General features: G+C 30.8%; 2 protein-coding genes, 2 long non-coding RNA genes and 1 pseudogene across 5 annotated transcripts; 4 read left to right on the top strand and 1 right to left on the bottom strand.

Annotated features, from left to right (window-relative positions):
• Positions 1 to 16,237: 16,237 nt before the first annotated feature.
• Positions 16,238 to 20,002, top strand: LOC114714833 (uncharacterized). The gene is made up of 3 exons (XR_003737486.1): positions 16,238 to 16,299; positions 19,750 to 19,821; positions 19,937 to 20,002. It is a non-coding gene; the product is annotated as an uncharacterized LOC114714833 (long non-coding RNA).
• A 3,970-nt stretch (positions 20,003 to 23,972) lies between these two features.
• Positions 23,973 to 27,338, top strand: LOC114714804 (probable LRR receptor-like serine/threonine-protein kinase At1g53430; annotated as a pseudogene).
• Positions 27,339 to 58,871: 31,533 nt separating this feature from the next.
• Positions 58,872 to 133,020, top strand: LOC114714823 (probable LRR receptor-like serine/threonine-protein kinase At1g53430). Of its 2 annotated transcripts, XM_028899602.1 has the most exons (14): positions 58,872 to 58,944; positions 127,781 to 127,852; positions 127,945 to 128,019; positions 128,498 to 128,557; positions 128,652 to 128,690; positions 128,774 to 128,820; positions 129,091 to 129,449; positions 130,365 to 130,560; positions 130,671 to 130,808; positions 131,019 to 131,131; positions 131,274 to 131,484; positions 131,850 to 132,087; positions 132,241 to 132,391; positions 132,500 to 133,020. In XM_028899602.1, exons 1-14 carry the CDS (start codon positions 58,895 to 58,897, stop codon positions 132,872 to 132,874), a joined length of 2,124 nt encoding a protein of 707 aa, XP_028755435.1. In that variant the 5' UTR covers positions 58,872 to 58,894; the 3' UTR covers positions 132,875 to 133,020. The 2 variants fall into 2 exon arrangements, with proteins under 2 accessions (XP_028755435.1, XP_028755436.1); XM_028899603.1 differs by lacking the exon at positions 132,241 to 132,391 and having other exon boundaries at positions 132,500 to 132,798.
• On the top strand, positions 59,841 to 64,572 carry LOC114714847 (probable LRR receptor-like serine/threonine-protein kinase At1g53440; the record flags this gene model as incomplete). Its single annotated transcript, XM_028899629.1, has 11 exons — positions 59,841 to 59,923; positions 60,019 to 60,057; positions 60,132 to 60,178; positions 60,456 to 60,814; positions 61,724 to 61,922; positions 62,032 to 62,175; positions 62,393 to 62,505; positions 62,648 to 62,858; positions 63,226 to 63,463; positions 63,616 to 63,766; positions 63,876 to 64,572. Coding segments are annotated over 11 exons (1,959 nt in total), but the record flags the coding sequence as incomplete, so codon positions are not given.
• Positions 103,296 to 103,959, bottom strand: LOC114714829 (uncharacterized). The gene is made up of 3 exons (XR_003737482.1): positions 103,863 to 103,959; positions 103,470 to 103,541; positions 103,296 to 103,359 (listed from the first exon to the last, which is right to left on the bottom strand). It is a non-coding gene; the product is annotated as an uncharacterized LOC114714829 (long non-coding RNA).
• Positions 133,021 to 144,179: the final 11,159 nt, after the last annotated feature.

Here is a 144,179-nt window from a genome sequence, read left to right as displayed (position 1 = left end):
TGTAGATGAGCTAGTTTGGAATTAGAACAGACAAAAGTTAAAACCACATTGCCGACGATGGCTCTCGTGCTCTCGAAGAAATGTCCCACGCTGGCTCCTCCTCCTTCTGATGAAGACGATGATTTACTCAGGCGAAACTCTAAGAAAATCAAGAATGGAACCATTGGAGAATGCTCTACGATGGAAGAGTGGCCTAGACTGGGAGAAGAAAATACTCCCCAACGGAAGAAAGCTGGTCTGACGTTTGCGCAAAAGCTTAAGGGAGTTAGCCAGGAGGATGATCTGTCTGATGAAGAGATAGAGGATAAAATTATTACAGATGATTCCCTCTCTGAATATTCCTCTCCAGAGACAGAGAATGAGAAAAAAGAACCAATCGTCAGAATAAGAGAGGATCCGAACCGCAATTTTCCTACCTTCCACTTCTCTGGGAGACTAAAGAAAAAACTCTACAAGGCGTGGAGGAAGGCGGTCATTGTGAAATTGCTTGATCATCATGTTGGGTATAAAGCTCTAGAAGCTCGCCTACAAGCCTTGTGGGCAAAACGTAGAGTGATCAACCTGATCAACATTGGGTATGGATTTTTTTTGGTCAAACTATCAAATAGGGAGGATTATTTCAATGCCTTAACAGGAGGGCCTTGGATGCTTTATGATCATTATCTAACGGTGAGGCCTTGGGAACCAAGATTTAATCCAGTAAGGGCAAAAATTGGTAAAGTTGCTGTTTGGGTCAGACTCCCAAGAGTCTCTCTGGAATATTATGATGAAGAAGCGCTAACCATTGTTGGAAACAGAATTGGAGAGACAATCAAAGTGGATATGAACACCTCCTGTCAACTCAGGGGACATTATGCAAGAATTTGTGTGCTAGTTGATTTGGGGAAACAATTAATGTCTGGGTTTTCTTTGGATGGAGAAGATTATTATTTAGAGTACGAGGGACTGCATTCTTTATGTACCAATTGCGGCGTATATGGCCATAATAGCTCTGTATGCACGTCGAGAAGAAAGGAGACAGAAACGCCAGAAGCTAATAATGGAAATCGTTTCAGTCAAGGTAATGTAAATCTCAATAATCCGATAGGAAATGTGGGTCCAAACAGTAACGAACAAGAACAGTGGAGGGTGGTGCAAAAGCCTGGCCGGAAGAAAAGGAAGGAGAAACAAGGTGAAATCATCCGGCAACAAAATCAAGGGTCAAGATTTGATGTCCTTGCTGACATGGAGGAGCCTGCAAATGTGCCGAAACGTTTTGAAGCTAATATCATGCATGCAGAACAAAAAGGTGATAACGTACAAGGTAGTGGTGTGGTTGCTGATTTTGTGCAACGTACGAGAGGAAAGAAAACCGGGCATAATAGAAAGGTAGAAAAGCATAACGGTATTGCTGATTGTGTGGTCCCAGTACCAGATATGGAGGGAGCTATATCAGTAGTGGAGAAGGGCAAAAGAGAGAAACGATCACGGGAAATGTTTAGTAACCATATGAGAAATAATGAAATTTTGATGCTCACCTTGGATAAGACCAATGAGGAGACACAACGAGAAGACACAATTGAGAGATCTGATGAGATAATTATGGCCATGAGAAGAAATGAAGATCTCATGGACCTTCAAGAAGGAACTTCCTCCTTGCTGCATGATCCTGGAGGAACAAGGGAATGGGTAACGAGCCTGGTCCATTGGAAGTTGGGCTGAGTCCTCGTAGGCCCTATCAGGATAACCCAATGGTCGAAGACTCCCAAGCAGACTTAATGAGGGATGAGAATGTGGTTGGTGAGACCCAATTCTCCACGTGATATTCCTTTGGGCTTTTGCCTTTTATAAACCCATTTATTTTAATGAATTGTGTCTTTTACTGGAATTCAAGAGGGGCTTGCAGTAAAAGCCTCATAAGTTACCTAAAGGTCTGTCTTAATGGAATAAGACCCCACATCATTATTCTTGCTGAAACAAGATGCGAAGACAATTCACGTTTTCGAGCATTGGAGGCTTTGGGTTTCGACTTGTACACTGCTATTCCAAGCACAGGTCGGTCAGGAGGTATTGTAGTAGCTTGGCGGAGCAATAGTGTGGGAGTTTCCATTCTCGAAACAGATAGGCAATTTATTCATCTTAGCTGCTCCCTACCGAATAAGTCGCTGTTCCTCCTCACGGCAATCTATGCGGTACCCCATTCCAATTTAAGAAAAATCCTTTGGGAGAAATTGAAGACCTTGTCGGCAACAATCTCTGTCCCATGGGTGGTCTATGGTGACTTTAATGATATATCTTCTTCTTCTGAAAGAATTGGGGGCGCTAGTCTCCCTATGAAAAGAATGGAGTGGTTTAATGAACAGATTAATTTGTGCTCTCTCTTGGATTTGGGGAGTATAGGTCCAAGATTCACTTGGAAGGGACCTAAATTGCCTGGATGTGCCAGATTGTTCGAAAGGTTGGATAGAGCTTTAGTTAACTCCTACTATCTTAGTGCTTTCTCCAACAGCTATCTCAAGGTACTCCCTCGCACGAACTTTTCTGATCATAATCCTCTTGTTTTGTATTTGCATGAATCTCCCACTTTTGGTCTTGGGACTAAACCATTTAGATTTGAAGCTATGTGGACTGAACATGCTAATTTTAAAGAATTTCTAAAAGAAGCTTGGGAGGCTGATGGATTTCTCGATGTGTCTCTATTGAATTTTCAAAATAATCTTCTTAAATGGAATAGAGAGGTGTTTGGGCTGGTTGAGAAAAGGAAAAAGGACATCCTGTCTAGACTTAATGGAATTCAAAAAGCTGCTGCTTATCCCTTTTCTAAATTTCTGTGTAACTTAGAACGATCTCTCCAAGCTGAATTGGAAGAGGTTCTGAAGTTGGAAGAAATTAAATGGTTCCAGAAGTCTAGAACAAATTGGGTCACCAAAGGAGACCGTAATACCAGATACTATCATTTGAAGACTAAGTTTAGAAGAAAGAAGAACAGGGTCTTGACTCTTAAAAATGCTAATGGAATCTGGATTAATGACATTGATGATTTGAAATCAATGGTTGTTGATTATTTTGAAAACCTATATAAATCTGATTCAAATGGATCCCCCACTCTACAAACCAGTACGACTTTTCCTACAGTGGAAGGGGCCTTTAATGATCTTTGCAGAATTCCTACTGAAGAAAAAGTTCGCTCTGCTATATTTTCTATGGGACCTTATAAAGCCCTTGGTTTTGATGGATTTTCACCTTTTTTCTATCAAACCAATTGGGAGGTAGTGGGACCTTCTGTCTACAAATTCGTTCGAGATGTGTTTTCTGGGGAAATTACTCCAACAGAAGCTAATAAGACCCTTATTTCTCTTATTCCGAAAGTAGAGAAACCTGAAACAGTTGCCCAATTTAGACCAATCTCTTTATGTTCAGTTTACTACAAGTGTATTACAAAAGTGTTAACCCAAAGAATGAAGGAGGTAATGAATGAAATCATATCCCCTTTTCAAGCTAGCTTTATAAAAGGGAGACATATCCAAGATAATATAATTATTGGTCAGGAAATTCTTCACATTATGAGGAGGAATAAGAGCAAGAAAGGTCTAATGGCTATGAAGATTGACCTAGCTAAGGCTTATGATAGGATCTGATGGGATTTTCTACAAGAAGTGCTATATGAGGTTGGTATGAATGATGATGCTGTGAAGCTAATCATGACTTGCATAAATTCTGTCTCTTATAATGTGCTGTGGAATGGCTCCAGAACGCAGTACTTCCAACCACAGAGAGGACTGAGACAAGGAGACCCGATTTCACCTCTCCTATTTGTCCTTTGCATGGATAAACTCTCCCACATTATTATGGATGCAGTGAATGAAGGTAGATGGAAACCGGTTAAGATTGGGAATCAAGGGCCTCATATCTCTCATCTTTTATTTGTAGATGATCTACTGCTATTTGGTGTGGCTACTGAAAAACAAGCGAAATGTATGATGGAATGCCTAGACAAATTTACCCAAGCTTCTGGGGGAATGATCAATCATAGTAAGTCCTCCGTATTCTTTTCCCCTAAAGTGCCTACTAGAGTGAAAGGCAAGATTAAAAGAGTTACCCAAATGAAAGCTTCCACTGAGATTGGAAGGTACTTGGGTTTTCCTCTTACTTCTAGTAGGAAACCTGTCGAAACCTTTCAGTATATTGTTGACCGTGTCAGGACAAAGCTTGCTGGTTGGAAAGCTGATAGCCTCTCTCTAGCGGGAAGAATTACTCTAGCTAAGTCAGTGTTGAACTCCATTCCCTTGTATCCAATGCAAGTTTCCAAAATTCCTAAGAAAATTTGCACAGAAATAGAGAGATTGCAGCGTAATTTTATTTGGGGAACTCAGCAGAATGACCATAGTTATCATCCACTTGGTTGGCATCAGCTAGCCTTGCCTAAATCCTATGGTGGTCTGGGCCTTAAACACCTCTCTTTTGTCAACAAGGCCTGTGGTACCAAATTAGCTTGGAAGGTAATTGTGGGGGAGAAAGGTTTATGGGTGGATATCTTAAGCCACAAGTATATGTGGAGGGATCAAGACAATATGCTTAATGTGAATCCTGGAGATTCAAAGCTATGGAAATTTATTTGTGATCATAAAGACATTGTTGAAAAAGGGACAAAATGGCAGATTTGAAATGGTTCCTTTGTCAACTTCTTCAATGACTTGTGGTTGTTTCCGGATAAACAAATAAAGGAGATGTGCCTAAGGCCCCTTACTTAAGAGGAAAATGATAGTTTAGTTGCTGATTGGACCTTATTTGGAACATGGGACTTCAACAAGCTAAAGAGTGTTGTTAGTGAAGCAGTGTTGCAGCGTCTAATTGGTGTGTTACCACCCCTGGAGAATGCAGGAAATGATGTTATGTTATGGAATGCTTCAGGAAATGGCATCTTTAGCTTGAAAAGTGCCTATTATCTTATTGAAGAAATGGATCATGAACAGTATCATCCTACGTATAAATTGATTTGGAGATGGAGAGGAGCTGAAAGAATAAGGGTTTTTCTTTGGAGAATTTTTAATGATAAACTTCCAACGAATTACTGGAGAAGCAAATGGGCTCAGACTTCGGCCAGCTGTGATTACTGTCACACAAACATTGAGGATACCTTACATGTCTTAAGAGACTGCTCTTATGCGCGGGAAATCTGGTTAAATTTGATTAAACCCAGGTATATTACTGAATTCTGTAATACTTCCTTAAAGGATTGGATCTCTGACAATCTAAAACAAAATAGAGGAAATATTCTTAATGCCCAATGGGACCTTCTGTGGGGTGTGGTAGTCTGGAAGCTTTGGCTATGGAGGAATAATTCTGTCTTTGATGCGGAAAAAGAGAGACCGCATAATCCGGTGTCTATCATCCAAAATTGCTGGCAGAGTTTGACTTATCATAATCAACAGGAACTTTCTCCTATTGATCCTCCAACTGATAGACGAATCAAATGGAAGCCTCCACCGCAACTTTGGCTTAAACTAAATGTGGATGGTGCGATGGCGCAGACTTCTTCTAAGGCAGGTTGTGGAGGCTTAATCAGAGATCATTCCGGTGCTTGGATCGTTGGTTTCTGTTATAAAATAGGCACTTGCAGTGCTCTCAAGGCCGAAGAATGGGCTTTAATTAAAGGCTTAGATCTAGCCAGGAGTTTTGGGTTCAAACACATTATTCTGGAATCTGACTCGAAGAGCCTAATTGAGAAGCTGAACAGGAATGAGAAAGAAATTAATTCCAGCTTAATGTTCCTGAGGATAAGGGATATGTTGAATCTCAACTGGACTGTCCAGCTACATTTTATACCAAGAGAGGCAAATAGAGTGGTAGATGGACTTGCGAAAATGGGTCTATCCCACTCGTGTATGTTTGACAGGTGTCCTGACGAGGTGATAGATTTTGTGGAAGGGGATATCAGTGGTTGTGAAATAGTCGATAGCTAGTCATTTTACCTTAGGCTTTAGCCCTCTTTTGTACCAAAAAAAAAACAAACATTGTCAGATTGTACAAAGATGGCGGAATAATTCAATGTGTGTATATTTATATTAGTGGTTGATTTTTCAAACATTAAGTTATCCCAAAAAAAAAAAAGGTTGATGCAACGAAAAAGAAAGAAAATGATGTTAGTGATGAGGATAAATTTTAACCTACAAGTAGTCTTGTCACGTGTGGTAGGATATGAAATAACCCAAAATGTATGTTAATGAGAAGTTTTATCCCTTAATTTTTTGAGGCATTCTTTCATCTTTTGAGGTAGTCCCTTAATTAATTTTATTGCATGTTGTATAATTTTACGTCTCGGATGACACTTTCATTATTGAAAAGAAGCTAGCGTGGATATATTGTTACTTCAATAGTACTTTCATATTTCGTTTTTTATTTTTTTAATTTTTGGTAACACAATTATTCCTTTCTTAAAACCACCATGCATGAAATATAAATTTGAGAGTGAAGAAAATAGTAAAAATGTGAGTACAAAAAATATTTTCGGTGTGTGTATATTAATGGTTAACTATTTAAACATTAATTTGTTGTCAAAAAGAAGTTGAAGTAACGAAAGAAAAAGAAAATTTGACTATACAAATATTTTATTCTCATGTCATGAACTATATTTTTATTATCACTATATTGTATAGATCACAGAGTAACCCAACATATATGTTTCTGATGAGAATGATTCTTTGTCACTTTATGAAGTGTAATTAGACCACATTTTCTTTGCCATTGGTTTAGTCTAATATGTAAGAGGAAACATGCACCTCAGAGGTCTTGATACCTTAATTTTATTGGATGTATTACGATCTTTTTATCTCCCATTTTGCAAATGCGTGGCATGTTTAACTTGGCATTTTTAACTTCATGCACAGCTTTTTCTTGACGATCACGAATTAAAAAATGCGACTAAACTGGCAATCTATTATTTTTACTTGAGGCAGTATGCTTTTTTTTGTCTCCCTCCGTTACCAAGAAAAGTCAAGGCACGTAAAGACAATGCCAAGCCCAAATTGCAAAAAGGCATCTCTCATGATAATATTTAAGTTCAGCTAAAGGGCAGATTAGTTTATTAGCATGGGGACTTGAGAAATTATTTTCATTTTGAAAATAATGTTTTAACTTTAAAAAGTTTAAAATTTAATTTAACAACATAAATTATAGATATTATACGGTTTTTATTTGGCCAGCACATAAAGATATCACTTTTATATCTTTGACACTTTGTGCATTTATAAAAATACGCATAGTCTGTGGTTCTCGAGGTTCTCGAGTTTTAATGCCGGTGCAATGGATTGGATTTCACCCTCGCGGTAATAGCCATCTGGGTAAATTGCTTGACGATCTATCCAAAAGGAAAGCCATGTCCATGCAGTTTTCCTCTTTTGCATAGAGCCAACCTTACCCTATGTGCTTTCCTGGGTGGGCTACCATCCTTTTCCATTCCACTACTTTACATCTTATTTCTCTCTCTCTCTATCTCTGTGTGTGCATTTCAAAATATTTCCATGGTTTTTTGAATATTATTAATAGATGAATATGTAACCATAAATTGAATTTATTGACACTTTGATTTATAAATTTTAGGGAGGGACATGCACTACTGATACGTCACTACAAAAAAAAAGAGCTTATTACCGATAGAATTAGTGATGGAAAATTATTCTGTCCCTAATTTCTGACGAATTACCAACAGAAATTCTGTTTCTAAATTTAGCGATGGATTAGAGACGAAATTTTTCTAATGGAATTTTTGTCTGTCGCTAACTTCCATCGTTAATTCATCGAAAAATATATCAGTAAATATTTAACAACGGAATTAGTGACAAAAATTTTTTATCACTAAATTGTTTGTCACAGAAATTTTCGTCATATAATTTTATCGCTAATCCGTCACTAATTTTAAGTTTCATTATTTTAGATTATAATCAATTTACATAATAACATAATTAAGAATATAATGATTTACATATATTTTTAATTATAAAATAAATTGATATATTTGTGAAGTTAGTGTTAATGAAAATATCATCATCGTTATGTCATCATTAAGTACATATATAGTAAGAATAGGAAGATAATTTCCTAGAAAACTTGTTTATATTTCATTAAAATCAATTCCTCTTAATTATTAATAATAATTAAAAAATATAATAAGAATATTAATAACTTTCTTATACAAACTGATATAAGAAATAATTTTATTTTATGTACACTATATTGAAAGATGATATATATGATAGAAATTTAACACCGAAAAATGAATTTATATGAATACCTCAATTTATGATTATAAATCAAACTAATATTGAAGTGAATTTTGAATTTCAATAATTAAACAATAAAATTTAATTATGATATAATTAATGCCTATGATATAAATTGATTTTCGTCTTCAATACAAAAAAAAATAATATATACTAAGAATTTTAAGAAACTAAATTATATAGGATACATATACAAGTAAGAGAATTTTTTTTACCATAATCCATTCCAATCATTTAATTTTTTATATAGAATAATATATTAGATTTTATTATAGTAACTGTTTTTTGAGTAACAAGATTTTTTTTTACTAATCATAAATGGTTTTCATCATATAATATAATGTAATATAATACATATATAATTAAATTATATATCTTATCAATGTTAATTAAAAATAAATTTTAAAAACATATTTATGAAAAAATTATTTATGATTTAAAATTGAAAATTAGTGTCATTGGAAATTAAAATTATATTAAAAATATTTTTTAAAAAATAAAACATTATAAAATAAATAATAAAAAAATTAAAAAAATATTTTGCCATTAAAATAGTTATGATTAAAATTATCATATAGTTTATTTTTAGTTTTTAATAATATATATGTATATATAATTGCTTATGTAAAAGAATATTATATATATTTTTAATTTTGCATAATAATTCAATAGGTTCATTACAACTCAACTGGTAAAACAGCACGCGTGCAGAGACTAGGTTCCAGGTTCGAGCCATAGAGAAGTTATCTTGAGGAGAAATTATGTGATGGAGGCATGTGGTGGTACAAGATGACTTGTGAAATGGCAGCGACATGTGGAGGTAGTCGGTGGTAGTCATCGACGATGTTGTGGTGACTGGTAAAGGAGTCACATGGCATTTTAATTTTTTTTCAAAAATTAGGTTAGCAATGGATTAGCGACATGTGGTAGGCAGAGGTAGGAGTTGTCAGCGACATGTGGCGGTCATCACCGAGGTGACAATGACACATGTAGGTGGCCGGCGATAGTCATCGATGATGACGTGGCAAATAATATAGGAGCCACATGGCATTTTAACTTCTTTTTTTTTTTTTCAAATATCAGGTTAGCGACAGAATTTTTCCATCGCTAATTTGTGACGAAAATTTCAGTCAATAATTAGCTACAAATTAGTGACAAAAATTTTGCATTAGAAATCCAATTAGTGATAGAGGAATCAGTGGTGGAACAAATTTCATCGCTAATTCTAATTCGTCGTTAAATTTCGTCACTAATCTCATATTTTTTTAGTGCGTTTGGCAAGCTACAAATAGATATATAAATAGATTATACAGACTTTAAAAAAATCTCAAAATAAATAGAACAGTATTTCTACAAACTCAATAATTGAATAATTATTTTTTTAATGAAAAGGACTCATTCACCTATCCACCTCAAAAGAATAGGCGCATGGAATGGTAGACTTTTCAAATATTAAGTGGATGCAATGAAAGAGAAAGAAAAATAAGTTAGTAATGAGGATAATTTTTGACCCTACAAGTGGGGTATTATAATATCAAGAACCATATTTTTATTACCACTTTATTATAAGTCCATTAAGTAATCACAAAATATATGTTAGTGACAAGAACAAGCTTTTTCGTTTTATAAAGTGTGATTTCAATTATTGGACCACATACCTTTTCATTTTCATTGCATTAGTCTTATTTTGATAGGAAATTATCATTTGATAAAAAATGTGTATATAGCAAATAATTAAAATGTTAGTGTAAAAAAAAGTTAAGAGTCAAAAATACCTATAAAAATATACTAAAAGTTCACCCAATCTCATGAACTTTCTTTGAGTTTAAATCTACCAATCAAACTTTTTTGAGCGGTGGGACTCAATTTTTTTAATAAAAATACCAAAATACTTCCAATGAAAATAGTTATGGGTCAAAAATACCCATGAAGTGGTGGGACTCACAATTTTTTTAATGAAAATACCAAAAAACTCCCAATGAAAAAAGTTATGGGTTAAAAATACCCATGAACTTATACCAAAATTTCATGGGTATTTTTGACCCTTAGCTTTTTTTTGTTTTGAATGGGGGTATTTTGGTAATTTCACTAAAAAAGGGGTCCCACAGCTAAAGAAAGAACGTTAATGGCGCTGATATTATTGACCTCTTTTTAAACTTTGATGGGTAGATTTGAACTCAAAGAAAGTTCATGGTGGGTAAACTTTTGTTATATTTTTATTGGTATTTTGGACTCTTAACCCTTTAAAAAATATTGCTAGTATACATATATCAATGGTTGAGTTTTCAAACACTAACTTGTCCCCAAAAAGAAGTTGATGCAACAAAAGAGAAAGAAAATTACATTAGTGATGCGGAGAAATTTTGACTTTACAAATAATTTGTTATTAATCAAGAACTATATTCTCATTATCACTATATTGTATAGCTTACAAAGTAACCAAAAATTACGTTAGTGATGAGAAAGATTCTTTGTCACTCTGTGAAATGTAGTTTTTCTTCTTGGACCATATTTTCATATTCATTGATTTAGTCTTATTTAAGAGAGTAACTCAAAAGGTCTTAGTCTTAATTTGATTGGATGTTCTGCATCTTTCTATCTCCCATTTGTAGATACATATGAATGGCGTGCTTGACTTGGCAGTAGACCTCAAAGTCATCACACTCTATCTCTTAAGAAACTACTTCTAAATATCCCTTCTAATACGAATATGATATAATCTTGGTTAAAATAAAATTACTTCTTAAAGATGCATGTAAATAATACCACTTTAAATATATATATGTGTGCGTATATATGTAATATTTTGGTGTATATTAATAAAATCACATTACCTATGAAACAGCTTGCAGCTGTTCAATGTCTTTTATTTTAATTTTTTGGGGCCAAAATAATCAATTTTATTAATATCAAAAAATAGTGCAAACAGGCCAAAATAAACTCTAAAAAAACCTAAGATACAACCTAACACACAAAATACTGAAAATAAAAAATAGAAACAAGACAAAAAAAATTAGAATCAAACTAGAAACACGGACCCTGCCAGCTAGAACCGGGAAAACTGGCCGAGCGTGTCGGGCCGGCCCGTTTAGGCCCGAAAATTGTGAGGGCCGGGCTTGAAAATTTTCCCTTCAAAAGAGAAACGGGCTTAAAAGGGCTAACCCTGTAGGGGCGAGGGCCTAAATGGGTCGGCCCTGTAGGGCTGAGGGCTGCCCTGTTTAGGCCCTTTTATTTTTTTTTTAATTTTTTGTATAATTCTCATATTATTAATTTTTTCATATTGTTAATGATATTTCAAATACTTAGTTATTATTATCATTTTGAAATTAAATTTCACATAATGGTTTAATTTATTTGGTTTTAGACAATTATCTGTCCAATTAAATTTTAAAAAATAAGTTAATTTGGATTTTAATAATGATTTGATTTATATTATATGTGTTGATATTTTTAAAACTATGTATATTTGATAAGAGAATATTTTTATACTTATATAACTTGTGATGTGATTCTATATTTTAAATTAGAAATTTATGGGTTTCAATAATAATGCTTCTCAAACTAAAATAAAATAATAGTCAGATTGTGAAATTTAAAAGTGAAATTCCTATAAAGAAAAAAAAAACTTCATATTTTTGTTACGAAAAAGGAGCACTTGATTATAATGATAATAAAGTTTCAAAAAATTAACTATAGTGTTTTCCTATTACACATTTGTATTATTGATGAAATTTTTGGATGTCATTGTTTTGTTGATAAATGTTTTAAATGTTTAGGGATATTTAGATATCATAATATTTTGTATTTGTAACTTAATTTTATTTAGACTTATATCTTTTATTAATTATTTCATTGGTTTGATTTTATTTTTTATAAAAAATATGAGAAATATTAAAAAAAATTTTAAACGGGCCAAAAACCCGCGGCCCTATCCGAGCCCATCAGCTTAAAGGCCGGGCTTAGTAAATTGGGATATTTCTGAAATTTTGGCCCTATAAGGCCAAGCTGTACTGTCAGCCAATACCTTCCCTTATAGCCTTAGAATTCCCTTCTTTTGATCAAGTCATGAGCTAAAAACAAGCTTAAAGAGGATGGGGCAGAGACCAGCCACTTATCATGGTACATCCTCTTTACTGCACATCCTCCCAAAAAATCAGTGGCTTTATTACCTCTTCTTGAGACAAGAGAAATGGCTTTTATTAATTTACGATATAGAAGACTTGTAGAAATCTTGACTTGCTTTTCTTTTCTTCTTGCCTCTATTTCTACTGCATCGTCCTTATCTTCTTATTCTGTTATCTCTTGCGCTTTGCCATTCTGTGATTTTGCAAACTGCTTCTTCCTCCTTCTTCTTCCTTCGCTTCCTTGCAGAGTTATTTTCTCCAAACTGCAACAACCAACATAAATTGAGTTGGGGATCTCAATCTCTAAACTTTTATATCTTTTCTTATTTGGATGCTTCGTTTCGGATGCTTTCACGAATTATGGATCCAATACTCAGCTCATGCCAGAAGATGAAGGTTTCTTAATTAACCCCTTTCTATTTTCATCTGTTTTCTTACTATTCAAAGAAAATTACACAAAAGAAAGGGGTCAACGTGGTGGTTGACTCTTTCCTCTTCTTGAACAAGCAGTGATAAAAAAACTGTCCTAACTTTCATTTCCCCCCCTTCAAGTAGGGAACTAAATAAACTGATTCAACTATTTTCTTTCTTTCTTTCTTTCTCTCTTCCCCCCCCCCCTTTTTCCCAACAAGATTCCAATGGTTGAAAACTCTAGTAATTTATTCTATTCATTTATTTGCCACTGCTTTAATTTTATGCTAATATTGAATTCAAAGAACTAAGTAACCAATAATAACATTTTCTTTTTTGGTATAAGGAATGTGATTTGTTAAAATTTCTAAATTACACATAGATATAAATCATACCTAAAATTTTTTGGGCAACCTAGATAGATGAATAAAGCTTAATAATCTCTTTTGCATGCACAGAATATGATAGAAAATCATGTTTTATCTATTACTTGTTATGTATTAATACATAATATCTTGTTAGCTTAATTTATATGATTGTTATAATTTCTGAATAATTTAGTCCTCACCCATGAAACTGAAATAAATATGAGCAACCTACTTTAATTTTCATAACACCCAATTCATTTTGATTTTTCTTGCTATTACCATACATTGTATTCCGTGCAGTCTTCTCGCATTTATAATTTATGAAATGTGTTAATAGTCGTTTATCAATATTTTTTCTAAATAAAATAAACCAAAAAGTTCTGAAAAATTATATTAATTATTTTTAATAGTTTTATATATTTTGAGATATATCATTATAAAGAGAATACAAAAGCTATGTTTTAATTAATAATTTGAAAACTTGTAGACCGCAGTTATAAAAATGATAAAATAATTAATTATATTATTGTATATTATATAGGCTGAAATATGTAAAAAACCTTTTAACTTTGGGCCAGTTGCACATCACCTCCCCAACTTTTAAAAGTTGAATTTAAGATCCTGATATTTCATATTTTGAATCTCAACTCCCCTACTTTTAAAATTATAGTTAAAGTTAACGGTTTTTGACGTGTCGTAATTTTTTATATTTTTTTATTATATATCATTTCATTTAAAAAATAATATTTGGCGTTTGAGATAAGTATTTTAACGATTTTCTACCTTTTTATTTTAAAAAGACATGGTCAAATAAATATTTTAAATATATTTTTAAGTGTATTAAATATATAACATTCCATGTAAAATACTGAATATTTTTTCTAAAAATGAAATGGTATACAATAAAAAAAAAAAACATACGACATGACAAAAACAATTAATTTTAATGGTAGAGAAGATGATAGTCAAAACATGACTACGACTTATTGGGGAAACGTGATTTCTACACTCATATTTGGGTATTACTGATGCTGTGGAGAAGCAGACATTTCTTAATCAATATAAGAATGAAAACAACAAATTAGACATTTACTACGACTTAAGTTTATAGGCTAAGCCATTATTAGCGTTTTAAATTGAATTTGAAGCAGCTTTGCATGATCCATATGGTGGACAAGTTCATCAATGTCAATAGCAATGCATGTCGAAGTTAAACAAAGTGGGCAACGGCAAGCGCTTTGAATTTTTCATTTCTTTTATGTTTTGAAAAAACTGAATTGTGTTTGATGCAGTGAAAGTTCTAAACACAATGTCATTGAAGATAGAGAACTTGAATTGGAATGTGACCCCGCGTTCTTGTGTCTATGGAGGTTTCATTGGTGGAGCGAATAACATCACAACGACTGTAACATGCAACTACAGTTTCTCAAATGGAAAAGTTTGTCATGTTACAAATCTGTAAGTGCATCTGTCTATATGGTTACAACGTGACCCTTTCAATTTGGGTACAAATCAAGCTCCCATCTAAATCAAGTTGTGTTTAATGAGTTCCAAATAATGTTGAAAAACTTTCTTTCTTACTTTTTGTATTCCTTTCCTTATTTAAAACCAGTTGATTTGATTTTGAGATACATTTCTATAGTATTTAGAATAAGTTAGGTCTTGCTCTGCATCACAATAAAATTAATATTCAAATGCTTATTGGTGCTATTTTTTTTTTTTCCTGCCAACAAATTGTCCTAATTTTAAGATAATTTATTTTATTTTATCTCTATATGTAAATAGTTGTAGTAATGTGTTTTCTTTGAATGATAGCAATTTCATGAATCTCAACTTATCTAGACTTTTACCAAGTGAATTTGGATTGCTTACCTATCTGCAAGAACTCTAAGTAATGAATTTTTTTTTTAATTCTATTATTGGTTTAAATATGTGTGCACACGCGTGCTTAGTTGAAATGTGGGAATTAGTCTCCATGTTCACTTTATCTCTCATACTTATTTATTTTTTTTCCAAAGTAGTCATTATACTAATGGTAGTTTTAACCAATACACTTAATTAGTAAGAATTTTTGGAAAGTATAACATCTATTTATTAAAAATAATGAACTTAGCTAATTTTCATAATCTATTCAAATTAGTCAACTAGCTTTTATATTAAGGACTGGATGTAGTATAGTTATTTTCAACCAGTGATTTGTCTCACAATTATTCAAGCTCGAATTATTTGACCATATGCATTATTCACCTCCTAAACACGTCTTAGATGCCTTACGGCTAACGCAATTAGTGGTCTAATTCCAGACAAAATTGGTAGCATTACAACTTTAGTGGATTTGTAAGTAAAATAATGACACTTTTTTTAGTTTTAAAAACTTATTGCTCTATTGGGAAATAATTTTATGGTTTTGCTACTTTTTGCAAAAGCTTGAATGATAATCTATTGGAAGAGACTCTTCCTTCTAGTCTCAGAAAATTGACGCGGTTAAGCATGGTGTAAGAATATTATTTCAAGTGCAAATAATTTTCTTTTATCTTATTCGTTGCATTGTGACTACCACATTAGTCTTGTCATAGATGTGTTATATGTTTCTAAGGATTTAGAAATTGTAGAGATCTTTTTGGAAATAACTTCTTGGGGGCAAATACCCGAAAGTTTTGGTAATATGAAAAAACTAGAATCTATGTGAGTGGTATAATATGATTTAATCTTTCCATTATATTTTATTTTTGATGTTGTGTTGATCTCTTTTAAATTCTAAAGTTTCTATCCTAACACTTTTTTAGTTCTTTAGATGGCACCAACATGCCAGGAAAATTACCCAATGTTATTGGGAAAATTACCTAATTTTATGGTTTTGCTACTTTTTGTAGAAGCTTGAATGATAACCTATTGGAAGGGACTCTTCCTTTTAGTCTCGGAAAATTGACACAGTTACGCATGTTGTAAGAATGTTATTTCAAGTGCAAATAATTTTCTTTTATCTTATTCATTGCATTGTGACTACCACATACATTAGTCTTGTCATAAATGTATTATCTGTTTCTAAGGATTTGGAACTTGTAGGGATCTTCTTGGAAATAACTTCTCGGGGGCACTACCTGAAAGTATTGGTAATATGAAAAACCTAGAAACTATGTGAGTGGTATAATATGAAACATCCTTCTTTTAATCTCTCAGAGTACGCATTTAGAAGTGTTACGGTTCAAGTGATTCACAAACCAAGCTCTTAAATTGAAAATTTGCAATTGGTTTTCGGGTTACTGTTCACTAATTAAATTTTAGATTTTTTTGTCCAAATTAGAAAATTCATAACCAAATATAGAAAAATTGTATTGAGGTAGTTTAAAATTCTATTTGAAGCTCTTTCAATTCTCTACAGGAAAAAAAAAATCAAACTAGACTTATCCTTGGGCAATTCATACAGTTTATTCCTTAAACTTTACTGTTGATTTAGTCAAAATTGTATGTTCTAGTTTCTCTGTCCTAACTTTGACCGAACATAACTCTTAACACAAACATCCATTTTAGGTGATCTACCACTCGTTTTAAATATCATGACATGTACTTTAACCATACCAAATTTTATGCCTTAACTCATACATATGGTAGGTCAAACTGGAGCTGGAAGTTGACTGCTCTAGGACCTATGTTTTATCCATTAGACAATGCTTGCTTTAATTCTTCTTATTATTTTTTTCCATTCATTCTCATACATTTTCATTCATGCCATAAACATTCTAAACAAATACATCATATCATTGGTATTCATATACATAATTTGCACATTAGGAGAATCATATATTAACCAATAATTTCATTCATTGACATGAATAATTCTCGACTTTCTTCTCCTTCCTTCTCATGCTCTCCTTCATACAATCATTGTCCATCATACTTAACCTAAATGGTTGGTTAGGGAGAGGTGAGATTCTGGAGAATCTTAGTAGCAAATAATAACCACCCAAACATACATGACAACCTTGGCATTTATAACATGCTTGCAACTTAACACCTTTATAACATAATGATATGTTTGGAAATCATCATGCATTTATCATAGAACACATGGGCCTATGGCATATTTCAAATACATTTACAATCACAACACATGAGTTCATAAAATCATATAACATAAAAACATGTCATACATGCAAGCAAATACCAAGCACATAAGAGTAAGGTCAAGTTTGCTACCTTGTGTCTTTAAACTTTCTCTTTACTTCCTCCTGCTCCCTTTTGCTACCAATCATTAAGGTTGCTTGCTCAACCTTTACCATTCATCTTCCTCAATGTCTCATGACCCTAAATGCATCAACATATCATTTCTATTCATTCATTAAAGCTATAGTAATCAATAATATCAACACTTTGTTTTCTCTTAACTATATTAACTTTTAATTGTTGAGCTTGATTTACAATCTTTCTAAAATTAATTTCACATGCTATTCCCATACAATTTTGCATGTAGAATCCATTTCCGAACTCAAAATAATCAAAATCAAGCTCCTTCCCTATGAACCAGCCTTGACCAAATAGTATGCCTTCAGGGTCCAAAATTTTCATTTTCAATTCCAATGATTCCAAACTTGTTTTCTCACCTTTACCCCACATAATTTTTCATTTTAAATATATTGGAAGCATTAAAATCATCAAAATTACATCCTAGGCATAAGAGCCAGATCTGGCCGAATTACTACTCAAGTTGCACAATCATGAAATTAAACCAATTTCAAAATAAAACCACTTAATTCTTGTTCCTTTCAAGCCTTTAAACATTATTATAACATCAATTTCATCTTCCCCTATTCTTAATAGTTTCATTCAGCATGCCCCTCTAGGTTTTCAAGCTCCAAAAAATCATTAAAATACATAATCAAGCTCAATAACAATAACGGTAGTGAAAATTGCATAAAAAACCATAAACATATTTTGTTTCAGAGCTTGATCTTACATTGAGTCACTTAGCCTTTCTCTCTCTTTCTTATTTCTCTCTCTAGAATATATTTTGCAAGAGTTTCCCCATGGTTCCATGAGCTTACACGAAAATGAGGGGTGGGGAGGGGGTATTTATGAAAATAAGACTAAATCTGGACCATTGATCTTAAAAATATGTGGTATGATCTGGACCGTCCATTTTCTCTTTTTATCTTGTGATGATGTGTGTTCTATGACATCATACTTACATCATCTTTGATGACATCATGCTTGCATCATCAATTCACATGCCTTTAATTCAACCATACACTTGTCTGGCATCCAACCATACATGTAATACCTTCATTTCCTATCTAACCGCACACTTGTCTCTTCTATATTCCTTCATCATTTTGGAATTAAAATATGGAGGAAATTAATATAAAATTCATGCAAAATACAACCTTTAGGCATTCCTCCACCTATCTTGCCATTCTGCACAGTATAGGGTATTTTTTGGAGTCCTGACTTTCTTGGGACCACTGGGACATGTTATAGTACCATTCTCTCACATCAACTAAATTCACATTGCATTATATAACATGCCCAAAGAGAGAGTGATGCTCTTCCCTTGTTCTTCTATTAAAATAATTAATAATATTTATTTCGGAGTGATCTTGACCGAATTCTTTCTACTGATCCACAACTATGAGAATCCATCTCTGGGTACCAATACTATTTATTCATCATGGGAAATCTCTCTAATTTTTCTTAAGTCAAAAGTCAACCTCTAGATAGTTGACTTTGACTTTTCCCAAGATAATGTATAAATAGGCTTTAAATTATATTAAACCCAACCTCTTCGCTTTTTGGGCGATAGAATTATTTTTAAAGCCTGTGATAATTCCTTAAGCATTTTTTTCCTATTTTCTTCCAATTATCTGAGGCCTCTCTATACTTTAAATAATTCATTTTTGAAAATATTCCAACTTAGTCAAAGCCCTGGGAATTCCATAATTTCCTTCTAGGGGTATTTTTGTCATTTTTAGCCTCATACAGGCCTCTAAACCTTATTCCCATTTTTCTAAAATTTTTCTGAAGTGTTCAGGCCTTAACCTACCATTTCCCATTTTCAAAGATTTTTCTGGGATTTTCGAGCATAATTTTCATTTTTACCCTTATCAGTCCAAAACTTTGTAAAATTATGATTTTACCCCTAGTTTGGCTTAACCTCAAAATTCACCTCATTGAGGCCTTTAACATAGCCTTTGGCCTACATTTATTTCTATTTCTCATTCCTAGGCCGTGAAACTTCTTCCAAGTCTCTAACTTCCTCTTTTCTCAGCCTCAAAAAACTTTTCTTTTGCAATTTAGTCCCTGAGAATCCTGTTATCCTTCCAGGGATCTCTGGGACCTCTGCCAAAAAGAGTCTAGTAGCCTACTCATTTCAGTCTAATTTCAGTACTTCTAGGCCCAAAATTCAGGATGTGACATAATATGATTTAACCTTTTCATTATATTTTATTTTTTATATTGTGTTGATCTCTTTTAAATTCTAAAGTTTCTGTCCTAACACTTTCATAGTTCTTTAGATGGCACCAACATATCAGGAAAATTACCCAATTTTATTGGAAAAATTGCCTAATTTTATGGTTTTGCTACTTTCTGTAGAAGCTTGAATGATAATCTAATGGAAGGGACTCTTCCTTCTAGTCTCGGACAATTGACGCAGCTATGCAAATTGTAAGAATATTATTTCAAGTGCAAATAATTTTCTTTCATCTTATTCGTTGCATTGTGACTACCACATTAGTCTTGTCAGAAGTGTTATCTACTTCTAAGGATTTGGAACTTGTAGGGATCTTTCTGGAAATAACTTCTTGGGGGCAATACCCGAAAGTTTTGGTGATATGAAAAAACTAGAAACCATGTGAGTGGTATAACATGATTTAATCTTTTTATTATATTTTATTTTTGATGTTGTGTTGATCTCTTTTAAGTTCTCAAGTTTCTCTCCTAATACTTTTGTACTTCTTTAGATGGCACCAACATATCAGGAAAATTACCCAATTTTATCAGGAAAATTACCTAATTTTATGGTTTTGCTACTTTCTGCAGAAGCTTGAATGATAATCTATTGGAAGGGACTCTCCCTTCGAGTCTCGGACAATTGACACAATTACGCATGCTGTAAGAATATTATTTCAAGTGCCAATAATTTTCTTTTATCTTATTCATTGGATTGTGACTACCACATTAGTCTTGTCATAAACGTGTTATCTGTTTCTAAAGATTTGGAACTTATAGGGATCTTTTTGAAAATAACTTCTCGAGGGTAATACCTGAAAGTTTTGGTAATATGAAAAAACTAGAGGCTATGTGAGTGGTATAATATGATTTAATCTTTTCATTATATTTTATTTTTGATGTTGTGTTGATCTCTTTTAAATTCTAAAGTTTCTGTCCTAACACTTTTTAGTTCTTTAGATGGCACCAACATGCCAAGAAAATTACCCAATGTTATTGGGAAAATTACCTAATTTTATGGTTTTGCTACTTTCTGTAGAAGCTTGAATAATATTCTAATGGAAGGGACTCTTCCTTCTAGTCTTGGACAATTGACGCAGCTATGCAAATTGTAAGAATATTATTTCAAGCGCAAATAATTTTCTTTTATCTTATTCGTTGCATTGTGACTACCACATTAGTCTTGTCAGATGTGTTATCTGCTTCTAAGGATTTGGAACTTGTAGGGATCTTTCTGGAAATAACTTATTGGGGGCAATACCTGAAAGTTTTGGTAATATGAAAAAAACTAGAAACTATGTGAGTGGTATAAAATGATTTAATCTTTTCATTATATTTTATTTTTGATGTTGTGTTGATCTCTTTTAAATTCTAAAGTTTCTTTCCTAACACTTGTACTCCTTTAGATGGTACCAACATATCAGGAAAATTACCCAATTTTATCAGGAAAATTACCTAATTTTATGGTTTTGCTACTTTCTGCAGAAGCTTGAGTGATAATCTATCGGAAGGGACTCTCCCTTCTAGTCTCGAAAAATTGACGCAGTTATGCATGCTATAAGAATATTATTTCAAGTGCCAATAATTTTCTTTTATCTTATTCGTTGTATTGTGACTGCCACATTAGTCTTGTCATAAATTTGTTATCTGTTTCTAAGGCTTTAGAACTTGTAGGGATTTTTGTGGAAATAACTTCTCTGGGTCAATACCCAAAAGTTTTGGTAATCTGAAAAAACTAGAATCTATGTGAGTGGTATAATATGATTTAATCTTTTCATTATATTTTATTTTTGATGTTTTGTTGATCTCTTTTAAATTTTTGAGTTTCTGTCCTAACACTTTTGTAGTTCTTTAGATGGCACCAGCATATCTGGAAAATTGCCCAATTTTATTGGGAATTGGAGCAAAGAAATGAGTCTAATATACTCTATCATAACACTTCCTTTTTAAATAAGATGCTATTTTATGAACTTAATGTATTGAACTTAAACAAGCTTAATGAAGTTCAGTGCTTTTATTTTAATTTACTCCTCGATTCTATTATATTGTCCTATTTAGTTTGTTGGGAATTGTTGAAAACAGATAAAAAAGGGAGAATTATTATAGGACCCCAATAAAACAATGTAATCACTAAAAGTTCAGACAACAACAATTAAGTGACATGTAGTGATAAGATTTAGTAGAAAATGACTTTAGGTTTATGCTAATCACTTGTCATTTGAATTTATTAGTTATTATGTATTTTTTTGGGACCTCAAGTAACTCTCCAAAGAAAGAATATTTGGGCAGGTATTTGCAAGGAACGTCTATGGAAGGCCCTATTCCAACCATATCTCACTTAAGAAGTTTGTTTTATCTGTTAGTACTTAGTCTTTTGTAATTCATCCGCATACTCTTTGATGGTTATGAAATTAAATTTCAACAGAAGAATATTTTCCTGTTATTGATACTTTTTTATTTAATTTTTATTCAAAATGATATTTGATTTGCGTGGACTAGCGATGATGAGATTTCCTAATCTGAAGAATTTGCTATCCTTGCAAATCCTGTAAGTTGAGAATTTAATAGTGAGGTGAAAATTTGTTTATCGAGAATGAGCTATATACATTCTCAATGAATTTTTATGCTTTGCTTTTCTCTCAGGGTGTTGAGAAATTGCTCCATCCATGATTCTATTCTAAATTATATTGGTAAAATAGAAAAGTTATACAACATGTAAGTTGCTTCATCCTCAAATAATATTCCCAATTTAATGTTTAATTGACAACCTAATTCCTAATTTAGAGCTACTTACTTTTATTGTGGACTATTTATTACAAGAAATATTATTTTTCAGTTATTTTTATGAAGCAATATTTGTGGCCCCATGTATTAATTGCAGAGACTTGAAGCTTCAACAAGTTGACTAGTAAAATCCTAGACAGTATAGGTAACTCAATGTCCCTAAATTACATGTAAGGGAGCATTCTGCACAGGTATATAACTTGATTTTTTTTGAACTTAATTACCCTTTTTTAATGGATCTTTATTAATACGTATGCAGGATTCCATCTGAAAATTCTCTGTCCGAAAAAATTCCTGATTGGATATTATAGCAGCAAAACAAATATGATTTTTTGTTAGTAAAATATTTTTTATTTTAATCTTTTTTGTCATTACTACATATATTTCAATGCCATTACTATTTGAAATTAATTCTGTCTTTAGCCTTTAAATCTTTCATCATTTTTAATTAATCCCCTTTGCATAATGTCATTTTGATTTGAGCTTTGACATATGAAAAAATTTGGGAGCACTGCTACGAAATCTCAAGGAAGGAATATAAGTCCTAGTAAAAATAAAACAACATGCAATGATAAGAAGAAGAAGAGCCAGGCCAACCAATTCATTTAAACTTTATCTAATAAAATTATATATATATATATATATATATATAACAGGGAAAAAATTACATGTGTAATTTCACACAACTTTCTATTGTAGTGATTTATCTTACAACAATTTTTTGGAGACTTCCGCGACTACTTGTCAATATGGAAAAATGTGAGCTCTTCTCCTCCAACTCCAAACTACTTTTTTCTTGTTCTTAAAGACATTATGCAATAACTGCAAGACTTTTTCTTTTTTTGGTTACACAGAAACTTAGGTTCAAGTCTGTCCTCTTCAGCAAAAACCTCGTAAGATTATACTTGTGGCTCTTATGTTTCACTCATTCTAAATGCTTTTGATTCATGTTTTGTAACTTTTATTCATCTTGCAGACGTACATGCCTAAAAAAGGGTCTTCGTTGTGGAGGAAAACCCAAGTGTGAGTGTCTTCTTGCTTATTTTAGAGTTTCCCATGGCATTATCCTTTTTTAGTTGTATTTTATTTTCTCATTATGAACCCTTTTGAGAGGTTTAACTAAATAAGGTAGATTTTAGTGAATGTAACGGTGAAATGACTATCAATGTCATATGACAATATACATACTCTCTCCGTTCCTTATTATAAGATTTAATTTTTTTTGAATAGGTTTGTCCCTTTTTATAAGATCCTTTCTGAGTTTGTCTAAACATTTAATATATTATTACCAATTTTACCCCTAAGTTAACGCATTTAATACATTCACTTTTTTTCATTTATCTCACTATTACTCTCACATCTATCTATTTATATAAATGGGTGTATTTGGAAAAAAATTATGTTTGTTACATATTAATTGCTTTCAACTAATTTTAACTGTTTTCTTAAAACACACGATTTAGTTCAAAGGTTCTTATAATAAAGGACAGAGTAGTGTGTATATATATAGAGAGAGATCATGATCTTATGAATTTGATCGTTTGGATTCTCTTATAGAGGTGATTTTTTATGAGGTTGTCCCTATGTATGCAGATCATTCATTGTTCATAAATTGTGGGGGACTAGAGATTGAATACGAGGGGAATAAATGTGAAGGCGATGACAATCCTGAGGGTATCTCATACTTTTTTGCTAGTAATGATAAATGGGCTTATAGTAGCATAGGAGCAGTAAATTACGATAATAATTACACAGTAACAAACATATTTTTCCTCGACATTACTGGTCCTCACTTCTACTAAATAGCTCGTGTTTCCCCTATGTCTCTCAAGTACCATGGCCTCTGTATGATTAATGGAAATTACAACGTCAAGCTATATTTTGCTGAGATTATGCATTCTTATGACCAAAATTTCCATCACACTGGAAGGCGCATATTTGATGTTTCAATCCAAGTGAGTCTCACTATGTTGAATTTAAATTATTTTCTAGTGATCAAAGAATTCCATGAATAGTGAGAAAATAAGACTCTCCACCCATGAAGCCATACAGTTGAAGAGAAATAAATATTGTGGGATGTGTCACTATCAATTGAGCTCAAGTGTATGTTTATGTTTCTCTTTAATGGGTGGCTAAATGGCTAATTATAAATAAGAAATACTTACATACTCTTGGAATGCCACGTCATTAGTACTCTCTCCAATGAAAATATTCCAAGTGTATCCCACAAATTTCTCTTGACCCATTATGATAGAAATTTGTGGGATTCATAATAAAGGACACCTAGAGCATTTTCATCAATAGAGCATGGATTATGTGACACTCAAGGAGTATGCAAGAATTTCTTATTATAAAGACAAGGACTATTACTATATATAATGATTTAACATGCTTTCAACTTATTTCACTATGTACGTTTACAAAAGCTCTGAAAGGTAAAACTTTTGCATGTATATCTTGACAGGGTAGGAACTATTTGCATGATTTCAACATTATGAGGGAACCTGGTGGCATTGGTAAGGGCATTGTCAAGGACTTTAATGTTGATGTTAATGATAACACCTTAGAGATTCACTTATACTGGGCTAGAAAAGGAACTAGCTCCATTCCTGATTATAATAATCGTGCATATGGACCTCTTATATCTACTATTTCAGTCAACCCAAGTAAGTCAAATCTCATATTTATTGGTTTACACTCTTTCTGGCTTAAGCTAAGAGATGACGATTTTGACTTTGATATGAATGGTAACCATTACTACTTTTTTGTGATGTAGATTTCAAAATTCCTTGGATTTCTGGGGGAGCCATTGCTGGAATTGTAGTTGGATCATGTGTGTTCCTCATATTACTAATAGGCTTACTAGGTGGCAGTGATTCAAAAGAAAAATGTAAGATCAAAATCAAAGTTAATAAAGCATGTATATCTATTGATAATTCGATATAACATAGTGAAAAAAATGATTTTTTTTGTGCCTGAATTCTATCACACAAGTCAAATGAATAAATAATGATTTTTGCATATACGTAATTATTTCCAAGTTTCTTGTAATTTCAATCTATTTTGCTTTGTATTTATATAACTTTTATTTTTAATGCAGAACCTTTAGATCTAAAAACAGGTTAGTTCTCTTTGAAATAAATCAAAGATGCCACTAATAACTTTACTCCAGAAAATAAGATTGGTGAGGGAGGTTTCAGACCGGTGTGCAAGGTAATTTTTAATGTATCATATTTATCTTTAACCAGGATTACATGATTGAATACACTTATAAAGAGGTTATCCCTTTAAGATGTATTGATTTTGCTTAGGAAAAATTATGAAAATTGAGACTAAAGGGTAAATTGAAATATTGCAGGGTTCGTTATCAAATGGTGTTGTCATAGCTGTGAAACGGCTTTCCTTTAAATCAAAGCAAGGGAGTCGTGAATTTGTTAATGAAATTGGAATGATATTTGCTTTGCAACACCCAAACCTTGTAAACCTTTATGGATGTTGTGTTGAAGGAAATCAACTGTTGCTGATATATGAGTACATGGAGAACAACAATCTTGCTAGTGCTCTTTTTGGTAAGAACTTCACTTTTTTTCACAAAATAAATTACCATACAAGGAGTATTATAAGGAAAAGATAAAATTGATTGAGTATAAACAAATGAAATTGTTTTCATATACATACTTTTATTGTGTGTGTTATGGTGTTATATCGCTACGACAGAATTGTAAAATCATGCTTATAGTATTTGCCCAACAACTTTTAGTTATATCTTTATTTTTTCAAAACACAAGTTTTAGATGCTGTATTTTAGGCTTTTTTTTCTAATTCAAATATATTTAATCATTTGAAACAACTTCTACAAATATCTAATTTTTACTGAATGACTTGATAGTAATATGTTATTAATTAAGATACTTTTCATATTAATGTTAGCTAGCGAATGAAAAAAGATACACCTGGACTGGCCAACAAGAATGAAGATATGTGTAGGGATAGTAAGAGGATTAGCTTATCTTCACGAGGAATCAAAGTTGAAAATTGTGCATAGAGATATTAAGGCAACGCATGTCTTACTCGATAAAGATTTGAATGCCAAGATCTCAGATTTTGGTTTAGCCAAGCTTGATGAAGATGAGAATACTCATAAGCATAAGAATAGCAGAAACAATGTCAGTATATATTCTACTACATCTTTTTTACTAGATCAATATAATTGTCATATTTGGTTTAGTAATAATATTAATAGGTTTTTTCTTCTTAGACTTTCCTTGCACATTCTTTGTTTTATGACTTGATTATTAACATTACATGTTTTTCTACTAGCGGCTATGGCTCCTGAATATGCAATGCGAGGACACTTAACTGAGAGAGCAGATATTTATAGTTTTAGAGTTGTTGCTTTAGAAATTGTTAGTGGAAAAAGCAACACAAGTTATAGGCCAAAAGAGGAGTTTGTTTATTTTCTTGATTGGGTTTGTTATTCTACTTGTGCCTAACATTAGTGATGTTCAATATTCTTCATAAAACTAATGGTTTGATTGAACTTCTAACAATTGTATACTTTCATGTAAGTGAAGGCCTATGTTCTTTAAGAGCAAGGAAACCTTCTTGAGCTGGTGGATCCAAGTCTTGGTTCAAGCTACTCCTCACAAGAAGCCATGAAAATGCTGGAGCTGGCACTCTTATGCACTAACCCATCTCCAGCTCTAAGGCCATCCATGTCCTCTATTGTTTGCATGCTTGAAGGAAAGTTGCCAATCCAAGCCCTAACAATCAAACGTCGGGAGAGTGACCAACAGGCTACCAGATTCAAGGCTTTGGAGATACAATCATCTCAAGAAAGCCATAGCCAAACATTTAGTTCTTCTTCTATATCAAAATCACACAAAAATGTGAAGCAAAGGGTTGAAGCAATGGATAGTGCATCATCACAATATAATCATAGTAGTTAAACTTTAGCTACTTTTGCATTCTCATACGAAGGTGTGAAGAAAAGATTCGAAGTAATGGATGGCTTAATTAGTGGTTTGATTCTTCATTTTCTCTTCCATGTAATAAAGATACCTCTTCATCTTGTAGGCTTCTTAAGAATTCCAACATTGCATGATTCGATCAAAATGTAGGTTGGGAACCAAGCCTGAAACTACGATCTTTCATAAATGAATAGATATTATTCGAAGAAGGGAAATATAGCGCGAAGTGTGAAGAAGAATTTCTATGTGCAAATTAGTTCCTCTATTTTGTAGTTTAAATGTGATGTGTAATCAATGCAACACACAGCCTTGTCTTTATATATATATATATATATATATATAAATATATATCTTGTTTTTATTGAACTTTCTAATGCAAAATGCTAATTAATTCATTCTTAGTTTTCTTGTGGTGATGGATTACAGGATTATTCAAAAAAGGTTGCCAATCTTGAGATTTTTTTTTGTGTGTGTTAAGAACGAGTGCTCATGCCCAATCACAAACCCATGACAAACCTTTCTTGCTGAACCCCTTTCATCTTCTTGACCAAAAAAAAAAAAAAACCTTTCATCTTCATATGTTTCTTCCTAGTACCCATGGATTTGGGTATTCGCTGCTCCCTCTTAATTTCCTCTTAGTTTTTCAACACTTCCCAAATGCATTTTCTTATTTTATGTCATTAGATTCTACAAAAAAAAAAAGACATTTTGATATTTTATGGGCAAAAAATAATGTGGTTTTTTTAATGATTTTTAAATAAGAAACTACACAGTTTTAGAGTATTTTTCTTTTAAAAAAATAAAAAATTCAAAATTACACCGGCTCTTGTTCATAAAATTTTAAAATGTCACTCATTTTACATATAATATGATAATAAAAAGACAAAAATAATATTTTGAAAATCAAAAAAAATTAAGAGACAGCAAAAATGAAAAGAGAATTGAAAGATAGCAGCTAGCACCTCATGTAATAAAGTTTTAGTTTCTATCTTTGTTAATTAAATTAAATATGGCAGTTGCCTTCCTATTCCTTTTGCATGAACGTCAAAAGCAAGAGTTGCACTTTAGACTGATGAAATAAAAGTTGGTTTTGCCACCACTAATGCAAACATGCTCAAAATTTGGTGATGACTGAAAAGGAAGAATCCATTTGAATTTCATTTGAATACAATGTTGGTCGTGGTACATAGTAGAGCCAAGCAAAAAGCTTTTTCTCGCTAATTTTTCTTTTGTAAATAATCGAAATTCATCACCTCTTGCAAATTAAGGGGAATACACAACAATAACCCACAAATTTAAACTAAACATGATCATTGCAATTATTCGTATCAATGCTTTCGTCATTATTTAAGGACAGGCCATGTACGTTCTAATGCATGAAGTTTCTTAACATAGCACTATGTAACTCTAGTTTTAAATATAAAATCTATTTTATTACAAATAAGTTTTATATTTGAGATCGAAAGAGTAATAAATAATTATTTTTACCAAAAAAATCCTTAAACCAAAAAGGCAAAAAAAAAAAAACAAGAAGAAATGAGCACGGATGATTTGCAGAAGGAGTTATAATTAGGGAAAGAGACAAAGAAGTGACCCATGGTGTGGGGCCCACTTAGAGCATACCCCAGACACCTAGAGTTTAAACCATTTATGAGTTTTTTTCCCCCAGATCCCAACTATATTTACTTCATCGTTTCTATTTAGTAATAAGGGGAAAATTATGCATCATAATTGTTAGTATTATGACACTACATTAACTTTATATTTTTAATAAGTTTTACCACCATCATCTTATAAATTAATATTGAGTTTTATTTTCACATAATGTTTTGATCAAAAGAATCTTGAGTCTCTCATGGTAACCGCACATATTTATTTTTCTAGAGAATTGTCGTAGGAGAAGGCAAAAATAAAATCAACGAATACTTTGACCATTGACCTGTATATATCATCCTTGAAATAATTATTTAATGGAAACTTAGTGTAAATTGCTCCATCACACATCCACATTTTCCAGACACGTTTTTTGTCTTTTTTTTTCATATTAATGGGAGATTATTTTATTAACTTGACCTAAAGATGAAATAATTTTTTTTTATTTTATCCATATTTAAATATGTATTACTTTTTTCTCATAATTAATGACTTTAAATAGGAATAACATTGAAAAAGAAACTTAAGTACCTGCTAGTACATAGTTCATTATGTAAGAAAAAGCAGCATTGAGCAACAGGTTCCACGTGAACTTAAAAAAAAAAAAACGGTAGGTTTTTGGGTCAATAGGTTGCTAAAGGAGGTTCTGAAACTGAAAGTTATAGGGGATTCGTTTTGTTTATATAAGGATAATTTGCAGTGCAGTGGAAGGGAATGTAATTGAAAAGAGGAAGAAGACAAAAAGGATAAGCTTTGTAAGGATTATATTTTGAAAAATATGATAAAATTAAATACGTTTGAATGAACCATAAAAATATTAATTTTCTCATAGAAAGATAATGCCCTCTTCTACAATAGTGAATTTGAGTAATCAAGTGTGAAGCAGAGAAAGATAGTGCCCTCCAAATTGATGATAGGGTTGAAAAAAGAGAGAACCTTTTCCATTACAGTTAGTGTGATACAAATGTGAGAGGTAGAAGCATAGCCCCTCAAGGCTGAAATTCCTCCTCTCTACCTACTTCCTTTCTCATTCCCTTCTGTCACAGTGCCTCTCAAAACCCTTTATGTCTCCTACGTCTCTGAGACTGTCTCCTTTTCCACCATTTCGTTCCTCTATTCCCTATCCATCTCTTTCTAATTTTTTTTATTTATTTATTTCATCACTACTTCTCATCGCTCTCCTTCCATCTTGCTGATCTCTCCCCCACATTTCTCTCTCTCTCTATATATATATATATATATATATATGAAACAAAGACAGCTTCTTTAAACAAGATAAAAGGATTACAAGGTAACAAAAGGCCTATTACAGATGGTTCATTTGGGCCATCCCCAAATAACCCATGAGCAAAGGCCGTCCCAGAGAAAAAGAAAAACAACCAGAAAAAACTAACGAAACAGAAAGCAAAACAGAGATATGCAGCATCTTTCTTTATACAAAAATAATTTAAAAAATAAATACTTAATGACTCAAATTTTTATAATATTTTTAATCTCTAAAAATAATGACAACAATATTACTAATACAATCCCTCTGCTAATGCTTGATGAAACCCAGATCATCCAGAGAAACATCACCATTCCACGTATGCGGTTCTTCATATTCCCTCCTTGGTCGCCCGCGCCTGAAAATAGGAACCATTCAAATTAAGGAGCGAAGCTTGAAGACATATATAATGATATAAATGTAAGTTACTTCAGTAATAACAAGAAAGGAGCATTAAAAAGAATAAAATCATGTTAAAATAAAGAAGGTGAAAATATAATTTAGAACAAATAAATACATGAAAATATGTTATAATACAAATTTGAACTTTTTAAATATTAAAAATGTTATAGATATATAGTAAAAAATTACAAGAGTCTGTTATACCAAATTTGAACTGTCCGATTCCGAAATCTGAAGTCGTCTTTCTTCCACGCATCATTATCTTGGGAATTGAAGAAACCCAGGGAAGTAAAATTCATGGAGGAGGAGGAGGTAGTTAAGGTGGAGCAACCAAAGAAACCTGAGCCAAAGAGATTGTATGATTTGTTTGGTCAAGGGGAGGAATCGAAGGGAGCTAATCCTGGGAGATTAAGTCATGGAATTACTTCTGTTGATGAAACGCATAAAGAAGTGAAACAGAGGGAACCAGTTGGTTTAATTAGTGCCTTTGTAGTCTCCAATTTCATCTTGGCCTAAACTGATACTCACGGCCTAAGAACCTAGTCATTGTAGTGGAGAGTCGTGAAAAAAGCAAATATTGCATGCAGTATCTTGGCAATAAAAGAGCACAAAGGATTGAAATTTTGTTGCGTGCTGAGAAACTTGCACATTACGAGTCCTACTTGTGATATGCAGTAGTCTGGTCATCTAGGTCATGCGATCCAATTGTGTTCCATCAACATGATTATTTAATATGTGCAAAATATATTCATATTGTGAACATAAGCAAGTTGAGCTCTATATGTCCATGTTTATATGGGCCTATATGAAATTGCATTTTACAGATGGCTTTCAGGAAGTCATCTGAAAGAGGTGGCCATGTTTGGCTGCCCGTCTGTCAATAGGTCTAGAGTCAATCTTTCCAAAAGACTGCGATACTTTTTTAAGATTCCAGAGAACATTGTAAGGCACATTTTGTGCACATACTTTCTCTTTTTTTCTAAAATACCATGTGAAGCTGTAATTGCTTAACTTCAAACTTTTCAATTTTGTTATCCATGAGGTTTGCAGTAAATGCATGCTGAGAGATTCATGCAACTTTGCGAATCAAAGTGTTTTGCGGAATGATAGCAACAATTTGGATCTGGCAATGGCAATGAAGGTTATTTGCTCTGATGCCTTGTCTTTAGTGCATCCTCAAGCGGCTGCTCCTTACAAAGTAAACAATTCAGTCAACCAGTTGCTCAAGGAGGTTCTGAAACTGAGTAAAACCTTATGATAATGCCTCTGGGTATGTAACCAAAAATAATATACCTTTTTCCCTTCCTCACAATTCTATCTGAAGAATTAAGATATATACAGAATATGTGGTGACCTGATGAATTACAGCCTTCAGGTTACAGGGGATTCATCTGTGATTGGTTGCAAGTGTAATCAGGCCTTACAAATGCTTTTGAAGATTGCTTTTCCGACTAGCCAAGCATTATATTTGCAATACAAATCAAGGGAAAATGATTCCATGTCTGCAAAAAAAAGATAAGAAAAAAACTCACGTCTCTGTGATTCCTTAAATTTTTTGATGGGCCATGAAGTCTGCTCTGTTAGCTGATTTTGCTGTTTGCACTGAATGTTTAGACCTTTAAGATTGAGCTAAGCATATATGTTGAGGCTAGTGATCATTTTCTACGTCTTTGGTCCCTCGTTTCCTACTTTGTAGATTTTGTTTATTTTTCATGCCAAAGGAAAAACCAAGTTCTTGTAAAATTTATGGAAATGCTTAAATCTTAATGTCATGAATTATAAGTTCTTATATATAAGAATTTGGGAAAATTGATCAAAATTCCTCAATTATGAATGTAGTTAAAACTCTGTCCTTACTTTTTGTTTTTATTTAGAGTCTTTTTAGATTCGCGGTAGAAAAGGTAACTTATTTTTAATCTGATTTTTTAAAAAAGTTAGATTGGGTAATATGATTTATCTTTGGATTGACTAGTATAAAAGTTAATTTGTAAAAAAAAATTGTTTAGATAATGACTGAATAAGTAAATTTAGTTTGTAGAATGATAAAAATAGGTATAGCTTTAATTAAATAATAAAAAATGATTAAAAATATGAATTTACATAATATAATAATTTTAAATTATTATAATAGGAAAAAATATATATTTAATAAATAAAATATATTTGAATTAGAAATCATGGTAATTTAAAATTTTTTGAATTAAATATTATTACATAATTAGATGGATAATATACTCTGCACAATTTATGTAAATATAAAATTAAAAATATTATTAAAAATTAAAATAATTATTAAAAAATTAAGAAAATTATAAAAATTATGTTCAAAATCATTGTCACTAAAGAAAATAAAAAAAATAAATAACTAAAAAGTGATTGAGAAGCACAATTAAGAAGATCATAAATACAGGGCAAAAATGTTTTTTGATTCCAAAAAGTTATTTTTATATATGTCATAAATAAGTTTCAGGTTCTTTTATAATTGTACTTAAAAAATTAGTTTTTAGCCCACAAGTCAGATGGGCAAAAAGTGAAACTAAACACACTTAAAATTGTCCAATCTAGCTTTTTGTCAATAAGTAGTTTTTTATGAGTTCAACCGAACAATTAATAGATTAATTCTTGAGAAAATGGCAAATAAAGACCTTTGAAAATATAAAATGGCAATTTGGGCACCTCAATTTACAAAATAGCTATCAGAGACCGGGTCCTAAATTGCAATTATGAAATGCAGGAGAAAAGTCAAAAATGCCATTCCCTTTCTCTTCCTTCCGTCTCATCGCCTCCCTCTTTTTCTTTCTTCTCTTGCTCTCTCTCTCTCTCTCTCTCTTCGTCCTTCTCTTTGCTGCTACTGAATCAAGATAAAAGCATTGCACTCTAGTCCTCACCTCAGCCACGTCTCTCACTTCAGAATTTAGAGGGAGAGAAAGGCGTTGTTATGTTCTGATTCTTCCACCATAGCTCAAAACCCTATCTCCATTTCCACCTTCCATAGCCACAAACCTGGTGCAGCAAAGAAGGATCTGTACCTTAGAATATTTGGTGAAGTTTCAGCTTGTACTATTATCTCTCTTGTAACAAAATAATATTGCGATGGTTTGTTGGATTTTGAATAGAAAATCTACTTTGAAATTATTATTCCTTGTCTCGGAGAGAGAAGGAACAGTGTAGCAAAGCATGTTGGAGCATTGTTTTATGCTTGTTTAAGATTATGTGTAATGCTTACAAAGTGTGATATTCTGCCCCTGCTTGAACTAAGTACCAAATCTGCAACATTATTTGATTCATCTTTTATCACCTTGGATATATCAGAACATTATCAATTCATTATGTTTTTCTACTGTCTAAAATAGGGCTTTATGCATATCTAATAATTATCTTACCATAACTTATGAAAACTATACCAAAAACTTGAAGATACTTACGCCTTATTTTTGCTTACACTCATTTTGAATTCCTCCTTCTTTCTTTACTTTGTCTTTGGTATTGTCTTTGTGAGTCAGGTAGTTATGGAGGAAATCAAGAAATGAAAATTCATGATTAACTTTCATTAGTCAATTTATCAGTTTCATGGAGAAAGTCAAAGGCTATTTTAATGTGTATGTGTCTTTTTATATATAGTTTGAACTTTTTTGTGTGTACATACCCAGAAAACATACCAAGATCACATTGGATTTTGTCTTGCGTACAGGACAATTCTTCCAAATGGAACAAGGTGTCAAGAAATTCTTTGAGGACTATGGTTAGATTAGGAAATACATTTCAATTTGATAGTGACAAGTTCATAATCTACTCCTCCTTAAAGAATGAAAGCTTGGATGATTCATTGCATGTGAATGAAGAAGGGAAGTCAACTTTATGATGGAATGTAAGACTCAAGATTGCATGAGGTGCAGCTCGTAATTAGTTTCCTTGTACAAGGGGTTCAACTCACTGAACTTGTCATTAATCTTACTAAACTTGTCATTTACTACTTATCAGAAGTAGTTGCTGTCAGAAATCTGTAAATTTTAATTTCAACAGAGAAATTTGAAATTGTATGAAACCTTATGGGAACTTGTTATTTGCTATACTCAATTTGTCATTTGTCATAATAAACTTGTTACTTCGTAAATCAATGTGAAAATTTAGTCATTTTGACAGAGAAATTTGAAATTGTGTGAAAACCTGATGGGAACTTGTCATTTGCCAAACTCAACTTATCATTTGCCATAGTAAACTTGTCACTTCATAAGTCAATATGAAAATTCAGTCATTTTAACGAAGAAATTTGAAATTGTATGAAAATCTCATGGGAACTTGTCATTTGCCATACTCAACTTGTTATTTGCCATAGTAAACTTGTCACTTCATAAATCAATGTGAAAATTCATTCATTTTTTTGAAATTATATGAAAACCTTATGGGGACTTGTCATTTGCCAAACTCAACTTGTTATTTGCCATAGTAAACTTGTCACTTCGTAAATCAATGTAGAAATTCAGTCATTTTAATGGAGAAATTTGAAATTGTATGAAAACCTTATGGGAACTTATCATTTGCCAAACTCAATGTTATTTGCCATAGTAAATTTGTCACTTCGTAAATCAACGTGAAAATTCTGTCATTTTGATAGAGAAATTTGAAATTGCATAAAAACCTTATGGAAACTTGTCATTTGCCAAATTCAACTTGTCATTTGTCATAATTAACTTATCACTTTGTAAATCAATGTGGAAATTTAGTCATTTCAACAGAGAAATTTAAAATTGTATGAAATTCTTATGGGAACTTATCATTTGTGATATTCAACTTGTTATTTGTCATAGTAAACTTTTCACTTCGTAAATCAATATGAAAATTCAGTCATTTTAACAGAGAAATTTGAAATTTTATGAAAACCTTATGGGAACTTGTCATTTGTCAAACTCAACTTGTCATCTGCCATAGTAAACTTGTCATTTCATAAATGTATATGAAAATTCAGTCATTTTAACAGAGAAATTTGAAATTGTATGAAAACTTCATGAGAACTTGTCATTTATCATACTCAGCTTATCATTTGTCATAGTGAACTTATCACTTCTGATAAGGTTTTTATACAAGTTTACATTTCTCTTCGTAAATGATAATTTCCAAAATTCTTTGACAACAACCAGTTTTTTACAATGAAAGGAGGTAACAGTTGTTAATTCGAGTATATCAGTAGGAGATGAGATTGTAGAATAAAGAGAGATTATGGAGAATGAGAGCTTTTATATGAAGAGTACTATATTAGGCTATTAGCATTACATGTTTTGCAGAAAATTAAATATGGAAGCTATATGGTTAACATGTTTTCATTTTTCCCATTGCAAATCAATGGGTTGGGAAAAACATAGAAGAACGTCACGGTTTTGGAGAAGAAGAATGAAGTCGAAGGAGAGTAGAAGAAGGAAAGAGAAGAAAGAGGGGAGAGAGAGAGAAAGGAAGTCAGAAATTTACGTTTCTAGAGAGGGAGAGTAGGACAAAGAGAGAGATGAAGAGAAGAAGGAAAGAGAAAGAAATGGGGTGCTGGAAGAAAGAGAAAAGCAAGGGCATTTTAGTCATTTGGGCTTCATTTCATAATTGCAATCTAGGACCTGGTCTTTGATAGCAATTTTATGAATTGAAGTACCCAAATTGTCATTTTATATTTTTAAGGGTCTTTATTTGCCATTTCTCCTTAATTCTTATCATATATAATTCATCCCATATGGTAGAAGAGGTCTTAGACGCTGTCCAAAGAAAGCTGATGTGGCTTCCGACTCATTCAATCCTCTTTTTTATTCCCCTCCAAAAACAAACCCCCCCCCCCCTTCGGTCAGCGTTTGTTTAGTTGTTCCAGTGAGGCTCTATTATCTTCAGCCACGTAGTGGATGCAGAATTATATAATTATATTCCCAGCCACATTGAGCTTACTTAGAAGCCATATCAGCTTGTTTTTTAACAGTGCCAAAAACTTCTTTTCCCACTAAGGATGAATTATGTATGATAAGAATTAATTAATTTGTTAAATAAAAAATATTAAGAACTAAGTTTTAATGAGTTCAGAGTTTAAAAACTGAATCATAACTGTGTTAAAATTTGAATGAATAAAAGAATAATTTTTTTAAATATTTTGTTTACAGTTAATTTCATTTTGGTATTGTGCTTTATCCATATATGTTTTTGGGAGAATGACCAGATAAAAAAGCTGAAAATTACTTAATTCCAAATCAGGTTTAGTGATAACACTTTATTTAGTATTGGCAACACTAAATTTGCAAATGATAACAAATTTTTGTTGACGTTCCTTATTTGGCATTTACAAATTTTGAGCTTTTTTAAATTATTTTTTTATATTTTTTGCATCTTTTTGTTAGAATATAATTTTTTCACAACTGTATCCTTTGCTCATTTTAATTAATCTGTGAAGTGTAACGTTTGAGGCCATGACCTGGAGTAACTTAGGTTAATAAAGAGTAATGATCTTTAAAATATCACAAAATGGATAACTTTTTTTTTCCTTAAAAATGATATGGCATTTTAAAAGTAAAAAAAAAAACTCATATTATAACAAGAGAGAAGCATGTAATTTAAAAAGAGTATGAACTGTAGACTTTTTTTTTATCATTTATGATTATTTTAAAAAAATGTATATGGCTAATTAATATCATAAAATATTTTTAGAAAAATTAGAATCTAGAAGCATGTTTCAATTATTTAGAGTTTGCACGATAATTTATACCATTAATAATTTATATATGATTATGTTTATTATAAATTTCACATTATATATTGACAATTGACAAGGTAAATTAAATATGTCAAAATTAAAATTGATTTTTGTCTTTTAAGATCAATTACATCAACTATAAAGCGTTTCACTATCTTAGATGCAACTGTTCAATCCTTTTTATTTGTAAATTAAGAAGTAGAAGGCTTGTAAAAGTCAGGACTTGCTTTTCCTTTCTTCTCCTTTTTCCTCTCTCTCTTGTATGTTTTGTTATCCTCAAATTCTACGTCCCCTTCTTCTTCCTTCACCCCCTCTCAAAATTATTTTCTGGAAACTGCAACAACATAAATGTTGTTTGGGATTTTAGTAAATTCTGAACTTTTTCTATCCTTTGGTATTTGGATATTATCTCTTTGAAAGCTTTTACAGAATATGAAACAAATGCTAAACTCATATCAAAAGATGAAGGTCTCGTAATTAACCTTTCTATTTCTTACCTCTAGGTATATATGTTACTCTTTGTGGAAGCTTAGTTTTTATATTGCAATTTTTATTCTTATTTAAGATATATCTTATTTGAATTAATATTTGAATAATTAAACATATACTACTTTTGACTCTAAATATAAGAGTTAGTTAGAAATTTAATTTGATTCTTAATATAAGAATTTAATTTACTTTGCCTCTTATATTCATTTATTTTTCTCTAAAGTGGTCCCCATGTTTATTACCCATGCTAAATGATTTTCATTCTAATGCACATGATTAACAAGGATATTTTAGGAAAATCAATACTCATTTATTGAAAAAATTAACTTAATTAATTTTCTTAATATTGACAAATTAGTTATTTAGATGTATATTAAACAGAGAGGTTGTATTAATTTATTGAAGTTTAGCTTAACCAGGATTAGGTGATCTTTGATCATTAAACCAGTGTGTTGACCAATATCAACACGACAACTAGTTCAATTTTTAATATATCTCGGATGTTACATATATACTGTAGCTTTATATTATTTTAATTTTAATTTACCGAGTGATCATTGTATTTTTTTTAATACTTATTTGCCACGACCAAGAAGATAAAGCAATTGGAAAAGCAAAGAAAACAAAGATGACAAAGCCATCACTGGTATGATTCATATTTTATTTTTTTAGATTATCTGAAAACTTTTTACTTTTGATAAATATGAAATCTAAATAAAAACAATTTTATAACCATCATTTTAATAATGTTTTGATGTGTTTCGATAGTGACTTTAGGGTACTCCCTCTCGACACTTTGCCCTCAATTTCTAATTAATTTTATCTTTTCCGGTTATATATATATATATATATATATATATATTATATCATCGTCCTCATCTGTTTTCTTTTCCTTTTTTATTTTTTAATCTCTCTCTTTAACAAAAATTTTTAGGACAAAATTAGGTTAAGTTAATTAAATCTGAGTAGCCAATAAAATTCTGCCATTTGCATAGGTGGTGCGCATAGCACTAGATTTAATGAATCTAATGAATTTGACGGGAGTTTTATCCTATTTTTTATTTTTTAACTTTACAAAAAAATTTATTTTAATCATTTTATTTTATTAATTATCCTTTCAACCAATTTTCCAAATGTTAACGAAACATTTATAAATACTGATATACTAATTTTAATTTTTTAAATAACAATAACTAGTAAAAAATATTATTTGCAATTAATATGTTAGAAGTAATTTAAAAACTAAAAATATATTTTAAAAATTAGAGGACTAAAAAGATATTTTAAAAAATTAAATAGCGAAATCAAACATTTATGAAAGCATATGGCCAAATATACATTTTCACCTTTTTAAAATAATAATAATAATTAGGACAAAAAATTATCATTTGAGATCAATGATGTGAGAGTTAGAAGACAAAAAAAAATAATTGGGAAAATTAATTTATCAATCCTTATATTTTTTTTTTTTAGTTTTGAGTCAAGTCCCTACTTTTTGTTTCTTTTTATCAAATTCTTTCAATTTACTCTGGTAACACTATTAGGTCCTAGTGTTTAAAACAGCTAATAATAGTTAAACGGTTGTTAGCAAGTTTGTTAGCCAACCATTCGATGATGAACAACTAGAGGTATTCATAGGCAGGGCTGGGCAGGACATGTCTCCTGCCCGATACCCAGCTCGTCTCTCTACCTAGCTCATAGAAATCTTAATCATTTTGAGCTGGGCAACAAAGGTCATTTGCTCTTATGCCTTGTATTTAGTGCATCCTCAGCTGGTTGTCCCTGATAAAGTAAACAATTCAGTCAACCAGTTGCTGAAGGAGGTTCCGAAACTGAGTAAAACCTTATGATAATGCTTCTGGGTGTATAACCAAAAATGATATACCTTTTTCCCCCTTCCTGACAATTCTATCTGAAGAATTAAGATATATACAGAACATGTGATGACCTGACGAATTACAGCCTTCAGGTTACAGGGGATTCATCTGTAATTGGTTGCAAGTGTAATCAGGCCTTATAAATCCTTTTGAAGATTGCTTTTCCAACTAGCCATGCATTATATTCGCAATACAGATCAAGACAAAATGATCCCATGTCTGCCCAAAAAAAAAAAAGTCCCACGTGTCTGTAATTGCTTCAATTTTCGGATGGGCCATGGATGTGGAAGTCTGCTCCGTTAGCTGATTTTTGCTGTTTGCACTGAATGTTTAGACCTTTAAGATTGAGGTAAACATATATGTTGAGGCAAGTGATCATTTTCCGCCTTCTTTCGTCCCTCATTTCTTATCTGTAGATTTTGTTTATTTTTCATGCCAAAGGAAAAACAAGTTCTCGTAAAATTTATTGAAATGTTAAAATCTTAATACCATGACTTATAAGTTCTTAAATATAAGAATTTGGGAAAATTGATCAAACTTCTTCAATTATGAATGCAGTTAAAACCCAGTCCTTACTTTTTGTTCTGTGGTGGAAAAAATAATTTATTTTTAATTTGGCGTTAAAAAAGTTAGATTAAGTAAGAGTTAGATGGGGTAATGTGATTTATATTTGGATTGATTTTTATAAAAGTTAATTTGCATAGTAGACAAGTTGTTTCAATAATGATTGAATAAGTAAGTTTAGTTTGTAGAATGATCAAAATGAGTAATAATGAAAAATGATTAAAAATATGAATTGACATAATATAATAATTTTAAATTATTATAATAGGAAAAAAGTATATTTAATAAATAAAATATATTTAAATTAGAAATCATATTAATGTGAAAATTTTTGAATAAAGTATTATTGCATAATTAATTAGATGATATACTCTACACAATTTATATAATTATAAAATAAAAAATAATATTAAAAATTAAAAACATTATAAAAACTATGTTCAAAATTATTTCCATTAAAGAGAATAAAAAAAATAAATAACCACAAACTAATTGACAAGCATAAGAAATATGCACAGAGAAGTATAAGACGAACATAAATATAGAGGCAAAATTTTTTTACACAAGTCGTAAACAAATTTTAGGTATTTTTATAATCGTACTTAAAAAAAACAGTTTTTAACCAGTAAATGAGATGGGTCAAAAGTGAAACCCAACACAACTAAAATTGCCCAATAGAGTTTTTGGTCAATAAGTAGTTTATACATCGCTGTACAAGCTCAACCAAACAGACTCGTGATAAATTAATTCTTATCATGTACAACTCATCCAATGTGGTAGAAAAGGTCCTTGACACTGTTCATTCCAACGTCTTTTTTCATTCCCCCCAAAAATTCCCCTCTCTCTTTCTCTCTCTCTTTTGAGTAAATTCTCCTTTCTCTTTAGTCCTTATCCATTGCGGGGAGGTTCATGGAAAGGAGTGGCGGAAGAAGAGGCAGAGCCAGCATGGTCTCCCGCCGTCAACATTTGTTTGGTTGTTCCAGTGAGACTCAAAGCGTGTGTCTGGATTCACGTTTTTAATAGAAAACGTGTATTGGAATGAGGTAAAGTTCTTGGCAGGTGGAGGCTTGAACGCATATTTAGGTTAGCTTTTTTCTAGATAAGCTTTTGGCTAAACGGCATTTTAATGCTGAAACTAATATGAAGCTAATATGAGAAACTTTAAAGGAAAGATGACAATGAAAAGGGACAAAATTATTCCTAACAAACATAATAATTTGATATTACGTGTCTTTAATGTAAATAGTTAATTTATTTATTTATAATAAATTGATGTTGTTTTATCTAAAATATTATTACTAATCATATACATAAAAATTGCCTATTAATAAAAACTCCTTAGTATGTACAATCACTATAAAAATTACTTGAAGTAAAATGGATAAATATTAAAGACAAAATGGATTGATACTTTATATTTAGTATTTTCAAATTTTCTCAATAATATATTAACTATTTTTCTAATTTTAATTTAAATAATTTTCTTAGAATTATCATATTATATAATAATTTAACAAAACTCATGCCTTTCTTTTATCATTTTACATCTAAACTTACTTTTCATTGTCCATCCAAACAAGTTTTAACTTTTCAAGTGACTTTTTATAAACACCAATCCAAATATAAATTATATTACGTTAACTAATTTTTATCCTAATTTAAATTTGCAAAAGTCTATTGAAATAAAAATCAATTTTACTACCACCAATCTAAACACACTGATGATGCCTCTGTCTAAAGCAGTCAATTGAGTTAAGTCCCAATTAATTTGTAGTTTAAGATTAACCTAAGTTATTATTTCTAAAGAGTAAGTTATAAATTTCTTTAAGTAAAAGTTTAGGTGATGAAAAATGCAATAAAATAGACATAAACTAAAATACAAAATTCTAATTCTAAATGTAAAATGCAAATGTCCTAATTTTATATGAAAATTAAATTAAACTAAATGAATGCAAATACAATTTTTGGGGATTTTTTTAAAAGGAAAAATTAAAATGACAAATAAAGAAAATTAACTAGAAAGGAAAATTAACAAATAAAGTGAGAGGTCTCCCTTCAAATACGGTAGATGGAACAACTTAAAATTCATATAGAGTCAACCTTCATGACCTAAATCAATTAATTAAACCAAAAGGAAGTTATAAGAGAGTGGAATTAATAAGTTTAATTACCTATTTGAAATAAGAAAAACCCTTAATTTCAAAAACCCTTAACTATTAGAAAACTCATTACGATGTAAAGTTGGTTAATTAAATTCATTAAAAACATGACAAATAATTCAAATTAATTCTAAAAATTATGCTTAAAATTATCCAATCAAACAATTAGATAATTTGCCAACTTAATTAAACAATCAAGAGGCCAAAGAACCCAAATTTGCAATTCAAACTTTATAATGAAAACTCAATTATAAATTTAATTAATAATGCAAAGATTCATAAACATAAATTCTAATAAGTATCTTACCACAAATAAAATCCAAATATCAATCTAATCCAAGAATAAAAATGACTATCTAGAACTAACTTGTCTCACAAAAATACAATTCAAAATTATTTAAAACTAAATAATCTTAAATTCTTGAATTAAAATGATAAATGGAATATCATTTTTTTGTGGTCTTCAAATACTAGTTCAAGACTTCAGCTTCTTCATATTTCTCCCAAGTTGTCTTCTAATAAGTTCAAGTTGTCATGAAAATTATCCTTCCTACTTCATGGTTGTCAAAAGCCACGGCCAGAGTAAAGAAGGGAGGATGATGACGACGTGGTCTTCTCCCTGAATCAAGAAAAGGAATCGTAGGTGCCGTGATGTGTGTCGAATGCAATAGGGAAAATGGGGCACAATAATATTTTTTTAACGAGTTGAATGGCAAAAAAGAGGAGGTTGATGGATGAAGCTGCGTGAGACTGGAGGAATGGGGATGAAGGAAGAGATTTTACGCCAATAGCGTCTATGGAATGAAGGAAATATTTTAACAGGAGAGAAAAGAATTTTTTTTAAAATCCAAAATTTAAACTTATTGGTAATTAATTAATCCACTTGATATTAGTGATTGAATTGTGCTTGAATTTCAAGAAATAATATTGCACTATTGGATTTTCTATACATTCTTCCTTGACTGATAAGAATTTAAGTACATCCATTAATATAGATTATATCCAAATATAATATAATTTATATCAAAATTAAATATTAGGTATGCACTAAAATAAGGCAAGAAATTGCAAAAATTTTCAAAGATCAATCTTTCTAAAAATATGAGATTTGTTTCTAAAAAAATAGGCAATATTAATTCCAGGCTAAAAATAGAAAATTACAAAATATTCATATTCTCAATCCTAAATCTCAATTTTTATGAAAAATCCTAAAGTTAATCCATTAATCTAATAATACATAGGAAACTCATTTAAGCCCAAAATATCATTTAAATCCTAGATTAATATGAGATAAAATATATAAAAATTAGGCTTTATCACACACCCTCTATTATCTCTAGCCTCGTAGCAAATGCAGAATCGTATAATACCTCCGATCCTTAATATAAAAGCTTGTTTGGTTTTTATTTTGGTTCTAAATATAAGATCCTAATTCACTTTGTCTCTCATATTTACCTATTTTTTTAAGATAGTTCTTGTAATAATAATAGTTCTAGCTAATACACTTGATTAGTAAAGATATTTTAGAAAATATAATATCTATTTATTATGAATAACTAACTTAACTAGTTTTCTTAATTTATTTAAATTAGTCAACTAACTCTTATATTAAGGATTGGAAGTAGTAATTATATTCCCAACCACGTTGGCTTTTAGAAGTGACATCAGCTTTTCTTCTTCTTCTTCTTCTTTTTGTTTTTTTTTTAGTAAAGAAGAAGTTTCATTAATAAAAAATATGTACAGAAGGGTAATTACAAAAGTCATGCATCAAGGGACATGCAAACTAGCATAGCTGACTGCAAAAATCTTTAGCATTCATGACATGATCAGTAAAGGAGACAATGTCGTTAATTAGTCGGTAGCTGCGGCTTTTTTCTTTATTAAAGTTGAAATTATTGCTTGCTTATCCTGCAGCTCTGAACAAAATGGCAAACTCATTTAAGAAAATAGCGTTATTCACCATGAGCCAGCTCAAGTTCGGGGTATGCAAGCAAAACAAACACATCAGCTTGTTTTTTAACCGTGCCAAAAACTTCTTTTCCGGCTAAGAATGAGTTATGTGTGATAATAATTAATTAATTTGTTGAATAAAAAAAATTAAGAACTAAGTTTTAATGAGTTAGAAGTTTAAAAACTGAGTCATTAAAATTTGAAGGAACAAAAGAATAATTTCTTTAAATATTTTGTTGACAATTAATTTCATTTTGGCATTGTGCTTCATCTATACATATATTTTTTTTCGATTTTTTTTGCCAGAATATAATTTTTTTCCAATTTTATTCTTTGCACATTTTAATCAATCTGTGGAGTGTAACGTATGAAACTACGGCATAAAACAACTCAGGCTGATAAAGAGTAATGATCATTGAAATATAATTTTTTTTTCCAATTGTGATATGCACTAGTCTGGTCATCTGGGTCATACGATGCAATTGTCTTCTATCAACATGATTATTTAATATGTGCCAAATATATTCATATTGCGAACATAAGCAAGTTGAGTTCCGTGTGTCCATGTTTATATGTGCTAATATGAAATTAGATTTTACAGATGGCTTTCAGGAAGTCATCTGAAAGAGGTGGCAATGTTTGGCTGTCCGTCTGCCAATAGGTCTCAGGTCAATCATTGTAAAAGACTGCGATACTTCTTTAAGATTCCAGAGAACACTGTAAGGCACATCTTGTGCACGTACTTTCTCCTTTTTTTTTTGGAAAAAAAAAAAAACTATATAAAGCTGTAATTGCTTAACTTCAAAATTTTCAGCTTTGTTATCCATCAGGTTTGCGATAAATGCATGCTGAGAGATTCATGCAAGTTTGCGAATCAAAGTGTTTGGCGGACTGTCTTTAGTGCATCCTCAGCTGGCTGCTCCTGATAAAGTAAACAATCCAGTCAACCAGTTGCTGAAGGAGGTTCTGAAACTGAGTAAAACCTTATGATAATGCTTCTGGATACATAACCAAAAATGATATAACTTTTTTTCCCCTTCCTCACAATTCCATCTGAAGAATCAAGATATACACAGAACATGTAATTCCTTCAATTTTTTGATCGGCCATGGATGTGGAAGTCTGCTTTGTTAGCTGATTTTTGCTGTTTGCACTGAATGTTTAGACCTTTAAGATTGAGGTAAACATATATGTTGAGGCAAGTGATCATTTTCTGCCTCTTTGGTCCCTCATTTCTTACTCTGGAGATTTTGTTTGTTTTTCATGCCAAAGGAAAAACAAGTTCTTGTAAATTTTATTGCTATGTTTAAATCTTGATATCATGAATTATAAGTTCTTAAATATAAGAATTTGGGAAATTTGATCAAAATCCCTCAATTATGAATGTAGTTAAAACTCAGTCCTTACTTTTTGTTCTTAATTAGGGTTTGTTTGGATTAACAGTAAAAAAGTAACTTATTTTAATTGGTTTTAAAAAAGTTAAATTGGGCAAGAGTTAATGATTTATGTTTGGATAGATTTTTATGAAAGTTAATTTGTTAAATAGAAAAGTTGTTTTGATAATGATTGAATAAGTAAGTTTAATTTGTGAAATGATCCAATAAGTATAGCTTTTATCAAATAATGGAAAATGGTTTAAAATATGAATTTTCATAATATAATAATTTTAAATTATTATAATAGGAAAAATTCATATTTAATGCGTAAAATATATTTAAATTATGAATCAAGTATTATTATATAATTAATTAGATGTTATACTCCACACAGTTTATGTAATTATAAAATAAAAAATAATATCAAAAATTTAAAATATTATAAAAACTATGTTCAAAATTATTTTCATTTAAGAGAATAAAAAAATAACTAATTAAAAACTTATTGAGAAGCATAAGAAATATGCGCAAAGAAGTATAAGAAGAACGTAACATAAACATATGGGCAAAAATATTTTTGATTCCAAAAAATTATTTGTGCACAAGTTTTAGGCACTTTACAATCATACTTTAAAAAAGAAGAAGCAGTTTTTGGCCTATATTAGATGGGTCAATAAGTAGTTTATAAGTTATTTTACAAGCTCAAACAAAACATTTTATAGGTTAATTCTTATCATATATAACTCATCCAATGTGGTAAAAGAGGGCCTTGACACTGTTTAGAAAAAGTCGATGTAGCTTCTGGCTCATTCCAACCTCTTTTTTCATTCCCATCCAAAAATCCCCCATCTCCATTGTGGGGAGGTTCATGGAAAGAAGAGGGAAAGGGGGAGCCAACACAGTCTCCCTCAGTCAACGTTTGTTTGGTTGTTTCAATGAGACTCTGCGTGTGTTTGGATTTGAAAACATGCATCAGAATGAGGTAAAGGTCCGTTCTTGGTAGGTGGGGGCATGTTTGGGTCAGTTTTTTTCCGATGTGCTTTTGGGTAAAAGGCATTCCAATGCTGAAGCTAATTTGAGAACTTCACTAATGATAAAGAGTAATGATACTTGAAATATCACAAAACGGATAACTTTTATTTTTTCCTCTAAAAATGATATGGCATTTTAAGTGTAAAAGAACTCATATTATAACAAGAGAGAAGCATGTAATTTAAAAGATTATGAATTTTAACCTTTTTTATCATTTATGATTGTTTTAAAAATGTATATGATTAATTAATATCATAAAATGCTTTAGAAAAGTTAGAATCTATAAGCATGTTTCAATTATTTAGAGTTTGCACAGTAATTTACACCATTAATATTATATATGATTGTGTTTATTATAAATTTCACATTATATATTGATAATTGATAGGCTAAATTAAATGTAAAAATTAAAATTGATTTTTGTCTTAAGATCGATCACATCAACTATGAAGCATTTCATTATCTTAGATGTAACTGTTCAATCCTTTTTATTGTAAATTAAGAAGTACAAGACTTGTAAAAGTCTTTATTTGTTTTCTTTTCTACTTCTTCCTCTTTCTCCTGTGTTTTGTTATCCGATTCTCAAATTCTATGTCTCCTTCTTCTTCCTTCACCCCCTTCAAATTATTATTTCTGCAAGCTACAACAATATAAATGGTATTTGGAATTTTAGTAAGTTTTGAACTTTTTCTATCTTTTGGTATTTGGATACATCTTCTTAGATGCTTTTACAGGATATGGATCAAATCCTCAAGTCATATCAAAGGATAAAAGTCTCTTAATTAGCCTTTCTATTTCTTACTTCTTAGTATATATTATTGTATTTAGAATCTTAGCTTTATATTGTAGTTTTCATTCTTATTTAAGATGTATCTTATTCAAATTAATATTTGAATAATTTTGAATAATTAAAGATATACTACCTTCATCCTAAAGATAAAAATTAGTTACAGATTTAATTTAATCCTAGATATGAGAACTTAATCTACTTTGTCTTTTATATTCATTTATTTTTTTTCAAAATAATCCTCATGATGATTGCACAGGATAAATAGTTTTCGTTCTAATATACATAATTAACAAGAATATTTTATGAAAAGTGACACTCATTTATTACAAGTAACTAACTTAACTAATTTTATTAATATTTTTAAATTAGTTATTTTTCTCATATCAATGGCAGTAGTAATTCACTCAAGTTTAAGTTTGGCTTAATCATGACCTTTGATAATTGAACCAGTGTGTTGGCCAATATCAACATGACAACTAGTTCAATTTTTAATATATCTAGGATGTTACATATGTAGCTTTATATTATGTTAATTTAAATTTACTAAGTAATGATTGTATTTTTTTTAATACTTATTTGCCATTTTTATATTTTAACCTACCAGACAAAGAAGATAAAGCCATTGGAAAAGCAAAAGTGACAAAGATGACAAAGCCATTACCGGTATGATTCATGATTAATGAGCATATGCTGGTTATCATGAATGTGGAATCATTTTCATATTTCACGTTGTTTTATTTTTTTTAGATTATTTGAAAAACTTTTAACTTTTGATAAATATGAAATCTAAATAAAATAATTTTATAACCATCATTTTAATGATGTTTAATTTTATAACCATCATTTTAATAATGTTTTGATATATTTTGATGGTGACTTTGGAATACTCCCTGTCGACACTTTGCTCTCAATTTCTAATTAACTTTATGTTTTCCGGTTATATATATATTATATAAGTTGACTCTTTTACTGTAACTCTAGTCCGTGACAATAATTTACCTGGGGATGACAAGTCTTAATTAAGAAATAACAAGTCTAAATTTGATATTAACAAAGTAACTTTTCCTGATACATAACAAGAAGTAGCATTTACATTAATTAAAAATGACCATAGTTTTTATATTGTAGTTTTTATTCTTATTTAAGATGTATCTTATTCGAATTACTATTTGAATAATTAAACATATACTATCTCTAGTCCTAAATAGAGTTAGCTATAGATTTAATCTAATCATAAATATAAGAACTTAATTCACTTTGTTTCTCATATTATTCTTTTTTTTTTAAGTAGTCCTTATGATAATTGCATATACTAAATGGTTTTTATTCTAACACACATGATTAATAAAGATATTTTAGAGAAGACGACACTTATTTATTATGAATAACTTAACTAATTTTTTTAATATTTATAAATTAGTTATTTCGTTCATATATTAAACACCAAAGACAGACAGTATTAATTCACTTAAGTTTAGCTTAACCATGAGTAGATGACCTTTGATCATTGAACCAGTGTGTTGAACAGTATCAACACGACAACCAGATCAATTTTTAATGGCTAGGATGTTATATATGTAGCTTTATATAATTAAAATTTAAATTTACTAAGTAATCATTGTACTCATCCTATCCTTAATATAGGACCTAATTATTCAGTTAATTTTGATTCTAAATATGAGATCTATTTAATATAAGACCTAATTATTAAGTTAATTTTGGTCTTAAATATAAGATCTATTTTTATATTTATCAATTTTTTCTAAATTACCCCGATGGATCTCCTTGGAATTTAATCCAATAGAAGAGGAAAAGAGGACATTAAAGAAGATAATTATGGTTTTTTAAGAAAATATGTTATTTTATTATAATTAAATAATTTATCTAATTATTTTAATCTAATTAAATTAGTTAAATAATTTTTATATTAAAAACTGGATGAGTATTTTTTTTTAATACTTATTTGCAACTTTTATATTTTGACCGACCAGATAAAGAAGATAAAGTCATTAGAAAAGTAAAGGCAGCAAAGATGACAAAGCCATCACCAAAGTCATTGGGAAAGTAGAGGGAGCAAAGATGACAAAGCCATCACTGGTACGATTCATGATTAATTAGCATATGCTGTCTATCATGATTGTGGGATCAATTTCATATTTCACGTTATTTTTTTTTTTTAGATTATTTGAAAACTTTTTACTTTTGATAATATGAAGTCTAAACAAAAATAATTTTGTAACCATCATTTTAATAATGTTTTGATATGTTTTGACAGTGGCTTTGGGGTACTCCCTGCCGACACTTTGCTCTCAATTTCTAATTAACTTTATCTTTTCCGGTTATATATATTATATATCATCGTCCTTGTCTGTTTCCTTTTCCTTTTTTATTTTTTAACCTCTCTCTTTAACAAAAAATTTTAAGACAAAACTTGGGTAGAGTTAATTAAATCTGAGCACCCAGCAAAATTCTCTCATTTGTATTGGTGGTGCACATAGCACTAGATTTAATGAATCTAATAAATTTGACGTGAGTTTTATTTTTTTTTTTAAACTTTGCAAAAAAATTTATTTTAATCATTTAATTTTATAAATTATCCTTTCAACTAATTTTTCACATGTTAACGAAACATTTAAAAATACTAATATGTTTAATTTTTTAAATAGCAATAACTAATAGAAAATTATTATTTTCAATTAATATGTTAGGAGTAATTAAAGAACTAAAAATATATTTTAAAAAATTAGAGGACTAAAAAGATGTTTTAAAAAAATTAAATAACGACACCAAACATTTATGAAAGTAGATGACAAATATGCATGTTTTCCTTTTTTAAAATAATAATAATTAGCACAAAAAATTATCATTTGAGATCAACAATGGGAGGGTTAGAAGGCTAAAGAAAATACTTGAGAAAATTAATTTCTTAATCCTTATAATTTTTTTGTTTGAGTTTCGAATCAAGTCCCTTCTTTTTGTTTCTTTGTATCAAATCCCTGCAATTTATTCTGGTAACACTATTAGGTCCTAGTGTTTAAAACAGTTAATAATAATTAAACGGTTGTTAACAGATTTGTTGGCCAACCATGAGATGATGGACAACTAGGCAGACTTCTAGAAATGAATCTCATGTGTGCAAAAATTAAAGCCACGTTTGGAAAAAATTTTTTTTTATGAATCTGAAAATAGTTTCTTATCCTCCTTCTCTCTCTCTCTGTTCCTTCCCCAGCATCTTTTGCCACCTCCCTTCACTCACATTCATCTCCCATCAATATTAGAAGCTGATACACGGGTTGGATGCCAAATATTTTAATCTTTGGAAGTGAAATAATGAAATCACAGTACAAAATGCTTTTAATATAAAAACTAGATAACTAATATGAGAATATTAAAAAATTAATTAAGTTAGTTATTTATCACAAATATTGTATTGAACTTTTTAAATTATTTTATAATTATGTGTAGTGAATGATTAGAATTATCACTTGGTGAAAATCCCTTGCAATGAATAAGGAAGTTTTGGATAAAAATACGAGAAAAAATAGATTGAGATCTTATATTTACAATCAAATTTAGCTTTCAGTTAGCATTTATATTAAGAGGAGAAAGACGAGGTAGTATAATAATTAAAGACACTAAGGTGGCTTGTCAAATTGCTACCTCACGAGTTTGTTACTGTTATGGATTTCTCCATGACTTTATTGCTCAAAATTAGGACACATAAGAGCACAAGACTCTCCGGGAATGCCCATCTTTGGATTTTTTTTTTTTCCCTTAACATTGTTAGCTTTCATTAAACAATTTTAAACAGGTACCAACATGCAAATTCGAAGGTTCTAATAAAAAGAACTTGATTCAAAATTCAAGGAAGTCATGAGAATTCGAAAATTTATTTACTTAAAATACTTCACAAATATAAAGAAACCAAACCACAACTTTATATAAAATTAAAGACAATATATTAAGATACAATAATAATGTTGCGACCGTTCCAAACATTATGCCCTCGTTAATTCTAGGGAAAATTCTGTTAAAAGACCAAAATCAAAGGTAAATTATGGTCAAGAAAACCTTGAATTCTATTTTTATTTTTAAATATATTATAACAATAATAAATTCTTATCCCAGTGATTGAGGTTTAGCCTTGTAACATAACCTTATAAGAAAATTTTACAAGTTCCATCACAATCCTATTCTCTACAAAAGGAAAAAAAAGGAGAAAACATAGAAAAATTGTTCTTTTTTTATTTTTAAAAACAGATTATTACTACTACTACTACTACAAAGTTAAATGAAAACTAATTATCAAACAATTTGTTTATTTTTTTGTTTTCAAAAACGAAAAATTGTTTTGAAAATAGGAAATGAAACAGAGCCTTAGTTTTTATATTGTACTTTTTATTATGATTTAAAATATACCTTATTTGAGTTAATATTTGAATAATTAAACACATGTTAATTTACTTAAGTTCATTTTAACCATGACCAGCCGTCCAGACCTTTGATCATTGAACCGTTGCTTTGGCCAATCCAACAACTTGTTCAATTTTAATATCTTGGAAGGTACATATAGGGCTCTATATTATTTTACATTTTAATTTAAATTTTTGCCATTTTTATATTTTAACTAACTAGCAAAGGAAGACAAAGCCATTGGAAAAGTAAACTATACTGGCAATAAGGATGACAAAACCATTTACCGGCATGAGTAATGATTAGTGAGCATCTGCCGTTTATCATGAACGTGGGATCATTGAGATTAAATTTGGACTTCATATTTCACGTTATTTCATTTTTTAAAAAGATTTTTTGAAAACAATTTTTACTTTTGATAACTATGAAACCTAAATAAAATCAAGGATAAAGGTGCAGTTAGCACGCTAAAATATTTTTTTAGATACGTCGAGTATTTTCAAATATTTTGTTATTCATCCAACTTCACATGCTTTTAATCTTTTAGCATACTAAAATATTTGGTGGCACAATTTTGCCTTCAACGTATTGATTTTTTTAGAAGCATTTGCATTCTTAAAATATCTTTTTAGGAACAATTCTTAACTTTGCCATTAACTCTTCAAAAAAATTCCTTAAATGAATGTGTGTCAAGCACTTTAAAATATTTTTCAGTTTTTAGCTTGTTGAATGGATAAAAAAACACTTTAAATAGTAGATTAAACTCACCCCTAAAAATAATTTTATAACTATGATTTCCGAAAAAAATTATTATCATCAAAAATTTTAAATTTAGAGTGTTACTATCCTCTTTTTTATCAATACAGACCCTTTTTGGAAAGCAATGATTTTTGATAGAGTTTGGCGTAGTCCTGTTGACCCCTGGCTTTCGATTTCTCATTACCTTTATCTTTTCTAGTTAATAATTTTGTATATCTTTTTTCTTTAATTTTACATAATATTCTATTTTAATAATTTAGTTTTAAAAATTGTCTTTTCGATCAATTCTTTAATATTAGTATCAATGAAAAAATATTGATATTATAATTTTAAATGTTAATAAAGCAAGAACATTCATAAATACTCACATGTTAAATTTAACCTTTTAAAATAATAATGATCGATAAAAAATAATTATTTGCAATCAACGTTAGGATTAATTAGAAGACTAAAAAGACATTTTAAATGTACATTTTTACCTTTTTAAAATAACAAAATAATGTGACGATTGGAGGATTGAAAAAAATACTTTATAAAATTAATAAACCAAATTAAAACTTTGCATAAAATTAATAGCTAAAGCTATGCTTTTGTCTATATTATTTTAATATATAAAACTAAGAATATCTTAATTTAATAACAGCAAAGTTGATGATAATCTTATCACATTGAGCTATTAACCAGTGATTCATCAGTCTAACAGATCCAAGTAGCATAATACTGAAAATCACATTACTATGAAACGGCTTACAGCTGTTCAACGCCTTTTATTTTTATTTTTTTGGCCAAAAAAATCAATTTTATTAATATCAAAAAATAGTACAAACACCAATAGTCAAAGGCCAAAATAAACTACCAAAAAACCTAAGATGCAACCTAACTCACAAAATACTGAAAATAAAAAATACAAGCAAGACAAAAACAATTAGAAACCAACTAGAAACACGAACCACGTAGACAATGCCCTCCCTTGGAGCTTTAGAAGCACATGCACTATCCTTGGATTCCTTCCTTTGGTCAAGTCATGAGGTAAAAGCACGTGCACTACCCTTAGAAGCATAGGCTAGCCCCTGATTGTGGTGGATCCTCTTTGCTCCACATCCTACCAAAAAATCAATAGCTTTATTACCTCTTCTCGAGACAAGAGAAACGCTTTTTATTAATTTACAAAAAAGTAGAAGACCTGTAAAAATCTTGACTTGCTTTTCTTTTCTTCTTGCCTCTATTCTGCTGCATCATCCTTAGCTTCTTCTGTAGTCTCTTGTGTTTTGCTACCGTGTGATTCTGCAAACTACTTCTTCCTCCTTCTTCTTCCTTTGCTCCCTCAGAGTTATTTTCTTCAAAGTGCAACAACCAAAATGGAGTTTGGGATCTCAATCTCTAAACTTTTATATTTTTTTTTGTTTTTAGATGCTTTGCTTTGACAGCCTTCATAAACTATGGATCCAATGCTCAACTCATACCAGAAGATGAAGGTTTCTTAATTAATCCCTTTCTGTTTTTCTTACTCCTTAGCATATACTATATTACTCTATTTAGCATTATGATCAATTCTTTCATTTCCATCTATTTTCTTACTGTTCAAAGGAAAATACACAAAAGAAAGGGGTCAATGTGATGGTTAACTGTTTCCTCTTCTTGAACAAGCAGTGATAAAGAACTGTCGTAACTTTCGAGACTTGATCCTTCATTTTTTTCTCCCTCCGAGAAGGGAACTAAATAAACTGATTCAAATGTTTTCTTTCTTTCTCCCCCCTTTTACCAACAAGATTCCAATGGTTGAAAACTATAGTAATTTATTTTATTCATTTATTTGTCACTGCTTTAATTTTATGCTAATATTGAATTCAAAGAGCCAAGTAATCAATACTAATATTTTTTTTCCGTATAAGGAATGCGATTTATTAAAATTTCTATATTATACATAGATATAAATTATATCTAAAATTTTCTTGGCAACCTGGATAGATGAATAAAGCTTAGTAATCTCTTTTGCATGCACAAACTATGATAGAAAATCATGTTTTATCAATTACTTGTTATGTATTAATACAAAATATCTTATTGGCTTAATTTATATGATTGTTATAATTTCTGAATAATTTAGTCCTCACACCCATGAAACTGAATTAAATATGAACAATCTACTTTAATTTCCATAACAGTCAATTCATTTTGATTTTTCATGCTATTACTATATATTGTATTCAGCGCAGTGTTCTCGTATTTATAATTTATGAAATGTGTTAATAGTCGTTTATCAATCTTTCTTTTTTTAAATAAAATAAACCAAAAAAGTTCTGAAAAATTGAATTAATTATTTTTAAGAGTTTTATATATTTTGAGATATATCATTATAAAGAGAATACAAAAGCTATGTTTTAATTATTAATTTGAAAACTTGTAAACCACAGTTATAAAAATGATAAAATAATTAATTATATTATTTTATATTATACAGGATAAAATATGTAAAAACCCTTTAACTTTGGGCCAATTGCACATCACCTCCCTAACTTTCAAAAGTTTAATTTAAGAATCATGATATTTCATGTTTTGAATCTCAATTCCCCTACTTTCAAACTTATAGTTTAAGTTAACGGTTTTTGACATGTCACAATTTTTTTATATTTTTTATTATATATCATATCATTTAAAAAATAATATTTGGCGTTTGAGATAAGTATTTTAACGATTTTCTACCTTTTCATTTTAAAAGACATGGTCAAATAAATGTTTTAAATATATTTTTAAGTGTATTAAATATACAACATTGCATGTAAAATACTAAATATTTTTTCTAAAAATGAAATGGTATATAATAAAAAAAAAAACAAAACATATGACATGACAAAAACAATTAATTTTAATGATAGGGAAGTTGATAGTCAAGACATGAGACATCAAGATTCTTAGTTTAAACTTTTAAAGGTTTGAGAGATAATGCATAAACCGACCTAAAGTTCAGAAATTTTTGTGCATTTTAGCCTATTAAAAAATATTTTCATGTTTATTTCCCGACGCGCTTATTAGGGAAACGTGATTTCTACGCTCATATCTGGGTATTATTGATGCTGTTCTGGAGAAGAAGACATTTCTTAATCAATATAAGAATAAAAACAACGAATTAGACATTCACTGCTACTTAAGTTTATAGGTTAAGCCATTATTAGCGTTTTAAATTGAATTTGAAGCAGCTTTGCATGATCCATATGGTGGACAAGTTCCTCAATGTCAATATCAATGCATGTCGAAGTTAAACAAAGTGGGCAACGAGAAGTACTTTGAATTTTTTATTTCTTTTATTTTTTTGAAAAAACTGAATTGTGTTTGATGCAGTGAAAGTTCTAAACACAATATCATCAAAGATAGAGAACTTGGATTGGAATGTGACCCAACATTCTTGTGTTACAAAGTATGTAACATGCAATTGCAGTTTCTCAAATGGAACAGTTTGTCATGTTACAAATCTGTAAGTGCATCTGTCTATATCATTACAACGTGACCCTTTCAATTTGGGTACAAATCAAGCTCCCATCTAAATCAAGTTGTGTTTAATGAGTTACAAATAATGTTGAAAAGTTTTCTTTCTTTATTTAAAACCAGTTGATTTGATTTTGAGATACATTTCTATGGTACCTAGAATAAGTTAGGTCTGGCTCTACATCGCAATAAAATTAATATTGAAATGCACATTGGTGCTTTTTTTTTCCTGCCAACAAATTGGTCCTAATATAAGATAACTTATTTTATTTTAGCTCTATGTAACTAGTTGTATTAATATGTTTTCTTTTTATAATAGCTATTTCAGGAGTCTCAACTTATCTGGACTTTTACCAAGTGAATTTGGATCCCTTACCTATCTACAAGTACTGTAAGTAATGAATTTTTTTAATTCTATTATTGGTTTAAACATGTGTGTGTGTATGCTTAGTTGAAATGTGGGAATTTGTTATCTAAATTGTAGCTTTTATATACGGCACAGTGATTTGTCTCACAATTATATAAGTGGATCAATCCCAGGGAGCTTTGCAGGACTGCCTCTTGTTACATTGTAAGTGATCATAGATTTGTGAATGAATATATATAAATACTACCTCCCGTTCTTAATATAAAATTTCGTTTGACTTTTATTTTGGTCTTAAATATAAGACCCTAATCCACTTTATCTCTTATATTTATTCTTTTTTTTTCCAAAGTAGTCATTGTGCTAATGGTAGTTCTAGTCAACACACTTGATTAGTAAGGATATTTTGAAAAATGCAATACCTATTTATTACAAATAACTAACTTAACTAGTTTTTTAATCTATTCAAATTAGTCAACTAACTCTTATATTAAGGATCGGAGGTAATATAGTTGTTTTCAACTAGTGATTTGTCTCACACTTATTCAAGCTTGAATTATTCGACCATATGCATTATTCATCTCTTAAACACATGTCTTAGAGACCTTACGGCTAACGCAATCAGTGGTCAAATTCCAGACGAGATTGGTAACATTGCAACTTTAGAGGATTTGTAAGTATAAATCATTACACTTTGAGTTTTTAAAAACTTATTGTTGTGTTGGGAAATAATTTTATGGTTTTTCTACTTTCTACAGAGATTTGAAAGATAACCTATTGGAAGGAACTCTTCCTCCTAGTCTTGGAAAATTGACACAGCTACGCGAATTGTAAGAATATTATTTCAAGTGCAAATAATTTTCTTTTATCTTATTAGTTGCATTGTGACTACCACATTAGTCTTATTATAGATAATTTTTCCTATTGCTTTTAGATGTGTTATCTGTTTCTAAGGATTTGGAACTTGTAGGTATCTTGCTGGAAATAACTTCTTAGGGGCAATACCTGAAAGTTTTGGTAATTTGAAAAAATTAGAATATATGTGAGTGGTATAATATGATTAATCATTTCATTGTATTTTATTTTTGATATTGTGTTGATCTCTTTTAAATTCTAAAATTTCTTTCCTAACATTTTTGTAGTTATTTAGATGGGACAAATATATCAGGAAAATTACCCAGTTTTATTGGAAATTGGACCCAACTCCGAGTAATGTGAGTCTAATATACTCTCTATCATAATACTTTCCTTTTAAATAAGATACTACTATATGAACTTAATGTATCGAAATTAATAAGCTTAATGAAGTTCAGTGCTTTTATTTTCATTTACTCCTCCGTTCCATTATATTGTTCCATTTAATTTCATTGGAAATTGTTGCAAACAAAGAAAGAAGGGAGAATTATTATAGTACACCAATAAAAAAATGTAATAACTAAAAATTCGAACAAGGACAATCAAGTAACATGTAGTGACAAGATTTAGTAAAAAAGGACGATAGATTTATATTGATCACTTGTCATTTGGATTTATTAGTAAAGGATGGGAGGTTGCATAATGCATAATCTAATCAATTGTTAATAACTAGTTAAATTCTCAATAGTAGTGGATGAGAGGGAAAAAAAAACTATCAATGTGGGAGATGTTCATGGAGTGAAAATAAGAAACAAAATTGAACCAAGATATGATTATGTATGTTAGTCCAGCTATGTAAGTAAAAATAAAATAAAACAATGCAATAATTTTAATTTTTCAATTAAAATCAATCCACACAAATAAAAAGACTGTATGGACTGGGCTTTTTAAGTATTTCCTTTACTTTCAAAATTATTGTTTTCACTACATTTTTTATTTGGGCAGGTCTTTACAGGGAACGGCCTTGGAAGGCCCCATTCCCACAGCCATATCTCATTTAACAAATTTGACTACTTTGTGAGTACTTAGTCTTTTGTAATTCATCCGCAAACTATTTGATGGTTATGAAATTTAATTTCAACAGAGAATATTTTCCTATTATTGATACTGTTTTGTATTTAATTTTTAATTCAGGAAAATATCTGATTTGCATGGATCAGCAATAATGAGATTTCCTAATCTGGACAATTTGACATCCTTGCAGTACCTGTATGTTGAGAATTTAATAGTGAGGTGAAAATTTGTTAATAAAAAATGAGAGCTATATATTCTTAATGAATTTTCATACTCTGTTTTTCTCTCAGGGTGTTGAGAAATTGCTCCATCCATGGTTCCATTCCAAATTATATTGGTAAAATGGAAAAACTTATCTAGGCTGTAAGTTGCTTCATCTCATACTACGAATCCAAAATCTTCTAAATAATATTCCCAATTTAATGTTTAATTCACAACCTAATTCCTAATTTAGGGCTACTTTTATGGTGGACTATTTATTACAAGAAATATTACTTTTTAGTTATTTTTATGAAGCAATATTTGTGGCCCCTGTATTAATTGCAGAGATTTGAGCTTCAACAAGTTGATCGGTAAAATCCCAAACAATATAAGAAACTTGACCTCCCTAACTTCCATGTAAGGGAGCATTCTACACACGTGTATAACTTTTTTTTTTGAAACTTAATTACTCTTTTTTGATAGATCTTTATTAATTATGTATGCAGGATTCTAACTGAAAATTCTCTCACTGGAAAAATTCCTGATTGGCTATTGCAACAGCAAAACAATGATGGTTCTTTGTTAGTAAAACATTTTTATTTTAATTTTGTTTGTCATTACTACATATATCAGTTCAATGCCATTACTATTTGAAATTAATTACCATAAATTTTATTGACAAAAAACATCTTTAGCCTTTAAATCTCCTCATTTTAATTAATCCCCTTTCCATAATGTCATCTTGATTTGAACTTTGACATTTAAAAAAATTTAGGAGAATTGCTTTGAAATCTCAAGGAAGGAAGATAAGTCCCAGTAACAATAGAGTAGCATGCAATGATAAGTTTCAATATAAATAATAATAATAATTGTTCACTTATCATTGAGACTTTATGGTAATTTTTTCTCCTTGAGATGTCATATTAAAATTTTAATCAGCACAATTTTCTACACACACTACTTTTGATTAAACCATCTTGATAATTCAAGATGTCTGAAACTTGTATGACGATTACTTACCTTATTTTCTTAAGTTTTTTAATTTTCATCTCTAATTTCACACTACTTTCTATTGCAGTGATGATTTATCTTATAATAATTTTTCGGAGACTTCTGTGACTACCTGTCAGTATGAAAATTTGTAAGCTCCTCGCCTCCACCCTAAAACAACATTTTTCTTGTTCTTGAAGGCATCACGCAGCAACTCTAAGCTCTTTTTTTTTAATGGTTATACAGAAACTTGGCTTCGAGTCTATCATCTCCAGCAAAAACTTCGTAAGATTATACTTACAGCTATCTTGTTTCACTTATTCTAAATTCTTTTGCTGTGATCTTTATTCATCTTGCAGATGTACTTGCCTGAAAAGGGGCCTTCCTTGTGGAGGAAAACCCAAGTGTGAGTGCCTAATTAAACTTTTGTACATCACTGTTTTCATGCTTGATTGAGAGTTTCCCATGACATTATCTTTTTGTAGTTTTCATGAACCCTTTCAAGAGTTTTAACTAAATAATGTAGATTTTAGTGAACGTAACAGTGAAATGACTATCAATGTCATGTGACAATATATATATATATATAGAGAGAGAGAGAGAGAGATCATGATCCTATGAGTTTGATCATTTGGATTCTCTTATAGAGGTGATTTTTGATGAGGTTGTCCCTATGCATGTAGATCATTCCTTTTTCATAAATTGTGGAGGACTAGAAACTGAATATGAGGGGAATAAATATGAAAGCGACGTCAATTCTCAGAGTGTCTCATTCTCTTGCCCTGGTGATGATAAATGGGCTTATAGCACCACAACAGGAGCAACATCCTATAATAACAGAGCAACAAACAGTTTATCCCTCAACATTACTGGTCCTGACTTCTACAAAACAGCTCGCCTATCCCCTTTGTCTCTCAAGTACCATGGCCTCTGTTTGATTAATGGAAATTACAACGTCACACTGTATTTTGCTGAGATTATGTTTTCTTATGACCAAAATTTCCATCATGTTGGAAGGCGCATATTTGATGTTTCAATCCAAGTAAGTCTCATCACTATGTTGAATTTAAAATTTTTTCCAGTGGTTACAAAATTCAATGGTGAGAAGATAAGACTCTCCATCCATGCAGCCATATAGATGAAGAGAAATAAATATTGTGGCACGTGTCACTATCAAGTGAGCTTACCACTATATTTATGTGTCTCTTTAAATGGTGGCTAAATGGCTAATTATAAAGACCAACCCCATCTATGGCAAGAGTTAAGGTCTAGTTTTGTATGAATTATTAAAAATGAGGAGTAAGAATTAGGATTGAATTTAAGAAATACCATTGAAAAGTATTTAATATGAGTAATTTCTTATTACGCGGAATTAGATAATCTCATGTAGGTGGGAATAAGGAATATCACCTCTCTCCCATGGTATTCCACAATTTCACATATATGAATTTATTTAATTCTAAGTAACAAATAATCACTCATACTAAATACTTTTAATATTGTTTTTTAATCTCAATTCTAATCCTTACTCCTTATTTTTAACACTTCATATCAAACGGGACCTAAATGCTATGTGAATTCCATTAATATCTCTCTCTCTCTCTCATTTATTGCATATACTTATTTAGTCCTATTTATAAGTCAGAGAGAGAAAATTTTTCTTTGTCCTATTTATAAGTCACTTCATTAAATTTTTAATATGAATGTACTATTTTATCCTTCATTTATAGTATAGATAGTTATGTTTTTTGAAAGGTATCTATATTAAATAGATGTAAAGTTAGAAATTTGTAATATTTTAATGAAGAATTAATATAGTTTAAGATTTTTTTTTAACCTGTATGAAATATATTACAAGTTTCTTAATTATTTAACATGCTTTCAACTATTTTTGCTATATACGTTAATAGAAGTTCTGGAAGGTGAAACTATTTTATGTATACCTTGACAGGGTAGAAAATATTTGCACGATTTCAACATTATGAGGGAAGCAGGTGGCATTGGTAAGGGCATTGTCAGGAACTTTAATGTTGATGTTAATGATAACACCTTGGAGATTCATTTGTACTGGGCTGGAAAAGGAACTACCTCTATTCCTTATAATGATGGTGTATATGGACCTCTTATATCTGCTATTTCAGTCACCCCAAGTAAGTCAAATCTCATATTTTTTGGTTTATGCTCTTTCTAGCTTGAGCTAAGAGATGACAATTTTGATTTTGGTATGAATCGTAAGCATTACTACTTTTTGTCATGTAGATTTCAAAATCAAAATTCCTTGGATTTCTAGTGGAGCTATTGCTGGAATTGTGGTTGGATCATGTGTGTTCCTCATCATACTAATAATAATATTCATCCTCCGAAAAATGGGCTTACAAGGTGACAGAGATTCAAAAGCCAAACGTAAGATCAAAATCAAAAATAAGAAAGCAACTATGTCTATTGATAATTTGGTATTATATAGTGAAAAAATGATTTTTTTTATATGCCTGGATTTTATCATGAAAGTCAAATGGATAAATAATGATTTTTGCATATATATACACGTAATTATTTCTAAGTTTCTTGTAATTTCAATGTATTTTGCTTTGTATTTATATAACTTTTATTTTTGATGCAGAACTTTTAGATTTAAAAATAGGTTATTTCTCTTTAAAACAAATTAAAGATGCCACTACTAACTTTGCCCTAGAAAATAAGATTGGTGAAGGAGGTTTCGGACCGGTGTACAAGGTAATTTTTAGTGTATCATATTTATCTTTAACCAATATTACATAATTGAATACACTTATAAAGAGATTATGTCTTTAAGAGATAATAATTTTGCTTAAGAAAGATTATGAAAATTCAAACTAAAGGGTAAACTGAATTTCAGGGTACACTATCAAATGGTGTTGTCATAGCTGTGAAACAGCTTTCCTCTAAATCAAAGCAAGGGAATCGTGAATTTGTTAATGAAATTGGAATGATTTCTGCTTTGCAACACCCAAACCTTGTAAAGCTTTATGGATGTTGCGTTGAAGGAAATCAATTGTTGCTGATATATGAGTACATGGAGAATAATAGTCTTGCTAGTGCTCTTTTTGGTAAGAACCTTAATTCTTCACAATAAAAAATTACCATATGTAGTATATATATAAGGAAAAGATAAAATGATTGAGTAGAAACAAATAAAATTATTTTGATATACATCCTCTTATTGTCTGTGTTTGTCACAATATTACATCACTATGACAGAAAATGTAAAATTGTGCTCAAATTATTTGCCAGCAACTCTTAGTTATACGTTTACTTTTTAGAAGACAAAATTTAGATGTTATATTTTAGGCTTTTTTTTTTAATTCAAACATATTTTCTCATTTGAAACAACTTCTACAAATATAAAATTAATTTTTATTGAATGACTTGATAGTAATATGTTATTAATTAACATACCATTGATGTTAATGTTAGGTGGCCAAGGACAAAAGATACACTTGGACTGGCCTACACGAATGAAGATATGCATAGGAATAGCAAGAGGATTGGCTTATCTTCATGAGGAATCGAGGTTGAAAATTGTGCATAGAAATATTAAGGCAACAAATGTCTTGCTTGATAAGGATTTGAATGCTAAGATCTCAGATTTTGGATTAGCCAAACTTGATGAAGATGAGAATACTCATATAAGCACAAGAATAGCAGGAACAATGTCAGTATATATTCTACTACATCTTCTTTACTAGATCAATATAATTCTCGTATTTGGTTTAGTAATAATATTAATAGGCCTTTTCTTCTTAGATTTTCTTTGCACGTTCTATGTTTTTGAATTGATTATTAACATTATATGTTTTTTACTAGTGGTTATATGGCTCCTGAATATGCAATGCGAGGATACTTAACTGAGAAAGCAGATGTTTATAGTTTTGGAGTTGTTGCTTTAGAAATTGTTAGTGAAAAAAGCAACACAAGTTACAGGCCAAAAGAGGAGTTTGTTTATCTTCTTGACTGGGTTAGCTATTCTAATCATGATTTGCATTAGTGAATGTTCAATATGCTTCATAAAATTAATGGTTTGATTGAATTTTGTAATAACTGCATATACTTTCATGCAATTGAAGGCCTATGTTCTTCAAGAGCAAGGAAACCTTCTTGAGTTGGTGGATCCAAATCTTGGTTTAAGTTACTCCTCACAGGAAGCCATGAGAATGCTGGAGCTGGCACTCCTATGTACTAACCCATCTCCAACTTTGAGGCCATCCATGTCCTCTGTTGTTTACATGCTTAAAGGAAAGTTGCCAGTCCAAGCCCTAACAATCAAACGTCAAGAGAGTGACCAACGGGTTGCGAGATTCAAGGCCTTTGAGATACTATCATCTCAAGAAAGCCATAGCCAAACCTTTAGTTCTTCTTCCACATCAAAGTCACATGAAAATGTAAAGCAAAGGGTTGAAGCAATGGATAGTGCATCATCACAATACAATCGTAGTAGTTAAACCTTAGCCGCTTCTTCATTCTCACATGAAAGTTTGAGGAAAAGATTTGAAGTAATGGATGGCTCATTAGTTTGATTATATTCCTCTATTTCTCTTCCATGTAATAAAGCTTTCTCTTCATCTGGTAGGCTTCTTAAGAATTCCAACTCCATATGATTCGATCAGAATGTAGGCTAGCAAACAAGCATGAAACTACAACCTTTCATAAATAAGTAGACATTATTCGAAGAAAGGAAATCTAACATGAAGTGTCAAGAAGAATTTACATGTGCTAATTAGCTCCTCTATATTGTAGTTTAAATGTGATGTGTAATTAGTGCAATGCATAGCCTTTTCATTATACGTATATAAATCTTGTTTTCAGTGAACTTCCTAATACAAAATGCTAATTAATTCATTCTTGTTTAGTTTTCTCATGATGACGGATAATAGGATTATTCAAACAAAGTTGCCAATCTTGAGAATTTTGTTTTTGGTAAAGAATGAGTGCCAAGCCCAATCACAAACCCATACCAAACCTTATTAGCTAAATGCCGTTTCATCTTCATATGTTTCTTCAACATCTCTTACCCTTCCTAGTAACCATGGATTTGGGTGTCCGCTGCTCCCTCCTAGCTTCCTTTTAGTTTTTCATCACCTCCTAAATGCATTTCTTGTTTTTTGTCACTAGATCCTATTAAAAATAATGATATTTTGATATTTTATAAGCAAAAATAATATATTTTTCAATTTTTTTTTATGGTTTTTCAAATATGAAACTACATCATTTTAGAGTATTTTTTCCTTTGAAAAATATAAAAAATTCAAAATTGCACTATTTTACGTTCATAAGATTTTAAAATGTCATTCACTTTACAAAGAATCTTATGATAAAAACAAATGAAAAAAATACTACTTTAAAAGTGGAAAAAAAATTGAAAGACAATTGAAAGGAGGCAGCTGACACCTCACATTCAATAATTGTTTCTATCTTTGTTAATCAAATTAAATATGGCAATTGCTTCCCCATTCCTTAACCATTAACATCAAAAGCAAGAGTTGCACTTTAGATTGAAGAACCTAACAACATTAGAATTTGGTGATGATTGAGAGGGAAGAATCCTATGAATTTCATTTGAATACAATGTTGGTCGTGGTACATAGTGGTACCCATCGGCTGAGAAATAGTAATTGAAGGAGCAACAGGCTTTTTTTGGCTGATACAAGACTAATGGCTAATTTTTCTTTTTTAAGTACTCGAAATTCGTCATCTCTTGCAAATTAAGAGGGAATACACAACAAAAACCTACAAATTTAAACTAAACATGATCATCGCAATTATTCGCATTTGTGCTTTCCTGATTATTTAAGGACTGGCCACATGTGTACTAATGTGTGAAATTTCTTACAATAGTACTTTGTCTTTCTAGCTCTAAATGTAAAACTGTTTTTACTGCAAAACAAGTCTTATATTTAGGAGCAGATGAATAATAAATGAATTTTTTTACAAACAAAACCCAAAACCAAAAAAAAATGAGATGAGTAAGGAAGGATTCACCATAAAGGGCTTATAATTAGGAAATAAGGAAAAGGAGTGACTTATGGTGTGGGGCCCACTTAGGGCTTACCCCAGATGTCTATGTCCCATTTCGTATAAAGCATTGAAAATGAGGAATAGAAATTAAGATTGCAATTGAAAAAAATCTATTAAAAGAGTAACTAGTATGAGAAATTGCTTGTACATGAGATTAGTCAAATTCATGTATATGGGATTAGGAAATAGCATAGGTGTAACACCTCACATAATTATATCCATATACACAATAAATACTTTATTTATAAGTCTATACGTATTTCTAGCATTCAAAACAGGCGATAATTTCAAAATACTTTTCTGACATAACAAAATAAACCATTGAAATCTTATAGTCATGGCAAATAAAAATATAACGTGGCATATGCTTGAGGAGCACAAAAGCCTTTACGGCTCACTCCATCGCACCTTCCCTTGATTCCCACTAGATCCTTTGCTTGAAAAATATTAATATAAGGGATGAGATCTAATATCTCACTAACTACTAAAATTCTAACCTATACAAACAACCGTAAATGATAAACAAAAATCAACTTGTGTGTGTGTGTGTGTGTGTTTGTGTATGGAAATCATGAATTTCTAACATTCAATTCAATTTCATTTTTGATTTAACAATATACCGACATCATTTTTCAATATATTCGAAAAATAATGTAATATGCATCTTCTCTCATATTACCATCCATCCTTATACTGCTAACTAGAGCCATAGATTAACACATAATCCAATAAGAACTAATCCATTTTACTGGATTATCCCAAGCTCACCAAAATTAGAGATATATTCGGCCAAAGATACAGAGCTTATGTTTGAACTATGGCTTTTCTCTTTTGAAAATAAAATAAGGAGTTGTCACATGTCTCATAGCTCCAAAGGATTCTTGGCCAAAGGAAAACTTGGAATGGGCCCTAACAAGTGCCATCCACTGTGTACTGAGTGATAGCATACCACGTGGTAATTTTATATCCATACAAATCTCTTTCTATCTTTAGTCCAACAATGCATATCTCATATGCAAATAATGTTATGTCAGAAGTATGTCCTCAAATATATTATTAAAATAACATGTCAGTAGAATTTATGTAATCATAATTACTAGCAATAAATCTTAACAAAATAAAGTAATATATTAAAAAATTTATTTGAAAATTCATAATATATATATTTCAGTATGATATAATAAAAAATAGTAAATTCACAACATAATCATACACAATTCACATGTATATAAAAGTATTTTTAGAATTACCTGTTACTTTTTAGCTTACAAATAATCACAAAATAATTACTCCAAAATTTTTAAGAGTCTACAAAATTACACACAGATATTTATTAATATATAACTCAAAACTATTTTAAAACTACTCTAAAATTCTAAGACTACCCTCTAAACTAAAATTACAAAAATATATTAACTCTCCCGAATTTTGCTATTTATAATAGATACAATATTATTTTGAAATAAAATTTTCATACGAGACTATTTAAATTTAATAGCTTAAATAAATAAATATATTTATTACCTAAAATATAAATATTTTATATTAAAATCTCAATTATTGATTATAGTCTCATTTAAACTTTCTTAGCCAAGCAACTTCTTTAAAGTATAAATAAGCTTTAATTTTTATAAAATTGTCAATTTACAATTCTTTAAGTTTTCAAAAAGTATTTCAAAAAATATATATTTTTAACCTATGCAATATTCAAACCAATTAAAATCTCAATAATATATTAAATGGCCTAAATAAATTATTTAACTTAGATTTAATCGGTAAAGACATTTTATATGTCTTGAATACTAAATTTTTCAAGTAAAATCTTAATTTAAAATTTTCAAAACAACTATTGAATGAATATAAACTAATTAAAATTCCTTAATAATATATTTTTAAATTTCTACTGTCATATATTGTCAAAACTCTATATTTACTCTATACCTAAACAGTAAAATTTTTTCTAAATATTATAATGAAACTAATAATATAAAGCTTCAAATATATAGAAAATAGTCATAAAGAAAATTTGATAAAAAGATGTATATTTGTGTACCTAAATGATTCCTAACTCTTACCTAATCCTTCAGACATCACGTACTTTCACTCTCTCTTGATTTTCTCCTCTGCCTCTCGCTCTCTCTTTCTCTTCTGCCTCCCCCCTCTTTTTTTTTTCCCCCAGCTATACTTACTTCAACGTTTGCAGAGTAAAATTACGCATCATAATTATTAGGATTAGTATTATGAATCTAAGCTAACTTTGTATCTTTTGTAGTTTTTACCGCCATCATCTTTTAAATTGATATTGAGTTTTATTTCCTCGTAGTGTTTTGATCAAAAGATTTTATCAGGTCAAAAAAGATCAAAAGAATCTCGAGACTCCCCGATGTAAGGAAGAAGACGAAAGGGATATGCATCGTAAGGATAATATGATATTTTAAAAAGTATGATAAAATCAAATGCGTTTGAATGAAGAGGGATGGAAATGGAAGCATTAGACATGTTTATAAGTTAATATAATTTTTGGTCTCTCAAGTTTTTTCTCATTTTGATTTTAATCTTTCAATTTTCAAGTTATATGTTTTCGTCCCTCAAAGGTTAAAATGATCCAAGTTTTTATTGGATTACAGAAACCAATGTTTTAAATGAAAAAAAAAAAATTAAAGGATCAAAACCTATAGTTTAAAACTTAAAAAACCAAAACCAAAATAAAGATAGAACCAAAGTTTTTATTAAGCCCCCGTTTACTTCTATACTTTTGGATAAAATAGTGTTAATTAGAGACCATCTGAGGATTCCGATCCTTAAATAACCGGGTCCCATCCCTGCATGTTGATTACACGCCCTTAATTTTCAATATCATGAGGAGTGGCTACAGCAAAAATTAAAACAGATATATCATGACACCGTTGGAGCCCTGAAAAAGGTAACTATAAATCTTAAAGGGTTAATATAATCTTTAGTCCTTTAAGTTTGTACTCATTTTAGTTTTGGTCTTTCGAGTTTCAAATTATAGGTTTTTATCCTTCAAGAGATAAAATGGTCCAAGTTTTTATTGGATTATAGGAACTAATATTTTAAATAAAAAAACTTGAGAGACTAAAATCTATGATTTGAAATTTTAAAAACCAAAATCAAAATTAAAACAAACTTAAAGGATTAAAATTTGTATTATCCCAATCTTAAATCATTACAATTTTTATGGCCCAATCCAAGAAAAGGAAAAAAAAAAAAAAACAAGTTAAATCACTTGGGTGAGTGTATGCCACGCAAACAATGAAGCGTTGGAACTGGAGGGAGAGTGGGACTCAAAATGTCACGTGACATTGGCAGTGAGGAAACAATCAACATCTTCGGATCTGCCCACGCAACGTATATATTGCCGTGTCCTAGTCACGCACGTGCGCCAAACCCTAGCACGTGCTCCTTCTCACTGACGAGACGCTACGTTTTGCCGCGTCCCCTTTCTCGTCCCAACAGATCCATGTTCCGCAGGGTGTGCCTTTGACTGAGTCAATCTTTCTCCCTGGTTTTTTTTTTATTTGTTAAATTCTGTATTTTTAAATATAAGCTGATGGTCTATTTGGATTAATAGTGGAATAAATAATTTATTTTGAATTTAATTTTTTAAAAAATTAGATTGGATAAAAATTAGATTAGGTAATGTGATTTATGTTTGAATTGGATTTTATAAAAATTAGTTTGTAAAAATAAAAAAGTTATTTGGATTAGCTTTGTAAATAAGTCAGTTTATAAAAGTAAAATTGTTTGAATTATTATTGAAAATATAAATTTAGTTATAAAATAACCAAAAAATATATAAACTTATTAAATAATACTCTTTTTAGTTCAAACTGTAAACATTAAATAGCTAAATCATGCAACTCAAAGCTATATCAAACACCAATAGACATGCCAAAAGTGTCTTTAGCTTCTAAAAGTTCTTTAAACGCGACTCAAATGTGGCTCCATACAGGCATTGAAACTTCGGCCTAATAAAAATATAAACTGTAACTGAAATAATAATAATAAAAAATTACTACTTAGGTTTCCATAACAGAAATTAAATATTCTTGCTGGTGTCAGTGGCAAGTCATGGTCAATTGGGATGTTGAGGATATTTTTGTCACTGGAAAAGGATGTTTAATTTAATTGAGAAATCATCGCAAAGGAAAGGGGGAATTTTTGGGTGAAAAATAAAGGGGAAATAGTTTTTTAATCGAAAATTTAAGAAATCACTTGGATTATAAAAAATAAACTACTGATGTTTTATGTAAAAAGTTTAAAGGTTATATACTTGGATATTAAATCATTATTAATATTAATTTTAGTAATATTTCCATTTTTTAAAAAAAAAATAATCTCTTTCTCTTTATAGTAAGATGGTAACGATGAGAAAGGGCGTAGATAAAGTGATAAACATCTAAATTTAAATTCCGTCAAGCCACTCAAGCACCAAGATAAAATCTCAAAATTAACCTAATTCATTAGGTTTTATGTATGTTTTTTTATTCTTGATACTCGTAATGATTAGTAAAATAAAAAAATTGCAAAAAATTATGGAAATTGTAAATCAAATATTTTGTCAAAAATTTATTGTCATTTGTCATTTGATTATTGTTAAAACCTACACAAGTCTTACAAGGAATCCTAATTTGTAAGTAGGCAATTTCTATTATCTTTTTGGCGATTCTCCCTAATAAAATTGGATCGAATTGTATTCAAATAATAATATTTCCCTCAAAATAAAAGTATTAATGAAGTTGAATTTTTAAGCAGTACCAACAAGGCTTCTGTCTTTCTAAAACAACCCCCACATGACTAATCTCCTTGTAGTAGATAGGTTATCAGTTGGATCCAACTTGTAAAATCAACTTGCTAGTATCTGTCTCTCTAATTACCAAAAAAAAAAAAAAACCCACATGTGCTAGTGATTGGAAGCAGTTTTCAATAAAATAACATTATACAGCTGCAAATAAACAGAAGACATATCGGGTTTTTTTCGCGAGGATTAATTTGTTATTTTTATGTGTTTTTATTAAAATTTTCAGCATTTTTCGTAATACATGAAAAACTGTCTTGATTTTCCAATTTAATGATGGCTCAATTTCAGTTTAAACAGACTCAATTATAAAAATGGTTTTTTTTTAAATGCAAACCGAGCTTTAGAAAGTCTGGTTAACAGATACTACATCCGGTCCTTAATATAAGAACTCGTTTGACTTTTATTTTGGTCATAAATATAAGATTTCAATTTACTTTGTCTCTCATATTTATCTATCTTTTTTAAAGTAGTTCTTATAATAATGGTAGTTCTAACCAATATACTTGGTTAGTAAGGATATTTTAGAAAAGACAATACTTATTTATTACAAATAACTAACTTAACTTATTTTCTAAATCTATTTAAATTAGTCAACTAACTCTTATATTTAGAACCGGAAGTAGCACATCAGCTTCAGTTGTATGATCACGAATTGAAATAATAAAGCAAAAATGATTGCATGGGATCATAACTGGGAAAAACGTAAAAGCATTCATAAAATTCACATGACAGACATTGAACAAGTGATTTGTTTAAAGTCACAAATAACTAGAAATACTTATAATTATTCAATCACAATGAGGTCCTGGCAAATTGAAGAGCTGCCTAAAAAGCTTGTTAATCTAGAATCTGATAGGTTTGATACAGAGCTTGTCACAAAATTCAAAACATGATGCATTAGGCGTCACATAATATTCCGAATCTTCTTCTTCATCATCTTCTTCTTCCCTCACTGTTCTGCATCGCCAATAAACCTTCTTCCCATTTTCATCATAAATCTCTTCCTTAACTTTCTCATATCGTGGTATTTTCTTCAAAGGTAAAGCTTTTGTGTTCCATGGTCGCATGGGATGCATCAAATCTTTCAATGACACTAACTTTGGCGGGGAACTCATATTTGAACTTAGTCAAAATTTTTCAGACCAACACTTAGTTTCAATGAAGTTATATATGTGTGTGTGTGTGTGTGTGTATTTTAATAACTGTGTGTGTTGATTGGTTTGTTTAAATGATTTGTATTATCTTTATTGATCAATCTTGATTTTTAAGATAAATGTGTTTGTAAGATGATGAAGGTATGCATGATTGTGAGAATATATATAAATGGAGATTTAATTCTAGTATATTTATGACTTATCTCTGAACTTGAATTGGATCTCTTTGTTTTTATCTAGAATCAATCCCATGTTCATTCGTTGAGATATATCTTATTGTTGATTGACAAAGATTATATACTTCTTGTTTGTATTTTTTTTGGTTAAATAAAAACCCATTAAAAAAGACTAAAAAATTATCTTATGATTTTTTTTCTTAACAAGTTCTTTATACAAAATAAAAAAAAAGTCAAATTACTTATAAAAATTGTGATAATTTTTTAATATCTTTTATTAGTATATATTAATAATTAAAACTGATTATTAAGAAGATATTTGTATTAGAATCAGGTCGCATGTATAGAAAAGACCTCACTGATGAGAGAAATAAAGCCTAAAAGATTAGCCTCTAGCTACAGCAAGATAACACTGCTTTTTTTGTACGGTAAAATAAAGCTTTGAAAATAATTTATAAGTGATTTTTTAATGATGACTTGCGAAATAAAATAAATATATGAGATGAGTTTACTAATAAATCCGTGTCCTTCAGGTGAAGTACCGTAACTACCCCTGGGTTCAACTGGCATGTTCAAAGTTGGAAGGTCAAGTAAACGTGCTTTGTAAATAGAAAATGACTTCGGCTTTTCGTCTCAATCGCATTCTTTCAGGCTTTAGGTCTCACCAATTCATTGTCATATCAATAAACTTGTAATTCTCGTTTTGTGACCAATCGTATTCCTTTGAGTTCTTATGATTTGTGTTTTATTTGCCTGAATCATTTTACGCCCGGATTGGTTCTGGGAAAACGAGAAATTTCGATCAGTTCAATTTACGAAAAAATTTAAAAATTAAGATTAAAAACTTGTAATTAAAAAAAAATAATGGCAAACCTGGGAAAGGCTCTCATTAAAAATTTTATTAACGAGAATGATTTAAATCAAAGTATTTATACCATGTGTGTACAAAATTTACAAAGTATAAATATTTTCTGTGTATAAAAATTTATCAGGTCTTTTTTACTAATAGACTTTGAATAAAATAGTTTATTTATTTATGGTGTGTTTTCAGGTGGCATTTCTGTCCTATTCTTAATGAAGGTATTAGTGGAAAAAAAATAATAAATGCATCATTTTTGTTTTGCCATCGAATAAATGCTTCAAATTAAATTAAAGCAAAGCGTTTCTTATAATAAGAAATAAAATTGCACTCCCGTTTATTCCTTATAAAAAGAGTGCAGCCATAGTAGTCCTTCGCGTAAAGTTGGTGGGAGATTTAATTTGACCGTAAATATAAAATTTTAATCTATTTTATCTTTAATATTTATCCATTTTGCCTTCAAATAATCCCTAGAAAGATTGTCCATGTTAATGAATTTTCATAAATAGATAATTTTAATCGACATAATTAATAGGAGTATTTTAGAGGAGATAACTTTTATTTATTATAAATAACTAACTTAAATAATTCTTTCAGTATTGACAAATTAGTTATTTAGCTTTTGTATTAGGGAGGTACTAGTTTTTATATAACTCAATTATAAATATTTAGTTTATTGAGTTAAAGTTTAAAACAATTGAATTCAAAAATTATAGAAATTTAGTTGTATTCAATTAAAGTTGATTTTTTTTTGTCAACTATTCAACTAAAGTTTACAAACTAAGTTATAAATTATAATTGGGAAAAAATTAGAACAACAAAATAATTAATTTTCAAGATATTGATCACAATTTGGGTCAGTCAACATTTGCACGTAGTCTAGTCACACCGTGTGACTCACACGGTTCGAGCGACAATCTACGCAACAGGCGCGTAGAGAGGGAGCAACCGGCGAAGAAGAGAGAGGGTTGGAGAAGAGAGCTGAGATCATCGAAGGAGAGGGTAGAGATCGTGAACATAAGCATTCTGCTTATGTTCGTGAATACAGCAGGAGGGTCTTATTATCTGGCTTAAAATATGGTTCGCTCACCTAGATGTCAAAGATGAGTTTCACGTGGACACTTCTAAGTGGATTATTATTATCCTGTATATCATTTGGGAGCAAAGGAATAATGTTCTACAAGGTAAAAGTATTACTATCTTATAAGGGTGTGTTGCGTTGGGTGAGACAGATGTATTTTCTTTGTTATGGATTTTCATGTTAGGGAATTGAGAACTTTAGGGATACAAGGTTGGTTCACTGCAAGCAAGAATGGTTATGTCTAGTGAGGGAGGGGAGACAATCTTTGCTTTCAAACCAGTTGGGTTATAAGTAGCAGCGAAGATTTCATGTGACAAATGATCACAAGGGGATGATGCTTTGCACAAGAATATCATGGCATTGGATAATATTTTACTATTTGTTGTACTGAATATGGCAACGCACCGATATTATTTTAATGGTAGAATTGGGGAATGGAAATGTTATTATGTACTAAATTAACATCAACATTGATATGTTGTTAATCAGGGCAAACTTAGTTTTCAATCCACTATTATCCAGTCTGGATCATAATTTTTTTTTTTGAAGCAAAGGCAAAATGATATTAATGATAATATAATAAGGTTCAAAATACAATATCAGAGGAAGGACAGAAGCAAGAGTTGGAAACAGAGCTGAAGAAAGCCGAATTTGCAGGGCTAATAATAACACATTTGAGCTTGAGGCTTTTTTTCCCCCTTTCTGGATGATGATCGTCCAGCCTTCCTTTGAAAATTGGTGAGAACGAGAGGGCTTCTTTCGAAGGTTATCACAAGAAGATTTTCAAGTTGTCTTGCAATTGTTGACTACTTTTAAGGGTCTCATTAATCCGGCTCAGTGCTATAATTTCTCGAACCTGGTCATGTTCAACATATCGATTCCATCTCCTCTCAATATTCTCCATAACCTTTGAATATTTTGATATCTACAAAATAAAAACAAGACTGAGCATATAAAAGAAAGGATTTAAAGAAAGCATTAAAACTTATAGACTTCCATAAAATGCGTAAAAAATAAACAAAGCGATAAGCATCATTGAATGATTTTAGAATAGAGTTAGCAGAAAGAAATAATTAAATGGTGTTAACATCGAAATACCAAACTGATTAAATTGGAGTTATGCAGAATGGGCACCTCTAAAATCACCAGATTAAACCGCAACGAAGAAGCATAAGAAAATACATCTTGAATGGTGGCAACCAAAACAAGAAGCAGCAAATTAGAGACTAGAAAGTCTTTTTCTTGGTAATAAGAGAGGGCTGAAGCCCGAAAAATAAAAGGCTAGTCACACATCACCCGCAAGATGGCCATTTGGGGATTAAAAAAAATCAAGCTGCAAGAATTGGTTTGAGTTTTGATCTGCAACAAGTCAACAAGGTTGCTGCAATCAGATTCAAAAATAACCTTTTTGAAGCCAAAGTCCCAAGCCAAAGCTACCCCTTTCAAGAACTAAAAATATATTTTAAAAAATTAGAGGGCTAAAAAGATATTTTAAAAAATTAAATAACGAAATCAAACATTTATGAAAGTAGATGACCAAACATGTGTTTTTACCTTTTTTAAAATAATAATAGTAATAATTAGTACAAAAAAATTATCATTTGAGATCAACAATGTGAGGGTTAGAAGACTAAAGAAAATACTTGAGAAAATTAATTTCTCAATCCTTATAATTTTTTTTTTAGTTTTGAATCAAGTCCCTTCTTTTTGTTTCTTTTTATCAAATACTTTCAATTTACTCTGCTAATTCTATTAGGAAGTTAATGAGAAATCAAGAGCCAAGTGTCAAAACTCACTATCGAAAAATTATTGCTTTCCAAGAGCACTTTGCGTTGATAGAAACGAGGATAGTGACACTCAATTTAAAATTTTTAATTTGTAATTTTTGATAATAATAAATTTATTTTTTAAAATCATAGTTATAAAATTATTTTAGAGTTAAAGTTAATCTACTACTTCAAGTATTTTTTTTTTAATGTGTTCAACAGACTAAAGACTAAAAAATATTTTAAAATGTTTGATGCACGTTCATTTAACGAAATTTTTTAGGAGTTAAGGGCGGGTTAAAATTTGTCCCTAAAAAGATATTTTAAAAATGCAAATGCTTCTAAAAAAATCAATACATTAAAAGTAAAATTGTGCCACTAAATATTTTAATATGCCAAAAGACTAAAAGCACAGGAAAACTAGATGAATCATAAAATATTTTTGAATACTTGATGTATTTGAAAAGATATTTCATGATACTGAATGCACTTTGACCCTTGTTTTTATTTAGATTTTTTATTTATCAAAAGTAAAAATTAATTTTTCAAAAAATCTAGAAAAAATGAAATAACTTAAAATATGAAGTTGTCCGAATTTAATTTCAATAATCCCACATTCATGACAAACAGCAGATGCTCATTAATCACAACTCATGCCGGGAAATGGCTTTGTCATCTTTGTTGCCTTTATAATTTACTTTTCCAATGGCTCTGTCTTCCTTTGCTAGTTGGTTAAAATATGAAAATGGCAAGAAATTATTAAAAAAATACAATGATTACTTTAGTGAATTTAAATTAAAATGTAAAATAATATCAAGCCACATATGGACCTTTCAGGATATTAAAAATTGAAAAAGTTGTTGGAATTGTCAAAACAATGGTTCAATGATCAAAGGTCTGGACGGCTGGTCATGGTCAAATATTAACTTAAGTAAATTAACATATGTTTAATTATTCAAATATTAACTTAAATAAGATATATTTTAAATCATAATAAAAAGTACAATATAAAAACTAAGGCTTTGTTTGATTTCCAATGTTCAGAACAAATTTAGGCTTTATTTGATTTCCAATTTTCAGAACAAATTTTCGTTTTTGAAAACAAAAAATAAACAAATTGTTTGACAATTAATTTTCATTTAACTGTTTTGTGGTGATAGTAATACTAATAATAATAATCTGTTTTATGTTTTATCCTTTTTTTTTTTGTAGAGAATTGCGGAATTGTGATGGAACTTGTGAATTTTTCTTAGGCTAAAGTATATATTTGGTTCTTTAACTTTATGTAAGGTTTCAGTTTAGTCCCTTAATTTTAAATAGTTTACTTTCAGTCTTTTAACTGTAAAATTGTTAGTCTTAAATGATGATTTTTTATAACAATCATAGTCATTTTGAACATTAAACTTTAGTAATATTGTTAGTCTTAAAGTATTTAGTAATATTTTATTAACACTGAAGAGCTCAATATCATTATTTTTATTAATAGTTTTAATATTAAAGGACTAAAAGTTTACTTTTTACAGTTAAAGATCAAAACAAAACATTGTATAAAGTTAAAAAAACTAAAAATACATTTTAGCCATTTTTTCTTATAACGTTATGTTAACAGACCAAACGGAAATCAATGGGATGAGGCTTCATTCCTGTTATAATATGTTAAAAAAAACCAAAATAAAATTCATGCTTTTTTTTTAGCATAATTTACTTTTGATTTTGGTCTTTTAACATAATTTTCCCAACAATTAATGAGGGAAAAATGTTTGGGACGCTTGGAAGATTATTATTGTATCTCAATATATTGTCTTTGATTTTAGGAAAAAGCAATCTGGCAGTCTTTATAATTTTATCTGATTTTGAATCAAGTTCCTTTAATTTTTTATTTATGAAATCCTTATAATTTATTACATTAAATGAGCAAGTCCTTCTGTTAAAATTACTCTCAACGCCGTTAATACTGTGGGACATGTCATTAAAAAGGCTTGCTTTCTCTTTCTTTCCAGCGCCAAGAATGATCTTTCTCTTTCTCTTTCTCTTTCTCTTTCTTCCTAGTAAAAACTTCCGCTCTCTCCATCATCAATCATGGGCCAACCACGCCAATCGATAAGGAGAAGAAAAGCTCCATCTTAAACTATATTCACACGCACTACTTCTATGTTGTTGGGGATTTAGAATAAAGTTGCATGAATATTGGGATTCAAGATTCCATAGTCATAATGGCCATCGGAGCTTTCGGTGGCATTCCTTGCTTCTTTTTCGGCGGTACGACTGGGTTTGCCCCGTTCTTTCTTGCTTCCATTAGAAAGCATCTCTGGGTGTGATAACATTTGAAGTCAGCTCCTTGAAGAACCATTGTTTCAAACTTCAAAGGCCTTATTTTGTCGCCATGCTTGAATCAGAATTAAATACCCCAATATGACAGGCTCGTAATTAAATCAGAATTAAAAAATGGTGTATTATATGTTAAGCAAATTTTTTAAAATAACAAATTAAGGTGGTTTTTTTGTTAAAATTTTCCAAAAAGAATATCAGCAGTATATAATGCAATTTGTCATATTGAGTAGACTTTCATTTGCAAGGTTACCATGTTTGGGACAAAACTGCCATCGCCGAAAAGGAAGCGAGGAGCAAAGCTTCGATATTATCACTTCAGAATGCAGAACCCCAATATTCATATGATTTTATCCTAAATCCCTTAATGCTAATGAAGAGGTGAATACAATTTAAGAAGGAGCCTTATCCTTATTGGCGTGGGACTGGTGTGGTTGGCTCTTGAGGGATTGAAGAGAGAGAGCCACAAGCTTTTATTGGGAAGAAGAGAAAACAAGACCATATGTTACTTTTTCAATGTATTAACGGTGTTAGGAGTAATTTTAACAAAAGGACTTTCTCACTTCATGTAATAAACTATAAGGATTCCGTAAAAAGAAAAAAAATTAGAGGGACCTAATTCAAAATTAGATAAAACTATAAGGACTGTTAAATTAATTTTCCCTTGATTTTATATAAAGTTGTAGTTTGGTTTCTTTGAATTTATAAAGTATTTTAGGTAAATTAATTTTCCAATTCCCATGACTTCCTTGAATTTTGAATCAAGTTCTTATATTTTTTTTTAATTAGATCCTTTAAATTTACATCGTTGGTACCTGTTTAAAATTGTTTAATAGAAACTAACAATGTTTAAAAAAAAATTCCAATAATGTGAATTCCAGGAGAGTCATGGAGTAGTCTTGTGTGTTCTGATTCTGAACAACGAAGTCATAGGGAAATCCATAATAGTAACAAGCTCATGAGATAGCAGTTTGAAAAGTCACCTTAGTGTCTTTAATTATTATACTACTTCCAATCCTCAATATAAAAACTAGTTGAAAGCTGAATTTGATCATAAACATAAGATCTTAATCCACTTTATCTCATATCTTTTTTCAAAATGTTCTTATTCATTGCAAGGGGTTCTCACCAAGTGATAATTCTAATAATTCACTGCATATTATTGAAAAGGAAATTTAAAGGGATCAACGCAACAAATAACCAACTTAACTAATTTTCTTAATATCTCCAAATTAGTTATCTAACTCTTAAAAATAAAAGCATCAACTTTAAAAGCATTTTGCACTATGGTTTCATTGTTTCATTTCCAAAGATTAAAATGTTTGGCATCCAACGCGTGCATGAGCTTTTAACATTATTGGGAGATGAGTGTGAGTGAAGGGATCAGGTGGCAAAGGATGCCGGGGAAGAGAGAGAGAGAGAGAGAGAGAGAGAGAGATAAGAAATTATTTTCAGATTCATAAAAAAATATTTCAAACCCTCACATCGTAGGGAAATTGAAAGGATTTGATAAAATGAATCAAAGAGTAGGGCCTTGAAAACTCCAAAAAAAAAAAATTATAAGGATTGAGAAATTAATTTTCTGAACTTTTATTAATCTTCTAACCCTCACATCGTTGATCTCAAATGATAATTTTTGTTCTAATTATTATTATTTTAAAAAGATAAAAATCTCATCTGCTTTTACAAATGTTTGATTTCGTTATTTAACTTTTTAAAATATATTTTTAGTTCTTTAATTACTCCTAACATATTAATTGCAAATAATAATTTTTTATTAGTTATTGTTATTTGAAAAATTAAACATAATATATCAGTATTTATAAATGTTTCGTTAACATTTGAAAAATTGGTTGAAAGGATAATTTATAAAATAAAATGATTAAAATAAATTTTTTTGAAAAGCTAAAAAATAAAAAATAGGATAAAACTCGTCAAACTCATTAGATTCATTAAACCTAGTGCTATGTGCACCACCAATACAAATGGCAGAATTTTATTGGCTACTCAGATTTAAGAAACTTCACCTAAGTTTTGTCTTAACAATTTTTGCTAAAGAGACGATGATATATAATATATATAACTGGAAAAGGTAAAGTTAATTGGAAATTGAGAGCAAAGCGTCGGCAGGGAGTACCCCAAAGTCACTATCAAAACTATCAAAACATTATTAAAATGATGGTTATAAAATTATTTTTATTTATATTTCATATTTATCAAAAAGTTTTCAAATAATCTTAAAAAAATAAAATAACGTGAAATATGAAAATGATCCCACATTCATGATGGACAGCATATGCTCATTAATCGTGAATCATACCAGTGATGGCTTTGTCATCTTTGTTACCTTTACTTTTCCAATGGCTTTATCTTCTTTTTCTGGTCGGTCAGAATATAAAAATGGCAAATAGGTATTAAAAAAGAAATACAATGATTACTTAGTAAATTTAAATTTAAAGTATATAAAGCTACTTATATAACATCCTAGCCATTAAAAATTGAACTAGTTGTCGTGTTGATATTGGTCAACACACTCGTTCAATGATAAAAGCTCATCTAATCATGGTTAAGCTAAACTTAAGTGAATTAATACTGCCTCTGGTGTTTAATATATGAGCAAAATAACTAATTTATAAATATTAAAAAAATTAGTTAAGTTATTTATAATAAATAAGTATTATTTTTTCTAAAATATCTTTATTAATCATGTGCGTTAGAATGAAAACTATTTAGTATGTGCAATCACCATAAACACTGCTTTAAAAAAAAATGAATATGAGAAACAAAATGAATTAAGTTCTCATATTTAGGATCAAATTAAATCTCTAACTAACTCTTCTATTTAGAACCAGAGGTAATATATGTTTAATTATTCAAATATTAATTCAAATAAGATACATCTTAAATAAGAATAAAAACTACAATATAAAAACTAAGCTTCTAAATAGAGTAATATATATACTAAGAAGTAAGAAATAGAAAGGTTAATTAAGAGACCTTCATCTTTTGATATAAGCTGAGCATTTGTTTCATATTCTGTGAAAACGTTCAAAGAGACTTATCCAAATACCAAAAGATAGAAAAAGTTTAGAACTTACTAAAATCCCAAACACTATTTATATTGTTGCAGCTTGCAGAAAATAATTTTGAGAGGGGGTGAAGGAAGGAAAAGGAGATGTAGAATTTGAGGATAACAAAATACACGAGAAAGCGGAGGAAGAAGAAGAAAAAGAAAGCAAGTCAAGACTTTTACGAGTCTTCTACTTCTTAATTTACAAATAAAAAGAATTCAATAGTTGCATCTAAAAGAGTGAAACGCTTCATCGTTGATGTGATTGATCTTAAGATAAAAATCAATTTTAATTTTGACATTTTTAATTTAGCCTGTCAATTATCAACATATAAGGTGAAATTTATAATAAACATAATCATATATAAATTATTAATGGTACAAATTATCGTGCAAACTCTAAATAATTGAAACATGCTTCTAGATTCTAATTTTTCTAAAAATATTTTATGATATTAATTAATCATATACATTTTTAAAAAAAATAATCACTAATAATTAAAAAAGGCTAAAATTCATACTCTTTTAAATTACGTGCTTCTTTCTTGTTATCATGAGTTCTTTTATACTTAAAATGCCGTATCATTTTTAGGGGGAAAAAAGTTATCCGTTTTGTGATATTTCAATGTTCATTATTCTTTATCAGCCTGAGTTATTTTACGCGTGGTTTTATACGTTACACTTCACAGATTGATTAAAATGAGCAAAGAATACAATTGGAAAAAATTATATTCTGGCAAAAAAATGGACAAAAATATATGTATAGATAAAGCACAATACCAAAATGAAATTAACTGTCAACAAAAAAATAAAAATAAAAATTCTTTTGTTCCTTTAAATTTTAACATAGTTATGACTCAGTTTTTAAGCTTTTAACTCATTAAAACTTAGTTTTTAATTTTTTTGTTTAACAAATTAATTAATTCTTATCATATACAACTTAGTGGGAAAAGAAGTTTCTGGCACTGTTAAAAGCTGATGTGTTTGTTTCGCTTGCATACCCTGAACTTGAGCTGGCTCATGATGAGTAACACTATTTTCTTAAATGAGTTTGCCATTTTGTTCGGAGGTGCAGGAAAAGCAACTTGCAGTCAACTAGGAATGCGCCTAATAATTTCATCTTCAATAAAGAAAAAGGCCGTAGCTGCCGGCTAGTCAACGAGATCGGCTCCCTTACTGATCATGTCATGAATGCTAAGGATTTTTGCAGTAAACTATGCTAGTTTGTTTGTCCCTTGATGCATGACTTTTCTAATTGCCCTTCTTACACTGACAGTTGTTTATGCTGGGCAGTGTTCTGTACATATTTTTTATTAATGAAATGACATTCAAGTAAGCCCAACGTGGCTGGGAATATAATTAGTAGCTATGGTATTTAATATAAAAATTAGTTAATTAATTTAAATAGATTAAAGAAATTAGTTAAATTAATTATTTATAATAAATAAGTGTTGTCTTTCCTAAAATATCTTTAATAATCAAGTGTATTAGCTAGAACTATTATTATTACAAGGACTAGCTTGAAAAAAAAAGGATAAATATGAGAGACAAAGTGAATTAGGGTCTTATATTTAGGATCAAAATAAAAATCAAATGAACTCTTATATTAAGAATCAGAGCTAATATATGATTCTACATTTGCTACGTGGCTGGAGATAATAGAGGATGTGTTTAGATTAGTGATGGTAAAATTGATTTTTATTTCATCTAACTTTTGTAAATTTAAATTAGGATAAAAATCAGTTAATGTAATATGATTTATATTCATCTAACTTTTGTAAATTTAAATTAGGATAAAAATCAATTAATGTAATATGATTTATATTTGGATTGATATTTATAAAAAGTCATTTGAAAAGTTAAAACTTGTTTGGATGGATAATGAAAAGTAAGTTTTGATGTAAAATGACCAAAAAATGTATGAGTTTTATTAAATTATTATGTATATAATATGATAATTCTAAGAAAAATATTAATATTAAAATTATAAAAATAGTTAATATGTTATTGAGAAAGTTTGAAAATACTAAATATAAGGTATCAATCTATTTTGTTTCTAATGTTTATCCATTTTACCTCAAATAATTTTATGATGATTATACACACTAAGGAGTTTTTATTAATAGTTAGTTTCAATACATATGATTAACAATGATATTTTAGACAAGCCAACATCAATTTATTACAAATAAATAACTTAACATTTTTTTAATATCCTTAAATTAAGTATCTAGTTCTTATATTAAGATAGATAATATTAAATTATTAGGTTTGTTAGGAGTCTTTTTTCATTATCATCTTTCCTCTCTTCAGAGTTTGTTGGCAAAGTTTCCTCATATTAGTTTCAGCGTTAGAATGCTTTTTACCCAAAAGCTCATCTAGAAAAAAGCTAACGCAAATATGTGTTCAAACCTCTACCTACCAAGAACTTCACCTCATTTTGATACATAATAGAAAACGTGAATCCAAATACACGCAGAGTCTCACTGGAACAACCAAACAAACGTTGACAGAGGAGGACCGTGCTGGCTCTTCCTCTCTCTACTCTCCTTTCCATGAACCTCCCCATAATGGAGAAGGACTAAAGAGAAAGGGGAATTCATGAGAGAGAGGGGGGGGGGGGAATTTTTGGAGGGGAATGAAAAAAGAGGTTGGAATGAGTCGGAAGCTTTTTTTGAACAGTGTCAAGGACCTCTTCTACCACATTCGATGAGTTATATTGGATAAGAATTAATCTATTACATGTCTGTTTGGTTGAGCTTGTAAAGTGACTTATAGACTACTTATTGACTAAAAGGTAGATTGGGTAATTTTAATTGTGTTTGGTTTCACTTTTGGCCCATTTGATTTATAGGCCAAAAGCAGTTTTTTGATGTACGGTTGCAAAAATACTTAAAACTTACTTATGACTTATGCAAAAGTAGCTTTTTTGAATCAAAAAACATTTTTCCCCCTATGTTTATTTTCTTCTTATACTTCTCTGTGCATATTTCTTGTGCTTCTCAATCATTTTTTAGTTATTTATTTTTTTATTCTCTTAAATGAAATAATTTTGAACATAGTTTTTATAATATTTTTAATTTTTAATATTATTTTTTATTTTATAATTACATAAATTGTGTACAATATATCATCTAATTAATTATATAATAATACTTGATTCAAAAATCTTCACATTAATATGATTTCTAATTTAAATATATTTTATTCATTAAATATATCTTTTTCCTATTATAATAATTTAAAATTATTATATTATGTAAATTCATATTTTCAATCATTTTTTATTATTTAATAAAAGTTATATCGATTTTAATCATTCTACAAACTAAATTTACTTATTCAATCATTATCAAAACAACTTTTCTACTTTAAAAATTAACTTTTATAAAAGTCAATTCAAACATAAATCATATTATCCCATCTAATGCTTGCCCAACCTAACTTTTTTAAAAGTCAAATTAAAAATAAGTTACTTTTTCTACTGCCAATACAAATGAACCTTAAATAAGAACAAAAAATAAGGAATGAGTTTTAACTACATTCATAATTGAGGAATTTTGATCAATTTTCCCAAATTCTTATATTTGAGAACTTATAATTCATGATATTAAGATTTAAACATTTCAATAAATTTTACAAGAACTTGTTTTTTCTTTGGCATGAAAAATAAACGAAATCTACAGAGTAAGAAATGAGGGACCAAAGAGGCAGAATATGATCACTTGCCTCAACATATATGTTTATCTCAATCTTAAAGGTCTAAACAATTCAGTGCAAACAGCAAAAATCAGCTAACAGAGCAGACTTCCACATCCATAGCTTGAAGGCTGTAATTCATCAGGTCATCACATGTTTTGTATATATCTTGATTCTTCAGATAGAATTGTGAGGAAGGGGAAAAAAAAGTTATATCATTTTTGGTTATATACCCAGACGCATTATCATAAGGTTTTACTCAGTTTCAGAACCTCCTTTAGCAACTGGTTGACTGAATTGTTAACTTTATCAGGAACAACCAGCCGAGGATGCACTAAATACAAGGCATAAGAGCAAATGACCATCATTGCCATAGCCAGATCCAAATTGTTGCTATCAGTTCGCCAAACACTTTGATTCGCAAACTTGCATGAATCTCTCAGCATGCATTTACTGCAAACCTGATGCATAACAAAACTGAAAATTTTGAAGTTAACAATTACAGCTTTATATAGTATTTTTTTCAACCAAAAAAAATGGAGAAAGTATGTGCACAAGATGTGCCTTACAGTGTTCTCTGGAATCTTAAAAAAGTATCGCAGTCTTTTACAAGGACTGACATGAGACCTATTGGCAGACGGACAGCCAAACAATGTTACCTCTTTCAGATGACTTCCTGAAAGCTATCTGCAAAATCCAATTTCATATTAGCACATATAAACATGGACACAAGGAATCAACTTGCTTATGTTCACAATATGAATTTATTTTGCACATATTAAATAATCATGTTGATAGAAGACAATTGGATCGTATGACCTAGATGACCAGACTATGCATGTCACAAGTAGGACTCTTAAATGTGCGAGTTTCTTAGCATGCAACAAAATTTCAATCCTTTATGCTTTTTTATTGCCAAGAAACTGCATGCAATATTTGCTTTTTTCACGACTCTGCGCTACAATAGGCTGTGGGTATCAGTTTAGCCCAAGATGAAATTGAAAACTACAAAGCCACTGATTAGACATCAATATTGGCAGCTTCCTCCTGCAACAAATTAATTTACCTAACTTCACGCAAACAGGATAATATAACTTTTCTCAATGTATAATGCCGGGCGTATTCAGTATCGAACCAGCTCAGATCAAACTGTTTACCCTTGCCAAAGTTGGCATCTCTAAAATACCCTTCTTTGTATAAATAAGAGAGAAGAGTTTCCATGTCCAAGCGAAAGCTTCTTTAAACCAACTGGTTCCCTCTGTTTCACTTCTTTATGCGTTTCATCAACAGAGTAATTCCATGACTTAATCTCCCCGGATTAGCTTCCTTCGATTCCTCCCCTTGACCAAACAAATCATACAATCTCCTTGGCTCAGGCTTCTTTGGTTGCTCCCCCTTAACTACCTCCTCCTCCTCCTCCTCCTCTATGAATTTTATTTCCCCGGGTTTCTTCAATTCCCAAGATAAGGACGCGTGGAAGAAAGATGACTTCAGATTTCAGAATCGGGCAGTTCAAATTTGGTATAACAGACTCTTGCAATTTTTTACTATATATCTATAACATTTTTAATATTTAAAAAGTTCAAATTTACATTATAACATATTTATATGTATTTATTTGTTCTAAATTATATTTTTACCTTTTTTTTCATTTTAACATGAAACTAAGAGGCAGCAGCAGACACCCAGATAAGGTTTTTTTTAAATGAAAGGGTCTTTTTTTTTTTGGTGAAGAAGATGAAAGGGGTTTAGCTAATAAGGTTTGTCATGGGTTTGTGATTGGGCTTGGGCACTCACTCTTTACCAAAAACAAAACTCTCAAGATTGGCAACTTTGTTAGAATAATCCTATTATCCATCATCACGAGAAAACTAAGCAAGAGTGAATTAATTAGCATTTTGTATTAGGAAGTTCAATAAAAACAAGAATTATATATTTATAAAGACAAGGCTGTGCATTGCACTAATTACACATCACATTTAAACTGCAAAACAGAGGAACTAATTAGCACAAATTCTTCTTCACACTTCATGTTATATTTCCGTTCTTCGAATAATATCTACTCGTTTATGAAAGATTGCAGTTTTATGCTTGTTTTCCAACCTACATTTTGATCGAATCATACAGAGATAGAATTCTTAAGAAACCTGCCAGATGAAGAGAAATGTTTATTACATGGAAGAGAAATAGAGGAATCAAACCATTGAGCCATCCATTACTTCGAACCCTTTCTTCACACTTTCATATGAGAATGCAGAAGCAGTTAAGGTTTAACTACTACAATTGTATTGTGATGATGCACTATCCGTTGCTTCAACCCTTTACTTCACATTTTCATGTGATCTTGATGTAGAAGAAGAACTAAAGGTTTGGCTATGGCTTTCTTGAGATGATTGTATCTCAAGGCCTTGAATGTAGTAACCTTTTGGTCACTCTCCTGATGTTTGATTGTTAGGGCTTAGATTGACAACTTTCCTTTAAGCATGCAGACAATAGAGGACATGGATGGCTTGAGAGTTGGAGATGGGTTAGTACATAGGAGTGCCAGCTCCAGCATTCTCATGACTTCCTGTGAGGAGTAGCTTGAACCAAGGCTTGGATCCACCAACTCAAGAAGGTTCCCTTGCTCTTGAAGAACATAAGCCTTCAATTACATGAAAGTATGCAATTGTTTGAAATTCAATCAAACCATTAATTTTATGAAGAATATTGAACATCACTAACCCAATCAAGAAGGTAAACAAATTCCTATTTTGGCCTATAACTTGTGTTACTTTTTCCACTGACAATTTCTAAAACGACGACTCTAAAACTATAAACATCTGCTTTCTCAGTTAAGCATCCTCATATTGCATATTCAGGAGCCATATAACCGCTAATAAGAAAACACATAATGTTAATAACCAAGTTATGAAACAAAGAATTTGCAAGGAAAGTCTAAGAAGAAAAAACCTATTAATATTGTTGCTAAACCAAATATGAGAATTATAGTGATACAGTGAGAAAGATGTGGTAGAATATATACTGACATGGTTCTTGCTATTCTTGTGCTTATATGAGTATTGTCATCTTCATCAAGCTTGGCTAATCCAAAATCTCAGATCTTGGCATTCAAATCTTTATAAAGTAAGACATTTGTTGCCTTAATATCCCTATGCACAATTTTTAGCCTTGATTCCTCATGAAGATAAGCTAATCCTCTTGCTATTCCTACGCATATCTTCATTCTTGTAGGCCAGTCCAAGTGCATCTTTTGACCATGGCCACCTAACATTAATATCAATGGTATCATAAGTAATAACATATTACTATCAAGTCATTCAATAAAAATTAATTAAATATTTGTAGAAGTTGTTTCAAATGAGAAAATATGTTTGAATTAAAAAAAGCATAAAATACAATATCTAAATTTTGTCTTTTAAAAAATAAAGATATAACTAAAAGCTGCTGGCAAATAATATAAACACGATTTTACATTTGGCGTGATACTGTAACACACACAATAAGAGAATGTATATCAAAACAATTTTATTCGTTTATACTCAATCAATTTTATCTTTTCCTCATATATAATACAACATATGGTATTTTTTAATTGTGAAGAATTCAAGTCCTTACCAAAAGGAGGACTAGCAAGACTATTGTTCTTCATGTACTGATATATCAGCAACAATTCATTTCCTTCAACGCAAGATCCATAAAGCTTCACAAGGTTTGGGTGTTGCAAAGCAGAAATCATTCCAATTTAATTAACAAATTCACGATTCCCTTATTTTGATTTAGAGGAAAGCTATTTCACAGCTATGACAACACCATTTGATAGTGTACCCTGCAATTCAATTTACCCTTTAGTCTCAATATTCATAATCTTTCTTGAGCAAAATCAATATGTCTTAAAAGATAATCTCTTTACATGTGTATTCAACCATGTAATAGTGGTTAAAGATAAATATGATACATTAAAAATTACCTTGTGCACCGATCCAAAACCTCTTTCACCAATCTTATTTTCTGAGGCAAAGTTATTAGTGGCATCTTTGATTTGTTTTAAAGAGAAATAACCCATTTTTAGATCTAAAAGTTCTACATCAAAAATAAAAGTTATATAAATACAAAGTGTAAAACCCTTAACCTCAAAACATTATAAACTCGTCATAAGATCACTACTATGGTAGAAAAGGAAAGCTGTTACAACAAACTACCATAGTAGAAAGAAATTTACATAACTTTTGAAATTAACATTTAAACTCGGTTCCAACTCAAAGTTCGTTGCATGCAACTAAGATCATTCATTTACATCTACTGGGCCTTCGAGCCTCCGGCCTGGGTAACGAAAGACATCACATCAGCCCATCCAAATGGTTTCTAACAAAATAAATCAGAGTTTCACCAATACACTAGAAATGGCCTCCGACCAACCCAAAATAAGGAGGTAACATGCCTTCTAGTTTACAATAAGGCCGGGCAATCAAAATATTTCAGAAAGCGGTCCTAAAGGTGGCAATATATACTAGCCATACATATACAAAGGCTAGAGGCCTAAAGCTAACCAAGCTCAAGCCTCTGCATCTCTTCCCGATGGCCCACGCCTGGAACCTTCACCTGAAAACATTGTAAACCACGGGGTGAGACAAACGTCCTAGTAACCAATCTTTCCAAATCAAGGTACTACTAAATAGGTGCTCGTGAGGTGTCAAGTGGGGCAGTTCACAAGTAATATAATAGTTGATAGCCACAACAAGTCATGCAAGTGCAATGATGCAATCCCATCAACCATATCCCTCACTTTGGGGGATTTTCAAGAGTCGAGCCTGGCCTATCCCTCACTATGGGGGACGTACGGAGCCATAAAAGGCCTATCCCTCACTCTGGGGGACGTAGGGAGCCAAAAGGCTTATCCCTCACTATAGGGGACGTACAGAGCCAACCATCATGCATTAATGGAGGCCTTACCACGTGGTAGTAACAATCAAAACTCTCACCAATTCTCAATTTATGCATCATGCTCAAACCAAAATCAAAGAGTAATAATCATTTTACACTTAACTTCTTTCAGTGGCCTATCTTTCACAAGTAATAAATTCATTCAATATCAATTGAAACCCCACAAGACGGTTTTCCTTTTTAATATACAACATACACTTTGAACACAGTTGCTACTCGAAGCACAAAGCATAAATCCACTCACAGTACCACAAAAGCATGTACAAAGGATTGGAAAGTGGTTATCTCTCGCCTGAGCAAGGAATAACAAACCGACAATACGGCCCCGTGCACCAACAAGGCTCACAACCGGTCTACACAAGCACACAAACACACAACCACCATGTATTAGCTTTCAACTAATAATGTGGCCAAAACAACAATTGGGGACACGAAATTCCTATCTCCCATCAAAACTCTACCCAACTCTAAGGGTATAACTATCAAGGCAACACTCCATGGTCATACAAATCCATTAAAACCTTAATTCCTTTCCAAACATCAATTAAAATTCACAACCTCAAGGACCCACTATAGGAATTCAACACCCAAACATCCCATTTGAACAATTGAAGTCTTAACAACATTCTAAACCGATTAAACATCCAATTTAACCCTCCTTAACATAACCTAAATCACAAAACTCAAAATCAATCTCCACATTGTCATCCTCAATCACAAACCTCCCAATCTCATAAACCCTAGCTTCAAAACTCAAAGTTCTTCAAATCCAAGAAAACTACACCGATTAAATACTTAGACTAACCCAAAGCAATCAATTAAACTCAAAACAATCGGTCAAAAACCTCAATTCCATGACAACCTAGAAAACTCTAGGGTTTCACCATAAATCCTTAGAAATTCCAAGAAAGAAGGTAGATTAGAGGTTAAAATCACTTACATGAGGTAATGGATCCTTAGGAACACCTTTCCCAAACCACAATACCGAAACCCTAGCAGAGCTTCTCTCTCCTCCTTCAGATTTTCTAATTTTCGCACATCTGACCCCTCCAGCGATTATATAGATTTGTGACCTTTCGCCGCGGTGAACTCCAATCTTCGCCACGGCGAATGCTTCCCGAGAGGAAACTCTCGCTCGCCCAGAAAATCTTCGCCGCGGCATACCCCTACCTTCGCCGTGGCTAAACCTTCCCGAAAGACACTCCCCCTAGAACTCCCGATTCCTAAGAGGGTCTGTTCACCTATTCCTCCAACATACCTCAAATTCAACCCAAACACCAAGATCAACATTAAATCACTAAACTATGCTCAAAATCAACCAAAAAGAGGCTATTAAAACCTGATAAAACTCAGGATGTTACAATTCTCCCCAACTAAGGAATTTTGTCCCTAAAATTCAAGCAATCACACAAAACACCACACAAACAAATACAAACACTTACTAAGAAAACAAACGAGGGTAATCGCGTCGCATCCTTTCCTCTGTCTCCCAGGTGGCATCACCAAGACTCATGCCCTTCCAGAAGACTTTCACCAATCGAATGGTCTTATTCCTCAACTGTTTGTCCTTCACATCAAGGATTCTTTCCGATTCAGCTTGGTAAGTTAGTTTGTCATCCAGCTCCACCTCCTCAAGCTCTAAGATGTGAGACAGATCAGGGTGGTACTTCTTTAGTTGGGACACATGAAACACATCATATACGTTGGACAGGTGCGGTGGCAAAGCAACTCGATAGGCTACTTCTCCAATTCTCTCCAGAATTTCAAAGGGTCCAAGAAATCGAGGAGATAACTTCTTCGCTTTAATGGACCTTCCAATACCGGTAGTCGACGTAACCCTAAAAAACACATGGTCACCCGCACAAAATTCCAATGGTCTCCTCCTTCTATCAGCATAACTCTTTTGCCGGCTCTGAGCTGTCAGCAACTTCTGCTTGATGACCTCAATCTTCTCTGTGGTGGCATCTACCAAGTTTGGTCCTAGAACCGTCCTTTCACTCAGTTCTGTCCAACAAAGAGACGATCGACACTTCCGGCCATAGAGTGCTTCATAAGGGGCTATCTGGATACTGGCATGGTAGTTGTTGTTGTAGGCAAATTCAGCCAAAGGTAGGTGATCAATCCAACTCCCCTTGAATTCAATGGCACAAGCTCTCAACATATCCTCTAGCGTCTGAATTGTCCGCTCGGTCTGTCTATCAGTCTGTGGGTGATATGCCGTGTTGAACTTCAACTTAGTACCCAAAGCTGTATTCACCGCTTTCCAAAAGTTAGAAGTAAAGCGTGGATCTCGGTCCGAGACTATACTCGACGGAACCCCATGAAGCCTGACGATTTCATCCATATACAACTTGGCCATTCTCTCCAAGGTATAATTGACTTTGTAGGGTAAAAAGTGGGCAGATTTGGTCAATCTGTCCACCACTACCCAAATAGCGTCATAACCTTCGGGTGTCCTCGGTAAACCCACAATGAAGTCCATGGAGATGCTGTCCCACTTCCACTGAGGGATTTCTAGTCCCTGCAACAAACCTCCAGGTCGTTGATGCTCTATCTTAACTTTCTGACAAGTCAAACATCAAAGTACGAAGTCAGTCACTTCCTTCTTCATGTTAGGCCACCAATACTACTGCTTTAGGTCGTGGTACATCTTGGTTGCACCGGGGCGGATGGCGTAACGACTTCGATGAGCCTCCTCTAGGATAGTTCTTTTAATCTCCTCATCCTGGGGAACACAAATCCGGTTCTTATACTTCAGGATGCCCATGTCTCCAAATTCATAGTCCTGCACTGGGCCATCCTCCAATTCTACCCGAATCCTTGCCAACTGATCATCTTCCCATTGAGCCGCTCGTAAATCCTGATAGAATTCATAATCTCCAAGCATTGCACACAGGGTAGCCTGCCCTGACGGTACAATTGGAATCTCTAGTAACTCCTCGAGCAAGAATTGTTCCTTTAAGCTCATACAGAACACATGCACTTCTTTTGTGCTCAGAGCATCCGCTACCACATTAGCTTTTCCAGAATGATACTTAATCTCAAAATCATAGTCCTTCAGGAGCTCCATCCAACGACGCTGCCGGTTGTTTAACTCTTTCTGATCCACCAAGTATTTCAAACTCTTATGGTCACTGAAGACTTCAAACTGGGAGCCATACAGATAATGCCTCCAGATCTTTAGTGCAAAAACTACTGCCGCTAGCTCCAAATCATGGGTTGGGTAGTTTTCTTCATGTGGCCTCAACTGCCTGGAAGCGTATGCCACCACCTTATTGTTCTGCATTAACACACAACCCAAACCCTTTAGTGATGCATCGGTGTAAAGAACATACGGTACTCCAGGGGTCGGAAGTGTAAGCACTGGAGCTGTAGTCAACTTGGTCTTCAGCTCTTGGAACGCTGATTCACATTTCTCCGTCCAAACAAACGGTTGATCCTTCTTGGTTAACTTATTCAACGGCATTGCAATCTGAGAAAAACCTTGGATGAATCTCCGATAGTAGCCAGCTAATCCCACAAAACTCCGCACCTCAGTTACCGATCTAGGGACTTCCCACTTAAGTACTGCGTCCACCTTGTTAGGATCCACTGCTACTCCCTGAGCTAACACCACATGACCCAAGAACTTCACTTCTTTTAGCCAAAACTCACATTTTGACAACTTAGCATACAACTGGTGGTCCCTCAACATCCGTAGTGCTATGTGAAGATGCTCTCGATGTTCTTCTTCACTTCTAGAATAAATCAGGATGTCATCGATGAACACTACCACAAACCTGTCCAAATAAGGGCGGAAGATTCGATTCATGTAGTTCATAAAGACAGCTAGAGCATTTGTCAGTCCAAAAGGCATCACCAAAAACTCATAGTGTCCATAACGAGTTCGAAAGGCTGTTTTTGAAATGTCCTCTGCTCGTACCCTCAACTGATGGTATCCTGACCTCAGATCAATCTTAGAGAAAATTGATGCTCTGACTAATTGGTCCAATAGGTCATCAGTTCTAGGCAACGGGTACTTGTTCTTGATTGTGACCTTGTTTAATTGTCGGTAGTCGATACACAGCCTCAAGCTACCATCTTTCTTCCTCACAAACAAAACCGGCGATCCCCACGGCGACACACTTGGTCGGATAAGTCCCTTTTCCAACAATTCTTCTAACTGCTTGTTCAACTCGACCAATTCTGAAGGAGACATTCTATAGGGAGCCTTGGAGATTGGGGTGGTTCCTGGAACCAATTCTATGGAGAACTCCACTTCTCGCTCTGGAGGTAGTCTTGCAACCTCATCTGAGAACACCTCAGGGTAGTCCCTCACCATAGCTATCTGTTCAATTCCTCCTGCCTCATCCTCACTAATTGAAAAGAAGACAATGAAGGCCTGGAACCCTTTCCTCACCGCTTTCTCTACCTGAGCAATTGACAACAAAACTGGACCACCTAACATTTCAGCACATAAGGCACCTACCGGAATTGTCACCAACCTCCTTTTACAATCGAGAATCGCACCATTGGCCATCAACCAGTTCATGCCAATAATCACGTCAATACCTTTCAAAGGTAGATAAAACAAATCTATTGTAGAATCTCGATTCTCAAACTAAAGTGCAAGCTCTAGACACGCTCTTCCAGTTACGACAGTGACTCCAGCAGGAGTAGACACTCTCAAATCATAAGGTAGCTCAACCACAAGCAAGCTCAACTTCTGAGCACAGTCCACAGAAATAAAGGAGTGCGTAGCACTCGAGTCAAATAAAGCAAAAATAACATGTCCCTCAAGTAGAATGTTACCTCGAATCAAGTTTGGAGATGCAGAAGCCTCCTCATTTGTCATCGCATAGACACATCCCGGAACAGTAGAACGGCCAGCTTGAGGTGTCGGTTGACTCTCTGGACAGTTTCTGGCAATATGTCCCTACCGGTGGCATCGAAAGCACTCCCAGCATTGCCCCGCATGCCTACCCCCGCATCTGGGACACGGTCCAGTAACACTCGAGGTGGTCACTGATGAATCTCGACGGGAGCCCTGTCCCCCGCCAGCTTGATTGTTTGGATTCTAACGCCTTTGCATAAAACCCCTCTGAGCGTTCGACCTCTGATTCTGCCCTTGATTCCTGTTTCTCCCTGAGCTACTCGAGCTCCCAAAGCTGTACTGACTCCTTTTCCCCACTCCTCCTATAGGACCAGGATAACGGGCTGCTCTAGCTTGGTTCTCAGCCCTCCTTGCCTCCACTACCTCTCTTGTCCTTCTAGCTGCAACCCGCAGCTTCACACACATCTCCTCAAAAGTATTGACCTCTAACAGGGCCAATTGCTGTTTCAATTCTGGCCTTGCACGATTCATCAACTGTTGAGCTAGCTAGAATGAATGATCTTCTGTCTGCCTGGGCACATACTTTGCCAAGTCTATAAACCTTGTGATAAACTGATCCTCATGCATCTCTCCCTGCTTCAAGGAGTAGAACAAGAATTACTTTTCCATCCGTAACTCCTTTGGAAAGAAGTGATCATAGAACATCCGCTTGAAGGTATCCTAGTCCAACTGAGATATATCAGAAGGTCTTGCACTATCCCACCAATGTCTTCCTTGCTCCACCAGATAAGTGACGACCACTTGCACCTTGAGCGGGGAAAGACAAGGAACGACAGTAAAGATTGTCTCCATTCGCTCAATCCACTTCTCTGCATCTGACGGTTCTAAACTTCCCTTAAACTAGGGAGGATCATGACGATGTACCTCTCTCCATACCTTGGTGATGTCATTCAGTAGCGGAGGGTAAATCACTCCCTCTGAAGTATCTCCTCCCTGGCTAACTGCTCGATACTCCTCCCTCTGAGGTAAGTCTCCAGCTCGATCACCACCTCTAAACCCCCTTTCTCCTTCTCCTTGTGCCTCCATAGTCACCTCATTCTCTCAATCCTCCTGATTGATCGACTCTTGATGCTTCCTCGTGAAGTCTTCTTCAAACTTTCTCAATCTTTCATCTACCACGGCTGTCATCATCTCCCTCATTTGTCTCAGAAAGGCCTCATTCTCTTGAGGCGGTCTGTTACCAACTGGATCTGTCTGACGTGTCCATACCATCCTTCCTCTCCCCAACTAAGGATGGAAACCCTCATTAGTAAAGAAAAGAAAGGAAACACAAAACAAACAGGGAAGGTATGTATGAAGTATGTATATTGCCACTAGGAAAGAAAAAATTTCAAAGAAACGAACTGGCTCTAAGTACCAATTTGTAAAACCCTTAACCTGAAAACATTATAAACTCGTCATAAGATCACTACTACGGTAGAAAAGGAAAGCTATTACAAAAAACTACCATAGTAGAAAGAAATTTGCATAACTTTTGAAATTAACATTTAAACTCGGTTCCAACTCAAAGTCCGTTGCATGCAACTAAGATCATTCATTTACATCTACTAGGCCTCTAAGCCTCCGGCCTGGGTAATGGAAGACATCACATCAGCCCATCCAAATGGTTTCCAACAAAATAAATCAGAGTTTCACCAATACACTAGAAATGGCCTCCGGCCAACCCAAAATAAGGAGGTAACATGCCCTCTAGTTTACAATAAGGCCGGGCAATCAAAATATTTCAGAAAGCGGTCCTAAAGGTGGCAATATATACTAGCCATACATATACAAAGGCTAGAGGCCTAAAGCTAACCAAGCTCAAGCCTCTGCGTCTCTTCCCGATGGCCCACGCCCGGAACCTTCACCTGAAAACATTGTAAACCACGGGGTGAGACAAACGTCCCAGTAACCAATCTTTCCAAATCAAGGTACTACTAAATAGGTGCTCGTGAGGTGTCAAGTGGGGCAGTTCACAAGTAATATAATAGTTGATAGCCACAACAAGTCATGCAAGTGCAATGATGCAATCCCATCAACCATATCCCTCACTTTGGGGGATTTTCAAGAGTCGAGCCTGGCCTATCCCTCACTATGGGGGACGTACGGAGCCATAAAAGGCCTATCCCTCACTCTGGGGGACGTAGGGAGCCAAAAGGCCTATCCCTCACTATAGGGGACGTACAGAGCCAACCATCATGCATTAATGGAGGCCTTACCACGTGGTAGTAACAATCAAAACTCTCACCAATTCCCAATTTATGCATCATGCTCAAACCAAAATCAAAGAGTAATAATCATTTTACACTTAACTTCTTTCAGTGGCCTATCTTTCACAAGTAATAAATTCATTCCATATCAATTGAAACCCCACAAGACGGTTTTCCTTTTTAATATACAACATACACTTTGAACACAGTTGCTACTCGAAGCACAAAGCATAAATCCACTCACAGTACCACAAAAGCATGTACAAAGGATTGGAAAGTGGTTATCTCTCGCCTGAGCAAGGAATAACAAACCGACAATACGGCCCCGTGCACCAACAAGGCTCACAACCGGTCTACACAAGCACACAAACACACAACCACCATGTATTAGCTTTCAACTAATAATGTGGCCAAAACAACAATTGGGGACACGAAATTCCTATCTCCCATTAAAACTCTACCCAACTCTAAGGGTATAACTATCAAGACAACACTCCATGGTCATACAAATCCGTTAAAACCTTAATTCCTTTCCAAACATCAATTAAAATTCACAACCTCAAGGACCCACTATAGGAATTCAACACCCAAACATCCCATTTGAACAATTGAAGTCTTAACAACATTCTAAACCGATTAAACATCCAATTTAACCCTCCTTAACATAACCTAAATCACAAAACTCAAAATCAATCTCCACATTGTCATCCTCAATCACAAACCTCCCAATCTCATAAACCCTAGCTTCAAAACTCAAAGTTCTTCAAATCCAAGAAAACTACACCGATTAAATACTTAAACTAACCCAAAGCAATCAATTAAACTCAAAACAATCGGTCAAAAACCTCAATTCCATAACAGCTTAGAAAACTCTAGGGTTTCACCATAAATCCTTAGAAATTCCAAGAAGAAAGGTAGATTAGAGGTTAAAGTCACTTACATGAGGTAATGGATCCTTAGGAACACCTTTCCCAAGCCACAATACCGAAACCCTAGCAGAGCTTCTCTCTCCTCCTTCAGATTTTCTAATTTTCGCACATCTGACCCCTCCAGCGATTATATAGATTCACGACCTTTCGCCGCGGCGAACTAATCCTGAGAGGGATTACTCGCCTGAAAACATGACTTCACCGAGGCGAACTCCAATCTTCGCCGCGGCGAAACCTTCCTAAAAGACACTCCCCCTGGAACTCCTGGTTCGCGGCGGCGAAGTAAAACTTCGCCGCGGCGAACATACCCTAAGAGGGTCTATTCACCTATTCCTCCAACATACCTCAAATCTAACCCAAACACCAAGATCAACATTAAATCACTAAACTATCCTCAAAATCAACCAAAAAGAGGCTATTAAAACCGGATAAAACTCAGGATGTTACACAAAGCAAAATACATTGAAATTGCAAGAAACTTAGAAATAATTACGTATATGCAAATATCATTATTTATCCATTTGACTTGCATTGTAGAATTCAGCCATATAAAAAATCATTTTTTTCACTATGTTATACCAAATTATCAATACATATACCAACTTTATTATTTTTGATTTTGATCTTATGTTTGTCTTTTGAATCTCTATCGCCTAGTAAGCCCATTTTTCGGAGGACGAATATTATTATTAGTATGATGAGGAGCACACATGATCCAACCACAATTCCAGCAATGGCTCCACTAGAAATCCATGGAATTTTGAAATCTACATGACAAAAAGTAGTAATGCTTACGATTCATATCAAAGTCAAAATCGTCATCACCAAGCTTAAGCTAGAAAGAGCGTAAACCAATAAATATGAGATTTGACTTACTTGGGGTGACTGAAATAGCAGATATAAGAGGTCCATATACACCATTATCATCATTAGGAATATAAGTAGTTCCTTTTCCAGCCCAGTATAAATGAATCTCCAAGATGTTATCATTAACATCAACATTAAAGTCCTTGATAATGCCCTTACCAACGCCACCAGCTTCCCTCATAATGTTGAAATCATGCAAACATTTCCTGTCCTGTCAAGATATACATACAAAAGTTTGACTTTTCAGAGCTTTGTTAACGTACATAGCAAAAACAGTTGAAAGCATGTTAAATAATTATATATGGTAATAGTCCTTGTCCTGTAAGAGTTCATTTATTTTTATTTTTTTGGGGGGGGGACCTCACCATAGATAGGGCTGGTCTTTATTATGAGAAATTCTTACATACTGCTGGAGTGTCAAGTCATCTATGCTCTATCCGAAAAAAAATGCTCCAAGTGTCCTTTTTTATAGATCCCACAAATTTCTATCATAATGGGTCATGGAGAAAGAAAAATAATCAAGAGAAATTTGTGGGATATGAGATCCAAAAGAAAGGACACTTGGAACATTTTTATTGGAGAGGTTAGGGATGACGTGACACTTTAGGAGTATGTAAGTATTTCTCATTTATAATTAGCCATTTAGCCACCCATTAAAGAGATACATAAACATAGTGTGGTGAGCTCGCCTGCTAGTGAGACATGCTACAATATTTATTTCTCTTCAACTGTATGGCTCTATGGATGTAGAGCCTTATTTTCTCACTATTCATGAAATTCTCTAATCACTAGGAAAAAAAATTAAATTCAACATTGTGAGACTGGGACTCACTTGGATTGAAACATCAAATATGCGTCTTCCAATGTGATTGAAATCTTGGTCATGAGAATACATAATCTCAGCAAAATAGAGCTTGACATTGTAATTTCCGTTAATCATATAGAGGCCATGGTACTTGAGAGATAAAGGGGAAATACGAGCTGTTTGGTAAAAGTCAGGACCAGTAATGTTGAGGGAAAATCTATTTGTTGTTATTTTATTATAGTATTTTACTCTTGTTGTGCTGCTATAAGCCCATTTATCATCACTAGAGCAAAAGAATGAGATAGGCTCAGGCTTGATGTCGCCTTCGTATTTATTCCCCTCATATATAATTTGTGGTCCTCCACAATTTATGAACAATGAATGATCTGCATACGTAGGGACAACCTCATCAAAAAGCATGTCTAGAAGAGAATCCAAATTATCAAATATATATATATTGTTACATGACTTTGATAGCCACTTCGTTGTTATGTTGACTAAGATCTACATTATTTAGTTAAAACTCTTGAAAGGGTTCATGATGGGTTTTTTGGGTGATTTATTTGTTTTTATTGAAAATAAAATACAATTAAAAAAATAATATTGGGGGAAACTCTTAAACAAGCAAGAAAACATTGATATACAAAAGTTTAATTAAGCACTCACACTTGGATTTTCCTCCACAAGGAAGGCTCCTTTTCAGGCAAGTACATCTACAAGATATACAAAAGTTACAGAACATGAATCAAAAGCATTTAGAATAAGTGAAACATGACAGCCATGTATAAGTATAATCTTACAAGGTGTTTGCTGAAGATGACAGACTTGAAACCAAGTTTCTATATAACCAAAAAAAAAAAAAGGCGTGATGCTTTTAAGAACAAGAAAAGAGTTGTTTTAGGGTGGAGGAGAGCAACTTACAAATTTTTGTATTGACAATTAGTCGTAGAAGTCTCCAAAAAATTGTTGTAAGATAAATCACTATAATAGAAAGTAGTGTGAAATTACACATGTAAGTTTTTTTCCTGTTATATTTTTTTTATTAGATAAAGTTTAGATGAGTTGGTTGGCCAGGCTTTTCTTGTTTAAAGTTCCACTGCTTATTAATTATAAGGCATTAAAGGGGGAAGAAATTTTTGTTAGTATTTAAATTGAATTATTTCATTTTTAAAAAAATTAAAAAAATCTTATTTGAATTGGCATCTAGACATTTTTTTTATTCAAGACAAAATGATATCCGGTTAATAAAATTTTGACGAGTTACTCATAGTAAGAGCACCAACATGAAAATTAAAAAACTTAAGAAAGTAAGGTACAATAATGGCCATACAAGTTTTAGACATCTTGAATTATCAAGACAGTTTAATAAAAAATAGTGCGTGTAGAAAATTGTGCAGATTAAAATTTTAATATGGCATCTCAAGTAAAAAATTAATACAAATTCCTAATAACAAATGAATAGTTGACATTTTCTAGATTGAAACTTGTCATTACATGTTGTTGTATTATTATTAGGACTTATGTTCCTTCTTTGACACTTCATAACAATTCTCCTAAATTTTTTTATATGTCAAAGTTCAAATCAAAATGACATTATGCAAAGGGAATTAATTAAAAATGATGAGAGACTTAAAGGCTAAAGATGTTTTTGTCAATGAGATTTATGGTATTTAATTTCAAATAGTAATGGCATTAAACTATATGTAGTATAATGATAAATAAAATTAAAATAAAAATGTTTTACTAGCAGATAACCAGATTGCGGTTGCAATATCTAATCGGGAATTTTTCCAGTCAGAGAATTTTCAGTTAGCCTCGTGCATGCATAATTAATAAAGATCCATTAAAAATGAGTAATTAAGTTCCCAAAAAAAGAAAACAAGTTGTGCACGTGCGTAGAATGCTCCCTTACATGAAATTTAGCCTACTTATATTGTTTGGGATTTTACCGGTCAACTTGTTGAAGCTCAAATCTCTGTAATTAATACACAAGGCCACAAATATTGCTTCATAAAAATAACTGAAAAATAATATTGCTAGTAGTAAATAGTCCATAATAAAAGTAAGTAGCTCTAAATTAGGAATTAGGTTGTCAATTAAACTTAACTTGGGCATATTATTTGAGGATGAAGCAACTTACACACTTTGTAAGTTTTCCATTTTACCAATATAATTTGGAATGGAATCATGGATGAAGCAATTTCTCAACGTCCTGAGAGAAAAACAAAGTATGAAAACTCATTGAGAATATGTATAGCTCATTTTCAATAAACAAAATTTCACCTCATTGTTAAATTCTCAACTTACAGGTATTGCAAGGACGTCAAATTCTCCAGATTAGGAAATCTCATTATCGCTGGGCCATGCAAATCGGATATTCTCCTGAATTAAAAATTAAATACAAAACAGTATCAATAATAGGAAAATATTTTTATGTTGAAATTAAATTTCATAACTATCAAACAGTATGCGGATGAATTACAAAAGACCAAGTGCTCACAGATCAGACAAATTTGTTAAGTGAGATATGGTTGTAGGAATGGGGCCTTCCATGGATGTTCCCTCCAAATCCCTCCCAAATAAAAAAGTCATGGAAACAGTAATTTTGAAAGTAAGGGAAATACTTAATAAGCCCAGTCCCCACAGTCTTTTTATTTGTTTGGATTAATTTTAATTGCAAAATTTAAAATTATTGCATTATTTTATTTTATTTAGTTACTTACTTAGCTTGGACTAGCATACATAATTATATCTCGATTCAGTTCTGTTCCTTATTTTCACTCCCACATAGATAATTTTCCTCTCTCATCCACTGTTATTGAGAATTTAAGTAGTTATTAACAACTGATTAGATTATACATTACACAACCTCCCATCCTTTACTAATAAATCTAAATGACAAGTGATCAACATAAATCTATACTAGCAGTCATTTTCTACTAAATCTTATCACTACATCTCGCTCAATTGTTGTTGTCTGAATTTTTAGTGATTACATTCTTTTATTAGAGTCCTATAATAATTCTCCCTTCTTTCTTTGTTTTCAACAATTTCCTACAAATTAAATAGAACAATATAAATAGTGGAGTAAATGAAAATAAAGGCACTGAATTTCATTAAGTTCGATACCTTAAGTTCATAAAATAGTATCTTATTTAAAAGGAAAGCATCATGATAGAGAGTATATCAGACTCACATTTCTCGGAGTTGGGTCCAATTCCCAATAAAATTAGGTAATTTTCCTAATATATTTGTCCAAACTAAATAACTGCAAAAATGTTAGGAGAGAAATTTTAGAATTTAAAAGAAATTAACAGAACATCAAAAATAAAATATAATGAAATGATTGAATCATATTATACCACTCACGTATATTCTAGGTTTTTCAGATTACCAAAACTTTCAGGTATTGCCCCTAAGAAGTTATTTCCAGAGAGATCCCTACAAGTTCCAAATCCTTAGAAACAGATAGCACATCTAAAAGTAATATGAAAAATTATCTATAACAAGACTAATGCTGTAGTCACAATAATGCAACTAATAAGATAAAAGAAAATTATTTGCACTTGAAATAATATTCTTACAACTTGTGTAACTGCTTCAATTTTCCAAGACTAGAAGGAAGAGTCCCTTCCAATAGACCATCTCTCAAATCTATGTAGAAAGTACCAAAACCATAAAATTATTTCTAAATACAACAATAAGTTTTAAAACTCAAAGTGTAATGATTTATACTTACAAATCCTCTAAAGTTGTAATTTCACCAATTTCATTTGGAATTGGACCACTACTTGGGTTCCCATTAAGGTGTCTAAGACATGTGTTTAAGAGATGAATAATACATGTGATCAAATAATTCAAGCTTGTATATATATATTCATTCACACAACTCTATGATCACTTACAATGCAACAAGAGGGAGTCTAGCAAAGCTCCTTGGGATTGATCCATATAGATAATTGTAAGACAAATCACTGTGCCATATATAAAAGTTACATTTTAGATAAGAAATTCCCACATTTCAACTAAGCACACACACATATATTTAAACCAATAATAGAATTAAAAAAATTTCATTACTTACAATTCTTGCAGATAGGTAAGGAATCCAAATTCACTTGGTAAAAGTCCAGATAAATTGAGACTTGTGAAAACGCTATCATAAAAAGAAAACACATTACTACAACTATTTACATAGAGCAAAAATAAAATAAGTTATGTCATAACTAGCACCAATATGCATTTGAATACTAATTTTATTGTGATGCAGCCAGACCGAACTTATTCTAAATATCATATAGAAATGTGTCTCAAGATCAAATCAACTAGTTTTAAATAAAGAAAGAAACAAAAAGTAAGAAAGAAAACTTTTCAATATTATTTGGAGCTCATTAAACACAACTTAATTTAGATTGGAGCTTGATTCGTGCCCAAATTGAAAGGGTTACGTTGTAACTATATGCACAGATGCACTTACATATTTGTAACATGACAAACTTTTCCATTTGAGAAGCTGCAATCGCATGTTACATTCCTTATGATGCTATTTGCTGTACTAATGGTCTCATTTTTTAAGCCTCCATCGACACAAGAACGTGGGTGACATTCCAATTCAAGTTCCCTATCTTTGATGATATTGTTTCTAGAACTTTCATTGCAGCAAACAAAATTCAGTTTTTTTAGAAATTAAAAATTAAAAAATTAAAATCATGCACCATAAAGGAAGAACCTCAACATCTATATTTTATGTTCATAGACATCTGTCAACCTTATAGATAAAGAAATTTCAAAGTACTTGCCGTGGCCCTCTTTGTTTAATTTTGACATGCATTGATATTGATGAAGTTCTCCAACATATGGATCATGCAAAGCTGGTTCAAATTCAATTTAAAACGCTCATAAAGGCTTAGCCTATAAACCTATGTCATAGTAAATATATATCCAAATTGTTTTTTTTTATTTTTTATTTTTTGTTGTCTGGAGTATCCTCCTACCCGAACGGTAAGAGACTAATATCTCGGGGTATTGTCAAGTGCCATAGTGAGGACTCCTCCCAATAGTATTTTTTTATATACACCGTCCTAAGAATCGAACTCAGGACATAATGTTTAAGTTGCCCAAGTTCCTTCCACTTGGACCTACACTTGTTGGTTGTTTTTTTGTTTTTATATTGATTAAGAAAGGTCTTCTTATCCAGAACAGCACTAGCAATGCCCAAAAATCACGTTTTCCCTAATAAGCACACCGGAAACTAAACATAAAAATATTTTTTAATAGGTTAAAATACACAGAACTTTCTAAACTCCATATCAGTTGTACATTACCTCCCTAACCTTTAAAAAATTAAACTAATAATCTTGATATTTCGTGTTTTGACTATTAATTCCCCTACCATTAAAATTAACAGCTTTCGTCATGCCGTAATTTTTATTTTTTGATTATATGCCATTTCATTTTTAAAAAAAAAATATTTGGTATTTGACATGTAATTTTATATACTTTTTATACATAAAAATATAACATACTTAAAAAAATTACAATATTTATTTCACCATGTCTTTTTAAAATGAAAAAGATAGAAAACGCTTAAAATATTTATCTCAAAAGCCAAATATTATTTTTTAAATGAAATGTATATAATAAAACATATAAAAAATTTGTGACATGTCAAAAGTTTGAACTTTAATTTTAACAGTAGAGGAGTTGAGATTCAAAGCATAAAATATCAGGGCTCTTAAATTAAACTTTTAAAATTTAGGAGGTGATTTGCAGCTGACTCAAAGTTAAAGGGGTTATACGTATTTTAGCCTATTTAATAAATAATAATGTAATTGATTAATTTATTATTTTCATAACTGTGGTCTACAAGTTTTCAAACTAGTAATTAAAACATAGCTTTTATTTTCTCTTTATAATGATATATCTCAAAGTATAAAACTATTAAAAATAATTAATATAATTTTTCAGAACTTTTTTCGTTTATTTTTTTAAAAAAAGAAAGATTGATAAACGACTATTTAACACATTTTATAAATTATAAATACGAGAAGACTGCACCAAATACAATATATAGTAATAGCAAGAAAAATCAAAATGAATTGGGTGTTATGGAAATTAAAGTAGATGAGTTTAAATTAAAGTAGATTGTTCATATTTATTTCAGTACGTGTGTGAGGACTAAATTACTCAGAAATTATAACAATCATATAAATTAAGCTAATAGGATATTTTGTATTAATACATAAAAAGTAATTGATAAAAAATGATTTTCTATCATATTCTGTGCATGCAAAAGGTATTACTAAGCTTTATTCATCTATCCAGGTTGCTCAAAAAATTTTAGATATAATTTATATCTATGTATAATATAGAAATTTTAATAAATCGCATTCCTTATACAAAAAAAAAAATTATTGATTACTTAGTTCGTTGAATTCAATATTAGCATAAAATTAAAGCAGTGGCAAATACATGAATAAAATAAATTACTATAGTTTTCAACCATTGGAATCTTGATTGGTAAAAAGGGGAAAAAAAGAGGAAGAAAGAAAGAAAACATTTGAATTAGTTTACTTAGTTCCCTTCTTGGAGGGGGTAAAAAAGGCTCGAAAGTTACGACAGTTTTTTTATCACTACTTGCTCAAGAAGAGGAAAGGGTCAACCACCACGTTGACCCCTTTCTTTTGTGTATTTTTCTTTGAACAGTAAGAAAACATATAGAAATGGCAGAATTAATCATAACGCTAAATAGAGTAATATAGTATTTACTAAGGAGTGAGAAAAACATAAAGGGATTAATTAAGAAACATTCATCTTCTAGTATAAGTTGAGCATTGGATCCATAGTTCATGAAAGCTGTCAAAGCAAAGCATTCAAAAACATAAAGATATAAATGTTTAGAGATTGAGATCCCAAATTCCATTTTGGTTGTTGAAGTTTAAAGAAAATAACTCTGCAAGGGAGCAAAGGAAGAAACAGTTTGCAGAATCACATAATAGCAAAGTGCAAGAGACGACAGAAAAAGAAGCTAAGGATGATGCAGTAGAAATAGAGGCAAGAAGAAAAGAAAAGCAAGTGAAGATTTCTACAAGTCTTCTATTTTTTGTAAATTAATAAAAGGTGTTTTTCTTGCTGGAAGAAGAGGTAATAAAGCTGCCGATTTTTTGGTAGGATGTGCAGCAAAGAGGATGTACCAGAGGAAGGGAATTCAAGGGTAGTGCATGTGCTTCTAAGGCTCTAAGGGAAGGTATTGGCTGACAGGTCCGTGTTTCTAGTTGGATTCTAATTGTTTTTGTCTTGTTTGTATTTTTTATTTTTAGTATTTTGTGTGCTAGGTTGTATCTTAGTTTTTTTAAGAGTTTATTTTAGCTTGTTTCCACTATTTTTTTATATTAATAAAATTGATTTTTTTGGTCCAAAAAAAATAAAAATAAAAGGCTTTGAACATCTGCAAGCTGTTTCATGGGTAATGTGATTTTATTAATATACACCAAAATATCACATATATACACACACATATATTTAAAATGGTATTATTTACATGTATCTTTAAGAAGTAATTTTATTTTAACCAAGATGATATCATATTCATATAAGAAGGGATCTTTAGAAGCAGTTGCTTATGAGATGGAGTGTGATGACTTTAAGGTCTACTGCCAAGTCAAGCACGCCATTCATATGTGTCTGCAAATGGGAAATAGAAAGATATAATACATCCAATCAAATTAAGAATAGGACTTGTTGATTCCTCTCCCAAATTAGACTAAATCCATGAAAATGAAAATGTGGTCCAAGAAGAAAAATTACATTTCATAAAGTGACAAAAAATCTTTCTCATCACTAACGTATATTTTTTATTACTTTGCAAGCTATACAATATAGTGATAATGAAAATATGATCCTTGATTATAAACATAATATTTGTAGAGTCAAAATTTCTCCTCATCACTAATGTAATTTTCTTTCTCTTTTGTTGCATCAACTTCTTTTTGGGGACAACTTAGCGTTTGAAAACTCAACCATTAATATATGTATACTAGTAATATTTTTTAAACTAACATTTTAATCATTTGCTATACTCGCAAATTTTTTATCAAATGATAATTTCCTATCAAAATAAGACTAATGCAATGAAAATGAAAAGGTATGTGGTCCAATAATTGAAATTACACTTCATACAACAAAAAAGCTTGTTACCATCACTAACATATATTTTGGGATTACCTTGTGGCTTTACAATATAGTGATAATGAAAATATGGTTCTTGATATAATAATGCCCCACTTGTAGGGTCAAAAATTCTCCTTATTACTAACTTAATTTTCTTTCTCTTTCATTGCATCCACTTAATATTTGAAAAGTCTACCAGGCCATGTGCCTACTCTTTTGAGGTGGATGGGTGAATGAGTCCTTTTCATTAAAAAAAATAATTATTTAGTTATTGAGTTTGTAGAAATATTGTTCTATTCATTTTGGGATTTTTTTTTAAAATCCTTATAATCTATCTATATATCTATTTTTAACTTGCCAAACACACTACAAGACAACATGCGATTAGTAACGAAATTTAGCAACGGAATTAGTGACAGATTAGTGACAGAATCGAATTAGCAATGAAATTTGTTCCGTCACTAATTCCTCTATCACTAATTGGATTAGTGACAGAATGGAAGTTCTTGTCTTTAATTACTGAAGGAAATTTTTTGTCACTAATCCATTACTAATTACTGACAGCAATTTCTATCACAATCCGTTGCTAACTTGATTTTTGAAAAAAAAAAAAGTTTTAATGCCACGTGGCAGCCTATCAGTTGCCACATCATTGCCGACGACTATCGTCGGCCACTTCCACGTGTCGCTGCCACCTCGATGTTTACTACCACATATTGTTGCCACCTCTCACCCCTGCTTGTCACGGGTCGCTACCACCTCACATGTCACCTTGTGACGCCACGTGTCGCCACTACATTATTCCTCATCAAAGTGACGTCTCCATAGCTCTAACCCTGAACTTTGTCTATGCGTGTGTGCGGCTTTACCAGTTGAGCTGCAATGAGCTTATTGACTTATTATACAAAATTAAATATGTATATAATATTCTTTTAAATAAACAATTATATGTACATATATATTATTAAAAACTAAAAATAAATTATATGATAATTTTAATCATAACTATTTTAATGCCAAAATAATTTTTAAATATTTGTTTTACTATTTATTTTATAATGTTTTATTTCTTAAAAAAATTTTAATATAATTTTAATTTCCAATGACAGTAATTTTTAATTTTTAATAATAAATAATGTTTTCATAAATAATTTATTTTTTAAATTAACATTAATAAGATGTATAATTTAATTATATATGTATTATATTATATTATCTATTTGTGTTTTATATATTTGATGAAAACCATTTATGATTCGTAAAAAAATCTTGTTATTTAAAAAATAGTTACTATAATAAAATCAAATATATTATTCTATATAAAAAATTAAATGATTTGAATAGATTATGGTAAACAATAATCTCTTGTATATGTATCCTATATAATTTTCTTTCTTAAAATTCTTTGTATATATAATTTGTTTTTGTATTGAAGACCAAAATTAATCTATATCATGGGTATTAATTATATCATGATTAAATTTTATTGTTTAATGATTGAAATTCAAAATACACTTTAATATTAGTTTGATTAATAATCATAAATTGAGATGTTCATATAAATTTATTTTTGGGTTTTGAATTTCTAACATATATTACATCTTTCAATATATTGTATATATGATAAAATTATTTCTTTCTTATATCAGTTTGTATAAGAAAGTTATTAATATTCTTATAATATTAATAATCAAGAAGAATTGATTTTAATGAAATATAAACAAGTTTTCTAAGAAATTATCTTCCTATTCTCTGTATATACCTACTGATGACATGAATGATGACGATACCTTTATTAACATTAACTTCACAAATATATTAATTTATTTTATAATTAAAAATATATTTAAATCATTATATTTTTAATTATGTTATTATATAATGTTGTAAGATTATAGTCTAAAATAATGAAATTTAAAATTAGTGACAGATTAACAATGGATTTGTGACAGAATAGAATTAGTGATGGAATTAGTGATGAAAACTTCTGTAACAAACAAGTTAGCGACAGAAAATTTTTGTCGCTAAAAATTTTATAATTAAAATTAGCGATGAAAATTTCTGATGGAAAAAATTTCATATCTAAATATTTACTGACAGATTAGAAACGGAATTTAGCAACAGACAAAAATTTCGTTGCTAATCTATCACTACTAGTAGTCACGGAAAAATTTTGTCGGTAATCTGTAAAAAATTAGCGACGGAATAATTTTTCGTCGGTAATAAGCTGTTTTTTTTTGTAGTCACTCATCATTAGTGCATGCTCCTCCCTACAATTTATGAATTAAAGTATCAATAAATTCAATTTATGGTTGCATATTCATCTATTAATAATATTAAAAAACCATGCAAATATTTAAAATGCACACAAAGAGATAGAGAGAAAGAGAGATTACCGTTTAAAGACTATGGGTATTTTTATAAATGCACAAAGTATCAAATATATAAAAGTGATGTCTTTATGTGCTCGCCAAATAAAAACTGTGTAATATCTATAATTTATGTTGTTAAATTAAATTTTAAACTTTTCAAAGTTAAAACATTATTTTCAAAATTAAAAAAAAAATTTCTCAAGTCCCCATGCTAATGACTAATCTGCCTTTTAGCCGAACTTAAATATTACTCCTCTGGTCCTTAATATAGGACCTAATTGTTAAGTTAATTTTGGTCCTAAATATAAGACCTATTTCTCATATTTATCAATTTTTTCTAAATTACCCCCATGGATACTCCCTCAACCATAATCAAGTAGAAAAGGGAGAGAAGATATTAAAGAAGATAATTATGGTGTTTTAGAAAAAAACATGTCATATTTTTTATAATTAACTAACTTGCCTAACTTTCTTAATCTAATCAAATTAGTTAACTAGGTCTTATATTAAGGACAAGAGAAGTATCATGAGAGATGCCTTTTGCAATTTGGGCTCGGCATTGTCTTTACGTGCCTTGACTTTTCTTGGCAACGGAGGGAGACAAAATAATTAAATAAAGCATACTGCCTCAAGTAAAAATAATAGATTTCCAGTTTGGTTACATTTTTTTAACTAGTGATCATCAAGAAAAAGCTGTACATGAAGTTAGAAATGCCAAGTTAAACATGCCATGCATTTGCGAAATGGGAGATAGAAAGATCGTAATACATCTAATGAAATTAAGGTATTAAGACCTCTGAGGTGCATGTTTCCTCTTACGAACTTTCTTTTAGGAGTACTCTTCCATATTAGACTAAATCAATGACAATGAAAATGTGGTCCAATAATTACATTTCATAAAGTGACAAAGAATCATTCTCATTAGAAACGTATATTTTGGCCTGCTTTGTGATTTATGCAATATAGTGACAATGAAAATATAGTTCATTATGTGAGAACGGACTATTTGTATAGTCAAATTTTCTCCTCATCACTAACTTAATTTTCTTTTTCTTTCGTTACATCAATTTCTTTTTGACAACAACTTAATGTTTGAATAGTTAACCATTAATATACACACCAGTAATATTTTTTGTACTAATGTTTTTACTATTTTCTTTACTCTCAAATTTAGATTTCATGCATGGTGGTTTTAAGAAAGGAATAATTGTGCTACCCAAAAATTAAAAATTAAAAATTAAAAACGAAATGCAAAAGTACTATTGAAGTAACAATATATCCACGCAAGTTTCTTTTCAATAATCAAAGTGTCGTCCTAGACGTGAAATTGTACAACAAGCAATGAAATTAAAGGGTATTGGTTGACGTGGTCCATGTTTCTAGTTGGATTCTAATTGTTTTTGTCTTGTTTGTATTTTTTATTTTTAGTATTTTGTGTGTTAGATTGTATCTTAGGTTTTTTGAGCGTTTATTTTGGCCTGCTTGTACTATTTTTTTATATTAATAAAATTGATTTTTTTGGCCAAAAAAATACAAATAAAAGACATTGAACAGCTGCAAGCTGTTTCATAAGTAATGTGATTTTATTAATATACACCAAAATATTACATATACACACACACACACATATTTAAAGTGGTATTATTTACATGTATCTTTAAGAAGTAATTTTATTTTAACCAAGATGATATCATATTCGTATAAGAATGAATATTTAGAAGCAGTTTCTTATGAGATGGAGTGTGATGACTTTGAGGTCTACTGCCAAGTCAAGCACGCCATTCATATGTGTCTGCAAATGGGAGATAGAAAGATGTAATACATCCAATCAAATTAAGACCAGGATTTTTTGAGTTACTCTCTCAAATTAGACTAAATCAATGAAAATGAAAATGTGGTCCAAGAAGAAAAATCACATTTCATAAAGTGACAAAGAATCTTTCTCATCACTAACGCATATTTTTTGTTACTTTGTAAGCTATAAAATGTAGTGATAATAAAAATATGGTCCTTGGGTTAATAACATACAATTTGTAAAGTCAAAATTTGTCCTCATCACTAATGTAATTTTCTCTCTCTTTTATTGCATCAACTTCTTTTTGGGGACAACTTAGTTTTTTAAAACTCAACCATTAATATTGTATACTAGTAATATTTTTTAAACTAACATTTTAATTATTTGCTATACTGGCAAATTTTTTATCAAATGATAATTTCCTATCAAAATAAGACTAATGCAATGAAAATGAAAAGGCATGTGGTCCAATAATTGAAATTACACTTCATAAAACGAAGAAGCTCGTTCTCATCACTAGCATATATTTTGGGATTACTTTGTGGCCTTACAATATAGTGATAATAAAAATATGATTCTTGATATTATAATACTCCACTTGTAGGGTCAAAAATTCTCCTCATTACTAACTTAATTTTCTTTCTCTTTCATTGCATCCACTTAATATTTGAAAAGTCTAGCATGTCATGTGCCTACTCTTTTGAGATGGATGGGTGAATGAGTCATTTTCATTAAAATAATAATAATTATTCAGTTATTGAGTTTGTAGAAATATTGTTCTATTCGTTTCGGGATTTTTTAAAAATCCATATAATCTATTTGTATATCTATTTTTAGCTTGCCAAACGTATCATTAGTGCATGCCCCTCCCTACAAATTATAAATAAAAATAAAAAATAAATTAATTTTCTCCTCATCACTAACTTAATTTTCTTTTTCTTTCGTTGCATCAACTTCTTTTTTACAACAACTTAATGTTTGAATAGTTAACCATTAATATACACACACCAGTAATATTTTTTGTACTAACATTTTTACTATTTTCTTTACTCTCAAATTTATATTTCATGCATGGTGGTTTTAAGAAAAGAATAATTGTGTTGCCCAAAAATTAAAAAAATAAAAAATGAAATGCGAAAGTACTATTGAAGTATTAATATATCCACGCAAGCTTCTTTTCAATAATGAAAGTGTCATCTGAGATGTGAAATTGTACAACAAGCAATGAAATTAATTAAGGGACTACGTCAAAAGATGAAAGAATACCTCAAAAAATTAAGGGACAAAACTTCTCATTAACATACATTTTGGGTTATTTCATAGCCTACCACACTTGACCAGACCATTTGTAGGTTATCACTAACATCATTTTCTTTCTTTTTCATTGCATCAACCTTTTTTTTTGGGATAACTTAATGTTTGAAAAATCAACCACTAATATAAATATATACACACATTGAATTATTCCGCCATCTTTGTACAATCTGACAATGTTAGAGTCATTGGATTGGAATTTTAATTTCATTAAAGGGCCCATTCTGCTTGAGATGGGAAGACTTGAGCGATTGACCATTCTACGTTCTGCGGGTAACAAGCTTTCAGGAGATATTCCCCAAACAATTTCCAATTTATCTTCACTTCAGTTATTAAGTTTGTCTTATAATAATTTGTCAAATAAGTCTTTGATTATTTCTAATATTTATATTTGTTTTTGTTCTAAACTAGCGTATTTGTTCAGCATCATCTTATCCTAGAGGAATCTGGGTTTCTCTTGATTTTTTTTAAGAACTTAAAGTTTTTAATATTTTTATTTAGTTGTTTCATAAATTTTGTGAACCTGTTAAGTTTTAAATATTTTTTTATTTAATTTATTTATATATTTTCTTTTAAATTTAAGTATCAAGATAAAAAGCAATTTTTCTACAAAATCTACTAATATTTATTCTATTTAGGAGAAGATGCAGAGTAAAAGAAAATGAGGAATGGATATGATGAGATGGGGTCTTAGCTGTAATTTGCTCCACAACTTTAAAGGCAGGGACGGAAGGCGGAAGTTGATGAAATTGGATCTTTTGTTGTAATTGGCGCTGAAAATAAAAATGGAGGTAGTTGAAGTCATTCTTGGCCTGAACGAGTTTCACTTTTTCACTTAAAAAAAAAGCTGTCAGAGTCATCTCGGCGTAAACGACTTTTAAAAGATGTAGTATATGAGTAAATAGTTTCAACAATGTAACATTTGGGTAATTATTTTTACTATTTACAGTATTTTGATAAAATTGCCCACAGCTTGTTACTATTATGGATTTTCTTATCATTTCGTTGCTCAAAAACAGAACACACAAGAGTACAAGACTCTCCTAGAATTCACATTATTGGAATTTTCTTTAAACATTGTTAGTTTTTATGAAACAATTTTAAACAGGTACCAACGGTGTAAATTTGAAGGATAGAATTAAAAAATATATAAGAACTTGATTCAAAATTCAAGAAAGCCATGAGAATTGGAAAATTAATTTACCTAAAATACTTTATACATATAAAGAAACCAAACTAGAACTTTATATAAAATTAAAGGCAATATATTAAGATACAATACTAATCTTCCAAGCGTCCCAAACATTTTTCCCTCATTAATTCTTGGGAAAATTATGTTAAAATACCGAACTCAAAAGTAAATTATGCCCAAGAAAACCGTGAATTTTATTTTGGTTTTTTTAACATATTATAACAGTAATAAAGCCTCATCTCATTGATTACGGTTTGGTCTTTTAACATAACAGAAAAATGACTAAAATATACTTTTAGTTTTTTAACTTTACAAAAGGTTTTGTTTTGGTCTTTTAATTTTAAAAAGTAAATTTTTAGTCCTTTAATCCTAAAACCGTCAACAAAAAATAATAATATTGAGCTCTTCAACATTGATAAAATATTACTAAATACTTGTTATAAAACTAAATAAAAAGTAGAGATTAAGAGAAGAGAATAAGGAAGAATTGAATAAATGAGTAGTTCTCATTCTATTCAAGGGTGCTAAATACATGATACATGACCTCTATTTATAAGCACAATTTGACATCTTTGATAGAATTTACGGATTACATAATAATAGAAGATAATTGTGGGATATAGAGATAATAGGAGATATTATATATTATAGAAGATATAGGAGATAATGGGAGATATATAGGTATCCCAAAGATATTATTATATTCATAACGCTCTCCTTGGATGTTCAGTATATATGAATGTGCCTTATTAAAAAACTTCAACTAGGAAAAATCCCGTGGGATAAAAACCCAGCGGAAGAAAAAAAGTACATCATTCATTGATATGCTATGCAATGCTGCCTCATTAAAAACCTTGCTAGAAAAACCTAGTGGGATAAAACCATAGACATGAAAAAAAGAGTACCACGTATATCAACTCCCCTTCTTGGCAACATTAGTTGACATCTTTGAGCTTGCAAATTCTAATATAATAAACAAGCCTTCCAAATATTATAGTGAGATAAAACATAATCTTCTAAAAATCATGAGACAAATAGTTCTTTTATAGTTTACCCACATATGGATCATACTGTGATATCTCAATATGAGGATTAAATGAAAATATTTTATCTACATAGTCAGTAAGATTAGTCTTAGGTACATTTAGATAAAATAATATCACATCCATAGTACCCTCAAAGTAATGAGGAATGTTTTTAATTTCACTCCATCGTCTTTGTGTTGGTGAATAACTATATCATGCTGATTAGCAAATGATATATTAGGTTTTGTGTGGCTAGATAAATACATATATGCTATAGTGACACTAAAATATGGTACCTCTAGACCGAGTATTTATTCATAACTTTCTATATGTCTAAATGGATTTTTAGTCCACATTTAAAGATCTTACAACTTGGAGCACATAATAAATGCAGCTTAATTATCCACATATTGGATGTGACTTATCCACATTTATTCTTTCAAAGCTTTCATTTCAAATTCTTTCTTTAAGTAATTTGCAAATTTTGAAAACTCTTCAGGAATTTCAATGCTATTATCATAAACAGTACTAATAACAAACTCATTTTTGAATCTTTTCACAAATGGACAAGTTGGAATATGTTTACATCATTCCTTCAATTGATATTAACCACATATGCATCATATAAAGGTTCTTATCCAATATTGATCCTAATTTACTTTTAATATCTATCTATGTGCATTATTGGAGTGGAATAATAGAAATTAAACATTCTAATATGGAAAATGGCTAGCTCCTGACCAAAAGCCAATTATAATAGGAGAATTCACAATACATTGTTGACTTGATGCATTTATGTACAAAAATATATAAAATCAATCATCCCAACGCTAAAAAGGGAATTCTATTCTCATAAACTCTGATCTAGCTACTTATGGAGTCTTTTACTAAGCATATAATCATTGGCAACATGAGAAACAATCACTATAAATTTCAACCAGAATCATATTGATTACATAATCAGGAACTTATGCACTCAATGTAATTTTTTTGAACATATTTGCAAATTTCAGGTTGCAAGTTAATCATAAACACCCATATAACCATTTTATAGATGTACCTTTCATTCATAATGTATTATTTTGGTCCACATGGTGTCTAAATGGGCCCATATATAAAATTGATACATTAAAATCTGCACAAATTCAATTTTGAGTACATCTAATGATGTTCTCTTATTTAATTCTTTTTAAGAATAAACAACACATAAAAATTCTTGAATCATATACCATTTACAAAGAATCTTCTCGTTCTTTAATAAATGTCAATGCACATTTTGTATGATATTTTGCATTATTATGATTCAAGATAATCTAACGGTCATGCCAAGCTATAAATGCATAAACTTCCAATTTATGATAAAATTATTCTCAATTATCGGTAAACTTCTTGTTGCAATGTCATATTATTCATTTTTCACTTTAATATTTCACGAGAAATATGTTATCAATCATAGATTTTATCTTTGGGATGATAAATCATCATATAGATCTTCTAGAGCCTTATTTTTCATCTTTTACCTAATAGTAGAAACTTGTGCATTCATAGAGGGTCAAACGTTACCGACTCTTCTAGAGCCTTTTTCAAAAAAAATATGAGATATGAGGAATGGCATGAATATTAATGATAATAAATTTCATCCAACATGATTCATACTTGTATTCTAACAATCTTCCTCTCAAGTGTGAGTCATATAAATATATTTTTTATTTCTGTATTTCAAATAGAGTGAATAACATATAGTAAGCTAATAACATATCTTTGACTTGAAAATCCAAATGCTTCTTGATTCAGATATAATTATGGATTTCAATCCAATTGAGCTATCACCTTAAGACCCTTTGATTAACAAATATTTTCATATATATGTTTGTGGGTCATAATTTTCATTATCAATTCCTTTTCTGCTCACAAAGAATTGAGGAATTACATTAGTTATATAAGAACTATATCGATTTTGTTACTAGTTCTTTAGGAACTATATCAATTTTTTGTTATTAGTTCTTCTGGAAAGAGATGAATTTTTTAATTACATATAGTTCTTTAGAAAATGCTATATATAGTTTTTTAGGAACTACATATATTGTAATTTCACTATATATATGATATACTTTACTTCTTGTTATGTTTTTTCAAAATATGAATTTTTTTTCACAACATATATATTCTCAATATTTCATTATTCAAAAACATTACTTCATAGTGCCACAAAACTTATTCATAAATTTATAAATTGAACAAAAATTTGAAGAGATTTATAAGGACTAAAATCAAACTACATAGTTATGAAGATTTGAATCATAAGCCTTCAGGGTTATTTATAAGTCATTATTCTCCAAGACTCTATATGGTACATATATTTTTTAAAGATCATTTGTGTTACTCAATATTTGAATCATAAGCCTCCAGGACTTTAAAAACATCATAAGTTATTTTTTTTATGTCATTTAATAATATGAGTGTAATAGCTATTGGCCATTTAGTAATAAGAAATTATAATATTAATAGATATCAAATTAAATGTCAAGAATATATGAGAATATGATAAGAATAAAATTTAAGATTTAAATTAATAAAATGTAAAATATAAATGTAACATGAAATAATAAAAAAAAGGTAAACTCTTGTACCAACACATCATTTACTATACAGTCAATAATTTCTCATAATAAAAAAATATTTGAGCCATTAGTCGTGTGGGCTACATTATTTATAGCTTTCAAATAAAAATCTAATTATTATAATTTTCTTTTATAGTCAAACCATATAATAATCCTTCAGAGAATCAAAATTATATGGCTTTAGGCCATTTAATAATAATAAAAAAAAGATACGTGGCATTTAGACATTTAATTTCAAAATAGAAAAGCAAAGATATATGGCTTCTAGCCATAAGATAAAAAGTTAAAGTTTATACAGCTTCTAACCATTTAATCTCAAAAAAAAAAATCAAAGATATTTGGCTTTTGGTCACAAGTTAGGAAGATAAAGTTATATGGCTTCTAGCCATTTATAAGATAAAAAAAATCAAATATATATGTCTTCTAGCCATAAGATAGAAGATCAATGTCATATGCCTTCTAGCCATTTAATAAGATAAAGAAAAAGCATATATATATATATATATGGCTTCTGGCCATAAAATAGAAAATCTAAATTTTATGGCTTCTAGCCTTTTTATAAAACAAAGAAAAATCAAACATACATGGCTTTTGGTTATAAAATAGAAAACCATATCTAAATGACTTCTAGTCATTTAATAACATAAAATATGCAACATATATGACTTTAAGCCATTTAATAAAATAGAGAATCAAATATATATATAACTTTTGGCTATAATATAGAAAATCAAAACCATATGGTTTCTAGTCATTTAATTTAAAAAGAATGGAAAATCAGAGTTGTATGGCTTCTGGCTATTTAATCTCAATGAGATAAAAAATTAGAATTATATGGCTTCTGGCCATTTAACTTTAGACGGTAACCTTTTAAGGATACTACAAGTATCTATTAGAATTTCGGGTTCCATCAAAATAGTGATGTCAAGTTAATGAGGAATAGAGAAAAAAAAATTCCTCCCATCACAATTAGTTTGGAAGGTATAATATCCATATCAAAATTAAATTGTAGCGCTAAAATTTAAAGCGAAATCTCCAATCTTAGTCACTGAACCTGATGTATAAAATAATGGTAAAAGATATTTTCAATTCCATATAATGGTTCAAATTATCCTAAAAGATTGATTACAGATATGAATACTTCAAAACACCATATATACAATGTTCAAGATATTTTCATTTGAATAGAGTAAATGATAGTTTAGAAAAAATCATAGAGGTGATATTCTAAAATTATGTTAAGGATCAAAGGTATATTAGACGTATTTTGGTTAGAGTTTCATGCTGTTAGTGTGTTATAAAACTAAAAAAAGAGTAAAGAATAAGATAAGAGAATTATTTCTAAAGAATAAGATAAGAGAATAAGGGAGAATTGAAGATATGAGTGTTTCTCATTCTATTCAAGGATGCTAAATACATGATACATGTCTTCTATTTATAGGCACAACTTTATATCTTTGATAGAATTTATAGATTATATAATAATACGAGATAATTATGGGATATAGAGATAATAGAAGATATTGAAGATTATAAAAGATATAGGAGATAATGGGAGATATATGGACATTCACAAAAATATTATTATATTCATAACAATACTAACATATTAAGTTTAATTTTCAAAACAACTATAATTATTATAAAAAATTATCATTTAAGACTAACAATTTTACAATTAAAGGACTGAAAGTATACTACTTAAAGTTAAGGGACTAAAATGAAATCTTATATAAAGTTAAGAGACCAAATATATATTTTATCCTAAGAAAAATTCACAAGTTCCTTCACAATTCCGCTATTCTCCACAAAAAAAGGAGAAAACATAGAAAAATTGTTCTTTTTTAATTTTTAAAAACATATTATTATTATTACTACTACTACTACAAAACAGTTAAATGAAAATTAATTATCAAACAATTTGTTTTTTTTTTGTTTTCAAAAACGAAAATTTGTTCTGAAAATAGGAAATCAAATAAAGCCTTAGTTTTTATATTGTACTTTTTTATTATGATTTAAAATATATCTTATTTAAGTTAATATTTGAATAATTAAACATATGTTAATTAAGTTCAATTTGAGCATGACCAGACGTCCAGACCTTTGATCATTGAACCATTGTTTTGACAATTCCAACAACTTGTTCAATTTTTAATATCTTGAAAGGTACATATGTGGCTTTATATTATTTTACATTTTAATTTAAATTCACTAAAGTAATCATTGTATTTTGTTTTTAATAATTTCTTGCCATTTTCATATTTTAACCAACTAGCAAAGGAAGACAAAGCCATTGAAAAAGTAAATTATAAAGGCAACAAAGATGACAAAGCCACTACAAAGCCATTGGAAAAGTAAATTAATGAGCATCTGCTGTTTGTCATGAATGTGGGATTATGGAAACTAAATTTGCACAACTTCATATTTACGTTATTTCATTTTTTTAGATTTTTTGAAAACTTAATTCTTACTTTTGATAAATAAGAAATTTAAATAAAAATAAGTATCAAGGTGTATTCAGCATCATGAAATATCTTTTCATATACATTTGAATATTGTAAAATATTTTGTGATTCATGGCACAGTTTTACTTTCAATGTATTGATTTTTTTAGAAGCATTTGCAATCTTGAAATATCTTTTTAGGGACAATTTTTAACCCTGCCCTTAACTCCTAAAAAAATTTGTTAAATGAAAGTGCATTAAACATTTTAAAACATTTTTTTAGTTTTTAGTCTGTTGAACACATAACAAAATTAGTTGAAGTAGTAGATTAACCTTAACCCTAAAAATAATTTTCTAACTATGATTTTAAAAAATAAATTAATTATTATATAAAATTACAAATTAAAAATTTTAAATTTAGAGTGTTACTATCCTCGTTTCTATCAACGCAGACCCCTTTTGGAAAGCAATAATTTTTTGACAGTGAGTTTTGACACTTGTGATATCTCATTAACTTTATATTTTCCGGTTGATAATGAGTCTGTTTGGATCAGCGATTGGAAAAGTAGCTTATTGAAAAAGTAGCTTATAGAAAAGTGAAATTAGATAAAAGCTAAATTGGATAAGCTGAATTGTGTTTGGATTAGAGTTCAGAAAAGCTAGATTGCAAAAGTGAGTTTGGTAAAAGGTTGTTTGGATTATGATTGAGTAAAAGTAAGTTTGGTTGTAAAATGACCAAAATAGATATGAGTTTTAATAAATAATGAAACATGATTAAAAAAATAATTTCACATAATACAATGAAATTAAAATAATTTAATATGAAGAAGTCATAAAAAATATTTTAAATATAAAGTGAAACATGAAAAAATAAAAGTATATTTTTAGGAGCATATTTAAAAATAAAAATATATTTCTAACTTATTCATTACTTTCAATTAATTTTAACTGATTTTTTATTATCTACAAATTAGTTATTTGAGGCTTATAATAAGAACCAAAAGAGGTAATAAATTTCTTAACTTTTTCTCTCCCTCCATATTTCAAAAGCCATAAGCCATAAGCTATAAGTCATAAGCTGTTAATTTTAGCTTATAGCTTATTGTAGCTTTTTAGACAAAAGTCCGATTACAGAAAAGCTGATCCAAACAGACCCAATTGTGTCAATCGAGCTTATAGAACTTATAGAGCTTATAAGCTACTTATAAGCTCAAAATAAGTGATGCCAAACAGGCACAATATCATTACCCTCGTCTGTTTTCTTTTTTTTACTTTTTAAAATCTCGTTTTAACAAAAGTATATCTTTTTTCTTTAACTTTACGTAAAATTCTGTTTTAATAATTTAGTTTTAAAAATTGTCTTTTCAATCAATTCTTAAAATGAAAAAAAAAAAACTTGATATCATAACTTTAAATGTTAATAAAAACATGAACATTCATAAATACTCACATATTAAATTTAACCTTTTAAAACAATACTGATTAATTAAAAAATAATTATTTACAATCAACGTGTTAGGATTAATTTGAGGACTAAAAAGATATTTTATAAAACTAAGGAATGAATTCGAAACTTTTATAAAATTATATGACCAAATGTGCATTTTTACCTTCATAAAATAACAAAATAATGTGAGGATTGGAGGATTGAAAAAATACTTTTTAAAATTAGAAGACCAAATTAAAATTTTGTATAAAATTAATAACTAAAGGTATGCTTTTGTCTATGTTATTTTAATATATAAAAATACGAATATCTTAATTTAATAATAGCAAATTTGATGATAATCTTATCACGTTGAACCAGTGATTCATCAGCCTAACAGATCCAATTATTATAATACTGAAAATCACATTACCTATGAAATGGCTTGCAGCTGTTCAACGCCTTTTATTTTTTATTTTTTGGCCAAAAAAATCAATTTTATTAATATCAAAAAATAGTACAAATGCCAAAATAAACTCTCAAAAAACCTTAGATACAACCTAACACACAAAATACTGAAAATAAAAAATACAAACAAGACAAAAACAATTAAAACCCAACTAGAAGCACGGACCATGTCAGGCAATGCCTTCCCTTGGAGCCTTACAAGTACGTGCACTACCCTTGGATTCCCTTCCTTTGGTCACATCATGAGCCAAAAACATGCTTGGAGAGGACGGGGCATAGGCTAGCCACTCATTGTGGTACATCCTGCCAAAAAATCAACAGCATTATTTTCTCTTCTTGAGATAAGAAAAACACCTTTTATTACTTTACCAAAAGGGAAAACCATATTGGAGGTACCTATATTTTTTTTCAATTTTCAATTTGGTACCTATGTGTTTTTTGTTCTTAACTAAATCTTTATTTGTCCTCTATTAACATCATTAATCCTTATGTAAAGACTACAAATATCAATAGAACAAAGTTATAAGAGCTAATGTTGCTAAAAAGATAAAATTAAATGTTTAATTAAAGGGAAAAAAACACATAGGTACCAAATTAAAAATTGAGAGAAAGTATAGGTACCTCCAATATGGTTTTCCCTTACCAAAAAGTAGAAGACTTGTGGAAATCTTGACTTGCTTTTCTTTTCTTCTGGCCACTATTTCTATTGCAACATCCTTAGCTTCTTCTTCTATCTCTTTCTCTTGCACTTTGCTACTGCGTGATTCTGCAAACTGCTTCTTCCTCCTCCTTCATCCTTGGCTCTCTTGCAGAGTTATTTCCTCCAAACTGCAACAACCAACATAAATGGAGTTTGGGATCTCAATCTCTAAACTTTTATATCTTTTCTTATTTGGATGCTTCGTTTTGAAAGCTTTCACGAACTATGGATCTGATGCTCAACTCATACCAGAAGATGAAGGTTTCTTAATTAACCTCTTTCTATCTGTCTTACTCCTTAGTATACACTATATTACTCTATTAAGCGTTATGATCGATTCTTCCGTTTCCATTTGTTTTCTTACTGTTTAAAGAAAATTACACAAAAGAAAGGGTCAACCTGGTGGTTGACGCTTCCCTCTTCTTGAAAAAAAATACTGCTGTAACTTTTGAGACTTGATCCTTCATTTTTTTCCCTCCGAGAAGGGAAGTAAATAATTAAATTGATCCGAATGTTTTCTTTCTTTCTTTTTTCCTTTTTTTTTTTGGCCAATAAGATTCCAATGGTTGAAAACTATAATGACTTATTTTATTCATTTATTTGTCAATGCTTTGATTTAATGCTAAGAATAAATTCACTCTTCTCGTTTACACAGTTAGGTTATTTAACGACAAACATATCCCATGCAAAGAACCAAGTAATCGATCATATTTTTTTGGCAACCCGGATAGATGAATAAAGCTTAGTGATCTCTTTTGCATGCACATAATATGATAGAAAATTATGTTTTATCAACTACTTGTTATGTATTAGTACAAAATATTTTATTAGCGTAATTTATATGATTGTTATAATTTCTGAATATTAATTCTCACACCCATGAAACTGAAATAAAATACACAATCTACTCTTCTGATTTTAAATATAATACCTATTATTTTGTGGTGTTTAAACTCATTCTCTCTTTCCATAACACTCAATTCAATTTGATTTTTCATACTATTACTATATATTGTATTCGCTGCAGTCTTCTCGTATTTATAATTTATAAAATGTGTTGATAGATTAAATAAAACAAACCAGAAAAGTTCTGAAAAATTATATTAATTATTTTTAATGGTTTTATATATTTCGAGGTATATCATTATAAAGAGAATATAAAAGCTATGATTTAATTAATAATTTGAAAACTTGTAAACCATAGTTATAAAAATGATAAAATATATAATTATATTATTGTATATTAAATAGGCTAAAACACGTAAAACTTCCCTAACTTCGAGTCAGTTGCATTTCACACCCCTAACTTTGAGTCATGTTTTGAATCTCAACTCTCCTACTGTTAAAATTACCGTTAAAGTTAACGGTTTTTAACATGTCACAATTTTTTATTATATACCATTTCGTTTTAAAAAAAAATATTTGGTGTTTGAAATAAATATTTTAAGTATTTTCTACCTTTTTATTTTAAAAAGACATTGTCAAATAAATATTTTATTAAAATGAAATGGCATATAATAATAAAAAAATGGCATGACGAAAACCGTTAATTTTAATGGTAGGGGAACTGATAGTCAGAACATGAAATATCAAGGTCATTAGTTTAAATTTTTAAAGGTTAGGGAGGTGATGTGTGGCTGACATAAAGTTTAGGAAGTTTTATGTATTTTAACCTATTAAAAATATTTTTATGTTTAGTTTCCGATGCTTATTAGGAAAAAAGTGATTTTTAGGCATTACTGATGCTGTTCTGGATCAGAAGACATTTCTTAATCAATATAAGAATAAAAAACAAACAACGTAGATATATATTTACTACGACTTAAGTTTATAGCCTAAGCCTTTATTAGCGTTTTAAATTGAATTTGAACCAGCTTTGCATGATCCATATGTTGGAGAAGTTCATCAATATGAATGCGTGTCAAAATTAAACAAAGTGGGCCACGGCAAGTACTTTGAAATTTCTTTATATAGAAAAGGTTCACAGATGTCTATGAACAGAAAATATCGATGTTGAGGTTCTTACTTTATGGTGCATGATTTTTATTTTTTAAAAAACTGAATTGTGTTTGATGCAGTGAAAGTTCTAAAAACAATATCATCGAAGATAGAGAACTTGAATTGGAATGCGACCCCGCATTCTTGTGTCGATGGGGGCTTCAGAAATGAGACCATTGGTACAGCGAATAGCTTCATAAGGAATGTAACATGCAATTGCAGTTTCTCAAATGGAAAAGTTTGTCATGTTACAAATATGTAAGTGCATCTATGTATATGGTTATAACGTAAGCCTTTCAATTTGGGTACGAATCAAGCTCCAATCTGAATTAATAAGTTGTGTATAATGAGTTCCAAATAATGTCGACAAGTTTTCTTTATTGTTTTTTTGTTCCTTTCTTGATTTGAAACTAGTTGATTTGATATTGAGATACATTCCTATGATATTTAGAATAAGTTAGGTCTAGCCGCGTCGCAATAAAATTAATATTCAAATGCATATTGGTGGTTTTTTTTTTGCCAACATATTGGGGCTAATTATAACACAACTTATTTTATTTTAGCTCTATGCAAATAGTTGTAGTAATGTGTTTTCTTTTTATGATAGCGTTGCTAGGGGTCACAATTTATCGGGACTTTTACCAAGTGAATTTGGATTCCTTACCTCTCTGCAAGAACTGTAAGTAATGAAAATTTTTTAATTCTATTATTGGTTTAAATATATATATATATATATATATATGTGTGTGTGTATGCTTAGTTGAAATGTGGGAATTTGTTATCTACAATATAACTTGTATATATGGCACAGTGATTTGTCTTACAATTATCTAAATGGATCAATCCCAAGGAGCTTTGCCAGACTCCCTCTTGTCGCATTGTAAGTGATCATAGAGTTGTGAATGAATATATATATGGTTATTTTCAGGTATGTTATTCATGCATGCATCTATACAAGCTCGAATTATATTGACTACATGTATTATTCCTCTTTTAAACACATGTCTTAGATACCTTACGGCTAACCCAATTAGTGGCCCGATCCCAGACGAAATTGGTGAAATTACAACTTTAGAGGTTTTGTAAGTACAAATCATTACATTTTGAGTTTTATAACTTGTTGTTGTATTGAGAAATAATTTTATGGTTTTGCTACTTTCTATAGAAGGTTGAATGATAATCTAATGGAAGGGACTCTTCCTTCTAGTCTCGGAAAATTGACACAGCTACGCAGATTGTAAGAATATTATTTCAAGTGCAAATAATTTTCTTTTATCTTATTTGTTGCATTGTGACTACCACATTAGTGTTGTTATAGATAATTTTTCATACTGCTTTTAGATGTATTATCTGTTTCTAAGGATTTGAAACTTGTAGGGATCTTTCTGGAAATAACTTCTTAGGGGCAATACCTGAAAGTTTTGGTAATCTGAACAAACTAGAATATATGTGAGTGGTATAATATGATTTATTCATTTCATTATATTTTATTTTTGATGTTGTGTTGATCTCTTTTAAATTCTAAAATTTTTCTCCTAACACTTGTGTAGCTATTTAGATGGCACCAACATATCAGGAAAATTACCCAATTTTATTGGGAACTGGACCCACCTCCGAGTAACATGAGTCTAATATACTCTCTATCATAATGCTTTCCTTTTAAATAAGATGCTACTTTATGAACTTAATGTATCGAACTTAATAAGCTTAATGAAGTTCAGTGCTTTTATTTTCATTTATTCTTCTATTCTATTATATTGTCCTATTTAGTTTGTTGGAAATTGTTGAAAACAAAGAAAGAAGGGAGAATTATTATAGTACTCCAATAAAAGCATGTAATCACTAAAAATTCAAACAACAACAATTAAAGGACTTGTAGTGATAAGATTTATGTTGATCACTTGTCATTTAGATTTATTAGTAAAGGATGGGGGGTTGCGTAATTTATAATCTAATCAGTTGTTAATAACTAGTTAAATTCTCAATAGCAGTGGATGAGAGAAGAAAAATTATCTATGTGGGAGATATTCATGGAGTGAAAATAAGGAACAAAATTGGACCGAGATATGATTATGTATGTTAGTCCAGGCTAAGTAAGTAAATAAATAAAATAAAATAAAATAATGCAATAATTTTAATTTTTCAATTAAAATCATTCCAAACAAACAAAAAGACTTTATGGACCGGGCTTTTTAAGTATTTCCTTTACTTTCAAAATTACTGTTTTCACTACGTCTTTTGTTTGGGCAGGTCTTTGCTGGGAACATCCATGGAAGGCCCCATTCCCACAGCCATATCTCACTTAGCAAATTTGTCAACTTTGTGAGTACTTGTTCTTTTGTAATTCATTCGCACACTGTTTGATGGTTATGAAATTTAATTTCAATAGAAGAATATTTTCCTATTGTTGATACCATTTTGTATTTAATTTTTAATTCAGGATAATATCTGATTTGCATGGACCAGTGATAATAAAATTTCCTAATCTGGAGAATTTGACGTCCTTGCAATACCTGTAAGTTGAGAATTTAATAGTGAGGTGAAAATTTGTTTGTCGAAAATGAGCTATATATTATTCTCAATGAATTTTCATACTTTGTTTTTATCTCAGGGTGTTGAGAAATTGCTCCATCCATGATTCCATTCCAAATTATATTGGTAAAATGGAAAAATTATCTATCCTGTAAGTTCCTTCATCCTCATACTACGAATCCAAAATCCTCTAAATAATATTCCCAATTAAATGTTTAATTCACAACCTAATTCCTAATTTAGGGCTACTTACTTTTATTGTGGACTATTTATTACAAAAAATATTATTTTTCAGTTATTTTACGAAGCAATATTTGTGACCCTGTGTATTAATTGCAGAGATTTGAGCTTCAACAGGTTGACTGGTAAAATCCCAAATAGTATAAGTAACCCGACCTCCCTTCAATACATGTAAGGGAGCATTGTACACACGTAGATAACTTGATTTTTTTTTTGGAACTAATTACTCTTTTTTAATGGATTTTTATTTATTATGTATGCAGGATTCTAACTGAAAATTCTCTGACCGGAAAAATTCCTGATTGGATATTGCAACAACAAAACAATTATGGTTCTTTGTTAGTAAAACATTTTTTATTTTAATTTTATTTGTCATTACTACATATATCAGTTCAATGCCATTACTATTTGAAATTAATTACCGTAAATTTTGTTGACAAAAACATCTTTAGCCTTTAAATCTCTCGTCATTTTTAATTAATCCCCTTTCCATAATGTCATCTTGATTTGAACTTTGACATATAAAAAAATTTAGGAGAATTGCTTTGAAATCTCAAAGAAGGATCAAGCAGCATGCAATGATAAGTTTCAATATAAAAAATGATAATTGTTCACTTATCACTGGGACTTTATAGTAATTTTCTTCCTTGAGATGCTATATTAAAATTTTAATCTGCACAATTTTCTACACGCACTACTTTTGATTAAACTATCTTGATAATTCAAGATGTCTAAAACTTGTATGACCATTCCTTTACCTTATTTTCTTAAGTTTTTTAATCTTCATGTGTAATTTCACACTACTTTCTATTGCAGTGATTTATCTTACAACAATTTTTCGGAGACTTCTGCGACTACTTGTCAGTATGAAAATTTGTAAGCTCCTCACCTCCAACCTAAAACAATGTTTTTCTTGTTCTTGAAGGCATCACACAGCAACTCTAAGCCTTTTGTTTTTTTGGTTATACAGAAACTTGGCTTTGAGTGTATCATCTTCAGCAAACACCTCGTAAGATTATACTTATGGCTATCTTGTTTCCCTTATTCTAAATGCTTTTGATTCATATTTTGTGATCTTTATTCATCTTGCAGATGTACTTGCCTGAAAAGGAGCCTTCCTTGTGGAGGAAAACCCAAGTGTGAGTGCTTAGTTAAACTTTTGTACATCAATGTTTTCTTGCTTGTTTGAGAGTTTCCCATGGTATTATCTTTTTCTGATTCTATTTTATTTTCCCATCATGAACCCTTTCAAGAGTTTTAACTAAATAATGTAGATTTTAGTGAACGTAACAGTGAAATGACTATCAATGTCATGTGACAATGTATATATAGATCATGATCTTATGAATTTGATCATTTGGATTCTCTTATAGAGGTGATTTTTGATGAGGTTGTCCCTATGTATGCAGATCATTCATTGTTCATAAACTGTGGAGGATCAGAAACTAAATATGAGGGGAATAAATATGAAGGCGACGTCAATTCTGAGAGTGTCTCATTCTCTTGCCCTAGTGATGATAAATGGGCTTATAGCACCACAGAAGGAGAAAGATCCTATAATCACATAGCAACAAACAGTTTTTCCCTCAACATTACTGGTCCTGACTTCTACCAAACAGCTCGCCTTTCCCCTTTGTCTCTCAAGTACCATGGCCTCTGCATGATTAATGGAAATTACAACGTCAAGCTATATTTTGCTGAGATTATGTTTTCTTATGACCAAAATTTCCATCACGTTGGAAGGCGCATATTTGATGTTTCAATCCAAGTGAGTCTCACTATGTTGAATTTAAATTTTTTTTCCAGTGATTAGAGGATTCAATGATGAGAAAATAAGACTCTCCATCCATGCAACCATATAGATGAAGAGAAATAAATATTGTGGCACATGTCACTATCAAGTGAACTTACCACTATATTTATGTGTCTCTTTAAATGGTGGCTAAATAGCTAATTATAAAGACCAGCCCTATCCATGGCAAGACTTAAGGTCTCATTTTGTATGAATTATTAAAAATGAGGGGTAAGAATTAGGATTGGGTTTAAGATACCATTAAAAATTATTTAATATGAGTAATTTCTTATTACATGCAATTAGATAATCTCATGTAGGTGAGAATAGGGAATATCACCTCTCCCCATGGTATTCCACAATCCTATATATATGAATTTGTTTAATTCTAAGTAACAAATAATCACTCATACTAAATACTTTTTTAACATTTTTTTTCAATCTCAATACCAATCCTTACTCCTTATTTTTAAGACTTCGTACCAAACAAGACCCAAATGCTATGTGAATTCCATTAATATCTCTCCCTCACACACATAAATGAACTCTTACTATATATACTTATCTAGTCCTATTTATAAGCTAGAGAGAGAAAAATTTTCTTTGTCCTATTTATAAGTCACTTCATTAAATTTTTAATATGAATGTACTATTTTGTCCTTCATTTATAGTGTAGATAGTTATGTTTTTCGAACATTATCTATATTAAATAGATGAAAAGTTGGAAATTTGTTATATTTTAATGAAAAACTAATGCAGTTTAAGATTTTTCTTAATCTGTATGAAATATATTACAAGTGCCTTAATGATTTAACATGCTTTCAACTGTTTTTGCTATGTACGTTAATAGAAGTTCTGGAAGGTAAAACCATTTTATGTATATCTTGACAGGGTAGAAAATATTTGCATGATTTCAACATTATGAGGGAAGCTGGGGGCGTTGGTAAGGGCATTGTCAAGAACTTTAATGTTGATGTTAATGATAACACCTTGGAGATTCATTTGTACTGGGCTGGAAAAGGAACTACCACTATTCCAAATTATGCTGTATATGGACCTCTTATATCTGCTATTTCAGTCACCCCAAGTAAGTCAAATCTCATATTTACTGGTTTACACTCTTTCTAGCTTAAGCTAAGAGATGACGATTTTGACTTTGATATGAATCGTAACTACTACTACTTTTTTGTCATGAAGATTTCAAAATCCCTTGGAGTTCTGGTGGAGCTATTGCTGGAATTGTGGTTGGATCATTTGTGTTCCTCATCATACTAATAATAATATTCGTCCTCCGAAAAATGGGCTTACTAGGTGACAGAGATTCAAAAGCCAAACGTAAGATCAAAATAAAAAATAATAAAGCTTCTATATCTATTGATAATTTGGTATAATATAGTAAAAAAAGATTTTTTTTATATGCCTAAATTCTATCATGCAAGTCAAATGGATAAATAATGATTTTTGCATATACGTAATTATTTCTAAGTTTCTTATAATTTCAATGTATTTTGCTTTATATTTATATAACTTTTATTTTTGATGCAGAATTTTTAGATCTAAAAACAGGTTATTTTTCTTTAAAACAAATCAAAGATGCCACTAATAACTTTGTCCCAGAAAATAAGATTGGTGAAGGAGGTTTCGGACCGGTGTACAAGGTAATTTTTAGTGTATCATATTTATCTTTAACTAATATTACATAATTGAATACACTTATAAAGAGATTATATCTTTAAGCGATAATAATTTTGCTTAAGAAAGATTATAAAAGTTGAGACTAAAGGGTAAACTGAATTGCAGGGTACACTATCAAATGGTGTTGTCATAGCTGTAAAACAGCTTTCCTCTAAATCAAAGCAAGGGAATCGTGAATTTGTTAATGAAATTGGAATGATTTCTGCTTTGCAACACCCAAATCTCGTAAAGCTTTATGGATGTTGCGTTGAAGGAAATCAATTGTTGCTGATATATGAGTACATGGAGAATAATAGTCTTGCTAGTGCTCTTTTTGGTAAGAACTTGAATTCTTCACAATAAAACATTACCATATGTGGTATTATATATAAGGAAAACATAAAATGATTGAGTATAAACGAATAAAATTGTTTTGATATACATTCTCTTATTGTGTGTGTTTGTGATAGTATTACATCACTATGACAAAAATGTAAAATCGTGCTTACATTATTTGCTAGCAAATTTTAGTTGTATCTTTATTTTTTAGAAGACATAATTTAGATGTTGTATTTTTGGCTTTTTTTTAATTCAAACATATTTTCTCATTTGAAACAACTTCTACAAATATTTAATTAATTTTTATTGAATGACTTGATAGCAATATGTTATTAATTAAGTTACCATTGATGTTAATGTTAGGTGGCCAAGGACAAAAGATACATTTGGACTGGCCTACACGAATGAAGATATGCATAGGAATAGCAAGAGGATTGGCTTATCTTCATGAGGAATCAAGGTTGAAAATTGTGCATAGGGATATTAAGGCAACAAATGTCTTGCTTGATAAGGATTTGAATGCCAAGATCTCAGATTTTGGATTAGCCAAGCTTGATGAAGATGAGAATACTCATATAAGCACAAGAATAGCAGGAACAATGTCAGTATATATTCTACTACACCTTCTTTACTAGATCGATATAATTCTCATATTTGGTTTAGTAATAAGATTAATAGGTTTTTTCTTCTTAGATTTTCCTTGCACATTCTTTGTTTTTTACTTGATTATTAACATTATATGTTTTTTTACTAGTGGTTATATGGCTCCTGAATATGCAATGCGAGGATACTTAACTGAGAAAGCAGATGTTTATAGTTTTGGAGTTGTTGCTTTAGAAATTGTTAGTGGAAAAAGCAACACAAGTTACAGGCCAAAAGAGGAGTTTGTTTATCTTCTTGACTGGGTTAGTTATTCTACTCATGCTTTGCATTAGTGAATGTTCAATATTCTTCATAAAATTAATGGTTTGATTGAATTTCTAACAAATGCATATACTTTCATGCAATTGAAGGCCTATGTTCTTCAAGAACAAGGAAACCTTCTTGAGCTGGTGGATACAAGTCTTGGTTCAAGCTACTCCTCAAAGGAAGCCATGAGAATGCTGGAGCTGGCACTCCTATGTACAAACCCATCTCCAACTTTGAGGCCATCCATGTCCTCTGTTGTTTGCATGCTTGAAGGAAAGTTGCCAATCCAAGCACTAACAATCAAACGTCAGGAGAGTGACCAACAGGTTGCGAGATTCAAGGCCTTTGAGATACTATCATCTCAAGAAAGCCATAGCCAAACCCTTAGTTTTTCTTCCACATCGAAGTCACATGAAAATGTGAAGCAAAAGGTTGAAGCAATGGATAGTGCATCATCACAATACAATCGTAGCAGTTAAACCTTTGCCGCTGCTGCATTCTCACAGGAAAGTGTGAAGAAAAGATTTAAAGTAATGGATGGCTCAATGGTTTGATTATATTCCTCTGTTTCTCTTCCATGTAATAAAGATTTCTCTTCATCTGGTAGGCTTCTTAAGAATTCCAACTCCATATGATTCGATCAGAATGTAGGCTACCAAACAAGCATGAAACTACAATGTTTCATAAACGAGTAGATATTATTCTCACAGGAAAGTGTGAAGAAAAGATTTAAAGTAATGGATGGCTCAATGGTTTGATTATATTCCTCTGTTTCTCTTCCATGTAATAAAGATTTCTCTTCATCTGGTAGGCTTCTTAAGAATTCCAACTCCATATGATTCGATCAGAATGTAGGCTAGCAAACAAGCATGAAACTACAATGTTTCATAAACGAGTAGATATTATTCAAAGAAAGGAAATCTAACATGAAGTGTGAAGAAGAATTTACATGTGCTAATTAGTTCCTCTCTTTTGAAGTTTAAATGTGATGTGTAATTAGTGTAACGCATAGCCTTGTCTTTATATGTATATAAATCTTGTTTTTAGTGAACTTCCTAATGCAAAATGCTAATTAATTCATTCTTGCTTAGTTTTCTCGTGATGATGGATAATAGGATTATTCAAACGAAGTTGCCAATCTTGAGAATTTTGTTTTTGGTAAAGAATGAGTGCCAAGCCCAATCACGAACCCATGACAAACCTTATTAGCTAAACGCCGTTTCATCTTCATATGTTTCTTCAACATCTCTTACCCTTCCCAGTAACCATGGATTTGGATGTCTGCTGCTCCCTCTTTGCTTCCTCTTAGTTTTTCATCACCTCCCAAATGTATTTTCTTGTTTTTTGTCACTAGATTCTATTAAAAATAATGACATTTTGATATTTTATAAACAAAAAATAACGTAGTTTTCAATTTTTTTTATGGTTTTTCAAATATGAAACTACATCATTTTAGAGTATTTTTTTCCTTTGAAAAATATAAAAAATTCAAAATTACACTATTTTACGTTCATAAGATTTTAAAATGTCATTCATTTTACAGAGAATTTGATGATAAAAAAAATGAGAAAATAATACTTTAAAAGTGGAAAAAAATTGAAAGACAATTGAAAGGAGGCAGCTGACACCTCACATTCAATAATTGTTTCTATCTTTGTTAGTCAAATTAAATACGGCAGTTGCTTCCCCATTCCTTAACCATGAACATCAAAAGCAAGAGTTGCACTTTAGACTGAAGAACCTAACAACATTAGAGTTTGGTGATGATTAAGAGGGAATAATCCTTTGAATTTCATTTGAATACAATGTTGGTCGTGGTACATAGTGGTATCCACGGGCTGAGAATAGTAATTGAAGGAGCAACAAGCTTTTTCTAGCTGATACAAGACTAATGGCTAATTTTTCTTTTGTAAGTAATTGAAATTCATCATCTCTTGCAAATTAAGAGGAAATACACAACAAAAACCTACAAATTTAAACTAAACATGATCATTGCAATTATTCACACCCGTGCTTTCCTTATTATTTAAGGACTGGCCATGTATGTACTAATACGTGAAGTTTCTTATGATAGTACTCTGTCTTTTGGTTTTAAATGGAAAACCCATTTTCACTACAAAACAAATCTTATATTTAGGACTGGAGGAGTAATAAATGAATTTTTTTCCCAAAAAAAAACCCAAAACAAAAAAAAAATGAGATGAGTAAGGAAGGATTCACCACAAAAGGCTTATAATTAGGAAAAGAGCAAAAGGAGTGACTTATGGTGTGGGGCCCACCTAGAGTTTACCTCAGACACCTAGGTCTCGTTTGATATAAAGCATTGAAAATGAGGGATAGAGATTATGATTGTAATTGAAAATAATCTATTAAAAGAATGACTACCATGAGAAATTGCTTGTACATGAGATTGGTCAAATTCATGTATATCGGATTCGAAAATACCATAGGGGAAGATGGTATTCTCCAATCCCACCTCCATGGGTTTGTCTAATTCTATGTAACAAACAATTACTCATGTTAAATACTTTGTTATGATTTTTTTCAATTACAATCATAGTTCCTAACCCTCATTTTCAATGCTTTATATTAAACAGAACCTTGGAGTTTAGACCATTTATGAGTGCTTTTTTTTCCCTAGCTATACTTACTTCAACGTTTCTATTTAGTAACAAAGGGAGCAAAATTACGCATCATAATTATTATTATTACTATTATGACTCTAAATTAACTTTGTATTTTTAGTAGTTTTTACCGCCATCATCTTTTAAATTAATAGAGTTTTATTTCCTCGTAATGTTTTTATCAAAAGAATTTATCAGGTCAAAAAAGATCAAAAGAATCTCTGAGACTCCCTGATGTAAGGAAGAAGACGAAAGGGATAAGCATTGTAAGGATAATCTGATATTTTAAAAAATATGATAAAATTAAATGCGTTTGAATGAAGAGAATGGAAATGGAAGTATTAGACGCGTTTATGGGTTAATATAATTTTTGATCTCTCAAGTTTTGTCTTATTTTGATTTTAGTCTCTCAAGTTTCAAATCATATGTTTTCATCTCTCAAGGGGCAAAATAGTCTAAGTTTTTATTAGATTATAGGGACTAATGTTTTAAATAAAAAAAAACTTGAAGGACCAAAACCTATGGTTTGAAATTTAAGGAACTAAAACCAAAATAAGGATAAACTTAAAGGACCAAAGTTTGTATTAAGCCCGCGTTTATTTCTATATTTTTGGATAAAAGAGTGTTAATTAGAGACCATCTGAAGATTCCGATCCTTAAATAATCGGGTCCCATCCCTGCATGTTGATTACACCATCACATACACATCTCATTTACACACTCGCATTTTTCTTTCATTTCTTTCCAATCAGTCATCCCCAGCCGTAAAAAATATTATTGATTCTCTCAGAGAAAGATAATGGCATCTTTCCACAATAATGAGTGAGTAAGTGCGAAGCAGAGAAAGATAATGCCCTCAAAATCGATGATAGAGTTGAAAAAAGAGAGAACCATTTCCATCGCAGTGGTACACACACACTGAAAGTGTAGTGTGATACAAATGTGAAAAGTAGAAGCATAGCCCCTCAAGGCCTAAATTCCCCCTCTCTGCCTTCTTCCTTCCTCATTCCCTTCTCTCACAGTGCCTCTCAATGCCCTTCATGTCTCTGACATCCCTTAGAATGCCTCCTTTTCCACCGGTTCGTTCTTCTTTATATATATATATATTCCCTATCCACCTCTTTCTATTTTCCTTCATTGTTTTTGTTATTTATTTATTTCATCACTACTTGTTCTCGTTACTCTCCCCCCATCTTGCTAATCTCTCCCTCACCTTCCACCGTTCCTCCCTGCGGGCTCTAAGCTTTCCTGTTTTTCCCTATTTAGCTCTCAGCACTTTCTGAGAGTTGATCTCCTCAGAAAAGTGGAGCTTTAGATTAGCTATTGAGAGATATCGGGAGAAGACTGGGCTTTTAAGGAGATCTACTCCCGGTTTTGACCCCACAACTAAGAGCATTATTGTTGTTCTTCGTTCTTCTTCTTCTTCTTCTTCTTTCCGGCAAATGTTGTTCTCCAGTATTTGATTCTTAATGGTTAATGCTACATTCTTTTGTTGTTAATTTTTCTTGGTTAGATGCTGTTCTTTATTTCTTGATGCTCTAGTCTTTTGTGCTTTTCTATGTTTCATATGAAGTGTTGTTTGTTTTTAGAGTTAATAACAAAACCTGAAAAATAAAAATACATGTTATGAACTAATAATGATATTTGGGTTCCTGGATGGAACCCTTTTCGTCTTCTTTTTTAATGAGGTTGTCACCACTCATGCAGATCATTCATTGTTTACTAACGTCAAGCTATATTTTGCTGACATTATGTATTCACATGACCAAAATTTCACCAGCATTGGAAGGTGTATATTTGATGCTTCAATTCAAGTGAGTGAATCTAAATTTTCTTCCGGTGATTAGAGAATCCAATGAAGAGTGAGAAAATAAGATCCTCTCCAGCCATGCAAAATGATTACTGATTTATATGATGATTCACTTCAATAAGCTGCTTTTGCTTTGTATGTTAATTAAAGTTCTTAAAAGTCTAAAACTTTTGTATGTATGTATATGTTGATAGTGTCACATCCCAAAAATTTTCATCTAGCAATAGAGGATCAAAAGTTGGAATGATAGTCAATGTAGGAACTAGACGGAGAGATGAAACAACTTTTGATATGAAACCCCGAAAAGGTCCGAATTGACATTTTCATAATCATCATTCTAGGAAGGGCAAAACGGAAAAATTTGAGAAAAAGTCTCCCTGAAAAATGGGAAAAGTGTAGAATAGAGGTTTTGGAAACTCTAATGAGGCTGAAAGGTGGAAATTTGGTAAAAATGAATTGTTACGGAATTTCCCGTAAACAGAGATTTTTCGGGAAATTATTGATAAATTGAAGGAAAATAATTATTTTAATTAGTTAGACACTTCAATAAATTTGGGAGATTAATGAAAAGTTCATCTAAATGTTTATTTAAATTTATAAAATTGGTTTTAGGCCTTGGAAGCTCAAGAATTAATTTTAGAGAATTTATTTTCCCGCAGTGACACCGATAGAGGTCTAATCAGAGAAAATTCAAAATAAATACCTAGAGGTGGTGAAAAATTCTAAAAAATTTCAGATCATATTCCCATATTAAAAGGTGAATTATCATGGAGAGAAATGAATTTTTGAGCTTTGGAAAAATTATGGAATGTTACTAGTGAATAGTAACTGATAAAGTTTCAAATTGGTTTGAGATAGTGATTTGGTTTGTTGGCCATCTTTTTAAGCCAACCCAAATCATTTGTGGGGCCCACAATGGACCCATTAAAGGCCCAATTTCGTGCACTTTCCAGATTCCATCATTTTTATTAAATAAAAAGTGAAAATCAAGGGAAAATGTTTGGAAAAATCTAGTGCAAGGCCACATGTTCAAATCTGATCATTCCCACACTTGATGGCTGCCACCTACACCCTTGAGGTGTCCCTTAATTTGGCCAAATCAGGAGGGAGAGGGCAGATGGATTTTTTTCTATAAATACCTCTTAGAAAATACATGAAAAATGTTCGAAAATTGGGGAAAAGAAGGGGAGACTCTGTCACCGTTCATCCAACACCCTTGCATGAAAATTCTAAGGTGTTTTAGGCAAGGAATCATCCAACTTACTTCAAGGAAACACTAAGGTATGTCTAAGCATCAATATCCCTAAATTTTATATTGATTGGATTAAGATTTTGGCTTGGAAAAATGCTGGAAATTCTGGCAAAATTTTGGTTGGATGTGTGATGCTTAGGAAAGGATAGAAACCTTAATAATCAAGTGGAATAAGCAAGATTAAGTGATGTATGGATTGATTTTTGGATGAAATCAAGGTTAGGGTTTAGGGGAGATTTTCGACTAGCACTGTTCATGCAGGAGCTGATGTTTTTTCATTGCTTTGATGATTCCAATGGCTTTAAAACATGTTTTTGTGTAGGGATATGTTATTGGAAAGTGTTTAAAATCATTGGAATCAAAAATAGAATTTTGGAAAATAAATACCCCCTATTCGGCCAAGAGGAGTTCATGGGGAAGGAGTGTGATTTTTAAAAATCTGATTGCACCATTGGATTCCTCATGAAAAAATGTATAGGATTGAGTCATGAGATGATTGATTCTAAAGATGGAATCAATTTGTTAAAAATCAAAGAAAAATAGGGGAAATCATTAAGTTAATGTTAAAGTGTTGGAATCAAATTGTTTAGTGATTAATGTAGCCTATGAAATTGTTTAGTGATTAATGTAGCCTATGTTTATGCTTGATTTAATAGGCATTGAGAGGAGGAATTAAGGAGAAGTATTGCTCCTTGGAGGAATTAATTGGACAAGCTTTGCAAAGGTAGCTTTAAATTATAATTTGATTGTTTATCTTGCTTGTTTGTTGTGATTGTTGTTGCTTGGATTGGAAGAACTTTGTAGTGACCTTGATTGTTTGATTGATATTGGTTATGCTTTGGCCAAATGCTTTGTGGTATGTTAATGTGGATAATATGATGTTCCTCTCCTTGCATGATACTTGGTATGGATTCTTATGAGTTGGGAATGGTTGGGATTGCATGACATTTCACAATTAAACTTGCATTGATTTACATGATAATTATAATTCATATGCTACTGAGATTTCTTTGAAATCTCATTTCCCCTATGTTATTTTATGCACTAATTAGGAAGTGGACCAAGCATGGATCAAGGGAAGGATTTGGCCTTGGAATGAATGGGTTTTGTAGATGTTGTGCCATGTTGGAAACTTTTGCAATGTATATTGAACTTTACATGAATTTTGTAACAAGCTATGGATGATATTACAATATAATTTACATGGTTATTCCATGTTCAAAATGTTGGAATTATGCTTAATGCATTGTGGGGAGAATGGGGATGAAGGAAAAAGAAGAAATAAATCAAGAAAATGGAAATTAGAGGATAGAAATTCCCTAAAAAATGCCAAGCTTGTGGCACATAAAATAATGAGCAATTGTTTGAATTTGGACATAAAAGTTTACAGGCAAATAGATCTCATTTTTAGCTTTAAAACAAGTGAAAATTCATTAAATTTAGAGTTGTATGCTAAGAGTTATGCCCTTCCAAAGTTGGAAAAAAAATACTAGAAATTCGAAAATTTACCAAATGAACAGTACACTTTGACAAATTTTCTGGAATTATTCTGGATGGAATTGGACCTAATGATTATTTTTCCTCCATATAACTCTTAGCAAGCTTCGCATGAAAATTGGAACGACTTCGTTTTGATTTTTTTAGATTTAGTTATGAATTTTCAAAATTGACTCATTTTCAGATGAACAGTTTACAGACAGGATGAACAGTAAAATCCTGGATTTAAAATTTTTCATCTGGAAATGTCATGAAATGATTTATATTAGTTTTAATTAACCTATAATGGGATATAAAGAGAGTTGTGACAGATAGGGTCAGAAATATCTGAGAGATTTTAACATTATGAAGGAAGCCGATGGAACTGGTAAGAACATTGTGAAGAATTTTGATGTTGATGTCCATGATAACAACGTTGGAGATTAATTTACTGCTCAACATTATTGTTCCTGATATATATATAGGTGTATATGGACCTCTTATATTTGCTATTTCAATTACCCCAAGTAAGTCAAATTTCAGTATATTCATTGTTTTACACACTTTCTAGCTTAAGCTATGTGATGACCATAATTTTGGCTTTGATATAAATTTTAACGTTAATACTTTGTCATGTAGATTTCATTATGCCACCAACAATTTTGCCCCCAGAAAGTAAGATAGGTGAAGGAGGTTTTGGACTAGTGTACAAGGTAATTTTTAATGTATCATATTTATGTTTGATATAGAATTAAATAACTGAATATTTGCACATAAAAAGTTTATATCTTTAGGATGTATTGATTATGCTTAAGAAAGATTACGAAAATATTGAGACTAAAGAATTGATTGAATTGTAAGGGGTATTGTCAAATGGGGTCGCCATAGCTAAAAAAGCATCTTTCCTCAATGTCGAAACAAGGAAGCCAAGAATTTATCAATGAAATTTGGTTGATATCTTATTATGACTTTCCGAATATGTAACGCGAGGACACTTGACCGGAAAAGCAAATGTTTATAACTTTGGAGTAGTTGTCCTAGAATTTAGTAGTGGTAGAAAGATTAGTAGTTAGCCACCAATGGAGGAGTTTGTTAGTCTTTTTGACTGGGTTAGTTATACTACTTACACTTAGTATCAATGATGTTCAATATTCTTCATAAATTAATGGCTTGATTGAATTTCTACTGACATCATACTTTGATGTAATTGAAGGCCAAAGATCTTCATTGACGAGGAGCCCTACCTGAACTTATAGGTCTTGTTTAGTATGAAGTATTAAAAATGAGGGATAAGGATTGAGATTACAATTTTAAAAAATATATTAAGATAGTATTTAGTATGAGTAATTGTTTGTTACATGAGATTAGGCAAATCCATAGAGGTGAGATTATAGAATACTACTTCCCCCTATGGTATTCCTCAATCCCATGTACATGGGCTTGGCCAATCCCATGTACATGGGCTTGGCTAATCCCATGTAATAAGTAATCTCTTATACTAAACACTCTTTTAATAGATTTTCTCAATCCCAATCCCAATCCTTATCCCTAATTTTTAATGTTTCCTATCAAATGCAACTATAGATCTCACTCTTGATTCAAGTTACTCCTCAGAGGAAGCCATGAGAACGAAGCCATGAGAACGGTGGAGGTGGCATTCTTGTGCACCAACTCATCTCCAACTTATAAGAGAATATGTAATGTCAGTAGCCAATTCACAAAACAAGAAATGTGCAAGCAAAACCTATTAATATTATCCTGAATTTCATAAATGATATGGTGAAAAGATGTAGTAGAATACTGACATTGTTTGGATTACTCTTGTGCTAATATGAGAATTTTCTTCTTCATTGAGTTTGGTTAAGCCAAAGTCTAAAATCTTGGCATTCATATTATACAAATAATACAATTATTTCTTTGTTATGATAATTTTTATAAGAAATTCATATTGTTATCTCGTTTGTTTAATTATTATTAATGATCAAATGGAATTACTCTAATGAAACATGATACCAATTTTAAGAAAAATCTTCTCTCTTTTTCAATAAGTATCTAATAATAAGATTAATGATAATGATGCTCTTATTAACACCAACTTCACAAATATTATATAAACATTTTGTGACAAAAATAGTGACGAGAAGATTTTGTCACTTGAAATTTTTTGATAAAAGTTAATAAAAAAATAGTTAAAAATATACTGATAGAAATTAGTGACAAAAAATTTTCGTCACTAAAAATTTAGTGACAAAATTATCAATGAATTAGTGACAAAATTTAGTAAAAAAATATATTTACATGGCTAATCAATTGCTAAATTATTCAATAGTCTATCAGTAATTTAGTAAATCCTTTGATGATCCATTAGTAAATTTTGCAACATAATTTTTAGTGGTAATCCATCAAAATTTAATTATGAAAAATTTTTCGTCGCTAATTTTTGTAAGCTATTTTTTGGTAGTACCATGATAAAGAGGTTAATGAGGAAGTCTTGTCACCTTAATTTCATACACTGTTTGGAATTTATAAGTTTCACATTGGAGAGCATTATAAGTGTTATGTGATTTATAAGTTTAATGGACTCTTTCTCCTATTAAGCTAGTTTTTTGGGATTGGTCTTTTTTTTGCTCATCACATTGGTGATCCAAACCAATTTTACCTTTATATTTACATATGAACTTATTGTTCATGAGGTTGAAGTAAGCTTATTGGTACACCCAACCTTAGACTCAACCAAATGAACCATATAGGACCAAGTTGGGCGAAAAATCACATTTGCTGAGGAATTTTTTTTTTTTGCTAAAGGATAGGTATCCTCCTATTGAAGGCAATCCTATTTGAGGTACTATCGGGCACTAAATATAGGCACCTCTCCTAGCGGGGATTCGAACCTTGGTTCATCACGTTGTGAGGGACTAGCCCCTTCCACTAGACCCAACCCCTGTTGGTACTGAGGAAAATTTTTGTTTTGTTAAGAAGATTCATTTTTATCCTGGGGTGTGTAATACTGGAAAGTGCATTGCTAAATATATGATACTATTATATATACTCCTCCGGTCCTTAATATAAAGACCCATTTAACTAATTTGATTAGATTAAAGAAGTTAGATAAGTTAGTTAATTATAAGAAATGTGACATATTTTTCCTAAAACACCATAATCATCTTTCTTAATACCCCCTCTTCCTCTTCTATTTGATTATGATTGAGGAAGTGTCCATAGGGGTAATTTAGAGAAAATTGATAAATATAAGAAATGGGTCTTATATTTAGGACCAAACCAACTCAACAATTGGGTCCTATATTAAGGACCGGAGGAGTATAATACTATGTGATCTTACCTTGTATAACCTCACTCAATTACACCAAAAACTATGTACTTATAAAACATAATAAGACTTTATTTTATACATTAAAATCTTATGCAGTGCATCAAAGAAATCCTTAAGAATAGGTTTTTAAGATTCATGCTTGATACAAAAATATTATTATGCTTTCATAAAGGTTCATTATGTTGTTATTTTGCAAAAGTTTCATGATATTAAGAATTTTTAAGTCTCATAATATACTTTAAGAAGACAATTTCATTAAACAACACCTCTAACTTATCTTTCTATTTAATCTTCAATATCATGAGGAGTAGCTGCAGCAAAAATTAAAGCATATATATCATGACCCGTTGAAGCCTTAAAAAAGTGAATATAAATCTTAAATCATCGTAATTTTTATGGCCCAACCCAAGAAAGAAAAACAAAACGTGAAATCACTTGGGGGAGTGCATGCCACGCACACGATGACGCGTTGGAAGTGGAGGGAGAGGGGGACCCAAAATGTCACGTGATAGTGGCGGTGGGGAAACAACCAACATCTTTGGATGCTGCCCACGCGACGCATGCATCGCCCAGTCCTAGTCACGCACGTGCGCCGAACTCTAGTACGTGCTCTTTCGCACCTATGAGACGCTACGTTTTGCCACGTCCCCTTTCCCGTCCTAACGGATCCATGTTCTGTAGGGTGCGCTTTTGACTGAGTCAATCTCTCTCATTGGTTTTTTTAATTAACTAATATATTTAGTCCATTAATTTTGCATAGAGTTTCAATTTGGTTTTTTAACTTTAAAAAGTATATCTTTATTCTTTTGACCTTAAAACTATCAATAAAAAATAATAACATTGAGATCCTAAATATTGATAAAATATGCTCAAATGCTAGTATATTAAGTTTATTTTTCAACACAACCATGATTGTTACAAAAAATCATCATTTAAACATAATGATTTTAGGGTTAAATGATCAAATGCATCCTTTTTAAAGTTAAGGGACCAAATTAAAATTTTATATAAAGTTAAAGGACTAAATATATACTTTAGCCCTTTTAATTTGTTAAATTTTGTATTTTTGAATATAAACTGAAACTTCAGCCTGATAAAAATATAAACTGAAACTGAAATAATAATAATAATAAATTACTACTTAGGTTTCGATAACAGAAATTAAATATTCTTGCTGGTGTCAGCGGCAAGTCATGGTCAATTGGGATGTTGAGGACATTTTTGGTACTGGAAAAGGATGTTTAATTTAATTGAGAAATCATCACAAAGTAATGGGGGAATTTTTGGGTAA

This window comes from Neltuma alba, unplaced genomic scaffold (assembly GCF_004799145.2).
Source record: "Neltuma alba isolate B1F8T4 unplaced genomic scaffold, ASM479914v2 tig00011543_pilon, whole genome shotgun sequence".
Classification (NCBI taxonomy): Eukaryota; Viridiplantae; Streptophyta; class Magnoliopsida; order Fabales; family Fabaceae; genus Neltuma; species Neltuma alba.
Note: the sequence above shows the minus strand (reverse complement) of the source record. Positions and strands in the feature narration are given on the sequence as shown.

What these genes read in the sequence shown, in the direction of transcription:
- LOC114714823 (XM_028899602.1), top strand. Translation starts at nt 58,895, where the DNA reads ATGGTTCCATTCCAAATTATATTGGTAAAATGGAAAAACTTATCTAGG. An exon ending in TGGAAAAACTTATCTAGGCT is followed by an intron (nt 58,945 to 127,780) that starts GTAAGTTGCTTC and finishes TATTAATTGCAG; the next exon opens with AGATTTGAGCTTCAACAGGT. An exon ending in ACAAGAATAGCAGGAACAAT is followed by an intron (nt 132,088 to 132,240) that starts GTCAGTATATAT and finishes TTTTTTTACTAG; the next exon opens with TGGTTATATGGCTCCTGAAT.